This window comes from Bos taurus, chromosome 25 (genome assembly GCF_002263795.3).
Source record: "Bos taurus isolate L1 Dominette 01449 registration number 42190680 breed Hereford chromosome 25, ARS-UCD2.0, whole genome shotgun sequence".
In the NCBI taxonomy this organism is placed as follows: Eukaryota; Metazoa; Chordata; class Mammalia; order Artiodactyla; family Bovidae; genus Bos; species Bos taurus.
The window spans coordinates 33,145,002-33,274,446 of NC_037352.1; the positions used below are offsets into that span (position 1 = coordinate 33,145,002).

A 129,445-nucleotide genomic window follows, 5' to 3' on the forward strand; every position below is an offset into this window, starting at 1 on the left:
ACTGGAGCGGTTTGCCCTTTCCTTCTCTGGGGGATCTTCTTGACCCAGAGATCAAACGGGCATCTCTTATGTCTCCTGCCATCAGCAGGCAGATTCTTTACCACTAATGCCACCCGGAAAGCCCATATACACCGCTTATGGCCAAATGAAAGAGCCAATCTGAAAAGGCTATATACTGTGTGATTCCAGTTACAGGACATTCTGGAAAAGGCAAACCATGGCAAAAGCAAAAAGATGAGTGATCGCCTGCGACTGGAAGGGAGGAGGACCGAACAGGTGGAGCACAGGTGATTTCTAGGTACCGAAACTATTGTGTCTGCTACTGTCATCGTGAATACACCCACAACATCACATCTTTGTCAAAATCCATAAACCGATGAATATAAAGAGTGAACCTTGGGAATTCCCTGGTGGTCCAGTGTTAGAACTTGTGGCTTCACTGCCGAGGGCCCAGGTTCAATCCCTCGTCGGGGAACTAAGATCCCACAAGCCCCGTTGTGTGGCAAAAAAAAAAAGAATGAAACTTAATGTAGACTATGGGTTTTAGTTAATAATAAGGTATCAATGTCGGTTCACTAATTGTAATTAAGGCACTACACTAAAGCAAGATGTTAATAGTAAGGGAAGCTCAGCCCCCAGGAACTGGGTTATAGGGGAACTCTGTATTATCTACTTAATTTTCTGTAAATCTAAAACTGTTCTGAAGAATACAGTATTAATTATAAATTTTTGTGTGATACAGTGGAAAGAACCAAGTGATAGGGAAGTGAGACAGATTATCATTGATCAGCTGAATTGGTCTGAGCAAGCCCCTTGCCCTCTGAGCCTGTTTTCTCCTCTTTAAACTAGGACACTGCGCTAGATTTTCTCTAAACACCCTCTCCAGCTCTAAGATGCTCTGACTTTAACATTTCTGAAGGATAAACCAGAGTGTTAAGTTTCTCAGGGAATAGCCCTGTGAAAAAAGTTCAGGGTACATGCGCTGCAAGTAGATTAGATCCAGGAAACCTCAGATAGTATAGAAAAAGCCAAATTTCCCGCCCCGGGTCACCTTGACCCGGCCAATTCAAATTTCCTCCAAATACCACGCGGGCGGCGACAGCAACCGAAACGCTAAACTGCCTCTGGTCCCTACCAGCTGGCGGGGGTTTCTTTCCCTTCTTGGCTCGGCCTGGAAACTCATCTTTTATTCATGAAAATTGAGGCCCTAGGAGGCCTCAGCATAAACAGGATGTAAATATTTGCGGCTGGTTGGGGAGAGGTGGCATTTGATCGGGGACTGTCCAGAGTGGCGGCCGCCTGGACAATGCTTACTTGGGACCCGCCCACCTCCATCTCCTCTATAGGTTGGGTTTGGGGGGCATGTGCAGGCTCTCCCTCCTGATTGGAGACCAGGTTTGGGACTCCTGTGCCCTCCAAGTCAGACCGGATGCCGCTTAACCCTCGGGGCATCCTGCTCTCCTAGTCGTCGGCTCCCTTCATCCGCATTCCTCGGTGTAGGGGACAGGATTGGCTTTCTGGCCCTCATGGAAGTGCCTGGTCTCCTCTCCAGGCCCTCACCTGCCCTTCCTGCAGCCGGGTATCCTTTGTCTCCGCTACATAGAGCGCTCCTAACACCCGCTCTCCCTCGCCCGTCATTCCCCTGAACTGTACCTTCTCAAGGTGCTATCCCTTTGCTTCTTCCAATTGCTCCACCGGGTGTGAACTCACCTCTGTGAACTTCAACTGTTCTCCGAGCACCCCCCCCCCCCCAACCAGATGTTTGCACGGACATCTTTCCTGGTACCCAGGGCCGCCCCATCTCGGGGTGGAGCGGGGCGGGGCGGGTGGACGGGGTGGGGGGAGGTGCTTGCCCAGGAGAATAACTCCCTGTCATCTCTCAGGGTCTAGCCGGGGTGTCACTTCCTCCAAAGAACCATCCTGATGCTTCCTCCAAATCTGGGTTCAGAGTCCTCCTCCCCGCATCCCAGACTTGGGATTTTCCCTTACTGGAGCACCTTCTGCTGAGCGACAGCCCATCCTCATCCGTATCCCACACTTCAACAGGGCTTAGACTCTCTGGCCCTGTTCACTAAAGAAATAACTTATTGAATAAATGAATGGATGGAGGGAGAGATGTATGGATGGATGGAGGGAGGGATGGATGGATGAAGGGATGGAGCCATGGATAGATGGGTGGATAGATGCATGGACAGATGGATAGATGAATGAATGGATGGAGGGATGAATGGATAGAGGGAGGGATAGATACATGGATGGATGGAGGGAAGGAGGGAGGGATGGAGGGATGGGTGAATAGATGCATGGGTGGATGGATGGATAGATGCATGGATGGATGGATGGAGAAAGGGAGGGAGGGAGGGAAGGAGGGAAGAAATGGATGGATAAATGGATGGATGGATGGATGAAGACATGACTTAATTACCAACTTTGTCAGTGGCCATCTCTTCTTGTTCCCACCCTCAGATGGAACCCTTCGCTCCCACACATCTGCTCCACGGACATCAGACCCTACTCTTTTAGGACCTTACACACACTGTGACCTTACACTTGCTGTGTCTCCTCACGTCCTCCCCAACTCCACCTGTGTACTGCACATCTCTGCACCCAGGACACTTCCTGGAGCGTGTAAGAGGCTGTGGTCTTGCCTGGAATCTGGCTGGGCAGGAGGCACCCAGCTGCCTCAGGTAGGAAGAAAACATTTCCATCTGTGAGACATTCTTCTTGGAAATAATGCCCTCGGGACTCCCCAGGGAATGTGGCATGCTGGTGTGAGCATGAATGGGCATGCTGGGATTCAGCTTTGTTTAAAATGTTCAGCATGCCTTCTTCAGATGAGATCTATGCTTTGCCATGTCTGGGATTAGGGCAGACATCAAATATACCTCCCCAAATTGGGGCACCGGCTAGCCAGACTGGACCCACGTGAATCATTTGCAGAGGAGGTGGTACGGAAAGAGTGGACTTGAGAAATAATGTCCTGGGGAAATTGCTTTGAAAGGATTGTCAAACTGCTTAAATGAGGTTTTTTGAATGCAATTAATCAACCCCTAATTGGTCCTGTGAGGACACACAGTTTTCTTCAGTATAGGACCTTTTTTCCCCCGTTTCTTTGGCCAAGCAGCTTGTGGGATCTTAGTTCCCTGACCAGGGATTGAACCCACACTCTAGGCAGTGAAAGCACAGAGTCCTAACCACTGGACCCCTAAAGGATTCCCGTGGGCTTCCTGATCTGGCAGTCCAAATACCCCAGGCCACAGAGTACCTAACAGGAAGGGAAAAACCAACAAAACCCACGGATCAGCCTGCCCCTGGCTCTGATGTTCTTGTTGGGAGTGTCCCCCTCTCCCCCAACCGGCACTGATGCCCCTGCATTTATTAACACCTTAGCCGGGGTTCAGCCTGGCTGCATGCCCGGGCTCCCAGGCCTATTAAATCAGAACCTCTGGAGTGGATTCGAACCTCTGCGTTTATGTAAAATCTCTAGGTGATTCTCTGCAGCCAGTTTAAGCAAAAACCTGCTGTCTTAGCAATCATCTTCATAGCGTTAAAATGTAGTCATTTTAACCTTACCGAGAGGGAGAGAGTAATGCAACGAAGTGGGTGCTTAAACAGCTAATCCCACTAGGAGATTGTAAGTAAAGGAAAAAGTACGGGAGAAGCTGTCAGTTAATGATCACTCAAGAAAGCAGGTTTGCCCAACCACCAACCAAGCAGGCTTGCTGAGCAACAAAACCACACAGCAGGAGCATGAGGCATTCCCCCAAACAATAAAACAGTGATGACATTTGCCGGGGTCCAGCCTCGGCTGATCCAGGGAGTTCGAAGCAGGGACAGCGTCGGCGAGGATCAGGATATGATAGCTTCAATTAGATATTAATTAGAGATATAAAGAGTGATAGAATAAGGATAGCTCAGTAGGAAAATTCAGTGGAGAAAAGAGGCTGAGTGGCTTGGTTTACGCAGGAGACCAATAAAACTTCAAGACAAGAAGTTTGCACCACTTACGTAGGCCGCAGGCGTCCTTCCGTTCTCCCAAAGGAGAGGAGACACTGAGGCCTCCCCGGTCGGATCTTAGAAGCCCAGGCAAAATTAGTAAGCTTGGTGGGTTCCGCGCTCCAGATGGAGACTCAGCCAGAGTGAGAGAGAGAGAGACATGGGGAGACCAGTATTTCGAGAAACTGATCCCCATTCTTTATTTTCCATGGTCTACTTTTATACAGTGAGATGTTATGCAAAAGTCATGCGGGGTCAGCAGTCCTGACTTTTATCAAAGTCAGGTGCTTCATACAAATGTATACAGAGGTCTTAGCGGTGTTACATCATCTTCTGGCCAGGGGGGCCTGCTGACAATTTATGACCCTCTCCTTGTGACAGCGGTCAGTCAACCAGGACACTTATTTCTCCAGGGGTGATTATTCTCAAAACAGACGCCACCCAAATAAAGTTACATTCCTACAGGGTGAGGGTATAGTGGGTTTTAGTTAAGGAAAGAATTTACTTAGCCTAAGGTCTGACGTGATTAATATCAAAGGTTAATACTTATTCCTTCTATATATTCATTAATGTGTTAAGGGCAGGGGATATGGAGACTTAGCAACAAACATTGGCTCAACAAATGAAAAACCGTTCACCAACACAATTTCTAATCAGCCCACTATACTTATAGTTTTCTAACTTCTCTTAAGAACCTGTTTTTAGAGGGTTTAAAGCATCTCGTGCCTCTCACGGTTGGGAGGCTGTGAGCAATCACATGTGGCCAGACGAGCCTGTCAGGCAGGCTAGAGAAGCTTCAGAGGAGTTTGTAGGTTAAAACACTCTTGTCACGCCCAAGAGTTTTTATTGACTGGAGCTCTAGGTTAACTCCTTCTCTGAAAGAGGTGGTGGGGGACAGCCCCCCATAAAGTCAGAGGTGTAGGTGAGAGCACAAAGTAGTAAAGTAGGCAGGCTCTGGTTATGGGGGTAGACGCTCGAGGATTTCCAGGGGGACTCCTGAGGCTCGATCCCACCTTTGCATATGTCGAGCCTCCTTCCTCATGACGTTTGCCATGGGCGGAGTACCTCACTCTGGCCCCCAACAGACATTAGAATCGCATTCTGCCCAGTGAGCTCAGGAAGGTACTAATCGCCAGGACGTGCTTCTCGGTGCCCATGCAAACAAAAATATAGGGAAACGGTGACGCACTGAGACACGAGATGATTTACTGTGTTTTAGTATGTGCTACCACCTTTTTGCTCTTTTCCATTGCACCCTGACAGTCTTGGCTTGACCATGTAGGGAGAGGAAACCTCCTCCACCTGAAGCGGAGGAGGAACTGTTGATGGAAACTTGAGGTCTACTCAAGAATGAGAAAGAGGGCTTCCCTGGTGGCTTGGTGATAAAGAATCTGCATGCCAATGCAGGAGATTCAGGTTTGAACCCTGGTCCAGGAAGATTCCACATGCCCTGGAGCAACTAAGCCCATGCGCCATAGCAACTGAGCCCAAGCTCTAGAGCCCGGAAGCCACAACTGCTGAAGCCTGTGTGCCTAGATCCTGTGCTCTGCAACAAGAGAAGCCACGCGATGAGAAGCCCGAGCACCGCAACTACTGAAGCCCGAACGTTCTAGAGCCTGTGTCCAAAGCTGAGAAAAGCCTGTGCAGTAATAAACACCAGAACGGCCAAATAAATAACATTTTTTAAAAAAGAATGAAGAAGGTAGTCTTCTCTCCCTCCCCTCTTTTCCTTTGATTGTAAAACTGTAGCCCACTAAATTCTCGAGGTGGAACACCCTTACCTGCCCACTCGTACCTCTCACAAGCGTCCTATACAGATAAACCCCTTTCCCTACTTGTCACTCTGCCTCTCGCTGAATTCTTTCCATGCCAGGACAGAAGAACCTGCACTCTACTGAGTACTGAGATGCGTTCTGCCGGTTTCATTATTAGTGGAGGGATTCCTGGGACGCTGCATTTCTAACCTGTTTCCGGCTGGTACTGTTGCTGCTGGATCCTGGACCACACCTGAAGTGGTGAGACTTTGGACAAAACGGGCAAGTGCTAAGTCGCTTCAGTCATGTCTGGTTCTTTGTGACCCTGTGGCCTCCTCTGTCCATGGGATTCTCCAGGCAAGAATACTGGCCTGGGTTGCTATGCCCTCTTTCAGAGGATGGTCCCGACCCGGGGATAGAACCAGAGTCTGTGTTGCAGGCAGATCCTTTACCGTCTGAGCCCACTGGAGATAGCTCGGATGAAACTGAACAGACTTCAAGCTCTAGTGTAGTATCCAGACCAGATTGAGACGGGAGTGGATTGAGAGGTAGTCACACGGAGGCCAGGGCAGGCACGCTGACTGAGAGCAGAAATCGGGGAGAGCTTGGATGGGTAAACAAAACAGAATAAAATGAGAAGCAAAAAAAATCCAAAAAAACTGATGATCTGGGCTCTCAAATGTGGGGGCAAATGGTCTGGCAGACCCAGCAGCCCTGGGGTTGGCAGCCTACCCTGTTTCTACCTCCTACCTCATCACAGTGCACAAGTCAGGCGGCCCCTGTTGTGAAAACCCTAAGGCATGGGGAAACATTTGTTCTGGTTTAAGAAGGCCAGGAAGTGCATAAAGCAGCTTTCAAATTTTCCCAAGCGAAAAACTTTCCATGCAAAAGCCACTGAACTGAAACTGCATTTGTGTAGACTAGCTGGTTCTCGGGAGGGTTCTCAAAGGATCTTTACTCAGGGGTGTGTGTGTGTGTGTGTGTGTGTGTTAAGTCACTAAATCGTTTCAGTCTCGTCCGACTCTGTGTGACCCCATAGACTGTAGCCCGCCAGGCTCCTCTGTCCATGGGATTCTCCAGGCAAGAATACTGGAGTGGGTTGCCATGCCCTCTTCCAGGGGATCCTTTCGACCTGGGGACTGAACCTGAGTCTCTCAGTCTCCTGCAGTGGCAGGTGGGTTCCTTACCACCCAGGACAGGTGCTCTGAAATCCCCAGCCCCACCCCTTCTAAAATGCTACCTTGCAAGGGAAAACGAAGGCCTTTTAGAAGGTGCATCTCAAGGTCCTGTGTAGGCATTCGCCCCTGCCCCTCTAAATGGAGGTGTCTGGGGGCTGGGACCTGAGCTTTTCCACCGAGGGGTGTAGACTTTTAAAAATCACACATCCTCTGGACACTTTTGCTCTGGAATGTCGATTTAAACTTGACCTGTGCTTCCTTTTTTAAAATGATTTGTCTTCATGATAATTTTAATTGTTTGTTTATTTTTGGCCACACACTATGCGGGATCTTAGTTCCCCCACCAGGGATCGAACCCGTGCTCCTCGGATTGGAAGCTCAGAGTCTTAACCACTGGACCATCAGGGAAGTCCCAGGCTGGGGTTCCTTTTACAGCTGAGCTCCCTTTTACAGCTGAGCTCAAAGGTCATTGATTCCTGGATTGGGAAGGTTCCCCTGGAGAAAGGAATGGTAACCCACTCCAGTATTCTTGTCTGGAGAATTCCATGGACAAAGGAGCCCGGCAGGCTACAGTCCATAGGGTCGCAGAGTTGGCACGACTGAGCGCCTAACACTTACACTTTTCACCAGTCATCTCTCCATGGGGCCTGGGCCACTCCAGCCACCAGTGACCCTTCCTCCCCGTGCTCTCCAGGTGCGAGGACCTTTGGATCACAGGCTTCTCACGGGACTTAGTTTAGTATCTCTCACTGTGGTCAGAACTCAGAGCTCACTCAGGGCTGGTCCTTCGTGGACTGACCATGTGAACATGACTTCCTGGCTAGAGAGCCAGGACTGTCCTGGTCAATGGACTGCCTTCTCTGGGGCTCCTGGGAGACAGCCGACGGGAGGACACTCCGTGACCTCATGATCCAGAATGAAGGAGCAGGCCGAATCCCCAGAGACACCAGATTCAGGGAGAGAGACTCCGAGTGAGGCCGAGACAGGCATGGAGGGAGGGCCTTTCAGGTGGCCGGTGCGCCTTCTCTGAGACCAGACTGACCCTAACCCCAGGTCATCAAGGCTCTCAGGGAGGTCCTGGAGAGGTCACGGTGTCCTCAGAGACGCAGACTGAATCTCAGTGACCCTAGGCTCTCTCATCTGTAGTAATAACAGGACTGGAGCTTTGAAGAGCACTTTATTTATTTATTTTTTAAAACGTTTTATTTCTGATTAACCTCTCCACCTTTCCTGTGGAACGCACGAGCACTTTAAAAAAAAATGCCTCCTGGTGCTGCGGTGGGACGGAGGAGCCCGGCAGGCTGCAGTCTGTAGGGTCACAAAGAGATGGACACAACTGAAGCGACTCAGCACACACGCTGCGGTAGGAGTGTGTGCTGCTACAATGCTGTGGGACGCAGTGTCAACACTCAGGGGAAATGTGGGCTTTCTGATGGGCCTGGAGACAAGTTTTCTGCGTTGAAAAGTTTACTTGCAAAATTACTAAGATTTCTTTGGTGAAATTTCCACATTTGAAAATCTTTGTTCCTTCCTCAAGCTTTCAAGTTCATTTTACAAATCTTATTTTCCTTTTCATCACTGTAGCTAATTTTTTTTTTTTTAATTTGGACATACCTCGAGGGTTGCTGAATCTCAGTTCCCCCAACCAGGGAAAGAACCCGGGTCACAGAACCCTAACCTAACTGTTGGACCTCCACGGAACTCCCCCCATAATATTTTCTTTCTTTCTTTTTAAAATTTTTTACTTTTTAAAGGAGGCAAAGCTTTAACTTCTGTCTTGGTAGTGAGTCCATGAAGGTTGATATTGTTTTCAGTATATTTGAAACGCTTTACAATTTACAATTCAGAAATTAAGAGAGCACCCAAAACAATTCTGCACACATTTCTTCCACACATACCCTTGCCTCCCTCCAGACCACTTGATGCATGGCAACCAGAGTGATCGAAATAGTAACTGGGTCGTGCGGCTTTTACCCAACCTCCTCCAGGGGCTCCCTGCTCTTGTCCTGCACGATCTGACCCCTGCAGGCCTCATCTCTCTCCTATCCCGACACCCACGCATTCCGGATTGATCAGCCTCTCTTGCTCTCAGTCATTCATCCCTTCAGGACAAATGGAGCCTCCACTCTGGGCCAGCACTACGGGCAATGGGGAAAAACGGTGACCAGGACGGAATATCTGTTCTTAACAAGCTGTCATTCTAGGAGGGGAAACAAACAAGAAACAAGGCAATGTTGTGTGTTAGACACCCAGTCGTGTCCGACTCTTTGCCACCCCACAGACTGTAGCCCACCAGGCTCCTCTGTCCATGGAATTCTCCAGGCAAGAAAGAATACTGGAGTGGGCTGCCATTCCCTTCTCCAGGGGATCTTCCCCACCTAGGGATCAAACCCAGATCTCCTGCACTGCAGGCAGATTCTTAACTGTCTGGGCAACCCGGGAAGCCCAAACAAGGCAATAAACCCAGATAATTGTGGGTAAGTACGGTTTAGAAATGAACAGGGTGAAGGAAAGACACCAGTGGGGGAGGAGGAGGGTGTTGTGTTAGGAGGTGTTTGCCTGCCAGGCAAAATAAACTGATGCTCAGGTCTCAGGTTCAGGGTTCAAATCTCAGGTAAGATGCCTCCTCCTGGCAAAGCCCTTCCTTACTTCCCAGGTGGGGTGGTACCCTAGGGTTGATATCCTAACAGCCTACCAGTGATTTTTCTTTTTCTTAATAATTTTATTTACTTATATTTAGGACTTTCCTGATAGCTCAGTTGGTAAAGAATCTGCCTGCAATGAAGGAGACCCTGGTTTGATTTCTGGGTGGGAGAATCTGCTGGAGAAGGGATAGGCTACCCACTCCAGTATTCTTGGGCTTCCCTTGTGGCTCAACTGGTAAAGAATCCACCCGCAATGTGGGAGACCTGGGTTCGATCCCTGGGTTGGGAAGATCCCCTGGAGAAGGGAAAGGCTACCCACTCCAGTGTCCTGGCCTGGAGAGTTCCATGGACTGTATAGGCCATGAGGTTTATTTACTTATATTTAGCTGTGCTGGGTCTTCATTGCTGTGTGGGCTTTTCTCTAGCTGAGGCTCCAGGGCTTCTCATTGCCTTGTTTATTGTTTGTTTCCCCTCCTAGAATGCAGTTTGTTAAGAACAGATGCTCTGTCAGTCCTGGTCACCCCTTCTCCCCATTGCCTGTAGTGCTGGCCCAGAGTGGACACTCCATTTGTCCTGAAGGGATGAGCTACCCACAGAGAGAGAGAGGCTCATCAATCTGGGATGATCAGCAATGAGAAGCTTCTTTTGTTCTTCTATTGCGGAGCACCAGCTCTAGGGCGCACAGGCTTCAGTAGCCGCGGCACGTGGCTCAGTAGCTGCAGCTCCCAGGCTCTAGAGCACAGGTTCAATCGTTGTGGCACACGGGCTTGGTTGCTCTGCGGCATGTGGGATCTTCCTGGATCAGGGATCGAACCTGTGTCTCCCGCACTGGCAGATGGATTCTTTGCCACTGAGCCACCAGGGAAGCCCCATCAGCCCTTTTCCTAATGCATCATAATCACGATTGGCTGCTGGCTGTTTCCCCACCTACAATGTAAGCTCCAAGGTGCCCTGTTCACTCATCCAGTGGTTATAACAGTGGCTGCAGGTTCCCAGTTGATATTGCTAGACAGAAACTGAGAGTCAGGCTAAATGGCTTCCAGCTTCCAAATCCCACACCTCTAACCAGAGCACTTCCTGAGGACAAATCCTTATACTGTAGAGAAGTTTAGGATATATGCTTTTTCAAGCAATGGCATCCCACTCCAGTACTCTTACCTGGAAAATCCCATGGATGGAGGAGCCTGGTAGGCTGCAGTCCATGAGATCGTTAGAGTCGGACACGACTGAGCGACTTCACTTTCACGCATTGGAGAAGGAAATGGCAACCCACTCCAGTGTTCTTGCCTGGAGAATCCCAGGGACGGGGGAGCCTGGTGGGCTCCGGTCTGTGGGGTCGCACAGAGTCGGACACGACTGAAGTGACTTAGCAGTAGCAGTAGCAATGAGCCTTTTAATACGGAACATGCTAATGAGAATGTTAGGAAGACCGTACTGATGATGGAAGGCTGCAGTGTCTGAGGGCAATTATTTCAGTGACAGAATCACCATTAGAAAGATAGCTAAAACTCCTAAGGAAATCCACTGGACAGCAACAAATGAATTTTTAAAACTTCAGTGCAGGACTTCCCTGGTGGTCTAGGGATTGAGAATCTGCCTTCCCATGCAGGGGAGGAGGGTTTGATCCCTTGTCCAGAAAGATTCCACATGCCAAAGGGCAACGAAGTCCTCGAGCAGCAACTCCTGAGCCCTCCTGCCCTAGAGCCCATGCTGTGCGACAGGAGAAGCCACCGCCATGGGAAGCCAGAGCACCGCAACGAGACAGCAGCCTCCAGTCGCTGCCACTAGAGAAAGCCCAAGCAGCAACAAAGACCCAGCACAGCCAAAAATAAATTAAAAAAAAAATTCAATGTAAAGAAAGTAAAGCAGCAAGTCGGTTCAACGTTCTGGGCCAATGAAATGGAAAGCAGGAGAGTCTGCCTATCCTGGGCTTGAGATGCCACCAGATTTCCAACCCCAGATCCCGCGGTGTCACAGGGGAAGTGAGCGATACTTTAACTGTCAAAGTCAAGGTGTCACTTTAACCAAGATTTGTTGCCTGTCCTGTTTGATAAATGGGATTGAGAGCCTCTGCCTTTAGGGAAAGGATTTTGTTTTCAGCTTTATTTCCTTTCCACATCTTTGCTCTTTTCTCTAATTGCCCTCTTGTGATAAGAGTCTGAGAGCCCTTGCCCTTTCACAAGAACCTGTGCTTTCCCCATCACTCCCTGGTCCCCATCCCCCATGTGGCTGCTGTGTGGCCCTGAAGGAGTGGCCAGAGTTTTCAAGATCTAAGCTCTGTCTGGGCCCAAGTCCAGCAAATCACAGAAGGCTCAGTCTAGAAAAAATAAAAGAATGTCCTGATGGTATAGTTTCCCCGAAGGTCACCTCCTTCTGATTTTTCTGGTATTCCAAGCACTTCAGTGGACTTGGGGTCCTGGGAGCACCAACAGGTCCTCTGTAGAGTGGAGGTTTTTTTTTGGAGAAGCAGGAAAGGGGAAAGATCTATACACCATTTTCTGCATTTATTGAAAATGTTTAGTTTCTAAACTGCATATGTGGTGGAACGTGTGTGTGTGTGTATGTGTGTATGATAGCTGACTCTAAGGAAAATATGAATATTAAACCACATGGGAACAATCCCAAGGGGAAAAAACCACAAAAAGACATTTCAAAAAAAGTTTAGATTTCAAGAAAATTTGTATTTTCTCCTGCAGAGAAATAAAGGACCTGTGAATAGTGATTCTAAAAATATACAGGATAGCTCTGGTAGTCTCAAGGGGAATGGAAGAGATATAGCCAACTTCAAGTATTCTTTCTGAAATCGTATAAAAGAGGGAAGAAAAACACTGAGTTAGTTTTTGAACCTGGAGACTTGAGTAATTACCGTCATTAGAACAAACTGCTTCAGAATCTGAGTCATTTGAGGTTTTTACCCAACTGGCAATGACTCGAAAAGAATGAGGAAGCACATGTTTTCTTCCCAGCTGTATAACACAATGGTAAATTGTGCCCACTGCCTTGAACTTGCGAGCCTGGCTGCATAACTGGAATAAGCAATTGGCAGACATCAATTCCATGCCCCTATTTACCAGGAATCGAGGGGCAGGTACCATGTCCTGAAGGAGCTAAATAAACACTCAGGTTGGAAAGATGAAGCACAGAATTTTCACACAGGAAAACTGAACAGAACAGCAGGATTGTCTTTCCCAATAAATTTCCATAATGGGCAGGGTTTCTTGAGAGAAAGAAAACTGAAAAGATAAAAGGAGAGAACAATTACTTGCAATAGAGACTCTGGTACGTGTCAGTCACTCAGTCGTGCCTGACGCTTTGCAACCCCATGGACTGCAGCCTGCCAGGCTCCTCTGTCCATGGGATTCTCCAGGCAAGAATACTGGAGTGGGTGGCCATTTCCTTCTCCATGGGATCTTTCTAACCCAGGGATCAAACCCAGGTCTCCTACATTGCAGGCAGATGCTTTACCGTCTGAGCCACCAGGGAAGCCTTCATAGATTCTGGAGACCATATTTATTTGAATGACCAATCAACTGCTTAGAAGATAAGGTCATCTCTCTGTAATGTATACAGATTTTAACTCATGATGAAAAAACCGCCATGAGGCTTTAATCAGCTCTCTGAATAAAGCAACCCAGTTCCTCACAGCTGATCAAAGCTGTTGTGGAAACATGGATCCTTACTGTTCATTAAAGATACTCATACTGAACACTTACAGAGCCTTGTGCTAAGCAACAGGGATAGAGATAAAGAAGTTCCAATCCTTTTCTTCAGTTCAGACTTTTTTTTTTGGCCGAGTGGCAGTCTTGAGGAATCAAAGTTCCCCAGTCAGGGATTGAAACTGGGCCCTCAGCACTGAAAGCACAGAATCCTAACCAGACTGGAATGCCAAGGAATTCTCCAGTTCAGACATTAAAGTCGGATTTTATCCTGAAACTATGATGTAATATGGGATGGGCTCGATAAAGGACAGAAATGGTATGGACCTAACAGAAGCAGAAGATATTAAGAAGAGATGGCAAGAATACACAGAAGAACTGTACAAAAAAGATCTTCACGACCCAGATAATCACGATGGTGTGATCACTGACCTAGAGCCAGACATCCTGGAATGTGAAGTCAAGCGGGCCTTAGAAAGCATCACTACGAACAAAGCTAGTGGAGGGGATGGAATTCCAGTTGAGTTATTCCAAATCCTGAAAGATGATGCTGTGAAAGTGCTGCACTCAATATCCCAGCAAAGTTGGAAAACTCAGCAGTGGCCACAGGACTGGAATAGGTCAGTTTTCATTCCAATCCCAAACAGAGGCAATGCCAAAGAATGCTCAAACTACCACACAATTGCACTCATCTCACACACTAGTAAAGTAATGCTCAAAATTCTCCAAGCCAGGCTTCAGCAATACGTGAACCATGAACTTCCTGATGTTCAAGCTGGTTTTAGAAAAGGCAGAGGAACCAGAGATCAAATTGCCAACATCCGCTGGATCATGGAAAAAGCAAGAGAGTTCCAGAAAAACATCTATTTCTGCTTTATTGACTATGCCAAAGCCTTTGACTGTGTGGATCACAATAAACTGTGGAAAATTCTGAAAGAGATGGGAATACCAGACCACCTGATCTGCCTCTTGAGAAATTTGTATGTAGGTCAGGAAGCAACTGGAGAAGGCAATGGCACCCCACTCCAGTATCCTTGCCTGGAAAATCCCATGGACGGAGGAGCCTGGAAGGCTGCAGTCCATGGGGTCGCTGAGGGTCAGACACGACTGAGCAACTTCACTTTCACTTTTCACTTTCATGCATTGGAGAAGGAAATGGCAACCCACTCCAGTGTTCTTGCCTGGAGAATCCCAGGGACAGGGGAGCCTGGTGGGCTGCCGTCTATGGGGTCGCACAGAGTCGGACACAACTGAAGTGACTTAGCAGCAGTAGCAGGAAGCAACAGTTAGAATTGGACATGGAACAACAGACTGGTTCCAAATAGGAAAAGGAGTACGTCAAGGCTGTATATTGTCACCCTGTTTATTTAACTTATATGCAGAGTACATCATGAGAAACGCCGGACTGGAAGAAACACAAGCTGGAATCAAGATTGCCAGGAGAAATATCAATAACCTCAGATATGCAGATGACACCACCCTTATGGCAGAAAGTGAAGAGGAACTAAAAAGCCTCTTGATGATAGTGAAAGAGGAGAGTGAAAAAGTTGACTTAAAGCTCAACATTCAGAAAACGAAGATCATGGCATCCGGTCCCATCACTTCATGGGAAATAGATGGGGAAACAGTGGAAACAGTGTCAGACTTTATTTTTCTGGGCTCCAAAATCACTGCAGATGGTAACTGCAGCCATGAAATGAAAAGACGCTTACTCCTTGGAAGGAAAGTTACGACCAACCTAGATAGCATATTCAGAAGCAGAGACATTACTTTGCCAACAAAGGTTCATCTAGTCAAGGGTATGGTTTTTCCTGTGGTGATGTATGGATGTGAGAGTTGGACTGTGAAGAAGGCTGAGCACCGGAGAATTGATGCTTTTGAACTGTGGTGTTAGAGAAGACTCTTGAGAGTCCCTTGGACTGCAAGGAGATCCAACCAGTCCATTCTGAAGGAGATCAGCCCTGGGTGTTCTTTGGAAGGAATGATGGGAAAGCTGAAACTCCAGTAGTTTGGCCACCTCGTGAGAAGAGTTGACTCATTGGAAAAGACTCTGATGCTGGGAGGGATTGAGGCAAGAGGAGAAGGGGACGACAGAGGATGAGATGGCTGGATGGCATCACTGACTCGATGGACGTGAGTCTGAGTGAACTCTGGGAGTTGGTGATGGACAGGGAGGCCTGGCGTGCTGCGATTCATGGAGTTGCAAAGAGTCGGACACGACTGAGCGACTGATCTGATCTGATCTGATCTGAAGTGCAATAAAACAGAATTTCATACAAATTCTTTTGGCAACATGGTGGGTTGGCTCCACCACGTACAATCTCATGATACTGGACAAATTAATCATTCTCAAGCCTGTTTCTTGTAAAACGAGGATACTGTAAGCACCCACTTTGGGACTAGTACATAACAGTAAATATAATGCATAATAGAGGACAGCAAACAGAGTCACTACTCGTTATTTTTATTATTTGTCATTATTATGACAATTAGGCTATGGGAGGAAAGATTAGTTCAACAGGTAGAAAACCAGCCCAAAAGAATGCTCAAAGCACTTGTAAATATGCAGTACCTATTCTTCTGGAATGAAATTAAGTCACATTTTACCGAGGCACAGTTTCTTCCCGGCACAATGAGAGTATGTCCCATGTTGTAGCATTGTGAGAATTTCCTGATAGTAAACAAGTTCCAGAGTGCAGGAGCCCACCCAATGGAAGCTGGTGTTCCGCTAGGGGAGTTCTGGGCAGTCGGGAAAACTGGCCAAGGGCACGTCCCAGCTCCGGCCTTCCCCCTTCCAAGGCCGCAGGACGTCAGCCCCTGTGCGTGTTCGCTGTCGGGTCCTGGGTTTGGCCGGAAGGTCCAGAGGCCCCGGTTCCTACCCGCACCAGGCAGGATGCTCCTACCCCTCCAGGCCTGCCCGGCGCGAGGCCCCATCTCAGCACAGCGCTTCCCGACGCGCCACGCGGAGAGGGCCTCCCAGACAAATCAAAGACGAAAACCAACCAACGTCCCTTCCCGGAGCGACCAGCGATCTCGAAAAGCCGCGCAGTCGGGTCTCGCCTTCCTCTTAGTCAGGAGGCCGGACGCCAGGTCTCCCTTAGCAACTGCGGCCAATAGCAACGGGTGCCAGCCCGGGCAGTCCCTCTGCGCAGGCGCGGAGGGGGACGGCCCCACGGCTTCCGCTCGCGCCCAGCGTCCTTCGGAAATAGGGGCGGGGACTGCGTGATGGCGTCACGGGCGGGGGTCTCCGGTGGCGGGAAAAGGCGGCGCGAGAATGGAGGCGCAGGACAGCGGTGGTGGTACTGGCGAGTGCGGGGCCCAGGACGCTGCTCCAGGCCCCAGCAAGGCCCCCGGCAGCGCCGGCCACTACGAGCTGCCGTGGTGAGGACCCAGGCCATCCACGATGGGGCCCCTGGACGTCTGGGTGGGCGAGCGGCGGGCCGTGTGTCCCAGGGTGGCGCAGAGGCGGGAGTTCATTCACCTGAGCAGAGCAGGAGGTCCCGGGGTCGTGTCCAGTGGGTTATTATTTGAAGGCGGCAAGAGTTGTGGGTCGCTGAGCCCATCTGGGGTGCAGAGTGGCCAGCCTGGACTCTGGAAGCGGCGTTTTGATCACCACAGTGCTCGCTGAAAACAGCTACCCCTTGCCACCACCCACTCTTGCACAGGCGCTCTGCCAGCTGGGACTCTGATGATCACAGAGCGGAAAGTGTCGGACGCAGGTTCGGAATCGGGGATGGTGTTGCAGAAGGCACCGGCCTGTTCTCCGCGGCTTGCTCACTTTAAATAGCAACATCCTGGGGACCTGGGAGGAAATGGTGACGTGGGGAGTCACCCGCCCCTGGCGCAGGTGTGGGGCAGGCTCTCTGCTGGTGTCCCGCTCCCTGTGCGCACCTCTCACAGTTCTCGCCACTGGGCGTCGTAATGCTTTCCTGCCTGCCTCCGCTGTGTATTCCCATCCCTCCAGCCCACCCCACTTGTGGGTGAGAACAGATATCTAAATAAAGGGCAGTATAACTTATTGGAATATATACGCTGCACCGTGCCGTCCCCCAGCCACTGGAGATGATGCTAGTCCGAACTGAGATGGATTTTAAGTGTACAGCATACACCGGATTTCAAGGACTTCTTTTTTTTTTTTAATCTCAGTAATTTTGATTACATGTTGAAAATGATAATACTTTGAATGTATTAGGTTCTCTAAATTATGTTAGTAAAATTAAGCTCATCCAATTTTACCTTTTTAAATGTGGCTACGAGAAAGTGTAAAATGACGTATGTGGTTTGCCTTATAAATTTCAGGCACAATCCTATTTTAGATGCTTAAAGATACTTCAGTGTGCAAAGCAAACTGTGTTGCCACAGAGCTCACATTTGATAGAGAAAGACAACAAAGTGAAAAATCAACGAGTAGACATATAGTACATTTGATACTGGGAAAGATTGAGGGCAAGAGGAGAAGGGGGCGACTGGATGTGATGGTTGGATGGTATCACCCACTCAGTGGACATGAGTTTGAGCAAATGCCGGGAGACAGTGAAGGACAGGGAAGCCTGGCGTGCTGCAGTGCTTGGGGTTGCAGAGTCAGATCTGACTCAGAGACTGAACAGCAACAATATTTGATGGTGACAGGCTCTGTGGAGCAAATAGCTGTGGAGGTAAGGGAAGGCCTGTGATGAGATGATATTTGAGTAAAGACCTGAATTTAGGGAGTAAGCCATTTGGCCGTGCAGAGAGAGAGCTTTCAGGCAGGGGAACCAGCTGAGAAGTCCCTTGAGGAGGAGTATGTTTGCCTTGTTCAAAGTCTAGCTCAAATTTCAGCTCCAGACATCCCCAGGTGACAATTCTTCCTTCCCCGGGCTTCCGCAGCACGTGGTTTATATAAACAGCTTAGCTTTGTCATAGAATTTGCTAAGCTGTATCTCCCCTCTAGTGGGAAAGCCCTTGATGGCAAGAACCGTGTCTTGTTCATCTCTGCACCTTCTACTTTTCTCCTCCTGAGAGTTCTAAATCCTTCCACGGCACTTGGTACCTGGAGGAGGGCTGTATGTGAAGAATAAATGAGTAGGACCAAGCATGCTCTCATCTGCTGACCTTGGAGGAGAGCTGTCCCTTTATTTTCTGCAGTATGTGGCAAACAAGCTTCTTTGCGTCCTGCTGCTTTTGGGGCAAGACCAGTACCTGGAGTGGGTACCAGCTCAGAGTAAATCAGGGAGTATAGTAAAGGACAGAGGAAATCCTGATGGTCAAATCCCAGCAAGTCTACTTCCATTTCTGTTCTCAGAGCTGAAGAAAATAATTTTTCTCTCATCACATAGCTTGCTTGTTAATTAAAAGAGAGAAGTATTAGGAATTCTCTGGCAGTCCAGCAGTCTTAAGCTTCCAGTGCAGGGGATGAGAGTTTGATCCCTGATCGGGGAACTAAGATCCCACAAGCCACGTGGTACAGCCAAAAGCAAATTAATTTTTTAAGAAAGAGAAGTGTTGTCCTCAGGCCACCAGCCTGTCCAGTCTGCCTGTGGTCTCTGTCTAGCCGGCCCTGCTGGACCCCTGGCATGCTTCTGAGGACACTGGCAGGTGAGGGGTGAGACGGGGGCTCGGCTGCTTCGGTGTCTGTCAGAGCAAGTGATGTCAGTGCCACACGCACTGGCCTTCTGTTGTGGCAGGAAGGCTATGATGCCACAGCGTCATGTTGCTCCAGATGGCCGGCTCTGGCCCTCCTCCAGCAGCAACAGGTGTTTCTCTGCTGTGACGGGTTTGAAGCCTTTGGTACACGATTCACATGCACTGGACTTTTCAAACAGCACTCGAACACCTCTTTAAAACCTGCAACCATTTGCTATATATTTACTGAAAGTATATCATCTCTGACAAAGCTCCCAGCATCGCCCTTTTGTGCTTTCTTTTTGGGTAGCGTGAAAATAGCCTCGTCAACATCTTTCTGCATTTTCTTAAAAACAGGGTTGAAAAATACAGACCAGTAAAGTTGAATGAAATTGTCGGGAATGAAGACACCGTGAGCCGGCTGGAGGTGAGTGAGTTTTTAAGGTGATTGATTTTTGTTTGTATTTTTTGGCTGTGCCATGCAGCCTGTGGGATTTCAGCTCCCCAACCAGGGATGGAACTCCTAAACCCTGCATTGGAAGCGTGGAGTCTTAACCAAGGAAGTCCCTGAAAGATGATCTTAAACATCTCATTACTGTGGCTTTGATAAGCTCAAGGCATTTGGAGGAAGATAGCCACGAATCTAGAAGAATTAAGGGAATAGGAGATACTCAGTTTGGAGAGAAACTTAGGAGCTGGAGTGGGTAACTTCAGATGTTTGAAGGGCTGGCTTGTTAGAGAGGATTTACCAGATTGTTTTGTATTCTTCAGAAGCATCAGTGGCAAACTTTCTGTAAAGGCCAGTGAATAGGTATTTTAGACTTTGAAACCATATAAAGTCTTTGTCGAATATTCTGTTTTTTTTTTTTTTTAAGTTTTTTAAAAACTGTTTTATTTCTTTATTTTTCACTGTGCTGGGTCTGTGCTGCTGTGCTGGGCCTTTTTTCTAGTTGCAGCGAGCGGGGGCTACTCGCTTACTGCAGACCGGGGGCTCTAGGGCACTCGGTTTCAGCAGTTGTGGCTCACCGGGTTGGTTGCCCCATGGCATGTGGGATCTTCCTGGAGCAGGGATTGAACCCATGTCTGCTACGTTGGCAGCCAGATTCTTAACCACTGGACCACCAAGGAGGTCCAAATATTCTTTATTTTTTAAACAAGGCTTTAAAAATGTGAAAACCATTTTTAGCTAGGGGGCTTATAAAAATAGGCCCCAGATTGGGTTATCCCCACTCCCCCGCACCGCCCCGCCACCTTCCCTTCCACCATAGCTTGGCCAGCCCTGCCTGAAGGAACTAATTAACAAGGCAACAGGCTTCGGGGTGACACGTGTAGAGGACAAGCAGAAATGTTCAGGCATAGAGCGAGCTTTGAATTTCCAGCCCGAGAGGTCTTTAGGTGGAGTCTAGAAACCCAGCTATTCGAGATATGACAGAGGGGGTCTCCGCTGTCGTTGGGGCTTAGACGTCAGTGGCTACCAAGGTATTTATTTTACAGACTTATTCATCTGCAGATGTTTGAGTATCTTCTCTGGGCCAGATGCGATGTGGTTTTGGGAACTGTTTATATCCTGGTGAGCAGAATAGAACTGATGCCGAGTCTGTATGAGACTCACAGACTCACCAGGGCAGCGTTAATGGCAACAGGCCATGTGATCAACGCTCAGTTAGGGGAAGTCCAGGGGCCGTGGGCGTACATGGGAGGAGTTCAGGAAAGAGTTAGCCTGATTACAGTGCCTTAAGCCCCAAGTGGAAGAAGTGACCAAAGCTAAGTGATTGGAAGTCAGACCTGGCAGGGCAGGGAGTGGAGAAAGGAGAGGAGGCTGGAATGGCATGTGCAGAGACCCCGAAGTGAGAAAGCTTGTGTGGCTGGGGGGCCCTGACCGGTCAAGTTGGCAGGTGAACCAGTTTTCACAAGCGTTTCTTCCCTCAGGTCTTTGCAAGGGAAGGGAACGTGCCCAACATCATTATCGCTGTGAGTACCAGGTCCTGGCCCTGTGCCACGTCCTGGAGTCTGGGTTTCGCCCCCCTCTTAGGTACATTCTTGTGCACAGAGCTTCCTCCTCAAGGAGGCTCATGATCACAGAGCCCAGACCACTCCCCTCGACCATGGGAGAGGTTTCCCTCCCAACCTGCGGGCTGGTTGCTGTGGAGATTGGCTGCAGATTGGGGTGAGGACAGTTCTAGAGGGGGTGAGCGGGTACAGTGGTGAGCAGTAAAGAGGGAGTTTGGTTACCTTCATTCTGTTGGCTCAAAGCACTTACTGGAGACCTCATTGCTAGGGCCCCCCGGGAACCGGCAAGACCACCAGCATCCTGTGTTTGGCACGAGCCCTGCTGGGCCCGGCCCTCAAGGATGCGGTTTTGGAGCTCAATGCCTCAAACGACAGGTACGCCTTGGAAGTTAGGCCTGAAGGGTAGCGCATGTTGTACATTTTGGGTTGTCATAGAAACAGCTATTTTTCAGATCTCTGTAGCATGTAGAGCTTATCTCGCCAGCTTTGTGTTTTCCTTTAATCTTTCCAACAAAAGAGAACCAGGATTGCTGGCTTGGTGATGTGACATCATAGGCACTTGACTTACTGCTTTAGTTCTTTTTTAAGGGAGATTTTAAAAATTGGTTTTAATTGTGCTAAAATACACATTACATGAAACTTGCCATCTTAAAAAAAAAAGTTAACCATCTTAACCATTTAAAAAAATATATTTATTTATTTGGCTGTGCTGGGTCTTCGTGGCGGCACGCAGGGTACTTTACTTGCAGCATGTGGGATCTAGTTCCCTGTTGTTCAGTCGCTCAGTCATGTCCGAATCTTTGCAACCCCGTGGATTGCAGCACGCCTGTCTTTTACCATCTCCTGGAGCTTGCTCAAACTCATGTCCGTTGAGTCGGTGATGCCATCCAGCCACCTCATCCTCTGTCATCCCCTTCTCCTCCTGACTTCACAGTCTTCAGTAGTTCCCTGACCAGGGATCAAACCCAGGCCCCCTGCATTGGGAGCTTGAGCCTTAGCCACCAGACCACCAGGGAAGCCTCCCTGGTTTACTTGGGAGCTTGAGTCTTAACCACCAGACCACCAGGGAAGTCTCCCCGATTTACTGTTTAGATACGGGATAGTTGAGGATTATGAAATGAGGACCTGTTGAATAAAATGTCTGCAGAGCCTGCCTTTGGCTGTCCCCTTGAGGACGTGGCTTTTCACTCTGCAGTGTTTTCTGGTTTGGATGACGTGTATGGACCTGAGACAGGCTCTAAGTGCAGCTCACTGTTCATCCGGCATCAGGAGCACACCTGCAGTTGAGCCTTTTGTAAATGCCAGTTCCAGGTAGCAGATACGAATTGATTCAAGCTTACCATTACCTCCTTTTCTTCACACCCATATATCATCAAACTCACTAGTTTTGAAAACTTTGGTGGCTCTTAATTTTGTTGAAGAGAGGATAGCCCATAATTGCAAATATATGTAATTTTAGATTTAATAGAGTGATGAGTACCATGGGTTTTTTTTTTGTTCCTTTATCATCTATTTCCTTTCAAGTCACCTTGTCAAACACACCTGCCTTCAGCTTTTGATCGCTTACAGACTGTATGTAAACGTGGGTGTTCAAACCTCATCAAAGATGAATGAATACTGTCAAATGCTCTTTTAGCAAAACGGGATGGTCTGTGTTCTTGTTACAAGACCTTGGGGAGCTAAGTCCTTCCTGTTGAGTGACTAACTGGATGAAAATATGTTCAGGTTTTGTCCTTAGAAATATGTTCACTCCTTGATTCTTTTTTTTTAATTAATTAATTTATTTGGATGCACCGAGTCTCAGTTGTGGCACATGAAATCTTTAGTTACGGCACGTGGGATCCCGTTCCCCGACCAGGGACTGAACCCAGGCCCCTGCATTGGCAGCCGGGCATCTTAGCCACTGGACCACCAGGGAAGTCCCACTCCTCGATTCTCAAGTTTGAGAAAATTCATGGGGGATTTTGGCATCCAAAGACTCTTAAACCCTGAAATTTTGTCCATGTGATCAATTTCACCCTCATCATCAAAGTCTAGAATCCTGTTTCCCTGCTTCATTTTCTGACTTGTCTAATAATGATGAAACATCTTCCTCTGCCACTTCTCTGTGGCATTATGGGTAGAAAATGGAAAATTTTGAATTTTCCACTGTGGTCAATGAGAGCTTTCAGGTGGTGTATCGGAACTACTTTTGTATCTTCTAGAAAGATAATGTAGAACCTCACAAAACAATAAGAAACTGAGGGATGGGGCAGTAGTTAGTAACAGTTTTTCCCCCTCAATATTGCAGTATTCTAAGCACTTCCATCATCATTTCATTTTCTTATTATTTTAGTCTTTTGTGGCATAGTTGGGAATTATTGATGAGTAATGATGAAACCAGTCCACTCTAAAGGAGATCAGCCCTGGGTGTTCTTTGGAAGGAGTGATGCTAAAGCTGAAACTCCAGTACTTTGGCCACCTCATGCAAAGAGTTGACTCATTGGAAAAGACTCTGATGCTGGGAGGGATTGGGGGCAGGAGGAGAAGGGGACGACAGAGGATGAGATGGCTGGATGGCATCACTGACTCGATGGACATGAGTCTCAGTGAACTCTGGGAGTTGGTGATGGACAGGGAGGCCTGGCGTGCTGCGATTCATGGGGTCGCAAAGAGTCGGACACGACTGAGCGACTGAACTGAACTGAACTGAATGATGCAACAGTTACTGGGATGATGAAATAGCAAATGTTTCCAGGTGCAGTATGGGAGTGTAAGACTATGGAGACCCCCAAAATATATCTTAGACTGTAAAAGGGTCCAGTGGGTCCCCCATATGATAATTGCAAGATAAAATGAGTTTCATTCCGTTTTTCAAAAAGAAGTAAATTTTTTTTCCCTTTGTTCTTCTGAAAACCTCCAAGAAGGGATAAAAGTAATGAAATGTCAATCCTTATAAATAATGAGAGTTGCCCCAAAAAAGAGGCTTAAAAACAAAATTGGGTCCATGGTGGTGTTCTGAGGGTTGAAAGTCCCCCATAAAGGTAACTGAATTGGTCTCAGTGACAATAACCTGTGGCTCATCGTTCCAGAGGCATCGATGTTGTGAGGAACAAAATCAAAATGTTTGCCCAGCAGAAAGTCACCCTGCCCAAAGGACGGCACAAGATCATCATCCTGGATGAGGCAGACAGGTAGGGGGCCTCGCCGAGCACCCGTCACCTTGATCCCCAAGTCTCCTGCCTGGATTTGCTAACTTAGGAGGAAAAGCTCATGTCTTTGCACTTCTGTGGTGGATTTGCTCATCACATCTTGAAACGTGAGTCCACAGGGGCCTGAGCCTTAAACCTGATCTTAATTAAGTAACTTACAAACATCCAAGACAGTTCATTTGTTTGTTCCTGCATCACTGACATGCGTAATTTAAATGATTTTTTTTTAAAATCGTGGTGGAATACACCTAACAGAAAAGTTACCATTTCCAGTCCTTTAAAGTATACCATTAGTGACACTGAGTGGGCTTCCCTGATGGATCAATTGGTAAAGAATCCGTCTGCAGTACAGGATACCCTGGTTCGATCCCTGGGGTGGGAAGATCCCCTGGAGAAGGGATGGGCTACCCACCCCAGTATTCTGGCCTGGAGAATTTCATGGACTGTGTGTCCATGGGGTCGCAGAGAGACTGATGCGACTTTGACTTTCAGTGACATTGAGCATTGAGGGTAGTCACAGTGTTGTGCACGCATTACCAGGATAAATGAAAAACTGTCAAGTGACATTTAGAAAAATAACAGAGTTCGTGTTCTTTGAAGAAATTTTAGAAGATATGAGTACAATCTTGCTTCATTTCATCGACAGTTTTTCTACACTATGCGTTTTTATATAATTGGGATGATAATAGTATAATTTTTATATCCTGGCTTTTTCTTATAAAAAGTAGAGTTCCATGTGGTTATAATCTTGTTGTCAGCATAGTTTTTAATTGCTGTTTTCTGTTCCATCCTGGGGCTGCATCTTAGCCATTTTCCATAACATTAGCCATTTTACTGTAACGCTTTTATAGCAGTAACATCTATCCAGCACTTACATGTCTCCGTTTGCATCTTGGCAGGTTCTCTGCTGAACACTCTGTGTGTTATTGTCTTGTTTGTCATACCAACACTCTGAGGTGGGCAGTAGCATTGTCTTCTTATGGGCGATGACACTGAGACTCAGATAATTAGCCCCAAAGTCCCCACACGAGCGGATGAAGGAGCTTCAGGGCGGTCCCAGGCAGCCTGTGCTCTGTCTGTGTACAACCAGCGGGCGTGAGACCCACACAGGGTCCCGGAGGGAGACTGAGCATGCTCAGTTAGGAGAGCTGGCTTCCCAGGGTCCTTTGGAGGGGATCTGGGTCTCAGCTGCAGACCTCCCCTTGTGTTCTTCTTCTCAGCATGACTGATGGAGCCCAGCAAGCCTTGAGGAGGACCATGGAAATCTACTCCAAGACGACCCGCTTTGCTCTCGCTTGTAACGCTTCAGATAAAATCATAGGTGAGGGTCAGCTGTGCATGGCTCGGGGTCCTCGTGGCGCTCACATGGGCTCTTTAGCAGCAGAAGAGAAGGTGTGGTACCAGATGGGGAGGTTTGGAGAGTGGAGACGGGTGAGGTTTGTGGAAGATTTTACGTACGAGGGTCAGAGGTGGACTGTACTGTGACCTCGGGGTGGTCAAAGGGTTTGCCTGGGCAGGCCAGAACATTTTGAGGAAAGCCAGTGGGGCAGCAGAACAGGATGGATCAGAGAGAGAAACCCACCCGGGGCTTGGCGATCATGCAGTCGCCATTGTCACAGTCTGAACAGTGTTCAGGGACAGCTCCCAGAATTCCGCATTCGTCCGCATGGTGGTTTTCACATGCGTCTGAGTCTCCCAGGGAAGCTTAAAGAAGCCAGGCAGGTGCCCCATTCTCACCCTCGCCTGGCTGGGTGGTGACCTGCCCAGGAGGGCCCACACACACAGGGTACACGGTGGTTCCGGATCCCAGCTGGGCCGGCAGTGACCCTCTTGTGGGCTGTGGTGCACGCGTGTCTCTATCCTCGAAGATCTTTTCCGCTTCTGGGAAAGGTCAGCCAAGCTCAGCCCAGGCAGTGCAGGCTGGGGCCTTTATTGGTTGATGATTGAAGTCGAGCCCTGATGGCTGGGTTCCCCTTAAGCACCTGCTGGGTAGGGGGGGAGTGCTGCCCACGTGGCTGGGCCACGGGCATCGTGCGGCTCATTCCCCGTAACTAAAGGACTGACAGGGTCCGGCTGTGCGTTGCCCCGGAGCCTGACTCTCTTCCCGCCGGTCCAGAGCCCATTCAGTCCCGGTGCGCCGTCCTCCGCTACACGAAGCTGACCGACATGCAGATTCTTGCCAGGCTCCTGAGCGTCATCGAGAAGGAGAAGGTCCAGTACACGGACGATGGCCTGGAAGCCATCATCTTCACCGCCCAGGGCGATATGAGGCAGGTGCGTGCGGCTGCCGCCCTGGCTTCCCGGACTGGCCACACCCCTCGCTTTATAGGGAGAAGGAGGCGACTGCTGCATGGGGATGAACATAGCCAAACCAGGGGATGTTGACCCGACACCCTGGTGGTGGGGTTGCCTCGGGCCTCAGGGGAGTGGGCCTGCAAGGAACGGGTTAAACGCGGACTCCCAAGAGGAGGGGGTGCGGCCGGCAGAGACGGAATAATCTCCCTGGCCGTGTTTCTGCTCCTCGGCAGGCGTTGAACAACTTGCAGTCTACTTACTCGGGATTTGGCTTCATCAACAGTGAGAATGTGTTCAAGGTAAGAGCCGGCGTGGCCATCACAGTCGACAGGGCAGCATTTACCTGCCAGGGCCGCTGGAACTGCTCAGCTTTCACTTGGGTTGCGAGAGAGACAGTCCCACACCTGGTTCTGCTTGCTGGAGACACGCAGACAGCAAATGAAGACCTTGGTTACCTAGGGTGCCCAGACATGGATCTAGCAGGGCTCCCCCTTGGATGGGCCCTGTCCACCCCTGATGGGCCATCTCTTTCTGGTTTGGGCAGGTCTGTGATGAGCCCCACCCCTTGCTGGTAAAGGAGATGATCCAGCATTGTGTGAGCGCCGACATCGACGAGGCCTACAAGGTTGGTCTCGCCCTTTCTTGACTCGGGGGAAACCTCTGGCTCCTTGAGAAGGGCAGAGGGGGTGCTCCCTGGGCTGGGCACTTTACTCCATCTCATTCTAAACTGGTGCTAGGAGTTGAGCATCCTCTAACCGATCCTAACGGATGCTAAGAGTTGGGTACCCTCTACAGTTGAGAAATCTGGCTCAGAAGCTAGACTCCTTACTGTAATCACATAGCTTAAAAGTAATCAACTTGGAAGTCAGCATCATGCGTTTCTACTCTAATTAGATTTTCTATAAGAGGGATTTGTCCACCAAGGACATGAGGAAAGAACAGCCCAACTCCTTGCCTATTTTTTTCTTTTTAATATTTGTTTATTTGGCTGCATAGGGTCTTAGTTGTGACACACAGGCTTAGTTGCTCCAAGGTATGTGGGATCTTAGTTCCTTGACCAAGGGTCAAACCCACATCCTTTGCATTGCAAGGTGGATTCTTAGCACTGAACCACCAGGGAAGTCCCCAATTCCTTGCTTTGTGGAGAAGCCATCTTTCTCTCAGTGGAGGGGAGCTGTGAAGAGCCTGGGAATGGACATCCAGGGACCCAGGCCGGGTCCTGTGAGCCGATTTCAGAGGTCATCATTGAGGTTCCTGTGGCCCTCGAGTCCACATGGGGGCCGTGGTGTGATCTGAGGCCATTGGTCTGATGGCAGCCGGGTTCCTTCTTCCTACTGCCACCAAACCAAGATAGAAATTGACTGGATTTAGGACAAGGTTAGACCTCAGTGGTCAAAAATTCACCTGCCATCGCAGGAGACGTGGGTTCTATCCCTGGGTTGGGAAGATTCCCCTGGAGGAGGAAGTGGCAACCCACTCCAGCATTCTTGCGTGGAGAATCCCCAGGGACAAAGGAGCCTGGCGGGCTACAGTCCATGTGGTCACAGAGTTGGACACTACTGAGTGACTAAGCACACACACACGCAGACCTCATGAAACTGGAGCACAAGGCTGGGAGACTGAGGCAGACTCCCAGGCACTGAAGGGAGCCGTCAGATTTATGGGCGCAGAGCTTCCCCAGCCCCTGAATGCACCCCAGGGAGCCAAGGAAACTGACTCCAGACCCTGCTACTGGGTGGGATGGGGTTGGGGTTGGAACTGGGGCCTGGGGTTGAGAAGGCAGGAGGCTGTGACCTCTGTCGTCATCTCTGCCCTGGTCAGGATTTGTTCAGGCCTAATTGTGCCGTGAGTGTGTGTCACAAGTGACAACTCAGCACAGCAGTCACTCCAGGGTGCTTACTGGGATGATTAATAAGGCGTTTTAAGAGCCTTGGAGGGAGGGGACGTATGTATACTTATGGCTGATTCTCAGAGTTGTATGGCAGAAACCAACAGAATACGGTAAAGCAACTGTCCTGCAATTTAAAAAATAGTAAACACAGGAAAGAAAAAATAAAAGAGCCTTGGATTAAGACATTTCAGGGCACAGTGGTGGACTCGTCTTGCAGTATAGTCGAGAACATTTGCAGTGTTCTGTCTGCCTGCTGGGAACATGGATCACCCCCACCCTCCAAGACCTAAAGGGCATGGACCTTGAGCCGGGTTGCCCCGTGGGGCCGATTCCCAGAAGCGCCTGTGCTGTCTCGGGTGGTCTGCCCACTCCCAGCCGTGTGACGGACCGACCCTGGTTTGGGTTGAGCCGCACCCGCCGTATCCTTGTCGTCCGCAGTTGCACAGCCTCCGTGTCTTTTCTTTTGTCCAGATCCTTGCTCACCTGTGGCATCTTGGCTATTCCCCAGAAGACATCATCGGCAACATTTTTCGAGTGTGTAAAACCTTCCAGATGGCAGAATACTTGAAACTGGAGTTTATCAAGGTCAGTGAGAGTAGAGCAATGCCTCTTTCCCCAGGAATGTGGGCCACGCTGAGGCTGTTTCACTCACAGGCCAGGCGCCTGGAAGATGCTCAGTCAATGGCCGGTTGTCCCGGGGGCTAGGGGCTTGTTTACGCCAATCCTGCCAGGCAGTGACCTGATGTTCCCTGGGATGGCTGTGTTCATGAGAGAGGTATTTATTTACTTGTCATATAAGTGAGATTAATTGAGATGTAATTTAAATAAGAGTAAAATTCAACCTCTTGGGTGAATTCTGTTGACAAATGCAGTCTGGCTTTTTTTTTTTTTTCATTTTCTTAGTGGCACCCGTCAAAGAGCTTCCCAGGTGACTCAGTAGTAAAGAATCTGTCTGTCAATGCAGGAGACACAGATTTGATCCCTGGGTAGGGAAGATCTCCTGGAGGAGTAAATGGCAACCCATTCCAGTACTCTTGCCTAGATAATCCCATGGACAAAAGAGCCTGGCTGGCGGCCACAGTCCATAGAGTTGCAAAGAGTCAGAAATGACTGAGCGACTGAGCACGCATGCACCCATTAAAGAACTATCAGTATTCTTTTTAGGAAACAAGATGAACTTTTCAGAGTTCATTTTCCAGCTGGAGTTTGAGTTCCCTGCATCAATTTTGAGCAAACCTTTGGTTCAGATGTTCAGGTTTTAAGAATTAAGACTCTTCCCTCACTTATTAACCAGATTTAAGTTGGATTTTTTCCCCCCCCAGGAAATTGGATACACGCATATGAAAATAGCAGAAGGTGTGAACTCCCTTCTGCAGATGGCAGGGCTCCTGGCCAGGCTGTGTCAGAAGACAATGGCCCCAGTGGCCAGTTAGAGCAGAAGCCTCTCTTGCTGGGTTACGAGAGTCCTTACTGCTGAGAGTCACAGCCTTTGGTTTGGAAAAAGTGATGCCCTGGACCGACCCTGGAGCGCATCTTCCTGGTCTTCACCTTGCTTCCAGCACATCTCCCTGCTCGTGGAGTGTTCAGACTCAGCCTCAGACTCACGATGGGGTGAGAGGGTGGGAAGAGACCCTCTAGGACATGGCCCCCGGTCTGTGCTTGTGTTGGCATTTTGCTAATAAAACCTTACAGTTTTGTGGCAGAAAGGTGGCAGTGCCAGGCCACAGGGAAAACCAGCTTCCTATCTCCCACATATACCCCTAGCGTCTGCAGGTAGAGAGGTGTTCTGATAATAGATTGGACAGGCTAATCTCAGTTTTTCTAGAAGCCATAACGACAATCCCACAGGGTGAGGCAGAGTTTGCTGTAACTTATCAGCCTCTCAGAACAGCCCGGGGCCCTGAGCCCTTCATAAAGGGCTTGGCAAGAATCACCCAGGAGGGCTTCTCTGCCGGTCCAGTGGTGGAGACTTTGCACTTACACCGCAGGGGGCACAGATTTGATCCCTGATCGGGGAGCTAAGATCCAGCATGCTTTGAGGGGCAGCCAGAAAGTTTTTTAAAATAAATAAATAAATTGAAAAAAGTCACCGAGGAGCACAGTACAGATAGACCCAGAGCAACCTCCCTCTAGGTCACCTTTTCTGTGTAGCCAGGTGTATCTGTTGCTTTAGAATTTCCCAGTGAATTTTGTAGAAATGCTTTGTTTGTTGGCAAAATGCTGTTTTTTTTCCCCATGTTTAAAAATTATGGAAAATAATCATTATAGATAATACAGAGAATGATATGGTGAACTTTCACATAACTCATCTTAACAATTTTATCAACACGTTCCCGTCTTGTTCTTTCTATATTCCCGCCCAGCAACCCTACCACCCCACTCCCAGATTGTTCTGAAGCAATCCCTCGGTGGGGTTAGACACGCGTCAAGACCACGTTGCTGAATGGTCACAGGAAAGTCTCCAAGGTCACTGGCTCTTTGGGTTAGGGTTTTGATTAAGAGGGGGGGTGGAAATTCAGGTCCTCAAAAACTGCAAGCAGGAATTTTACAAAATGCTTCAGCACATCTCAATCTTATTATGAATTTTCTGGCTGCACCGCATGGCTTGCAGGATCTTAGTTCCCTGATCAAGGATTGAACCCAGGCCCCTGCAGGGAAAACGCTGACCATGAGAGAACTGCCTGCCTCCTCAGTCTTACTCTTTGTCTGGAGCTTTGGGATCCTCGGGAAGCAAAGGGATGCCCGCGCCCATTTTTTTGTGACACCCCAGCTTCCCACACTCGATGGCGGGGCAGGACCCCTCCCGCTGGGGCCTCACCACAGCCCTGCCGCACCTGTGCTCAGGCCTGAGCCGTCCTCCCCGCAGGTGAGGCTGGGCTGCAGGGCGTGAAGGGACGGGCGGCCAACAGCTGTGTTCTAGATGTTTTTTTTCCTCTAATTTCCAAACTTGCAGCATTAACTTCTCATGGAAAGAACTGTCTCATGTCTGATGAGACATCTGGAAAGAGGTTCTTGTCCCCAGCCTTCTCTCCAGATCTCAGAGTTTTGGGGTTGTTTTAAGTATTTCTTTGGCTGCACCACGTCGCAGCATGCCGGATCATCCATCTTCTTTGTGGCACGCGGCACTTCTTTAGCTGCGACCTGCGAACTCTTGGTTGTGGCCTGGGGGATCCCTGACCGCGGGGATGGAACCCAGGCCCCCCGCACTGGGAACACAGCCTTAGTCGCTGGACCACCTGGGACGTCCCTCAGGCCCCTTTGTATGAAACAAGCCTGACCTTCATGCCTTAGAAGATTCTAGTGAGGCGGGGAAAGCAGACAAAAAATCATGCTCTTAAATTGGAAATGTTTATTGAGACGTTTCAGTCGAAGGAGGCGCTTTGTCTCCCTGACTCTGGCTTCTCTGAGGCAGAAGGTCCCTCAGGCTCCCACCTGTCCCATGAGACGGTCATGTTCCTGCCCAGTCAGCCGGGGCCCCGGCCACTCCTCCCCGCCTGCCCCTTCCGCAGTCTGCCCGCAGCGGACGCTCCCACGAGAGGTTCGCAAAGTTAGCCGCAGCTTCATCTCTGCTTTAGTTAACCAAGGCCCAGAGAAAGGAGCGCCAGGGCACCCCCAGCTGTCGAGGTGAAGTACATGTAATGCTTACAGGAGACAAGTTATTACACAACCTCTACCCTGAAACGCAAAATATTAAATACAACTCCACCTGCATAAATTAACTGTACAAGCTTATCCATCACGAAATCCCAGCAACCAACGTTAGTAAGCAATTTGGGATCAAAATCCAAAGCGAAAAAAAAGGACACAAACACCCATGTAGTACGATGTTTTCAATGCGGGTAGGGGGACGCAGCTGTCCCCAGTTCTGGGCACGGGACCACGGCGGGAGCCGCCAGACCCCAGGCTTGCCCGTGGGAGCCGGTCAGAGGTTGGCTCCCTGTAACTGTCCTTTCCCAGGCCAGGTGCTGCGTGGCCAGCCCGCTGGTCCTCAGGACACGTTGATGCCCCTCCCAGGAGTGCAGCAGGGAGTGTAGAAGCTGAGCGGCTCTGGAGAAGGGGTCCTGGGGAGGCGATAAATGGTTCCCTGGCTCCTTCAATGAAGAGGAAACGTATTTGTTAAAGAGGGAAAGGTTTGCCTGGCCTGACTCTTTGTCCCCTTGGCCCCAGGAGGATACACAGCGATGGTCAGTGAGCAGAGAACCTGCCCATCAAACAAGCGTGTTTCTTATTCCAGGAGCTAGGAGCTTCTGCCTGTTTTTTTTTTTTTTTAGGTGAAAGGCTGGGGATCTTAGTTCCCCAGTCAGGGATTGAACCCCCATGGAAGCTTGGAGTCCGAACCACTGGACCACCAGGGAGGTGCCTGCTTTTTGTTTGAATACCTGAAGGGACTTGACCAGGGGTACCAGGCCCTAACTCCACTTTGCCCCCAGCCTTGCCTGGTGGCCCTTCCACCTACTCGAACACAGGGATTAGGTCTCCCCAGTCTTGTCAGGCCACTTTGCACACCAGCTTGTGGAGTTCAGACCTTGTGTGCGAGGTCGAGGGTGTAAATTCCAGCCAGCCGGAGTCCAACCCCAAACTAGAGGCTCCCCGTATCATTTGTCAGACAGCGTACTCTAATTTCTTTCCTCTTAGGAACCTGCACAGCCTCTTTCCTCCTGCCCTCTCCCTGAATCCAGACGCAGGTCTCTTAACTCCTCACTTCGTACAACCCCCTGCATGGTATCTCCAACTTAGCAGGCCCAGACATAAACCAGCCTTGCCCACAAAACCTGCTCTGCTGGTCGCCTCCCTGATCTCAGTTGCTGATAGTGATGCCCTCTCCTTTGACTCGGGCAAACCTCCCAGGCCTCCTCAATCCTCACTCCACCTGGCAGCTGACAAGCGGCACATCAGGGAGCCCCTTCAGCTGCACAAACGGTTTGCCCCCACCACGGCCTCCCGGGTTCCTGCCCTAAGGTACTGGCCTCCCTGCCTCCCCGTCCCTGTATTCACATCTCTACACAGTGGCGGGCAGTGATACCTGAGAAACATCAAGTCACTCTTACCCTGCTGAGCACATCCCCCATCTCAGAAAAAACCCAGCTGCTGGCCCTGCCCTCCACCTCTGCCACTCCCCCATCGCTCTGTTCTGTTCCCCTCTTGTCAGACTCAGGCTCCTGTCGGGGGTCCTTCCCTCCCCTAGAAGGGTGAGGAGGGGAGCTCTGAAAGACTTCTCTGCCTCCCAGCTTAAATGAGGGCACCCTCCTCTCCCCCACCACATTCCTCCTGCCTCTCCCCACTCCTAACATCTTAACTGCTCAATTTCCTTTCTCCCCTCCCCTCTCCTCCCTTCTCTTGTCTCGCCTCTCCTCTTCCAGCTAGTTTGCCTGTTTGCTCTCTCCCACCAGAATGGAAGTTCTAAGTGGACAGGGATTTATGTATCTTCTCTTTATCACTGTGTCCCCAGCCTCTAAGACAGGACTTGCCCCTGGCAGGTGCTCCCTAGTTGCGGGGTGAATGAATGAACTGTGGGCTCTGCCCTTTGGGCTTAAACGCCTGCAGCTGATCCTATTGCTGGTTTCTCAAACGGCCCAGGCCTGCCCCCAGTGTGACAGGCTTGCCCGTGTCCCCCAGATTGGGACTTCAGGCAGCCTTTCCAGGACCCTCGGGTCGACTCCCCTGTCCCGGAGGCAAGGCCGGGCTCCTACATCTTTGTACGTGTGTCCATCCCCTCCTCCGCGCACTCTAAGTGGGGACCGCGGCAGGTGGCTTGTCCTCTCTGTGCCTTGGGGGGCGCCAAGGGGTGGTGTGTGAGCACTTGGCACCATCACCAGCCCCCATCCCGCCCCATCCCTGCGTCCAACATGGGCAAGTCACCCTGGTCCTGCTGCTGGTTTTTTTGTCTGTGTGGCTGTACCATGTGGCACGCGGGATCTTAGTTCCTCGACCAGGGATCAAACCCATGCTCTTTGCAGCGGCAGCACGGAGTCCTAACCACCAGACCACCTGGGAAGTCCCTGGCCCTGCTTTCTGTGTGGGTCTTGTGTGTCCCATCTAAGACACAGGTCCCAGTAGCTCCATGTTGCAAGCGAGGAAGTGGGTCACGGGAGGTTAAATCACCTTCCAAGGTTGCAGAGGCCCACCCAGACTCACCAGCCTGCCCTGCCTGACACCCCCGGGGCTGAGACTTTGTGTCTGCCGTAAATATGTCACCTCACCACGCCAGCCACAAGAGTTGGGGGTGGGCAGGGACTTGATGGGAGGTCCAGTGCTCCAAGAAGCCACCCCGTTTCAGCACCCGTGAGTGCTGTCCACAGCCCCTCCTGTGGCTCCTCCAGCCCCGGTGCTCTGCTTTTCCCTGGGGATGTGATCCCCCTCGTGCGGCCCACCAGCGGGGACCGTACCTTCCTCCAGGCACCTTCTTCCCTAGGCTTCGATGGCCGCCACATCCCCGTTCACATAATCGGGCTCCCCGTCCTCGTCTGGGCTTCCTGCCAGGGAAAGTGGTGCTTCCCGCGGGGCTGGCTCTGCGGATCCGTGGGCAGACAGTCAGAGGGTTCACATGGACACACTCAGCCCGGCCCTATCTCTGCAGATGGTACCGTGCAGACCACGGGAAAGGCTACACTGCCTGGTGTGTCTGTCTCATCCTCTCTGGGATCTCCCAGCAGTCTGTCCCGCCCGGAGCAGGGCAGGTGCGATTCCATCCAAGCCACTGGACGGGCAGCAGGCCAGGAGGACCCAACCTCAGAGGCCACAGTGCTTCCGAAGGAGGTCCTGCCATGGTTGAGCCGCTGCAGCCGCTGATGCGCCAGAAGCTTCGCTGTGGGATCAGCTGGACGGGCCTCGGGGGAGCCCACCTGGCCTCGTTCTCCCAGATCCCCTAAATGCCCCTCTCTCCCCCTCCCCCTGACTGAGTGTCCTAGGGCGGCCCCCCTCCAATGCAAGCCAGCTGTAGGTGACCATTTGGGAATGCCTGGGCTCTGGCCACATACCCATGACTTTCTTGGACTCCCGCCACTGCTGAATGGACGCCGAGTTCTGATAATCCTCAGACCCCTCATCCACTGCAGAGAGAGCACCAGGACAGGGGCTGGGGAAGGGACAGCCACCACGGCCATTCCTCAGGCCAGCGAGGTGCCGTGGCCGCCCCTCTAGGGGGGCAGCCTGCATCCTTCACGTGCTTGGCAGACCCTCGAGGGAGGGAGGGAGATCCAGGGACTTGACGGGGCCTCCTCCCGGGACACGAGGTCTAGTACTGGTGAACCCTGCAGCAGGGAGCTCCAGACCCCAGCAGTGCAACCTTACCTGATTCCATTCTCTTTGGCTTGCAGATGAGCACGTTCTCATAGGAATTGGTGTCATCGTCATCTGCCAGGAACAGGGGAGAGGGTGGGGGGTGCTGGTGGGTCCTGCATGACAAGCCTGGCTCTTCCTCCCTCCCTCTGTCTCATCAAGCCCCCTCTGGGTCCCGCAGGGCCTCGAACATTCTCCTGGACAAGCTTCTTAATGGGCACAGGCCTGGCTCCGTGGCTTCCACCCTGGGCTCCTTCTGTCTTTCAGAAGCATTCCCCTGAATGCTCTGGGGAGGGGCAGGCCCACCATGGATAGGTAAGAGAAGGGAGACCCATCTCTATGCGGGCAAGAGGCGCAGGCAGAGCCACTGGGGGCACAGGAGACAGGAACCTGCCTAACCCTTCAGGCAGTGCGGGCAGGCTGAGGATCCTCTGCCTGGGGGTCTAGGCTGGGTGTGGCATATCAGAGCCTGGTACCCTGGCTTTGCACCCCACCCCCACCCCCCAACGAGCAAGCTAAGCTCTAAACACTGCCTCACCCAGCTTCCATCTTTGTTGAAGAGGCTCTGAGAAGTGAGGGCTTTCCCCCCAATATAGGAGCGCAGCGGGGGAGAAGAAGACCTTCACTCCCACTCTGGCTCAGCCTAGGCAGGGATCCAGGCCTATGCCCCCTTTAGCAGGCACTGCCCACCCTCCTGTTCTGTAAAGCCAAGGTGTTAAGAGCCCAGGGTTCCAGCACCTTCAGGGCTGGCAGGGCTTGGCATCCTTCAAGCAAGTCTGCCCCTTCCAGGGCCTCCCTCCAAGGACCCATGTGTCCCCAGCCTTGAGGGAGGCCCTGAATGACAAGGGGATCAACCTGCCCCCGGTCCCTGCCCTCAGCTCCCCTCTGCTCTCCGACTCTTGCTCCCTTCCATCCCTGCCCTCCTCTGCATCTCAGCTCCTGCCCACAGTGCCAGCCTCCTCAGTCCTCCTAGGTCCTCCATGGTCCTCCCTGATCCTCTCAGGTCCTCCTCAGTCCTCCCCCAGTCCTCCCCATCCTCCCAGGTCCTCCTAGATCCTCCCCATCCTCCTCCGTCCTCCCGGGTCCTCCCGAGTCCTCACCTATCCTCGGTCCTCCCAGATCCTCCTCGATCCTCCTCAGTCCTCCTCGGTCCTCCCCAAGTCCTTCTCGGTCCTCCCCAAGTCCTTCTCGGTCCTACTAGGTCCTCCTCGGTCCTCTCCGATCCTCCCACAGTCCTCCTCGGTCCTCCTAGGTCCCCCCAGGTCCTTGCCATCCTCCTCAGTCCTCCCTGATCCTCCCAGATCCTCCCCGGTCCTCCGAACCCTCTCTGGCCCAGGCCCGAGGGTGTGGGCTCTGAAGCTGATCTGCCCTCGCTGCCTCCTCTGCCTCACCTTCCACGGGCTTCTGGAACGGATCGTAATTGTAATAGTCCGTGGAGGTGGGGTCTCTGACAAGAAAACACAGACACAGCACCAGCTGCGGGGCAGGCCCGTGGTGGGGGTGGGGGCTTCACGTGGGGGGCGGTGAGACCACGGCTGCCCCAGCCGTCGTCACTCCCCCCGGAGCCCGTGGGGGGCTCAGCCAGGGTCTCACCCCTGAGCCACCCTGGGGCTGAAAGCGTGGTGGCCTGGCTCCAGCCACCGTGCCGGGTGACTTTAGGCAAGTCGCCTCCCGCCCCAGAACCTCAGTTTGCCTAACAGGGAGCCCAGGAGGAGACGTCCTGGGGACCCTTCCTCTGGAGGGTCCGCCGACTCAGGATGAGCCCCGCCCACCCCAGACAGCCCCGCCCACCCAGACGGCCCCGCCCCCGAGCAGGGCTGCGTCCCTGCCCCGGCCTTGTCCCCACGAAGCCGCGGTCCTCTGAGGAGCCACGGTGCTGCGGGGAGCCTGCCCGGGCCCGCGGGTTTCCAGGGCAGGAGGCCGTTCTCGCGGAAGGAAGCTGAGGGCGGGGCGGGTGAGGGCGGGGCGGAGGTGGCCAGGGCCCGCAGAAGGCCGCTCACATGTAGGCTTCCTCTGATCTGGGTCTGCTTCCTGCGGGAGGGGGCTAGAATCAGGCCGCGGCAGGGGCTGTGGGCCCGCACCGCAGCCCCCTCCTGCCCAGAACCCACCTACCTTTGCTGAAGTACTGGTACCTGGGGGATGAAGAATCTGGAAGAAAGTCCAGGCCAATTGGCTCAATGCTGGTTCCCCAGCCCGGAGCCCCTCCAGGTGTTTCCCACTCTTCACAGTGTCACACCTGCTCTCTGTCCCCTCGCCCCACTGGGCCAGCCATCAGGCCTCCCAGCCCAGCCTGCATGTCTCTCTGGGAAGGCCTCGTGCTTAGTAGCTGTCTTACCAGGTATTCACCTGTCTCTATCCCACCTTGCCCCAGCCCCCACCCCTGTGTCCCAGGTCACTCACCCTCGAGGCTGGGGGAGAACCGCAACAGCTTGTCCTTCCTGCATGAGAGCGGGGCCAGGGCTGAGAAGGGGCTGGGAGGAGGCCCCCGGGGTTCCTGGGGGTCTGGAGCCCACAGCCCCCCTGGTGGGGCCCTCAGAATCAGAACTGGGGTTCTGAGGTCTGAGGAAGGAGCAGGGTCTTGGCCTGGGCTCCGCCAGGTGGGTACTCCCCAGGGCCCTCCTCATCACCTCCCTTGGGTGTGGGTTTAGGGGCTCATTCCTACCTTGTCAACTCCATGTTGGAGGCCGTGTCCCCGGGCCAGGCCTCCCTGACCACTGCAAAGGATGAAGGGATATTGGCTGGGCCCCAGACCAGCTGGCCGGTGTAGTCCCTTCATCCCATCACCCAGCCCGATCAGGCCTGGCCACAGCCTCAGAACAATGAGGACGAAAGGGATTTTGAGGCTGACACCCCCAACCCTGAGCCCAGCCTGGGACCCGTCTGCCAGGGGACTCACGGGTGTAGGTCCGGGCCACTGCAAAGCTCTGCTGATTCTCTTGCCTGGAAACACACAGAGCTGTGCTGAGTCAGGGCCTGGCTTCCCACAGCCCCAGGGACAGAGAGAACAGATGGACAGGGAGGGACAGACCACAGCGAGAGTGAGGGGGTGCTGCCAGCCCTGTAGGACTCAGATCCGGGGCGTCCTGATGCGTCTATACAGCTCCCCTGCCTGCCCACCAGGTGCCCACCCTTCTCGCACAGGCCTGGGCTGGAGCCAACCAGACACATAGACGGTCAGGAGGGCCTGTGGCAGGGCTGGGAGAGCTGCTCAGGGACTTGGTGGTGACTTCAACCAGGAGCAACAAAGAGGCTGCCCCGACCACCTACCACCCCAGGAATGTTTAAGATTCCTTTGAGAGCATGGCATGCTGGAGATGTTCAAACATGCCATTTATTCCCCAGTAATGGATGAGGCAACTTCAGGGCTTAGCAAACACAGCTAGGCATCTAACTATCACTTTCTTCCTTTCAAACAGAACCTGATTTATATTTAGACAATCACACACCCATCTATAAAGCTCTATTTCCCAATAAATGAACGACATCAAACTAAAAACCTTCTGCTCAGCCAAGGAAGTCATCGATGAAACCAAAAGACCATCTGCCGGGCAGGAGAAGCTATTTGCAAATGATATATCTGATAAGGGGTTAATGTCCCTTACAATATAATATAAAAACAACTCATAACAGCCAAAAAACAACCTGATTAACAAAATGGGCAGAGGAACTAAATAGACTTAGTTTTTTTTTTTCTAAAGAAGACTTATAAATGGCCAACAGATATGAAAAGATGTTCAACATCACTAATTATGAGGGAAATAAATGCAAATCAAAACCATGGTGAAGTTTCACCTTAGGCCTGATAGAACAACAATATTACCAAAAAGGCAAGAAATCAAAAGTGTTGGTAAGGATGTGGAGGAAAGGAAACCCTTGTGTGCTATTGGGGGGAATATAAATTAGTGTAGTCACTATAAATTCAATATGGACATGCCCCAAAAACTAAGGATAAAACTACCATATAATCCAGAAATCCCACTTCTGGGTATTTATCTAAAGAATATGAAATAACTAATTTTAAAAGCTATATATAGTGCTGAAGAAGACTCTTGAGAGTCCCTTGAACAGCAAAGAGATCAAACCAGTCAATTATACAGGAAATCAACCCTGAATACTCATTGGAAGGACTGATGCTGAAGCACCAATACTCTGGCCACCTGATTCGAAGAGTCAACTCACTAGAAAACACCCTGATGCTGGGAAAGATTGAGGGCAGGAGAAGAAGGGGGAGGCACAAGATGAGATGGGTGGATGGCATCACCGACTCAATGAACTTGAATTTGAGCCAACTCTGAGACATAGTGAAGGACAGAGGAGCCTGGCACGCGGCAGTCCATGGGGTTGCAGAGTCTGACACAACTTAGCAACTGAACAACAACAGAATATGTGCCCCTATGTTTGCTGCAGCACTATTTACGACAGCCAAGACACGGAGACAATCTAAGTGTCCATCAACAGGTAGATGAATGAGTAAGGAGGATGTGGCATATATACACCGTGGAATACTCTTTACCCATAAAAAGATAAAATCTTGCTATTTGTGACAACGTGGTTGGACCTTGAGGGTATTATGCTAAGTGAAATATGTCAGAGAAGGAAAAATTCAGTACGATTTCACTCATGTGTGAAATATAAAAAGCAAACAAATAACAAACGAACAAACCAAACAAACACTAACTCGTAGACACAGAGAGAAGAGTAGTGTTTACCTAAGTTGAGAGGGAAAATGGGTAAGGGGGATGAACTGTGTGATGACAGATGGAAGCCACAAGTTCGTTGGTCAGCTTGATATAAGGTGTACAGAAATAGAAATAAAATATTCTACACGTGAAACCTAAATAATGTTATAAACCAATGTTACTTCAATTGTTTTTAAAAAAAGACTCTATTTCCCAGCCTCCCTTACACGTAAGTGTGACTATGTAATTAGACTCTGGTTAATGATATGCAAGCCAAAACTGTTGGGCTTTCAGGAAAGCGTCTTAAAGGAGGCACTCCCAACTGGGATGCACCCTTTTTGTCTTCCTTCTTCATTCTTACTGCTGCATGGAATGCAGAGATGAGGGCTGGAGCTTTAGCTGCCATTTTGGTCCACGAAGTACCTTTGGGAATGAATGCCACCACTAAGGTTAGTGGAGCAGATTAGCTAATTATAAAAGCCTTTTGGGTTTCTTCCATGGACCAGAATGGTGACCTGGTCCAGTCTTCCAGGAACTCCTGAGGGGTGAAAGTGATCTGATTTAGGAACAAGGCCCTAAATCCACAGAAGAGTCTGGCATGGAGCTGGGCCGGGCACAGGTAGGACTGAACCCAGTTGAGGTGGGGAGAGCCCAAGTCTCCCCTCTGATCTCCTCCTACTCAGGCCTTTTTCTCCACCTCCCACATGGGGAGGTTTAACTTGTGCCTCTGAGGATCTTCAGTTCTAAGATTAACCAGGGGCCTGGAGTGGGCAGGGACTAAAGGAGGAGAGGCGAGGGGAGACATTGAGGAACTTGCCTTGGGGCAGGGGGAGGGCACCAGGGGAGTCCAGTCCACCCTGCCCTGGTGGAGGTTGTGGGCTGGCGAGCCAGAGGACCAAGGGACCCCAAAAGGCTGGGAAGGGCCAGCCCCAGCCCCAGGAGTGGGCATGGATGGGAAAATTCTATTTTCAAATCTCACTGTGGTTTTTCAGTTGCAAAAGGAAATGAGAAGAGGGTGTGTGAGCGGGTTTGTATGTGAGTGCCTGCCCAGGCGTGCAAGCAGGCCCTGTGTGTGTGTGAGAAGTGCATGCATGAATGAGTGCTGGGGGAGCCAGTGGGTGTGCGTGGGCGTGCAGGCCTGTGCACGTGTGTGCACACAGGTCTCGGAGCCCTCCATCAGCACACCGCTGGCCGCAGCCCTCCTGCCGGGGTCCTGACACTCTGGGGTCAGTGACAGCGTTTCATCTCCCCTGACCACCGCTCTGCTTCCAGCTCTCCTGCGACACCCCTTGGCCCTTTGGACAAAGGCCAAGGCCTCTGGCCACGGTCAAGACTCTCCTTCCTCCGAATTCAGCTCACTACTCTCAAGACATGTTCACTTCGGCTGCATCAACCCCAAGATGGTGTCCACCCCAGCCTTAAGTCAGTGATTGCCCACACTGTTCCCTCTCTCTCTGGAATGTCCCCCTTTCCCCTTCTGTCTCTCTTCAGATTCTTCCCGCCTCCTCCAGGAGGCCTTCCCTGATCCCCCCAAAGTTTCATGCCCACATTCTCTCTCGGACCCAGCACCTGGTCCCTGGTCCCTGTCCCTGCAATGGGAGGGCGGGATTCCTCTGTCAACCCCCCAGCACAGCCTAGTCCCCACTGGGCTGGGGTCACGGCGGGGATTTCTGGAGACGCTCCTGTGCTCGCTGGAGCGTGCCTCCCACCCTCCCCGACTAGTCTGGGGCAGGGTTTGGGCGGTCCCTGGGCACCCCCTCGCCCTCCCCTAAGTGCTGAGGACCCACTGGAGCCCGGCATGGAGGAGGTGAGAGTGAAGGGGCGAGGGGTGGGGGCGGGGATGCCCGAGGGGAGGCCCAGAGGGACGGCCCCCGCCCAGGCAGGACACACGGCATCACCGGGCTGGGGAGACACTCACAGACTCCTCTGCTCATAGATTTTCTCAGACTTCTTTGCACCTGCAAGAGCAGGACCAGATTAGCCAGTTCCCCGCCCCCCGGGCCGGGTGGGAGCTGAGATCCGAGGCCCAACCATCTCCCCTGTTGCCCCGGGCAGGCCTCAGACCGGATATGGGGGCTGAGCCACTCATCGCTGGGGGGCCACCTGACCCTGGTGAGGTTTGCTCACCATTTACTTAGGAGAGTGGAACATGAAGGCAGACACTGCAGGCAGCCCAGCCCCCTCTCCCCTCCCTTGTCCGGCGCAATCCATGCGCAGACAGACGCCTTTGACTCCAGAGAACCAACACTCCCACTGAGTCAGACCCGTGGTCTTCAGAGAACGATCAGGGGACGGGTCCCTGGGTTTCACTTCTGCGCCCCCAGGCTTATCTGACTGCCCCTTCCAAGCAGCCGGGTCTGGGCCTGAGCGGCTCTCTGGGGACACCGCCTACTCCTCCCACAGGCCCACGACCCCCAGGCTTTACCTGGGCGGGAACAGCGCACGCACAGGCTGGCCGCTGCCCCCAGCAGCAGCAGCAGAGCCGCCCCCGGCCACAGCAGCTCCGTGTCCGCGCTCATGTCCATTCTGGGCCGCTCTTCTTCCTGCAGGGCTGCGACAGGGGGCACTGTGAGCCAGGGTAGGGGGCCGCAGGGCCGCCCCTGCTAGGAACACTCCCCCTAGTGTCCCCTGACAGCCCAGCGTCCCCTACCCTCCCTGCTCTGGGACCAGACGGGGACAGAACCAGCCCTGTCTGCTCATCTGACCCCAGACCCACACCTCGGGTCCCCCAGGGCCATCATCAAGTGCTGGAAGGTTCTGGAAACCTGCCTGTAAGCGCACACTCCCATGCACACCTTTGCTTAGTCCACCCAGCCACCCCGCGAGGGAGAGGCTCGCGCCATTTCACAAATAGAGAATCGGAAGCCCCAAATTCCACAGCTGCAAAGGGGAAAGGCAGGATTTGAATGCCAGCCTCCAGACCCTAGGAGCTTCCCAGGAAGTCCTAGTGATAAAGAAAACCTGCCTGCCAATGCAGGAGACATAAGAGACGAGGGTTCGATCCCTGGGTCAGGAAGATCCCGTGGAAGAGGGCACGGCAACCCACTCCAGTATTCTTGCCTGGAGAATCCCATGGACAGAGCAGCCTGGCAGGCTGCAGTCCACACAGTTTCGCAAGGAGTCGGACACGACTGAAGTGACCTAGCATGCATGCAAGCACTCCAGACCCTAATGCTTGTTCTGCTCTTTGATCCTGTCATGAAACCTCCTGCGAACCCAGCTTTGTTCCCCAAGCTCAGAATCCACTGCCCCTTCTACACTGGAGCCCCCATCCACCTTAGGGTGATTCTCTGCTCCCACCCAAGGCCTCCCGGGGGAGCTGGGGGTGCAATTTCCATTCCTAAAATGCCCGTCTACCCAGATGCTCTGGCTCCTCCTGTCCTGGGAGCTGGGAGGAGGGAGGTCAGGAAGGCTTCTCGGAGGAGGTGGGCCTGAGACCAGGAAGGGGCAAAGGGCGCCTGGGCAGAGAGGGACTTTGGCGGCTGGTGGAGGAATGTGCTGGGAGATGGGGTTAAGAGGCTGCTCTGTGGTCAGTGGCCGGTCCCAGCCTCCGGGCCTCAGCGAAGCCGCAGGCAGCCACCTAGCAAGGCCTGCTGAGTGCAAGTTCAGCCCTCTTGAGGGGCCCTCCAGGGAGATTTGTTGCAACTCTAAAGAGGCTCAGCCCCCTTTGCAAAGGCCAGTGACAGAGGGCAGCAGGGGTCCTGTGGGGCCTGTGCCCCACGGTGGGCACATGGAGCCCATGCTACGGAGCATCCCCTCTGAACACCTGTGCCTCCCACCTCGGCCACCTGGGAGGAGGCTTCTCCTCGCTTCACAGCTGCGGGAGGTGAGGCTGAAGGAGGCCGGAGTTTTGTGCAGGCCTCCCCCCTCTTTCTGGCTGCCCCAGAGGCCTGCACCATACCCCGCGGCCCCGCTCACCACCCCAAGCTTCCTGAATCCCTGTTTCAAAGATGACAGGGAATCTCCGTGCAGGGCCCAGCCTCTGTCAGCGGCCCGTCATGAAGAAGTTAGCTCTCTTTCCCGCAAATGCCAAGTGAGTCAGTAGGAACACCACCATTCCCAGACCTTGGGACGCAGTGGCCTCCACATAAGGAGAGAGGATGGATCGGTCACACCCCAGATATCGTTCCGGGGGGACCTCAGCTCCCCATCCTCTAGGGGCCGGGGCACCGTCTTCCCAGGCCGCATACCCCCCGCCCTCCCCAGACCTCCCTCTGGTCCAGGGCCGCCTCCCTCTTGGGCCTCCAGCCAAGGTCCAAGTCCATCCAGGGCTGCTGAGGTTGGGAGCCCCTAGTCTTGGACAGGGGACCCCTACCTGTATCTCAGGGTCTCTTGGCCTCACTTTTCTCATCTGTAAAACTGGGATCAACCAGGGCCTTCCTCCAACAGTTGTGGGGATTTCACACACATCCAGCCTGGACCACAGTCAGGGTTTCAGGAAGAGAAACTTGCTGAGTGTCACACTTCCGGCCAGCTGGTTTGGACAGTTCCCTCGAGCGCCCATCCTTGACACATTTATCTTTGGGTCAAGACGAAGGCTCTTTCTGCCCCCAAGGAGGTTTGGGGGTAGACCCACGGGGGGTTACTCCCATGGGACAAGGGTCTGGCACTGGCCACCCTTGGGGTCTGCTTGAGACCCCACAGGCAAGTCCACACACTCAGCTTGGCATTTGAGGCCCAAGGATCTGGGCTGCTGAGCTCTGCTGCCCTCCCTCCCTGAGGAACCCCGACCACCAGAAAGTGCTCTTGCTTCCTGGCTCTGCTGTTCGGGGATAAGCCGCACAGTCAGGCATGCCCCTAGCCCTGGTCTGTCTTCCCCCCGCCTGGCACTGAGTGAGGGAAGGGGGCAGGGCATGAGAATACAAATTCTGCCTCAGCAGCTGAATCCAAATGCCACCAGTCACCCTGTTAAATGGGGGGAAAAAATGACACGCAACCCTCGGGTTCATCATAGGAGGCCCAGCACTGAGATGACACCCGGAGGTGCTGCTGATGGCTGGCGTGGGGCACATTTGGCTGTGACCTCTGTGACTTGTCATCATCACGGTCCCTGCGGGATGGGAAGGGGTTAGCTGCATCCTGGCTGGATGGCCTGCACTGGACAGCCTGGGGCAACCCTGCCTGAAGCCCTCCATGCCTGCTCCCCCAGACACACAGGCCTGAGCCTGCCCCAGGCAGGCGTCGTGCTGGGACCCTGGGAGACCCTGGGATCTGAAGGCGAGCGTGGCTGTTGCCCCCAGCCCCGCAGTTGTCACAGAGCCACACAGCATCGCCTCGGAGAGGTCGGCTCCTTTTTCTCCAAGGGAGGAGAGGGCGGCCCAGAGAGGTGAGCACTCTGCCCAAGGTCACACAGCTGAGCAGTCACAGGGCCAAGATCCGTACTCAGGGCAGGTAGACTCTAAGGCCTACACTCCTTCCCGTAAATCCTTTTTTAAATTACATTTTTTTAAAGAATCACACAATATGGCTTTTAAAAGATTCATTTGGAAAAAAAAAATAAAAGATTCATTTGAGGAAGAAACTAGGGCTGCCTCTTCCCCGAGACCAAGACTGACTCAATTGGTCCTCTGCTTGTTTTCCCACCCAGGTCTGAGAACAGGCGGGGCGGTGGCAGGGGGAAGGAGAGGGGCTGGGCCCCCGCAGCACCAGGAGGGGCCCCAGGGGCCAGGCCGCGCTGGGTGGAGTGGGGAGGGGAGAGGAGGCCGCCGCAGCCCCAGGCCTGCTGGCCAAAATAGCAGAAAGGGAAGTGGGCAGTTTTCAGATGAACAAGGTTTGCAACAAGCCCATGGCGGAAGAGCTCTCAGGGTTGGGCTGAGCAGCCCCAGGACCCAGGCTCCCGCCCCCAAAGGCCCTTGGCGACCCTCCTGTCCAGCCCCCCAGCCCTCCTCTGGCTATGGATGGGAAAACTGAGGCCCGCCGGGGTAGGGATGGAGTCAAGAGGTTTCCATCCCAGCCCTGGGAAGGCTTTATCTGCTGGGCTCTACTCTGTTTCCCCAGAGAACCTTGGCCTTCAGATGAGGCTGACCAGAGGTCTCTAATGGAGGTGCTTAATGCTCAGGCGGCTGGTGCAGGGCCCCGGGGAAGCTCCTGTTCTGGGCAGGGGAAGGGGAAGGCTATGGCCTCCTGTTGACAGAGCAGGGCACTGGGAGCGCCCCAGGGCCTGTAGTTTCTCGACCCCCCCAGCAGGGACCTGGTGGCCAGGCTGGGGGCTGGGTGGGGCGGCCTGGACAGCTCTTCCTCAGGGCCTGGGGCAGGACCTCGGCCTGCTCGCCCGGAGCGCCTCTCCCATCCTCCCGTAGTTCCGCGGCAGGGTATTTACAGTCCCATTTTACAGATGAAGAAACCAAAGCTTCTGAGCCCCCGGGAGCCCTGTCCTGGCCCCTCAGCCGTCTCTGGAAGTGGTGGGACCACCCTGGGTGCTTCCCAGGGCTGTGCAGGCTGGGCCGGGGAAGGCGAGGGCAGGAGAGGGGCCAGAGCCCCAGAAACAACTGCCCCCGGGTGCTGCAGGGGCTGGGGCAAGGGGCTCCTAGCCGGGGGGGGGGGGGGGCACCAGGACAGGGCGGGGGCTAAGGAAGGAGGTGTGGGGTGTCCTGGTTTCTTCCCGGCCCACCCAGTGGGCAACCAGATGCTCCTGCCAGGACACCAGGGCCTCTCCCATCCCCCCGGGGTGTCAGGGGGCAGCCTCAGGCCCCTGGCCTCAGGCCCAGGCTCCAGGTACCCCTGGGAAAGGCTTACCTGAGAGCGGGGGGCCTCCTCACTGCGGCCACCTCATCCTGAGTACGCACACCTGCCCGAGCCGATGCCAATGCCAGACACTGGCGGGCAGCAGGCAGGGCGACGGGCTTCCTGTCAGCCACTGAATCAGCCTTCACACATCCGCTGCTCTGCCGGACAGGCCCCGCTTGCAATAGACGGAGGCGGGGAGACACAGAGACAGAGAGAGACAGAAGACATGGAAACACAAATGCACGCAACATGCACGCTGAACACACACGCGTGAACCCGTCTCAGGGAGGAAGAGACACACAGAGAGACAGGAGAAAGGGAATGAAGAATGAAACGGGGGTGCTTGCACAGACACACACAGGCGGCCAGAGAGTAAGACACGAACACACTAAACACACACACACAGAAATACACGTCCACACTAAAATACGCACACACACACACACACAGAAAACCAGAGACACACACACACACACAGAAATACACGTCCACACTAAAATACGCACACACACACACACACACACAGAAATACACATCCACATTAAAATACGCGCACACACACACACACAGAAAACCCGAGAGAGACACACACACACACACAGAAATACACATCCACACTAAAATACGCACACACACACACACACACACAGAAAACCAGAGAGACACACACACACACACACACAGAAATACACGTCCACACTAAAATACACACACACACACAGAAAACCAGAGACAGAGACACACACACACAGAGAAAGAGATACACATGCTAAAGAAAGAGAAACAGACACACCAACACACAGAGATGCATGGCAGACGCATGCCAGGGCAGACACAACGAACAGCTAGAGGCAAAGACAGATGGACGGAGTGGACAGACACCGGCACCAGAGGAAGGGAGACCCAGGTGAAGGGCAGAAGGAAGGACATGCGTGACCGCTCCTCCAGGCCCGGGGGCCCCCTTACTCCCATTTTCCAGATGAGGCTCATAGAGGTGCAGAGCTGGCCACTCCCTCCACCTGCTGCCCCAGCATCCGGTCGTAGAGGTGAGGAGGTGCTGGACAGGTGGCCGGGTCCCCCAGCACCTCCTGTTAGTGGTCATCGAACAACTTGCCCGAGGCCACTGAACTCTTACCCACCTGCTAGGGGCCCCAGGGAAGCCCACAGGGGTCGCACCTCAAGCCCGCATCTGTCTGGCATCTCGGAGCCTGAGCTCCCCAGCTCTGGGCCCCTCTCTGCTGGGACGGGGCTTCTCTTCCCGTCCAGTCCAGCCCTGCCAGGGGCCCAGTGGGAAGCAGAACAGAACCGCCAGGGCTGGGTGCTCACTGCTGCCACCCTGTGGGGGAGAAGGGTGGCGCGGGGACCTGGGCTACCTCGTGGGCCCTGAGCGCTGGCTGTCCTCACCCCTGCAGGTGCGGGCAGCAGGGCTAAAGCCAACCTCACCTGACTCCCAAACCTGCGCCTGAGAACCGAGGCTGCCTCCCTCGTTCCATGTGGGGGCAGCGCTACGCGTAAGTCCCTTGGCAACTCTTGCAGGAAGACCTTCGTTTTCTTGGGCAAGCTGGCTGGAGGCTGAGAGGCTAAGCTGGGTTTCAACCCAGACCCCAAAGCCTGTTGTCTTTTCACCACTCGTGGGTTCAGGGGCTCGCTGGGACCGCCCGCCCGGCCCCTCCTCACCCACTGGGACAAGTCTGTGTTGGTTCCCATCCAACCCTGGGCTGTGTGCTTGTCCAGGTTCCTCCATCTGCAGAGAGGGACAGAAGGGCCGTGTCTAGTGGGAATTGAGCTGTTTCACATGCTGGCTTCTGTCAAGGGCCTTCTTATTTATGGAGGATGTGGAGTCGACTGCTGACTGCCAGCAAAGCCTCGGGGTCCGTCCACTGTGGCACCCAGGATCCTCTCTGAGCCCATTTTCCATCTATAAAAACAAGGGTCTCTCAACCCAAAGACCCTTTTTGAAATTGAGTGGGAGGAGGAGCCACTCAATCTGAATCCATTCCTGAATCCAGGAGCCTCCACTGCCCGCTTTTAGGCAATTCTGAAATTCCTCAAAGTTCTATTTTATTTCTAGATCATTCAGATGTGAGTTAGAAAATAAGTTTTTAAAAACTAGACATTTCAACCCCTCTCCACCATTAGCCATTTTGTGTCCAGTTGTATAAATACTAGTGTCTCCCACTCTTTTTTCAACTCAATGGTTTCTGGTGTTTTTTTTTAAGTTGTGACAAAATACAGGTACATAAAATTTACCATTTTTACCACTTCTAAGTGGGCAACTCAGAGGCATTAACTATTCAGTTTCGTACAACCATCACCACCGTCTTGCCTTCATCACTCCAAACAGGACTGTCTGGCTTTTCCGCTCACAGCTGAGTGTCAGCTGTGTGCGCAACCGTTACAGAAGCAAGCTAAGTAGTAACACAGCAGTTCTAAGAACTTAAGTTCTAACGCTGACGCTGAGAATCTTCTGGGTCATACGTCCTTTCAAGGCTGATGGGAAGTGATGGATTTTCTTCAGGTATATGCACATAGAGAAGCATATACAACATTCTAGAAGCCCCTGGAGCCTGTCACTTACGATTCAAACAAGAATCACTCCTGCCCCCTCACGCCCAGGCATATGTGGCATTTATCTTTGGTCATGAGCTCACTACCCAGCGGAACCAAGAATATTCCCTCATTCTTCTGCCTTCCCCACAACGAAGTGATGTTTTTGTCATCTGTGTATTTTTTTTAGCCTTCAAAGTACTTTTTAAAAATTGAAGTATAGTTGACTTACACTGTTATAACTTTCTGCTGTACAGCAAAGTGATTCAGTTATACATACACATTTCTAAAAAAAAAATCCTTTTCCATTATGGTTCATCATAGGATACTCAATTTAGTTCCCTGTGCTATACATAGTTAAAAGACTTTGTTTTCTATTCTGTATATAGGTATTTGTAAAGTGGTTTTTGTGTGTGTGTGTGTGTGTGTGTATAAAATTAACACAGCAGTGTGGCTGTTATTTCTCTTGGGTGGATCTCTGGGAGAGGAACTGCTGGGCTAGAATGTGGGACCATTCAATTTTCGGGCTAATGCTCATTTCAAATTAATTCCCACAGTGGCTGTACTCACTGACTCTCACTTGTAACATGTGAAGACCCACAAACTTGCCAGCAACTGGTTTGTCAGGCTTCTCCATCTTTGCTGTTTGGACGGGCGTAAAATAGTATTTTCTTTGTAGTCCTGATGCAGGTCCTTGACTGCTCATGAGGCTGAGCACTTTATTTCCTCTTCTGTGAAATGCCTGTTCACTGGTGCTTAGTTTTCCATTGAGTTCTTGTTCTCTTACCAATTTGCAGGAAATCTTCATATACTTCATGTGTTTTTAGTTTGTAACATCGTCATTTATATTTTGAAATATTACTTAAAAAAATCTGCTGAGCATATTCTGTATTTCAGGAGTGTAATGCACGTGGGAGACTTCTATCAATTCCAAGGAATCCTGGTGCTGCTTACAGAACCCTTCAGTGACCTGGAGAGCATCTCTCATCTCCCTGCCTCCCTGTCCCGCTTAGAAAAGATAAGTCTCCAGGCCAGTAATGATTTTATTGCCTTCTGTCCCATGGTGAACAGGTACAGGAAACATTTTCTCAAAGTTCCTGAACTGAAAACCAAAGAGCCCACCACTGCAAAGGAGCACGCTTTTGTTTGTATATTTAATATTTTACAGTTAGAGTGCGGTTACAGATGTGGGAAGAGATTAGTTACAGGTTATAATTAAATAAAGTCTTTCATTATTCTGGCTCATTCTCATGACAAAAAACTGCAAAAGGAAAACTCTTAGATACTAGATGTGTTTTTAACCCTGTTAGCCTCAAATAAAAAGCAACACAAACATCTCAATGGTGTTAAAGATTGGCCAAGAAAATGCAAAAGACAGAGCAAAGCTCTTCACCAATAAGGGCAGAAGTGGCCAGGCCCAGGGGCCCAGAGTAGCCTGCTGTCTGCCCAGCCTCCCCTCAGGGGAACCTTTTAGGGTGATTCACTGCCCTACAGGCTGAGCAAACTGGGGAGGGTGGGGAGAACCAGGAGAGCCATCGGTGACATCAGAAAGGTCAGGACGTGATCTGTCGGGCTCCCTCCCTGACGTCCCTACAAAAGCGCTGGTGAGGAGTCCCTCTTTGCTGACAGCACCGGCAGCTGAGCCGGAAACAGCTCGCTGACTCCATCCTCCAGGGGGCTGAGCAGCCCCGCTGACAGCATGGGGCCATCAGGTCCTAGTGAGGCTGCCATTCCGAACACTGAACCCCGTCGTGGCGCAAGTGACCCTGCACAACCTCAACAGCCATTTGGAATTTGAGGTCTGAAGGGAAGCCAAAGTGTACTCGAAGTGCAACTTGTGAAGAGATTAATTACAGTAGGGTTGTTTTAAAAAAAACAAAAAAGCAAGCACACAGTATCTAGAGGTTGCGTTGCACCGTCTCCTGACATAGCAAAGAAACACTGTTTCTAGCGGGTCTCGAGCCAGAGTGGCTTTACAAAACTCAAGAGAATCAGTTCTTCTAGACTTAATCTCTACCAAGAAATTTCCTTCTCGGAAAGAACCAGGCTAATCCTCAGTAATCACAAATTGAGAGGGAACGCTAGGTACAACTTCGCAACCCCGTCCTTCTACATACAGCCCTCCTGACCACTGCCCTCTTTCTGCTCCCAGCTCACCGGGACCTCCCTGAAGGAACATTAGAGACAGGATGGGAAACTCAGGCTTCTGGAAGCCTGCTGTGGAAACTTGTCCTCTCCTGGGACCTGGAGAAACAATCCGGCCTCTTGACAAAATGGACTCCGAGTTAAGAACATTCTTAGAAACTTGAACCCCTTATTAAAAGGGCCTCACTTGGCGCTCTACTAAAATCGGTTTCTCTGAAGCCAGTTCAAGAATAGCAGAGAGAAACCATATGTCAACGATCCGTCTGAACTGACCTGTGGAACATTCACATAGTTAGTACAAATATTTGCGAAACTGACCCTATTTATTCAGGTGCTTATTTGGGGGAAAGACATACCTTCGATGCAGGTACTAAAATGATTTTCAAAAAAAAAATAAAATGATTTTCGTGGTCTCTAAAAATGGTGCTTGTGAAGAAGCGACCACTGCAGTTACAGTCGCATCTGGGGGAGGCAGAGTCAGCTGCAGTCTCATTTCAATCAGAAGAAACCTCTGAACGGCTGGCAGACCTAGAGGACCCTTCTGAGGTCCACGGGTCTGCAGACGGAATCCGTGGGAAGGCTTCTCATCATCAGACTTGGTTTTCAAGCCCCTGCCCACCAGTTCCAGGAAACCCCTCCAGGAGACCAAGTCCCACTTGCTTAACTCTGGGCAGAGGGTTTTCAGCCTCAGGGACGCTCCCGCTCCCCTCTGAACGAAAACACCAGCTGACGTCAAGTCCTCTTGCTGGGGAGCCGCTGAAGTCAACAGTCGCTCAGGCACTTGCTGGAACACACCCACCCTCCCCGCTCATTTCTCCAGATTAAGTTGCAGTTAGGCTCCGACCGCAAGGTAAGCCGATTCGCCACCTTCCCCAGCAGTCGGGCCTCTCCCCAACGCCACCTGCAGCCCGCACCTTGCCCACTGGGTCAGAGGAACCACCAAACTACACACATGCTGGGCGCCTCCTCGACATACAATCCGCTTGCCGAGGAGCAACACCCAGCACCAGAATGAGGGCCACGCCCAGGATTACCCAGCCAAAACCTATGGCTACACCATCTGAGATTTGTTAGGAAAATTATTTTTATGGGGGAAAAAAGAGAAAAATTGGCATCCCATTTCTAATCATTACAAGCTTCTAAAATAAGCTCACAAATCTTGTAACTTCTGAAAGCAAGAGGCTTTGCCCACTGAATAGGACATCCTACTAAATTTGGACATGACTTTTCAAATATAAAATTGTTAATTTTATGAGCAGCTAAAAAACAACTCAAAAAAATAAAGACAAGCATTAAATATTACGTAAGGTTTTCTTTTATTTAAAAGATCATTCACAAAATACCATATCCATAGATTTACTTTCTGTCATATAGCTGAATGTGTTAAGTGTTTGGAATTCCATTCTTACATTTAAAAGTCAACTGGATTGCCCAGAAGTTTAGATGAATTTGTTTTGTTCTTAATCTTTTCCACATTGGAGATGTAAGTAGGTCATCTGAAAGCATCAGGTTTGATTACAACCACATAATGCATGTCTTTCTTTAGGTAAGTATTGGTGTTACACAAATGGTTCTTATCTCAGAAGCAAAGATGACAGGTGGAAGGAAGGACAGGAGGCAGAGTTCTGTGAATTGCTGAGACCTGGGGACAGGGAGAAGCCGAGGGCGGCAGCTAACGAGGAGCTGTCTCCTAAGCGCGCCGCCCAGGCCCGGCTGCCCCGGCCCTCCAGTCTTGCTGGTGAGGGTCTCTCTTTTCCGGGGCTCTAGCCGAGCCCAGACTGCTCCCAGTGGGATGAACTGGGACTCAGGTGCTGAAAAATGTGTTCACACATAGGTGTCTGAGCTCAAAAGCTGCTGCCTAGCTGCCCGGCCCTGGGTGAGAGCTGAACACTCTATGTGGGAGTGACGTCCTGAAGCTGAGACCTGGTGACCTTGGGCCACCTCCCTGTTACCTGACAGATCTGCATAGTCAAATTCTCAATTCATCAAGTGAGAGAGTAAAGTGCCAGATCCTAGGCCCATTTTCATTCCAAAATTAAGGGGCAGTGGGAAGCACAGGCTCTCACTGTGACCTAACACTGGGGGACAGCGAAGCCCAGAGAGGGAGACCGGACACACCGTGGGGGCCCAAGAGGAAGCCGTGTCCGCACGGGGTGAGCCCAGCACAGCGCCGCCCCCTGCGGCCCCCAAAGCACCGCTGTGCCTGGCGGAGCAAGCTAGACATCCAGCCACAGAGGGGCCTCTGACACAGCTGGTTCCCGAGGGAGACCAGCGTGGACACGATGCTAGAAGAGTGATAAGCACAGGTGAGCACAGCAGGGCACTCAGTCTGCCTCCTGCATGCACTCCCCACCGACAGTTCACACCATTCTCTCGGGTTCTGCTGTGTGAAACGTGAGCCTCTTCCGCGTGAACAGCCCATTTGGGAAGCGGGTAGTGGAGTCAGGACTACCTATAAATAGTTATAGGAAGGAATCTGCAGAGATCAACAGATACTTTATCCTTGTTTTGAAAGCAAGGTGTCCCAAAGGCTGTCTGTTGATCACAGCTGACTAAAAACAAGGGGCTATCCAACGTGGGACTTGCTTTCTTCCTTGGAAGCCACAGCAATACAGAACTCGACATGCAGGTCAGAAGAGAAGCACTGAGAAAAGGCAAAGGAAAAGGCCGGTGTGGCAGAAGTAAAAGGCAAAAGCAATGGAGAGAAATGAAGCAGCACTTCAACCCAGAGAACTCCCGCACGGCGGCCGCCTCTGCCCCTCTAGAGAAACTTGTGTGCTAGAAGGAGACAAGGAGCGAGAAGGGAAAAGGACAGAAGGAAAAGGGGAAAGGAGTGGCAGGGGGAAAAAAAGCACAAAACGGGCACTAGGTAGATACAGCAAAGCCAAGAATGTACTAAAAACCACTTGTTAACTGCTGACATGCACTCACAAGCTCTGTGTTTCCGTTGTAAGAAAGGAGGACAAAGGTCAGGCGCAGGAATGGTAACTGCAGGACTGCCGGTCCGGGGGGCCAGCCAGGCTGTGGTCTCGCTCTAACGCCCCCCACACCCCATTCCCTCCCCACCGCAAGCTCATTCTTGCTCCTTGTGAACGACTTCCTCTCTGGGCCTGGCTCCCCCGAAGATGGCAGAGTTGGGGTTGGCTACTTGATTGAGGGGCGTTGCGACTGTTCGAGGTTTAAGCTGGAGCCGTGGTCTCTGTGCTCGTTCCTCTGCGGGGAGGAAACACAGCGCGGTTTACCGAGGCGTCATGAGAAGGCGCCCTCCTGCCACCCGATTACACGCCGCCGTCGTACCTTCTGTGGGTTCTCTGAAGTCCATATTGGGCCCTCGAAGGGGAGGGCCATCTCTGAAGCGACTTCCCATCGGGGGGCCTGTTCGCCGGTCACCTGGGCGACTCCCTCCCCGGCCTCCTAAGAAGTCATCCCTGAAACCTGTGGAAGGAAGAGAACCACAAAGGATTTTTTATACTCCCGCCTCAAAGCTGATTATACAGCTGTGTGAACTGTTTGCGCTCCATTTAAAATTCTTTAGTGTGTCCAGCATCAGAAATTTTTCCGAGATCAAGTGCACTTAAAACGGGTTCAAATGTTAATCTGCTGGGCAATTTCAACACTGACACTTTTTGAATCATAGAAGATTAAAAAGAAAAAGAATTTTAGGAGAGAAAAATGAAAGGAGCTGTTTAAATTCTTAAGTTTGCAGGGAAAGCCAGTAAGACTATATCCTAATAAGGCTTAAAACAAAACTCCTCAAAGCACATTTTATTGTTTTTGATTATCATCTATAGTTGTTAAGAAAAAAAAAGATAAACCTGAAATTTAGAAGTAACAATTTAGAATGCAAAATCACACACACACACACAGCTAGATGTGAAGACAAAATAAAAACACCAAGTCACCTCTGGGTGACCACTCCCTTTTTTCCAGTTTCTGCTGCCATTCAGGTGTGGATCATTCTAAAAGCAAACCACCCGTGTGTAAACAAAGCTGTCATCAGGCCCACTCCCTTCCCAAAGAGGGAGTCAGAGAGCAGGAACCGCACATCCAACCCACACCTCTTACAGCTGCAAAGGGCTCCCCCCCCCCAAACCTTTGTGCATCCGCTAAAATAAGTAAATCGCATCTTACTTAAAATTAGAGTAAGCTGCAATTGTCATCAGTGTGAAAACCATTTTCTCAATGGACTTTTAAGAACCTTAAGCCTTACTTTATTTTGTATTTAACTTAAAGTCATTGGGGAGGGGGACGAATTGTTTTAAGATAACCTTTTAACAGTACAACCTTTAGCTTTCAATAAAAATTTAAGACATAATTAAACAAATGCGCTTGCCCTCTCTGTTTAAGCTCCTGAAGGTGACTACTTTTATTCACTCCAAGGATGGTGTCACTGCTCAAAGCTTTGTAGGAACTTATCCTTGAAGAAGGATCCTGAGCTTGAGGAAGTCGGTCCCCCTTATTCACAGATTTCATGTTTGCAAATCTGTCTACTCACTAAAACTGATCTGTAATCCCGAAATCAATACCTGGGGCCTTCTGCCGTCATTCTGACACGCACGGGGCAGGGACAGGCCTGCCACCTGACACGTGTACTCCAATCAAGTTACCAACAAGCCTCGGCTCACACAAACGAGCGCCCTCTTCACAGCCCAGTTAGCGCTGCGCTTTCTGCTCTTCTGCGCTCTTTGTGGGTGAACATCGCAGTGACGTGCTCCCAGTGCTCCGAACACCAAGAAGGCTGGGCGCGCCTGGTCAGAGAAGCCTTTCTCAGGCAGCACCTGGAGTTCACCATTAACCGATCAACTGCATATATATTAAACAGGGTGATGTATCGACTGGTTGACAAAAACATGACCAAAGGCTCACAGGCCTGAGCCTCACCATGGCGAGTATTTCCCCAGGAACAATGGCTCAGGATCCGCTACCTGGGTGTTTGCAACAACCCAACATTGTGAATACAGACAACCAACTACCGTGAACGGTAAGGTAGCAAGGAATCTCTAAGTTGATGAAGTTATCTGAAACTCAGTTCAGAGACTACTTGTTTGAACAATTCCATTTTGAACAAAACAAGTAATGAAAAACAACTGTAACAAGACTTAGACCAGCAGGAGCACTGCTCTGGGGGAAACCTAATCTGGACGCATACAATCAAGTCTAAGGTTCTTTGTGAAATCACTTTTAACAACCAGAGCATTCACCATTCATTAACCAACTTAATCAGTACTCAAACAATTAACCTGACATTTCCCCCAAACGAAACTGTCGAGTGTACCTTTCCTCACTAAGTATGACAGTAAATTCCCCTTAAATGAGATTAATTTTTGCTTCGGAGTTTAGCATAAAACAAATAGGCGCACAGCCATACAGACAAGGCACATAAACACAACTGCTATCGCTACCCCGTCCAGGACCACGAGACAAAGCACAGCAGGGGAGAGAAAACAAGCCAGTGTACGTTGGCGTTAACGACCACCTCGCTTCAAGATCTCTTGTTACATAAGCCTGGTCTGACATTAACAGCCATCTTTCCATCAAGTCTGACGACAGATCTCTAGGAGGCACACTACCCATGAGAAACTTCTGAGCTTTCTTTACAAAGTTGAGTTTAACATACTGTCTATTTCTGGTTGACAGGGACCTTAATTGCTTTCTTCTATTTTTTGTATTGCTTGAATTTTTTTTTCTTTTTAACAAGAGCATGTGTCAAAAACAGACATCATTAAAGAGTCAGAGAGGTCTACCTATAGAGATAACCTGCACAGGCTGTACGCCACCGCCTGGGCACTGCTGGTTCTAGATACAGTACAGTCTACACCGGCTGGTCTCAAGGTACTTTCTCTGGCTACATTCACTGTATGTTTTGCTTCAGAGTTACAAAAACCCAAGCTAAGTGAACAGTAGAAAGGTGTTGGTTCCTCTGGTAACCTTCAGAGCTGGGAACTCGCTGTGCCATTTCTTCAGTACCAGGGAATGCAGAACTGGCAGATGGGGGCCACCATTCACTGAGTCACTAACTACCCCTGAGGTGGCTCTGAGATGACTTTGCTGCACTTTTCAATCAGAAACGAGCTTACACATAAAACTACAGGTCTACTGGGTTATGCTGTACTTCTGTGAATAAGCTCGTTTCTGACTGGCTATAGGATCTGGGGTAATTAAATCATTCAAGAGATATAAGTAGCCATCTGTTTAGCTAAAGCAGTACTGGAAATAAATTCTTTAAGAAATTGACTCCCAAGACCAGTTCTTCCCATACCTGGCAGTCACCTTCTATCGAGTTTTGCTCTGAGGGGGATGATAGGGTTGCAGGGAGGCACTAATGCTCTCCTCTAACAAGGTGGCCAGTGCAGAGGATCTCCAGTTTACAGGAAAGAAAACAGACCTGTGTTTCATTTTCTACCTTATGGTTACAATGGACATTTTGACCAAATATTAACTACTTTCATCATTAAAAAAAAAAAGAGAGAGATGAGAAATGTTTAGAACATCAACTCTTCAAAGCCTGGCATGCAAACTGACCTCACGGATTGACACAAGGAGGTGCCCACAAGTCTGCTTCGCTGAGTTAAGAAAAGCAATCATCAAGTGGACTATGTCCACCTTTAAGAAACAAAGAGGTCAACAGGACTACTTGTTACCATCTAGGAGGGAGCCACCAGGAACCATTAGTATGAGGCTTTCTGTAAGCTTCTAGAACCTCCACACTACTTCTAGACATAACACTACCCTATTCGTGCCGTACACACTAGACCCCATCAAGGGGAAAGACTCAGTGTAAGATACAGGCATGTGTAAGAGCAAAGAAATGGTAACAAAACAAGGTGGATCAGTTCAACTTGGGCTCCAGTAGAGTCGTTGAAGTCCTACCCCAAAACAGAGGCTCTAATAGAGGCTTGATGCGTGCCTGGGCACCTTTCAGGAAAGTTTCTTTTGTGAGAGGATTGAAGGCAGCAGTCCGGCCAGGCGGGCTACTCACAAGAACCATACAACGGCAGCAAGGCCACCAAAAAGGGTAAGTGGGGACACTTTAAATACTGACACCGGAAATCCCACCTACCACGAGACTCTCAAGAGCCGCCCATTCCTGAGAATACACAAAAAAGGTAACGTTGAGGTTGATCATTACCTTGCTGCACAAACATGGGGCAATTCATTGGAAGACGTATAGCTCATGTGATGGGAACCTCACTGAAATTTTAGAGAAGTTTTTTGCTGCCAAAAGGAAGAAGAAAAAAACCCAGGCTTGCAGAAGCATCATCCATTCTTTATAAGATTTTACACGTTTTCAAAAGCTCATAAATACCTAATCAGACCCACGAGATAAGAGGTCTACTATAACCTACAAGACTTGTAATCAGTGGGCATACAGCAACTTTTATGTTCAGTTGTATAAGAACCAATCACCTCTGTCATCTGGTCCACCTTTCCTGAAGCCAAAGCCGCCTTTATCTTGTTTTCTGCCTTCTGCAATGTCCACACGGAGTGACCGGTCACCCAAGAGCTAATAAGGGGAAAATATGGTAAGTACTGGCAAGACAAAATCCAGCGACTATCACCACAGAGAAGACCCAAATATACTTACTGCACCATCGTATGTCAAGGCTTCCTTAAGGGAATCCACTTCATCAAATTCTACATAGCAGAATCCTGTAAGAGAAAACAAACCCTGACTTCCTCCAGGACTCTAGGTTAAAGACACGGCGGGACCCTGTCTGTACCCTTCCCTACATCACAACTACCACTTCTGTTTCACCTAGACGGCCTCAGACGTGCACAACCTGAAAGAGCATGTTTTACTTTCTAATAAATAGAATTTGCCTGGAAGTCCTTCCTCTTAATTATATTCTATCAGAAAGTGCTAACCAAACAGGCAATGAAATAGTAGCTATTTTTATAAAGCTTTACCTTCTAACCATAATATTAAAACCTTGCCTGGATCATTGAAGAGCTGTTAGTTTTGACCTCTGAATGACTTCTAACTTCTGAACACATCTAACGGGGCTTGAAGACACAGATTTCAAACTGGATACTAAACACACTTTGAAGGAATACTACATTGAAGGTGCCTATTACTTACCGCTCAGGTAGTTGGTATAAAATCTGTTTTACAAAGCTGAAAAATACACCCTCAGCAACAAGCACATGCTCTTCAGGAGGCTAATTAAAGACAGCTAGTCTGGGTGCTTTATTGACAACCGGAGTCCTTGATGCTAGATTCTGACACGGGCCTGTAAACAGGACACTCCTGGCAGAGGAAACCACACACCCTTCTCTCCCCGCTTAAACCTCTGAATAAGCCTTTCCTTCTACTTGCCACACTCTGGTCCATGCCCTTTCCCTGCCCCCTGGGTTAAATCTGGGTTAAGAGCCCTCTCCCCACTGCCCCCTGTGCTCACACTGCACCCTGTATTACCACCCTCCCCTCCCCCTCCTGTATGATCACAAGTCACCCTCAAACCCCACTAGGACGGCAAGCGCGACAGCCTGCGTCCTAACTTCTCCTGTTCACCATCTGCTCACACAAAGAATGGCTGGAGAGCCCCCCATCCCCAGCTCGGCCTGCACCTCCGTATCCATGCCTCTCCCACGTGGATTCAATGTTCAGAGGAACCGAGAAAACCACTTCCAAACTCAAACAGGCAACAGCCGCCTGGTCCCTCTAGAGCGCACACTTGCCTCACACTAGAGCTGCCGAAGATGCCCTTGTATGAGACAAACTCTTAAAACCTGCTGCTGCTGGCTCGGCCCTGAGGCTGGCTTCACCCCCACATTTGTATTCCCCTCAGATAAAATGTTCCCAAATAGGCTGAATGCAAACCAAGTAGCAGGAAGAAAACCTAGTGGGAATCATTTTTTATGGTCATGTCCACAGCAAATGAGAAACTGCATTCTAAATGCCTCGGTAATGACCATTCACCCACGTATTTGTACCTTATATTTGAATTCTTAATGCTTCCTCGCAGTGTGACTTACTTCCACAAGCTTAACGGGTACACGGGTTTTCATTATTTGATCACTTACAATGAAAAGGGTCTAGGTTCTTAGGTGAGAAAGCTTTCAGAACGACAAAAATACAGAAGCACTCTGCCAAGCACACCGCTGCTTCGGGCACAGCCCCCACCCTGCCACAGCCTCTCTGCGCTCTTCATGGGTGCATTTCTGGGTCAATAAAGCAAACCAAATGCCCTTGGACCCTGCATCAAGCACTTAAATGCAGGCACACCTCCCTTCATTCAGCTAGACGCCAATGCCATTTGATTCCCCATTCTTAGTCCTTCTCTGCTCAAGAGCCCTAAAGAGACTAATCCACAGACACTAACTTGATCTGAAATCTGACCCCATCACTTCCTCAAACACATGCGCTGAAGTCACAAATGTAGAGTGACAAGTACCAGGTTACTCTTTGGACTTCATAATAAACCAGATCACAGGAAAACCAGCCCCAGGTGCACGAGTCAGCCAAAGTGATGCACACCTGAGAAGCCCCGGGTTCCATTTCTTCATTTCGTTCCTGGGAACTCCTTCTCTGGCAGAGACAGAACTGCTACACAGGCTAGGCACACTCCAGATTTACTTCGGCATGTGTCACATTTTCTACAAACTAGATTATAAATACCTCCCCTCCCTGCCACGTAGAACTGAAGACCTATGAGTTAAAGGGCTATGTTTATTTCAACTACCTGGACCAGGCAAATGTTCCAAACACTTTCATAATTACAGCCCTCTGCGTTAGACCCTCTCTCCCCCTTACAACAACCCAGTAAAAATGCCCTGAACTCACCTTTAAATTTGTCTGTGTCTTTGTCTCTGACTAGCCGTACACTCCTTATGCTGAGATCCTTAAAGATGGCGTCTATGTCGCCCTGAACTGTGTTAAAAGGCAGATTACCTACATATGCTGTGTAGGGGGGCTCTGTGGGCAGCTCCTTCTGGCTGCGGGAACCATGGCCACCAGCACTGCCACGGGACCTGGGAGGGAGAAAAAGACAGGATTCAAGTTTGCCCGAGCATTCCTGCCCCAGAGGCCAAGGAAAATGCCTCTCACTCAGCACACCACCATGTACATTGTCCTGAAATGACAAAGAATTCCAAAATTCATTTATGGAAAATATGCCTATTTTTGGATGACAAAAATGTCCAGAAATACACAATCTGTGTAAACACAGATTTCCCTAGAGGATCAAATCCAAACAGAACATCCTCCTACAGAAAAGGGGTTCTCCTATTCCCTAAATAAGAAAGGAAGAATAGAACCTAAGCCAATGCCCTCCCTCACACCCAGTAATACTAACACATACAGAAATGAACTGTCCAACTTACTGTCCTGAAGCTGAAGTTTAACTCATTCACAATACAACTGTCTCTTGCTATTGTCTGATGATGGATAATATGCTCTCATACAGATTTTTGTGTAGCAAGTACTATGTACATACATACTCTCCACTCTGCCACGCACTACCTCACTGGGTCCTCAAATATATGTGCATATGACTAATTCACTTAAGCCTCAATGCAATTTCCTCAGCTGAGACAAAAAGCGTTAACTTGTCCATGGTGGCTCGGTCAGTAAAGAATCCGCCTGCAATGCGGGAGACCTGGGTTTGATCCCTGGGTTGGGAAGATCTCCTGGAGAAGGGGATGGCAACCCACTCCAGTATTCTTGCCTGGAAAATCCCATGGACAGATGAGCCTGGCAGGCTACAGTCCATGGGGTCGCAAAGAGTCGGACACGACTGAGCGACTTTCCCTTTCACAGAGCTTACAAGTGGCAGGACCTTGACTCCATCCCATCATTGCTAATGTGAGAGGTAGTGGTTTAAATCCCAGCTCTACCAATACTCACCTGGAGGAGTTACTCAATTTTTCTAAGCTTTATTTGGAAAACTGTCAATACGAAGAAAGACAGTGAATTCCTGAGAAACCACACACGTGCTCGCTGCACACGCTGCTTATGCACCGTGCGCATGTGCAGAGTACATGACACCACCAGGCCACCCGCAGCGGAGAGCTACAATGCTTTACAGGCAATTTAAAAGTAAACGGGGCCACTGCACATTTGCAAAAGCCCACGGAATGGAACGCACACCGTCAGGAGGGAACCCTATTGCCAACTGCAGACACTGGGTGATGAGCCGTCAGTGCAGGCTCGCTGACCGGAGCAGCTGCGCTGCTGCGACGCAGACGTCCACAGTGGGGGCGGGCAGGGGGCAGGGGAACGCGGGACTTTCTCACCAATTCTGCTCTGAACCTACACTGGTCTGCTAAAATTAATGGAAGGCAGGGGAGCTCTTCTTTACATTAATAATGATGTCAGCTAAAAAATGCAGGAGGAATCATGTAATTAGAAAACCACACCAACACAGTACTAACTGATTCAGGCAAGGCTCAGTTGCCACTGTAAACAGGTAACTGAACTTAGTATCTCCAGTAACGGGACAAACTTAAACGACATGCCCTCTGTAAAAGGGCACAGACTCCTCAAATGCATAAAAGTAATGAAAGACTTCTTTAAGGCAGGGAGACTAACGCAATGACAACCAGTGCTACGTATGATCTTTGGATCCTAGAACAAACAGCCGGAAAAGAAAAAGCAGGTGGAGAAATGTGAAACTGGCGTGTGTAAGTATTACTGTCAGCATTAAATCTCTTAGGAGTGATAACTGGTACTACAGTTAGCAGGATGCCTCTGTTCTCAGGAAGACACACTACTTAGGAATGAAGAGTCAGGACAGCCACTTATTTTCAGGGAGTCTGGCACAAATGTCGTGTGTGCACATGAATGCATAAAGACAAAACAGCTGTGAAACTTGCGACTCTACTACGGTCCACTGTCTCATGTTCTTTCAACTTTACTGGAGACCTGAAAGATTTCAAAATAAAAGGTTTAGAGGAAAAAAATTTAAAAGAGGGAGGTGCTACTTTTAAGAGACACTTAAAGCAAATGAGTCTCCTCACATGAGTCAAAGGTCTGCCCAAAGTCAACCTTCTCTTTCTTCTGCAGGGTATAATATTAATACCAAGTCTTGGAAAGTAACTTTAAAATTCACACAGTGCTAGAAATATCACGACAGAAATTCCACAACTTGCCTGACATGAATTCCAGATACCTCAAATGTTTGATAATAAATACCTTTAAGACAACACTTGAATAAGAGAAAAATAGACTTACAAGTGAATGTGGCTTATTTTGCATTTCAATAACCATAAAACCTAAAATATTTTCAGGAAGATACTCCTTGGGACTGGGTACTGAATGTATAAAAAGAGTACAAACACTCGGAAAATTGTCAAAACAGAGAACCAACTGTAATTTAAAACATTTAAAGTAACACCTGGTGGAAAACAGCCCCTTGCCCTCAAGTAGCTTATGTCTGAATAGCACAAATAAAACAAAAATAACTGTAAATGCATACGAACATGCTTGTGTATATACTTACACAGATACATAAAAAGGCAAAGGGCTAGAATGATCTTAAAAAAAAAAATCAACGAGAAGGTGAGGATGAAAGAATGGTAACTTTGGCAGGGTACCTTTAATGAACCAAGAACACGGGAGGGAGAAAGACTTGCTAAAAGGGCATGTGGGAACTTCTGTGGGGTGCTGGACAGAGGACGGAAGAGACAGGGTGAACCGGCCTCTGACTGAGTGCAGAAAGCCACCTGAGCCTTGATAAGGATCGCGTCTAGCAAGAACGCAGGATGATCAGAAGCCAGCTCTGGCTTTGGGAAGATGAAGACTGAAGAACAGGCAAGCAGTACTTTAAGAGCAGGAGCTGTGGAAAGAGCAAACTCAGAACTCAGACCCTTGAACTCTCTCGTTTCACCCCAGCCTCACGCAACTGCCAGTGGTTTAACACTGTAGATTTTTTCAAGAAATTACAGAGGCAGTCCTAAATACTGTCCTACCTGATGCCCTCGGCTCTACAGGACTTGAGTGGTTTTTAGCTTCTCACTGAGTTGTTCACTGAAGACACTACAGCGCAACGGGACTGGAGCCGGACAGATTTCAGTGTATTCACTCTACCAAGAGCCTACAGTGTGCCAGCAACTTGAGACAAACCCGAGCAAACGCATGCAAGTAATAAAACGATACACGTGTCATCAACCAATCAAAGAGTCACATGTCAGAAAGCCTTTGAGCTAGAATTCTTAGGAGAGACTTTTAAGTTTAGAGGGGACTATTACTCCAAATAAGCTATGTTACACGAAAGCACTTTCTAAAATGGGTTAAAACACAGAAGACTCATCTGGCACCTTAGCCTGGTGAAGGACCTTTTCTAAACCACCCCTGTACCTCCGTTTTTGTATCTGTTATTTTACAAATATTCAAATTTTTATATTATAGAGGAGCTTGAGACTGACCATAAAAATACTTCACAAGACTGACTGCTTTATAAAAGTTTAATAACAATTCTGAAGTGTTATGGGTAGATTAAACACCCTGCGGGATACGCTGCTCACGCAGAAGCAGCCTGACTAGCAGCTGTGGACAAAAAACAGGCAACAGACGAGGCGAAGCTGCAATTCAGAGACAGACTGAGCTGAAGGTCTGTGCTGCGCTCCCAGGCCCCATCACCAGCCCCCATCGAGCAAGGGTCCTGCCCATTCATGCCTGCTGCCGACAGGGACAGCCTATTGATTTTATATATATATATATATATGAAAGTTTTAAAGTAATAATTACACCCTCAGTCACTTCAGAAAGCCAACTTTCAACTCCATGTGTGACCAAAATCCTATAGTGGTCACATTTCTTCACTCAAGTCAACAGAGTATCTGAATGTCTATTAAATACAGAGCACCATATTAAGGGCACAAACCTAAGACTCAGTTCCTAAGTCACAAAGTTCCTTAGGCACAAACCTAAACCTAAGTTCCTACTAGCAAGGAGCTGATAATTCAGCTAAGGAGGTCCAGGTATCTACAAAGAAGAAGTCACATCCCACGTAAAAGATGACGGAAAATTCAGGAGACAGTAATGAGCACCATCTCTGCAGCGTGGAGCAAAAGCCACTTTAACTCTATTTTCCAGACAGCAGACGAAACACTGAACTCAAAATGATAATGTGAATAAGCAAAGATAAAGAGGAGTGAGAGGTGACTGGAGGAAGGGTGACTGTAAGAAAAGAGAAGAGAAGAGATAAATGGGACGGGGATTACAAGCAGTAAGTGGATGAAACAAAACTAAGCGCTCAAGATTTGCTTCCAAAGTATGTAAGATAATCAATAATGAAGGACACATGCTGTTATTTCTGGGAAAGACTTCTAAGTGAATCAGAAACTAAGCAGGACCTCCCTGGTGGGGCCAGGATAGGAACCCGCGTGTCAATCGACGCAGGGGACACGGTCCGATCCCTGGTCCGGCCAGATTCCACATGCTGTGGAGCAACTAAGCCCGTGCGCTGCAACTACCGAGTCCACATGCCCCCGAGCCCGCGCTCCGCAGCGAGAGAAGCCACTGCACAAGCTCACCCACTGCAACTGCAGAGCAGCCCCACTCGCCACAACTAGACAAAGCCTAGGTGCAGCGGTGAAGACCCAGCACAACCAAAAACGAACAAAAACCACTATGCAGAATGTAGGTCTCGTTGCTGCCATTTAGGACCAGTGACAAGGTGCCCTGGCCTGGGTGTCAGCCTCTGGGCCACCTGGAGCATCGGGCCTCCTCTGCCTCCAGTGCTTCCAGGGCTCATCAACAGCTTTGGTTGTTCACGTGCCGCCCACAAACACTAGCATATATCACGTGCCATGAGGCACTCTTCCTAGATCCTATATAAACCCCAGTAAGACTGCCTTTCTGAGAATAAAATGCAAGGAAGCAACAAAGACAAAATCCTCTGAGCGTGCAAAGAAGGTCAAAATGTGTAATTTACTTCGTTTCGAGACAATAAGCAAAAAAGGTAAGGCTGTCAAAAGCCAGCCCCTCATTTCATTAACATCTTACCAGCCCCCTTACCTATTAACATCTTACATTAGTAAGACACACTGATTACAATCACTGAACCAACATCAACACATTTACTAACTAAAGCTCAGTTTATTCAGGTTTTCTTAGCTCTCACCTACTGTCTGTCATTTTCACGTCCCAGGATCCCATCCAAGATGTCACATGACATTTCAATTTTAGCTTAGGTTTTAAAAAACAAGCCCATGGACCAACTGAAGACACTGCACTCCCAAGCAGACCTTTCTCTAAGTGTATGGATTTCCCAGAGCCTTTAGTTAGCACCCAAAATTAAATCCCTTTATCCTGACAACTATCATTACTACAGGATGTGCATGAAAGCCTCTCCAAGTTTCTGGTGAACACTGGGGGTGGTGTGGGGGGCAGTGTCTGGGGTGAGTTCTTCAACGAGCCCTATTTCAAGGGGCTCTCTCTGCTGTGAATGGGAGCTTCCTAATTCAGTCACATCTGAAAGATACAAAAAGCAGTGCAGGGAACTGCAACCTTCTGAGGCGGGAACTCTTGTTCACTGCTTTATCTCCAAAACTGCAACAGTATCTGCTACTTATCAGGGTAGAAGGAATGAAGCCACAAGCCTGCCAACTACTTTAGGATTGCAAGTAACCTCTTTCACCAAGATAGGTACTCATTTAGATTTTCAGATGGCCCCTAAAAGAACATTAAACCATCCTTTATTTGGTTCTGGCTCTGTCTCTCCAGAGGAAAACCTTTCTTCCATTTAAGAGTTCCGTGGGCTAACCAGCTGTAGTAGTCCTGTTGAGTCAAAGAGTGCAGAGACCTCCACAGATCATGCTGTTGGCCATCACGTAAATCAAGACAGGGCACCACACCGCACCATTACTCATGCACTTGCAGTATTTAAAAAAAGAAAACGGTTCATCAAATACCATTTGTCTAGAGTCCATATATATGCATTAATATATTTGTTTTCCTCTTTCTGACTTCACTGTGTGTAACAGGTTCTAGGTTCATCCACTTCACTAGAACGGACTCAAATGTGTTCTTTTTTTAATGGCTGAATACTATTCCATTGTATGTATGTACCACAACCTACTTGCAGGGAAGGAATAGAGACGCAGATATAGAGAACGGAACTTGTGGACATAGACACAGGGGAGGGAGAGTGTGGGACGAATGGGGAAGCATCAACATACGCACACTATCAGGTGTAGGACAGAGAGCTGGTGAGAGGCTGTGTGCGGCACGGGGAGCCCAGGCTGGCGCTGTGCCGGTGGAGGGAGGGGCTGGGGGAGGGGAGAGGGAGGAGGGGTACGTTTAAATGTGCTGATTTGCACTGCTGTATGGCGGAACCAACACAGCATTGTAAAAGTTTTTTTTTAATATTTAAATTAAAAAATAGGGGAAAAAAGGGGAGGGAGGAATTCCCTGGCAGTCCAGTGGTCAGGACTGCATGCGCTAACTTCCAAGGGCCTGGGTTCAAACCCTGGTCGAGTAACTAAGTTAAGATCCCACGAGTGGTTCAGACAAAAAATAAAAAGCCATCTTTAGCAAAGAATGTTTGTTGATAAAGTGGTCAAAATGATTAACTTTATTAAATACTGACCCATTTTTAAAATATCCTGTTACCAAATGGGAATGAAGCACTCTGCTGCTTACAGAAGTACGTGGTTAGCTTGAGGAAAAACACTCCTGTGAGTAAGTTACAAGCTGAATCAGCTCTTCATTTCATGGAACAACACTTTTACTTGAAAGAACTAACCAACTGTGGTCCAGACTGGGGTGTCCGGCACTTTCATGTAAATGAAGCGAGTCTTGTCCCTTTCAGGAAACCAACAATACTATCTGCTGCCAATGACAAAACGCAGGCTTTCAAGCAAAACCCAGAAGTTTAGAAAACTTGAATCTATCAACATATGCTTGACAGTCTCCCAATTCCTGAAATTTCTCTGATGAAACTGACGGTGACACTGATGAACCCGATTTTTGACACTTAGAGTGAGATGTCAGCTTTTGGAAGCTCTGGAAGCTCTGCATAACTCAGTGAACTGGTATTTTCCAAAGGACCAATACATCGCGTTACCACAAAAATGCACAGGTAAAAGACACACTCAAAACGTTAAGACAAATCTATATGGATTTTAATGTAAGAGATGTTGACTGTTACAGTTAACCTTTATGGAAATTACCACCTGGCAAGCTTTGGTAGTTAAAAATTAAGAGTACCTACAATTATCTAAAAAGTCCATTAAAACAATCCTCCCACTTCCAACTGTTTATCTGTTTAAGGCTGGATTTTCTCCCTTCATGAATGTCAAGCCACCTGCCTTAAGAGTGAATACAGAAGCAGCTATGAGAAACCAGCTGTCTCCTACTAAGCTAGGGATTCAAAAGGCCCCAGGGAATTCCTTGGTGGTCCACTGGTTATGACTCTGCACCTTCACTGCCGAGGGCCCAGGGTCAACTCCTGGTCAGGGAACTACCATCCCACAGGCTGTGGGGCTTGGCCAAAAAAAATTAGGGGGTGCCCTCCAAAAATGCAACTGATTATTTCAGTTATAGAAGAATAGCATGTGGAGCAAGGGGGATCACCAGCTCCATCTACCCTGTGCTGGAGCACAGTGGAGGTGCCATGTTTTCAACAGAGTATCAATATACTTGAACACATCCTGAGGGTCCTTTCAAGAACATTAAAAAAAACTATGGTATGCTTGGCAAACTTAAAAAATCCAAGGATATTCAATGATTCACAAACACAACTTAGACATCACAGCTATGAAGTGCCATCAAAATCAGCTGGTCACTTGCGCCCTGAGTGTGCAAGTCTTACCACCTGTACAAACGATGGAAAGGCAAAGAGGCAGCAGGCTCTCCTGCCCAACACTCTCCTGTTTCCAGGCGAAGCTGGATCTGATCCAGGACTGACTCCCCGATGCCCTGACCCTCTCAGCCAAACATTCTGCTTTGTACGTTCCAAGTTTCTGGGAAGATGTCTTGATTCTGTGTGAAGTCTTTCTAGAACACCAAGGGTAATTTCAAATAGAAATATAAATTTTAAAAGTACTTAAGAATTTTTTTTAAGAAATCTCAGAAGCATTTTAATAGTCCAACATGAACTGTTACAAACCAATAATGTACAAGAACAAATTACTTAACACTAATTTATGATACTTATATATGCTTATTATAAATGTTTTATGCCTATAAAATGAATAGCATTCCCTTAATTGGCTTTAGAAATATACCCAGGAAAACAATAACTCATTCCAGCTAACTCTCAATAGAAACTTCCCCATTCTTACTAACTCCAAAGGAAATATTTTAAGAAGTAAAAAATTCTAAATCAACAGCTACCGATTGTTAAGCATTTATGTTCCAGACACCGTGCTGCAGTTTAGCCTCTCATTTAATATTCCAGCAGCTCTACAGAGGAGCTTCTACCCCACATGCGGGGAAAATGCGGCTTAGAGAGGCTAAGGGACTCGTCTAGACCACACAGCTAATACACAGCTGAGAGAACACTGGAGCTCTTGTCTGACTCATTCTAATGCCATGGCTTCTGCCCGAACATCTCTGACATTTCAAAGACCTCTTGGTAAAACCAAGTATTTGAAGAGAACAATGACTTGGGATCAAGCACCGGGAGACTAAGGAGGGGAGAGCAGGATGACAATAAACCTAAACAATTTGCCATTTGATAGGTTTTCACAATATGCCTTTCAACACCTTTACAGATCCTGTCAGTGAAACTAGTCAGTCAGCTTTCATACACTTTCTTCTACATTATAAGACTTAAAATAAACGTAGACATTTAGACACAGATGCCAAGCTTAAGTCCTATAAGACTCAAAGATCAGAATTCTAACCTCCCCCCACTAGACTTAATAAACAATATTTAACTTTGTAGTTTAATTCATCTTTAGCAGGTACCATTCCAGCAATATCAATTCTTGCTAATTCTAAGTTCCAATCTAATTCTCAGGATTGATGCTCCTTTTAGGTTCAGCACTCAAAAGACCTTTTGTAGTTAGAAATGTAAAATTAGTGTCAATGGCACTTTATTGCCAAAGGCAAATGAAAAATCAGATCCTCAGAAAGGTAAGTTAGCAAAGTGCAACACAAAAATACACTCAAGATCTGGTACAATCAACTGATAATTTGGAATTCTGTTTTGACTCGATTTCTGAGCGACAGTGCCGTCCCTGGTTCTCCCCTCTGCTCCTGGGAACAGGCCTTCAGAGGCTGGGGAAATAAAGCAGTTGTTCAACACTGCTTCCTGACAACCGTACTGGTTATTACACACAACTACAAAATACACTTACAGGGAATGTATAATAATTATTAAAACCCAAGTTTTTAGATTTTGACAAACCTGCCATCCCTTTCACCTGTGACCCAAGTTGAGTACAGAGTTAAGACATCTTACCTGAGGTGTTTTAGATGAGACAAGTGAGTGAAAGTTGCTCAGTTGCGTCCAACTCTTTGTGACTCCACAGACTGTACAGTCCATGGAATTCTCTAGGCCAGAATACTGGAGTGGGTAGCCTTTTCCTTCTCCAGGGGATCTTCCCAACTCAGGGATCAAACCCAGGTCTCCTGCATCGCAGGCGGATTCTTTACCAGCTGAGCCATTAAAGGAAGCCCAAGAATCCTGGAGTGGGTAGCCTATCTCTTCTCCAGCGGATCTTTCCAACCAAGGAATTGAACCAGGGTCTCCTGCATTGCAAGCGTTTTCTTTACCAACTGAGCTATGAGGGAAGCCCAGACTAGGGACAAGGTGCTTTACAAAAGCGCCAAACACAGACCTCCCTGGCAGTCCAGTGGTTAAGACTGCGCTCCCACTGCAGGCAGCATGGGCTGATACCTGCAGTCCAGTGGTTAAGACTGCGCTCCCACTGCAGGGAGCGTGGGCTGATACCTGCTAGGGGAGCTACAAAGATTCACGACACAGGGTGAAGCCAAAAAAAAAAAAAGGTGGAGCATTAAAAAAAAAAAAAAGAAACAAGCATGAAACAACACAGGACCGTTCCACAGGTGGTGATCACCCATAATGGTGAAGCATCGCATCTGACATAAACAGCACTGAGACGTGTACTGTGCACGCATGCTCAGTCGTGTCTCTTTGCAACCCCAAGGACTGTAGCCCGTCAGGCTCCTCTGTCCATGGAATTTTCCAGACAAGAATATCAGAGTGCGTTGCCACTTTCTTCACCAGAGGATCTTCTGAACCTAGGGGTGGAACCTGTGGCTCCTGCGTTGGCAGGCGGATTCTTTACCGCTGAGCCACTCAGGAAGCCCTGAGACAAGTACTGATGTGAACATAACTCGATCACTGAAGATGATCATCTGATCCTATCATTTTGTTAAATGTCAAAGATCCCAATAACTGATAACTTCAGACCTGATGAAGTTAACATTAACCATCTGGAACAAGAAAGTTTTGGCACAGATCATACCACTACATGTCTGGTCCTCCGTGAAGTTTTTGGACCCACTCCAGACACTGCCTAAGATAACACACAAATTCACCAACAGGTTTTTTAAAACTACTTTTTAGCTACCTGAGCAATATCTCCTATGTATTTTATATAAAGATGAAGTCAAGTGGAAAATTCCAAGGTCATTTGTAGAAGATGCTTAATAGCAAAAGGATTTTTTGTTAAAAAGCTTAGGAAATGTATGGGGCCAACTGCTACTCTCTCATATCAGTTTCTGGAGTACATCTGGGCAAATGGCTAACACTGTCTTTTGTCTTTTCTGATATTCTGATAAAAAGCATCTTAAACGAGAATTTTACTTTTGATCAACTTGTTATTCAAGGCAGCCCAACTGTCAAAACTTGATACACACAGGAAGACTAACACCTCAAGTCACCAGAACATCTGGTACATTTGTCAAAAGCCAAGAATTAAAAAAAAAAAATCCCCAGGTCTTGTATACTACAACTAACACTGTAGTCTCAAACCAACTAAAATTCCCTGGATCTGTCTTAATCTTAAAGAGTTTTCCTGGGTTCTTCCAAATGTTTTTTGAAACTAGGAGAAAAAAAAAATACTGGTCATTAAATTTCAAGATGACTTAACTACAAATTTGATGTGTAGAAACCTACCCCAAAGGCAGTAATTGTACATGTAATCCAACATCTATTTCTTTTTTATTAGCAAATAAAGTATTCTTTGAAATAACAGGTGGCTCCACCTCCCCCAACTTCCATGTTCTACAGTCATGAATGGTACTTGGTGCACTCACGCACCCAAACAAGCTTTTATTTGAGCCATTCCAAAACCGAGGTATTAAAAGGTCCTTCTTCACCAAAGATACTTTTGGGATTGAAACTCAGGAGACTGGACACCTCAGTAGGTACTATTGTGGTGTTTTCCTGGGAAAGTAATCCTTTCTGCAAATCACACAAAGGCAAAGTGTGCCCTTGACAAACAGAAAGATGTTCATAGCCCATCTCCTAAATTCTGTACGAGGTTACTCGTGCAGAAAAAAAAAGAAAAAATGCAGAGCAGGTCCCTGGAATTAAGCATTATAAGCTTTTAATTCACTAGACAAGGATTTTTCTTTTAAACAAGGTGCACATATAGCTTGTGTATGACCAGAATCAGAAGGAAGCTAAATGCGATTCCTTCTCCAGGTCATAACATATATCTGCCAGTAAGCACGTAGCACTTGTTAGTAAGGCACTCTGATCTAAGGAAGGATAAAAGGAAAATGCTACGGTGTGTTTGTTTTGGTTGGTCTTCTTGGGCTCCAGCTGCCAAATCCCAGCCTCACCCGAAAACGGAAGAGAATCACCTCTCTCTCGGCCTTCCGACCCGACACAGACCGCTGGTCTCATGGCCAAACACACTTGCAGCGCAGGCTGACAACAGGAAGGGGCGGCCGGGACCCGGGCTGGGGCCGGGCAGGTAGCGGGCCCCCACCCCCGCTCTGCAGCAGAGCCCCGCGCTGGCCCTGCCGTCCTGGGGGATGGGGCTGGAAGCGGGAGCCCGTCGTCCCGGGCCCTCAGCGCCGCGGCAGCCCGGCCCTGCGGCCGAGGAAGAGGAAAGACACGTCGCGGGCGGCGGAGGAGACACAAGGAGGGGTCTGTCCCGCGAGCAAGCCCCTGGGAGCCTAACCGCCGCCGCACCCTCCCCAAGCGCGCCATTTCCAGGCCCGGGTCCTCCAGGCGCCTCTACGAGGCCTCCGCCGGCCCAGCCGGGCCCCTACGGCTCGCCGCCCCTGGTGTGAGCGCGGGAAGGCCGCCGCCCAGGGGCCAGCCCCCCCACCCGCCACCTCGCCACCTCCGACTCCCGTCCGCCTCCCGCGCCCGGCCGGGGCCCGCGCACGCCCGCCTCACCCCCTGCCGCCGCCGAAGCTGCTGTAGGCCCGATCGTCGTAGGTATCGAAGTCCGCCATTTGCCGTCTCCGCTCCGAGAGGAACCAGGGTGAGCGAGGAAGGACCCCGCAATATAACTCCCCCCGCCCCGCCGCCGGGGCTGTCCGCCGCGCCGCCTGATCGCAAATCGCACGCACGCACGCGCGCGTGCGCGCACGTACGCCGCGCCGCGCCCGGCCTGGGCCGACGGGCCTCTGGTGGCCCCTGCGCGCTTTGCGGCCCACGTGGTGCGGCGGCGCGTTGGCTGCGCGCCCTGCCGTGCGCTCCGGCCCATTGTGTGCTAGCCCCCAGCATCCGGGCTTCACCCGCGGCCGCCTCCGGCCCCCGCCCCGCCCCGCCAGTGGACGGGAGCCTGGCCTGACCTCCCGAACCTTTCCTCTGGTTGCTGCAGCGCGCAGCGAGGGTTCCTCTCCGGGCTGTCTTTGGAATCTGCGCCGGGCCGGCGGTGCTGTCTGTGGTCTAAGCTTTCCGAACACCAGACCTGGCAGGGACCCCAGAGCTCTCCTCCACTTGGTCCCACTCCGACATCTACCCGGCCAGGGTGTCGCTCGCTAACACCAAAGTAAGGGCTACCTCCCCCAGGATGGAGAACCCCGCCCCCGATTCCCCCACCCCCACTCCCACCTCCCCGCCACATTGAGCTGAGCATTCCGTTGAGAACGCACAGGGGCGAAGGGCCTGGAAGGTGGAGTTTGGGGGTCAGGATCTGAGCGTTGCGAGGCCATGGGGATGACCTTTTGAGTCCTGCCTCCGAGATTCTAACTGCCAGCTAGGTATCGGTCTTGGGGAAGGGGTGTTGTGATTGGAGTGTAAGTTGTCCTTGAAGCAGAGAGTTTGTTGCATCTTGCTTTTGGAAAAGAATTCTATCCTGAGTGAATTCCCTGTAGCAATAGCACAGAATAGAAAGGCAGTGGAAATTCATTATGCTGGTAATTTCACAGGTTTGTGATTGAGATTGTGGTAATAGCGGATGCTCTTAAACCCTTCTAGAGCTGTCTAGGAAAAATTGAAAACCTCATAGAATTCTTTGGTAGACTTTGCCTGCAATGCAGGAGACCCGGGTTGGATCCCTGGGCTGAGAAGGGAATGGCTACCCACCCCAATATTTTTGCCTGGAGAATTCCATGCACAGAGGAACCTGGCAGACTACAGTCCCCAGGGGTCGCAAAGAGTGGGGACAAGACTGAGCAATTAACACTTTCACTTTTTTCACTTTCACGTCCGTTATTGGTATATTTAAGCATTTTCTGCTACTTTTCCCCAGTGCTAGCATTGACAGCAGCTTTTAACTCAAGTAACCCGGGCTCTGCCTCTTACTAGATGTGTGATCTCAAGCAAGTCACTTAGCTTCTTTAAGGTCCCAGTTTTATCATCATTTTATCCTAAGGTGGAAGATACCAGCCACCTCCTCAGATTGGAAAGATTAAATGAAAAGTTTTTTATACCAAAGCCTCCCAGCCCACAACCACCTCAAGGTGAGATTCTGAAGGACGGGAGCCTTTGTTGATAGAGTTGTCATCTCCCACAGGGCACTGTGTGAGGGAGAAGAGTGTGATTTATCATGAATGAAGTAAAAGGAGGGAGGACTTGTAGGAAGGCCTATGGCTGGGGCTCTCCCAGCACCAGGACCATCCAAGGGCCACCACTCCCACCAGGCTTAATCGTCCTTTCTCTTCTTAGCCAACACCCACTGCCAATCTCGTGCCACACTCCTGATCCTCACTATCTTCCAAGACCTTACTGTCTCTAGGCCGTTCGTTTCCCCTCCCTTGATCTCCAGCCACACAGCTTCCACCCCACACAGGATCTGGAAGATTAAGGCCAACCCTAGAAATTTCCATAAATGCACTGACTGCCTCCATGGTAAAACAAGATGCTGAGCCTCTGCTGAGGTTGTCCTCATGAGCTGGGATCCTCGTTTGTTCCCTAACTCCTTCCCCAGAATGGATATGCCAGCCTTTACCAGTTCCCTCTAATCCTGGGAGTGGGGAGGTGCAACCTGCTAGAAGGCCCAACTCAGATGCCTCTTTCTGGGAGGTGCCTTTAGTGTAGTGGTGAAGTTTATGAGTTGCATTTTACTTATTTTTTGACTGCACAGCGCATGTAGGATCTTAGTTTCCCGACCAGGGATTGAACCGTGCTTCCTGCATTGGAAGCTGGGAGTCTTAACCACTGGACCACCGGGGAAGTCCCTTGTGGATTGCATTTTAAACTGCCTGTGTTTAAATCCTGGCCACACCACTTAAACTACTAGCTATGTGATCTCCAGAAGTGGTTTTATTCTGTCAATTCTTTGCCTGTAAAAGAACAATAGTCTTAATATTCAGCTGTTTTTAAGTTCTGAAATGTTGGTGTTTTCTTGGTGAAATGCTGTTAACTTATCTAAAATAATCTCAAATGTGAATCATTTTTATGTTGAGACTAAGATCAATGACTTAGCCAATTGATGTGAAAAGACATATTGATACTGTATAAATCTATGCAGATCCGCCCATGTGAATCTCAATAAGCATCTGTATTGAGCTACTGCCAAGCTTCTGTTACAAGCCTGAGTGTTACTCTTAGGTCAAAAACTTGCCAAACAAGTGAATCTGAATATGAGAAAAAATGATACCACCATCTATACATGATGAAAATAAAAAATACTGAATATGTTTTCTTTTTAACCAAAACCATAGCTTAGTGGCACTAAAAGTGTGCAGACTTTGCAAAGAAACAAAACCGTTCAGAAAGATCTCAAATCTATTGAATAAGAGGCGAAACTATTTGGAGAAGAAGGATGCTTCAACTCTGGCCCTTTGGTCCATTTTCCACAAAGTGGTCATAGTGTTTCTTCTAAAACCTGAGTTAGGGCGCTCTGGACCCTGCCGTCATCCTGGGAAGGAGCCAGAGGCCCTTCTGTCTGCTCACCCTCCAAACCCCTCATCCCTGTCTCTCCCATCACTCATCCACCCAACCACCCTGTTTTCTTTCTTGTTCTTCTAACGCCCTGATCACCTTCCCACTTCAAGACTTTGCTTTTCCTGCCCCCTGATACCCACACAGCACCCACCGCTGCTTCCTTCAGGCCTCTTCTCAAAGGAGGCTTCCTAACTTGTTGTATGCAAAATATTGGGTTGGCCAAAACGTTCATTTGGGTTTTTCCATTAGATGGTGCAGAAAAGCTTGAACCAACTTTCTGTTTTCTGCCCAGCTGGTTCTTTTTCCAGCTTGTCTAAGCTGACTTCTTACCTGTTTGGCATTTTCTTATCTAAAGTCCATCTTCCCCAAGAGTGGGGAGTTTGTTTTGCTGGCAGATGAAGTCTTGGCACCTGAAAGCCGGGCCTGACTCACAGAGGAAGTTCAATAAATACCGCTTGCTTCTATGAAAACTGGGTATCAAATGAAAATATGTGGAGTTTGACTAAGACCCTGTCTTCATCATCCCATTTCCTCCCATCCCTCCACTGGGGTAGCCTTGCAGAGAGCTTCCGCGGCCACTGCTGGTGCTCTGTAGACAAAGACACCCTGTAATTCAATAATGGCACCATTCATGTGCTTTGTTAGTATTATTTTTAATAATTTTATTGAGATATCATTTATATACCATGCCATTCACCCATTTAAAGTGTGTAATTCAGTGGTTTGTAGTGTAATCACGGAGTTTTGCAACCATCAACACAATCAAATTCAGAACATTTGCAACACCCAGAAGAAACTGCTGTCCTTAGCCTTAACTCCCCACATCTTACCCCAGAGTCAGAGACCAGCTAATCTACTGTCTATAGATTTGTCCATTGTGAATGTTCCATTTATTATTACTGTTTTTTTTTTATTTGTCTTCTAATTGGAGGAGAATTGCTTTACAGCGTTGTATTGGTTTCTGCCATACAAGGCAAGTCAGCCACAATCACACATGTATCACCTCCCTCTTGAGCCTCCCTCCCCTGGACATGCCATTTACCTGGAATCAAAGGTGCTCCTTTGCGACTGGCTTCTTTCATTTAGCCTAATATTTTCAAGCTTCGCCCATGCTGTGCCATGCCATACATCCTTGGGCAGCACTTTCTTCCTTTTTATCGTGAAATAAAATTCCATCGTGTGGGCATGCTGCATGTTATCTATCCATTCAGTGGTCGGTGGACGTTTGGGTTGTTTCATTTGGGGCCATTATGAAGGAGGTTGCATGAACATTTGTGTACTAGTTTTTGTGTAGAAACATGTTTTCCCTTCTCTTGGGTGTGGTTAACTCTTATGTTTCACAATTTGAGGAGCTTTCTTTGAACTGTTTTCCAAAGTGACTGCACCATTTCACATGCCCACCAGCAGTACATGAGGGTCCCAGTGTCTCTGCATCCTCTGTAGCACTTTTTAATCTGTCTTTTTGATTATAGCCATCTCACATGTTTATGGGTCTTTTTTCATTTTCTTTATGGTGCTGTTTGAAGCACAGAAAATTTTCATTTTGGAAATTGGCTGGTGGTCCAGTGGTTGGACTTAGTGCTTTCACTGCCAGGGCCGAGGTTCGATCCTGATCGCGGAACTAAGACCCACATGCTGTACCCGCGGCTAATAAGTAAATACATGTGGGCTTCCTGTTTTGAGCAGGAGTAGGCTTTCTGCTTCTTGAATCTTTAACATCCTGTCTTTTGCCAATTCTGGAAAATTAGTGGTCATCCTCTTTAAATATTGTCTTTCCCCCATTCTTTGTGCCTCCTTATAGAACTTCTTAGACCTGTGTGAATTTGTTATTCTTCCTTCTGTGTGTCCTGACTTCAGTTTCATGTTTTCCACCATTTTACCCTTCTGTGCATTCTGAGCACAATCTATTCCTCAGATATGTCTCCCAGGTCAGTCATTGTCATTTCGGATTCATGTAACTTGTTACGTTACTGATTTCCCTTTTAAAATTGTATTACATTGCGTGCATTTTTATCTTTAAAAGTTCTGTTTGATTCTTCTTAAAACCTGTCTCCTTGGCCCAGTGGTTAGGCCTCCATGCTTGCACTGCCAAGGACATGGGTTCCATCCCTTATTGAGAAGCTGCAAGGTGCACCCAAAAAACCCCACAAAACCACCCTGCCTCTGTTTCTACCCGATAATGTCTTATTCTTTACCTTTCTAATTCCTAATATTTTTCCTTTAATCATTTGTTAAATTATTGTATTAAATTATAACATCAGTTCAGTTGCTCAGTCGTGTCCGACTCCGACCCCATGGACTGAAGCGCACCAGGTTTTCCTGTCCATGGCCAACTCCCCGAGCTTGCTCAAACTCCTGTCCATTGAGTCAGTGATGCCACTGAATTATACATCTGAAAAAGTATACAAATCCTATGTATGCGTGTCACTAAATCTTCAAAAATTGAACAAATATAGGTAACCAGCACTTGGATCAGGACATAGAATATTCCAGTACCCCTAGAAGCCTCCTTCATGTCCACTCCACCCCTAAAGGAAACCACTCTCCCCCCGCCCCGCCTCCTTTTTTGGCTGCTGCTACTGCTAAGTCATTTCAGTTGTGTCTGACTCTGTGCGACCCCATAGATGGCAGCCCACCAGGCTCCCCTGTCCCTGGGATTCTCCAGGCAAGAACACTGGAGTGGGTTGCCATTTCCTTCTCCAATGCATGAAAGTGAAAGTGAAGTCGCTCAGTCGTGTCTGACCCTCAGCGACCCCAAGGACTGCAGTCTTCCAGGCTCCTCCGTCCATGGGATTTTCCAGGCAAGAGTACCAGAGTGGGGTGCTATTGCCCTTTTTTGGCACTCGGGATTTTAGTTCTCTGACCTGGGATCAAACCCACACCCCCGGTGGTGGAAGTGCAGAGTCTTAACCATTGGACCTCCAGGGAAGTCCGGCAACCACTCCGTTATCACCTTTAACAGACTTACTTTGTATTCTCTTTCAGATTGTTGTCCTGTATTCTGGAGACCTGGGGCCTCTGGTTTGTTTTGTCTTCAGAGTTTCCACCCCAGTGAATCGTGCCCCCGGGGGTTTTGACATTTCTTACTGTGAGCTCATCCTTAGGGTGGCTGGTTCTTGTTTTTTCCTTCCAATAGAATCTGTTGCAGCCTGGATCTTGGGAGCACAACTTCCAAGCTTTTTTCTCCCCTTTTCGCTTTTCCCCCAGAAGTATCCTCAGGCTTTGTTCAGTACTTCTGTCTTTAGAGTTGGGAGTTTTCTGAACCATTCCCGTCCAGTACAATGCTGGGTTGGGAGTTCTGATTCTCAGGCTGCGACAGACAAGCTTGCTTGTCACCTCCTTGTAGCTGAGCATTTTTAAAAATAATTTTATTCATTTATTTATTTGGGGGTATGCTGGGTCTTCATTGCTGCATGGGCTTTTTCTCAGATTTTTGGTGAGTGGAAGGCTACTGGTTGTGGTGGGTGGGCTTCTTACTGTGGTGGCTTCTCTCTTGTTGCTGAGCATGGGCTCTGAAGCACAGGCTTAGTAGATGTGGTGCACGAGCTTACCTGTTTCATGGCAGGTGGGACCTTCCCAGACCAGGGATTGAACCCATGTCTCCTGCATTGGCAGGCAGATTCTTTACCACTGAGCCACGGGGGAAGCCCCCTAGATGGGCATTTTTTCTCAAGTTCTTTAAAGGTCCAGACCTTTACCAAGGTCCTCAGAGACCTGCATGCGGGTCTGGAATGCGGGATATCCACGTTATCCATGCCCTGGGGTTAGTCCTGACAGAGCTCTCAGGACCTGCACCGAGCTTAGGCATGCTCCCAAGGCTGTCTCCTGTCCCCACATACACTTGAGCACAAGCCCCTGCTGTGCCCCCTGTCCTCACCCCAGAAGTAGGGCAAGCTGTTCTCTGCAGGGGTCAGCCCCCTCTTATTTCTGGCATCTGGGATTTCTCTCTTTCCTGGGACCTCAGCTGAGCATTTCAAGTAATTTCTGTTCTGTCCAACTTGAGGAGGTCCTGAGCATTTGAAAGGTAGTTAGTGCGACTGTGGAACTCATTTTTAAATTCTGTTTAATTTTAACCAAACGACATTGAAATTTAAATAGCACATGTGGCAGGTGGCTCCCTTACTGGACAGTGCAGCCTTTGAAAGGGAGGAGGAGCTTAGGTCAGACTAACCCCAGGGCATGGATAACATGGATATCCCGCATTCCAGACCCGCATGTAGGTCTCTGAGGACCTTGGTAAAGGTCACCTGGAAAGCTCCTGCGTTGGCCTAGATTGCATTCTGTGGGTTTGGACCCCTGTGTGCTTGATGAAATGGGCCAGTCAGCCTGGAGGACAGGCCCTGGGCGGTGCCTCAGGGATTTGTATTAGGCCCCACCTATTTATGTCCATTTGGAGTGTGACAGAGTTGAGAAGGATCCTGCCTGCAATGCGGGAGACCTGGGTTCAATCCCTGGGTCCAGAAGATCCCCTGGAGAAAGGAAAGGCTACCCATGGCCTGGAGAATTCCATGGACTATATAGTCTATGGGGTCACAGAGTTGGACATGACTGAGCAACTTTCACTTTCATGGCAACTTCAGTTCAGTTCAGTTCAGTTGCTCAGTCGTGTCCGACTCTTTGCGACCCCATGAATCGCAGCACGCCAGGCCTCCCTGTCCATCACCAACTCCCGGAGTTCACTCAGACTCACGTCCATCGAGTCAGTGATGTCATCTAGCCATCTCATCCTCTGTTGTCCCCTTCTCCTCCTGCCCCCAACCCCTCCCAGCATCAGAGTCTTTTCCAATGAGTCACTCTTCGCGTGAGGTGGCCAAAGTACTGGAGTTTCAGCTTTAGCATCATTCCTTCCAAAAAAATCCCAGGGCTGATCTCCTTCAGAATGGACTGGTTGGATCTCCTTGCAGTCCAAGGGACTCTCAAGAGTCTTCTCCAGTACCACAGTTCAAAAGCATCAGTTCTTCGGCGCTCAGCCTTCTTCACAGTCCAACTCTCACATCCATACATGACCACAGGAAAAACCATAGCCTTGACTAGACGGACCTTTGTTGGCAAAGTAACGTCTCTGCTTTTGAATATGCTATCTAGGTTGGTCATAACTTTCCTTCCAAGGAGTAAGCGTCTTTTAATTTAATCACCACGGCAACTTAGGTGACAGTCAAGAGCCTGGATGACCTCTTTTGTCCCTTAAAGCCTCAGCGTTCCTTCTCTCTCCCCACCCCACTCCTCTATTCTGTCTTCAGCCCTTTCCTGACCCCAGACTCTCCCTGGAAAGTTCTTCCTCCAGGGGCTCCAGCTCCCCTGGATGCTTCACTAACAGCCTAATACATCTCAGGCTTCCCCACACTGGTCCCACTTTCCAAAGCCTGCAGGCCTCTGCCCATCCTGGTGAACTTACGGTTGCCAGCGGTGGGGGGCAGGGGGAGGAATGGATGGGGGGAGGGACAGTTAGGGATTTGGGGATGGACATGTACACACTGTTAAAGTGGCGCTAGTGGTAAAGAACCCACCTGCCAATGCAGGAGACAGAAGAAGCATGTGTTTGATCCCTGGGTCAGGAAATCCCCTGGAAGAGGGCATAGCAACCCATTCCAGTATTCTTGCCTGGAGATCCCATGGACAGAGGAGCCAGGTGGGCTACAGTCCATGGGGTTGCAAAGAGTTGGACAGGACTGAAGCGACTTAGCACACACTTAGCATGAAACCAACAAGAACCTACTGTACAGCCCAGGGAAGTCGTTTAATGTTATGTGGCAGCCTGGATGGGAGGGGAGTTTGGGAGAGAATGGATATGTTAGGTAGGTAGAATAGGGAAAAGGAGTCCAAAATGGCGGTGGCTAAAAGACAAGGAAGGTCCGAGGACCAGAGTGAAGACTTCAGGCAGAACAAACAGCACTCCTGGCTAAGCCCAATTTGCATAGGGCAGGCCCAGGTGGAGGAAAAAACATATAAAAGGAGGAGCCAAAGCGCTTTCTCTGGGACTCTCTCTTCCGCGTGCGTGCACTCTTTTCTCTCTCTCTCTTTCTCTCTCTCTCTCTCACTCTCCTGCTATCTTCTAAATAAAATAGAGCTGTAACACTGATTTGCCTAAGAGCTGTAGCACGGTTTGTCCAAGACCTGAGAGCTGTGATGCGCCGAGGGCTTTAATGTCCGTTGCTCCAAATCTTTGTTGTGAGGAGACAAAGAACCGAGGAACATACACTCGCGTGACAGATACATGTGTATGGCTGAGTCCCTTCACTGTCCACCTGAAGCTATCACAACATTGTTAATAGGTTATACCCCAATACAAAATAAAAACTTTTTTTTTTTTTAAAAGGCAGTCTCAAATGTCACCTCCCCCAAAAGCCCAACTTCTCTATTCCCCAAATATTCTAATACATGTCCGTGTTCTAATATGTATGTACACAGGTGTGTGTACATATACACATGGATAACATTTGTTTTTAAGAGTAAGCTGGCTCAGATGGTAAAGCGTCTGCCTGCAATGCAGAAGACCTGGGTTCGATTCCTGGGTTGGGAAGATCCCCTGGAGAAGGAAATGGCAATCCACTCCAGCATTCTTGCCTGGAAAATCCCATGGGCGGAGGAGCCTGATAGGCTACAGTCCATGGGGTTGCAAAGAGTCGGACATGACTGAGTGACTTCACTTTCACTCTATAGCATAAGATTCAGAATCCACCCAGGAGTGTAAAGTAAAAAGTTTGTTTCCCCCACGCCCTGGGCTCCAGGCCACCCAATTCCTGTTCCCAAAGACAACTGCTTCCCTGGTGGCTCAGATGGTAAAGAATCTGCCTGCAGTGTGGGAGACCTGGGTTCAATCCCTGGATTGGGAAGATCCCCTGGAGGAGGGCATGGCTACCCGCTCCAGTATTCTTGCCCGGAGAGTCCCCATTAACAGAGGAGCCTGGCAGGCTACAGTCCATGGGGTTGCAAAGAGTCCCCCTGAGGGGTTGCACTGTGCTTAGTAGCACAGCACAAAGACAACTGCTGTGCTTCGAGGCTGTGAACACCCTTCCTCAAGGGCCATGTGGATTTCACAGCAGTTGCCTGGAAAACAGCAGGATAATCTATTTCTCTGTAGGCTCTTTGAGAACTAAGGAAGGGCTTGATGCTTGGGCAAGCCACCGCTACCTGAGGACAGGGATAGAAAGAGGGAATACACAGCCGTAATGAGGGGTCTGGACTGAAACTCAAACTCACGGACCCCTGCCATGAGAATGAAAGATAGTGCAACTGGGAAAGGCACCCACCAGCTCCCCCAGGGTCCCAGCGTGGGAGCCGGATTTGTTCCTGATCCATAAACTGCTCTATTAGGTAGAACAAGGAGCTTCCCAGGTGGTGCTAGTGGTAAAGAATCCTCCTGCAATGCAGGAGATGCAGGTTTGATCCCTGGGTCAGGAAGATCCCCTGGAGGAGGTAATGACAACCCACCCCAGTACTCTTATCTGGAGAATTCCATGGACAGGAGCCTGATGGGCTACAGTGCAAGGGGTTGCAAAGAAGCAGACATGACTGTGAGCACAGGCACACATGGGTGTAACAAAACCTTGGAACACACCTGGAAGCCCATCAGTGGCAGAATAATGAATCAGTAGTCATGTCATTCAGTGGAGTAGCTCACCAAAGTGAGAATGAATCAGCTACAGCTACACACAATGTGGATAAATGAAAGAAGCCAGACACAGGGACTCCTCTGGCGGTCCAGTGGTTAAGACTCGGCATGTCCACTGCAGGGGGGGCGCACTCGGGTTCCATCCCTGGTGGGGGAACTAAGATCCCACATGTCTCACGGTGCAGCCAAAAAAAAAAAAAAAAAAAACAGACATAAAAAAGAACATACTGAGTCTATTTATATAATAAATGTCCGAAAAACAGGCAAAACTCAACTCCAGTGTTAGAAGTCAGGAGAGCAGTTACTTTTGGGGTAGCACATGGTGGTATTGGGAGGCTGGAACCTACCGCTTCATCTAGATGCTGGTCAATTGGGTGTGTGAAAATTCATTGAGCTTTTCCCATATATATATATATACTTTTATGTGTGTATATTATATTACGCTTTAAAAAAAGAAGTTACAAAAAAGAAATGAGAAACCTTTCCATATACGGCAATCAGGGATCTCTAAGGCTGAGATGGAAAGAAAAAGAGAGTACACGCCCATTAAAAACAAGCTGTTTTCTGGGAAGAGCATGAACCTCTTTTCTGCTGCAAAGCCACAGTATAATTGCATGGGCCTCCTGAACTTCTGCCACGTGAATGTATTTCTTATTGGAGAGAATGTTTCAGATTGGCCTTTAAGAAACATTACGGGGCCCCTGCCAGGCACTGGGTGGACCACGCTTCCTGCTCCTCACCTGAGTCTGAGAGGACCAGCACCAGCCTGCAGGTACCCACAGCGTGAGCAATGCTGGCAGTGAGGCCTGGAGTGAACCACCCCACTCCTATGATGGAGAATTTCAGAAGCATCTGGATCTCAGGTTCCCCAGCTCTGTGGCTTTCACAGGAGTGCTTTGGTGCCTTAGGAGCCTGGAGAAGGGCCCCCGCAGCCGTGACCCCAGCTTTAAGCACTGTGAATCTATTCTGTGTACTCAGTTCTATGAAGCTATTGTTTGAAAAATAACTCTGTTGCTAAAGAGTCCAAAAGCCCCTTTTCTAATGAAATGCTTGCCCAGAAGTTCTCAGTAGCCTGTTGGGTATGTGGCTACTGTCTTTTTACGGGACTGTCTCGAAAGTTGCAAGGATCTCAGCATCCACTGTGCATCAACAATATTTGCAATCACCATGATGACCAAAAGTACCCCTTAAATTATCCAGCGGGTGAGAGGGGGCTGGGGTGCACTAACCAAAGCAAGAGATTCTTCACCAGTGCACTTGACGGTCCACAAACTTTCTGGGATACCCCCCAGTGACGAGGAGCTTACCACCTCCCCAGGCAGCCCATGCCGCATTCAGCAGCTCTGTCTCCACACACAGCTTCCTTTCCCCTGTAATGTCCACCAGTTAGTTCCAGGTATCAGTCAAAACATGGAGAGTAAATCAAACTCCTTTCCCCTGTTTACATCACACCACCCATGAGATAGGGGCTTCCCTAGTGGCTCAACGGCAAAGAATCTGCCTGCGATGCAGGAGCCTTAAGAGATCTGGGTTCCATCCCTGAGTCAATAAGATCCCCTGGAGCAGGGCATGGCTACCCACTCCAATATTCTTGCCTGGAGAATCCCATGGACAGAGGAGCATGGTGGGCTACAGTCCATGGGGTGGCAAAGAGTCAGACTCGACTGAACACAGCACAGCACCCATGAGTCATTTCTTTTCTTTTTAAGTTTTCCATTTGCTTGTTTATTTACTTGGCTGTGCTGGGTCTTAATTGCAGCATGCAGGACTTCTAGTTGTTTTTTAGTTGTTAAGTCATGAACGACTCTTTGCATCCCCATGGACTGCAGCATGTCGGGCTTCCTGTTCTTCACTATCTCCCGGAGTTTGCTCAGACTCATGTCCATTGAGTTGGTGATGCCATCCAACCATCTCATCCTCTCTCCTCCCCTTCTCCTCCTGCCCTCAGTCTTTCCCAGCATCAGGGAGGATCTCTAGGTGCAGAATGTAAACCCTTAGATGCAACATGTGGGATCTAGTTCCTTGACCAGGGATCGAACCCAGGCCCCCTTGCATTGGAAGCGCAGTCTTAACCACTGGACCACTAGGGAACTCCAGCCATGAGATGTTTCCGTCAAAACAATTAACTGAGCCCAGTCAAGTCTCTATATTTAACTTCTCTTCCCATTGCAGAAAATAAAGGGGATGGAGGAATGAGGTAAGTGCCACCTCAAGGAAAATGACAGATCCAGAAGATGGAACTTTGTACAAGACGATTGGCCTGGAACAACAACAACAAAAAATACCAGGGATGAAAGGATTGGTGGGGTCACAGGAAGAAAGAGAATGACAGACAAAGGTGCCCTGAGCCTTGACTGGGTGCTGATGCGACCAGCAAAAGAATAACAACTCAGCTATAAAATGCTTAGCTGAGAAAACTGAGGAAACTGACTTTTGACTAGATACGTAGTAATACTGGAAATTATTGTTATTTGTCTTTTCGTTTTTAAAAATATATATTTGGCTGTTCTGGGTCTTCGTTGCAGCATGAGGGATCTAATTCCCTGACCAGGGATTGAACCTGGGCCCCCTGCATTTGGGAGCGTGGAGTCTTAGCCACTGGACCACCGGAGAAGTCCCTATTGTTAATTTTCTTGAGTCTGATCATGGTTTTGTGGTTTTGAAGATAATGTATTTTTAGGAGGCGTCTGCATGCCGAAGTATTCGCTATGTTCAGGAAGTGAAATGTCATGATGTTTGCAAAGTGATTTCAAATTAATAGTTCAGCAAAACCAACCAATTAACCTTGTACACACACTGGCAGATGTTAACAATTGTTGGATGTAGGTGGTGGGCGTAAGGGACTCATTAACTTATTTCTAGTTTTCTTAATGTTTGAAATGCCTCATAATGAAAAGTTTGCAGAAACATCTTTCCTTAAAGACAGCCCACTGGGGGACTTCCATCATCGTCCAGTGGCTAAGACTCCAATGCTCCCAGTGCAGTGGGCTCCAGGTTCGATCCCTGGTCAGAAAACTAGATCCCCCGTGCGAAATTATGAGTTCCCATGCTGCCACTAAGACCTGATGCAGCCAAATAAATATTTTAAGCAGAACTCTATAATGTCTCAAAAAAAAAAAAAAAAAAAGCAAATTATGTTTGATACTCCGTGTGCCCACTTTTGTGTATGTGGTTCTGTACAGTCAGCTTATGTAAACCAAGCAGACAAAAGCTCAACTCCACGGAGACAGATTTGGGAAAGCAGGTGGTATCTGGGAATTGTGAGGCCAGTAAGCTGTGTTTCTCCAGGGAAGAAGGTGAGGCTGGAGGGTGGTCTGGGTGGCTTGGGGAAAGGCCTCAAATGCCGGGGGAAAGAGGCTGATTTCCTCTGCAGGGACTTGGACCAGCTGCCAAATGGGGTCAACTCTGGGCTGTAGTTGGGAGCAGAGAGAGTAACGATGGACAGGGGAAGAGCTTTAATCTCAAGTGCCCTGAAAAGCAAGGCTTGTCCTTGGGGGTCTGTGATCATCAGGGTATGGCTGCCACTTGGGGACACCAAGGGAAGAACATGCATGTGGGCCCAATAAATCACTCAAGAGCAGCCAGAGTTCTTTCCTTGTATGTGAAATCTACTGTATAGTGTTAGCTCATTTAAAAGCAAAAGCAGGGAATTCCCTGGTGGTCCCGTGGCTAGGACTCTGAGCTCCTAAAGCGGGGCTTCTGGATCCTATGGCTGGTCAGGGAACCACGTGGCGCAACTAAGACCTGGCACAGCCAGATATATATTTTTTTAAATTAAGAAAAAATAAGAAGAAAGCAAACCACGGTTGGAGGCAGACAAAGCGAGTCTGAGGCCCTGAGCAGGGGCCCACCAACCCCAGACTAGAGGCTGCGGGTGAGTTAGGAGGTATGATGACCCAAAGGGCCATGCTGGTGGCTGACCTCAGATGATGGTGCAGAAGGATGGTGGCAGGCAGAGGCCTGATTGCAGAGATGCCCAGAAGTAGATTCCATCCTGGAAACTTTCAGAAAGAGGAGGGCGGAGTCCATGGATGGCTAAGGATGACACTTTGGAGTTGGGATCCCAGAAGGAGGGCAGGATGCTTGGGGGAAACTGAAGTCTGTGTCTGGGCACTTGGCCTTTGAGGAGTCTTTGGGTCTTCCTGCGACCAGCTGGAGACCTGGAGAGATGAGTTGGAGGCCCTAGGGTGGGCAGCCCTGCTGCAGGTGAAATTCTCTGCCGAGAGTCAGGAAAGGGTTGAGGACAGGATGAGTGGGGAAGGGATGGGGAAGGAAAGCTGAGGCTTTGAGGGGCAAAAGGAGGCCCTACAGGGTCCTGACTGTCACCTAAGGGGTCCTTTGTTTTTGTTCAGTCGATAAGTCGTATCTGACCCTTTGCAAGCCCGTGGAGTCTGCAGCACACAGGGTTTCCTGGTCCTTCACCATCTCCCAGAGCTGTGTCAACTCGTGTCCATTGAGTCAGGGATGCCATCCAACTATCTCATCCTCTGTCACCCCCTTCTTCTCCTGCTGATCCTTCTCCACTCTGTCACACCCAGAACAGACAAACAGGTGGGGCCTAATGCGGACCTCTGAGATACCTCTAGGGCCTGTCCTCCAGGCTGACTGGCCCACTCATCAAGCACACGTGGGTGTAAATCCACAGAATGGAATCCAGGCCAACCTGCATGCTTCCCGCATGACCTCCATCGAGGTCCTCAGAGACCCGGACAGAGGCTGGAATGCAGGTTGTCCACCCTGAGGGTAGTCTGACCTGGGTCTGCTAAGTCCGTGGGGGTGGTGGTAAGCTCCTCCTTCCTGTTTTAGGGGAAGGGAAAATGATCTTTATTGAGCAGTTGCTCTCTGGTTTAATCACACATCAGACCTGCAGTGGGTATTACACTGACTACAGGCGTCAGCCAGTCATCTTTCATGCATTCACGTATTCACTGTACATTTACTCAGCATCTTCTGTGGGTGCATTAGGCACAGAAGTCTAAGACACCAGGAACTGAATCAGAACACTGGGGAAGTGAGTTGTATCATTTCCCAAATTGTGCGTGGGTGCTCAGTCGCTTCAGTTGTGTCCGACTCTTTGCAACCCTACAGACTGTAGCCCTCCAGGCTCCTCTGTTCATGGAATTTCCAGGCAAGAATCCTGGAGTGGGTTGTCATGCTTTCCTCCAGGAGATCTTCTTGACCCAGGGATCGAACCCACATCTCTTACGTTTCCTGCACTGGCAGGTGGGTTCTTTACCACTAGCGCCGCTTCTCAAGTTACAGAGGAACAATCCCCACTGTCACCCCATTTCTGGCCCCAGATGCACCCAGATTTTGGCAGACTCTTTAGGAGGCAGTGTCAGGATTTTGGCAGGGGAAGAAGGCCTAGGAAACATGTTCTGAGAAACCTCCCCACGTGCTTCTGATTTGGCAGCTAGGACAACCAGAAAACTCGACAAGTAAAACCCTTTGAAATGTTTGATCAAATTAATTTTAGATGCACAGCTGCGGAGAAGGCAATGGCACCCCACTCCAGTACTCTTGCCTGGAAAATCCCACGGGTGGAGGAGCCTGGTAGGCTGCAGTCCATGGGGTCGCACAGAGTCGGACACGACTGAAGCGACTTAGCAGCAGCAGCAGCAGCAGCAGCAGATGCACAGCTGAGCTCCCAGGGAAGAAAGAGAAAACCCAGGAGTCCAGAAACAAACGGGACTAAACACCACACAGGAGAAGGCAATGGCACCCCACTCCAGTACTCTTGCCTAGAAAATCCCATGGACGGAGGAGCCTGGTGGGCTGCAGTCCATGGGGTCCTAAGAGTCGGACACGACTGAGCGACTTCACTTTCACTTTCCCCTTTCATGCATTGGAGAAGGAAATGACAACCCACTCCAGTGTTCTTGCCTGGAGAATCCCAGGGATGGGGGAGCCTGGTGGACCGCCGTCTATGGGGTCGCACAGAGTCGGACACGACTGAAGTGACTTAGCAGTAGCAAACACCACACGTGACCGACAATGAGTCGATAATGTGTCTTCCCTTAGGTGTTAGTGAGGGTCTGTAACCAGGAGTGACAGGAGATGAGATTTACAAGAAAAAAGAAAAATACAGACTAATTCAGGATGTATTATGTATACATAAAGTTTTGGGCTAAGTGTGGCAGTTGGACTCACCTACAATGAAAATTGTACCCATTATTAAGAAATGTCGTATACATATAAGAGATATACGTATACTATGGCTGATTCATGTTGAGGTTTGACAGAAAACAACAAAATTCTCTAAAGCAATTATCCTTCAATTAAAAAAAAATTGTTGAGGGCTTCTCTCATGGTGCAGTGGTTAAGACTCTGCTTTGCAATGCACGGGACATTGGTTTGACCCCTGGTCTGGGAAGATCCCAGATGCTGCAGAGCAACTAAGCCTGTGCTCCACAACTACTGGGCCAGAACTCTAGAGCCTGTGAGCTGCGACTCCTGAGCCCATGAGCCACAACTACTGCAGCCCCCGCACCTAGCTTCGCAGCGCGAGTAGCCACCACAGAGAGAAGCCGTGCATCACGACCAAGGGTAGCCCCGCTCACCACGACCAAGGAAAGCCCGTGTGCAGCAATGGAAACCCACGCAGCCAAAAAAAAAAAAAGCAATTTTTAAAAAGAAGTATCGAAGCCCTTAAACAAATTTTCACATGTGAGAATCAAAGTTACAATCAGGACAATTATAGCCCCTAGATCCTGAGGATATACAACAACAACATGAAAGAGAACATAAAATTCAGTATGCTGAAGACTCTTAAAGACATAAAATAATAAACCCAAACTTTTAGACAACACTCCATCTGACAAAGAACCAAATAAAGTTTCTAAAAAACTGAAAATGTAGTCACTGAAAGGGCACAATCAAGCCCTCGAGGGGTGGATTTAACACAGTAGGAGCGGCTTCCCAGGAGGCGCTGGTCATAAAGAACCCGCTGCCAATGCAGGGGACGCGAGGGATGCGGGCTCCACCCCTGGGTCGGGAGGACCCCCTGGAGGAGGGCATAGCAACACACTCCAGTACTCCTGCCAGGAAAACTGCATGCACAGAGGAGCCTGGTGGGCTACAGTCCATGGAGTGACAAAGAGTCAGATATGACTGAGCGCGCGCGCACACACACACACACGCACACACACATCTACCCTTCCCACAACTCATCTACTCTCTGTCTCTATGAATTTGCCCATTCCGGACATTTCGTGTACACAGAATCATCAGCATGTGACCTTCTATGTTTGGCTTCTTTCTCTCAGCATTGTGTTTTCTGGGATCATCCACGTTGTAGCATGTATCACTATTTCATTCCTTTTCATGGCTGAATAATATTCCATTGTATGGATATACTAGTTTTGTTTGTCCATTTAGCAGGTGATGGACATTTGGTTGTTCCCACTTTCTGACTCTTACAAATAATGTTGCTATGCACCTTCATGTACAAGTTTTTATGTGCATGTTTCCACCTCTGCTGTTTGTAAACCTGAGAGGGGAATTGCTGGGTCATAACTGTGTTTAAAAAAATTTTTTTTTAATATTTATTTTTGGCCTTTCTGGGCCTTTGTTGCTGCGCACAGGGCTTTCTCCAGTTGCGGTGAGTAGGGGCTGCTTCTCATTACGGGGAGGGGGCTTCTCATTGCGGTGGCACGTCTTCTTGCTGAGCACAGGCTCTAGGGCAGGCTGGCTTCAGTAGCTGCAGCCCTCGGGCTCCGCAGTTGTGACTCGTGGGTTCTACAGTGTAAGCTCAGCAGTTGTGGCACACAGGCTTAGTTGCCCCGTGGCATGTGGGATCTTCCTGGACCAGGGGTTGAACCCATGTCCCCTGAATTAGCAGGCAATTTCATAAACACGGGACCACCAGGGAAGCCCCATAACGCTGTTTAACATTTTGAGGAACTGCCAAACTGTTCTGCACAGCAGCGGCCCATTTTATATTCCCATTAACAGAGAAGGGGGTTTCTGATTTATCCACGTCCTTACCAACATATTTTTCCTTTCTTTTTAAAAATTGTGGCCATCCTGTGGGTGCTAAGTGGTATCTTGCTGTGGTTTTCCACGGATTTACTTTCCAAATACTGAACCACTATTGCATTCCTGGGGTAAATCCTCCTTGTCATAGTATATTATTCTTTTTAGGTATTTCTAGGACAACAATGGTGCCTGATTTTCCTCTTCCTGTACTGTTTCTAATTTTTGGCATTAGAAAGAGAATGACACATCTGTGTACAAAAGGTATTTGCATCTTGTTATGTGGAAGCATTGTTAAGAGTTGTATGGAAATCAAATATGGCAGAAAGGTGTGTGTGGGTGAGGAGCCGAAAGGATGGGTTGTGCTGGTTGCTCACGGTACCTCAGCCCCACGCCCGCTCCACAGCCTGTTCTGTGATAGTGTTGCTGGACTGCTGAAAACTACATTTCCCAGATTTCCTTGCAACTGGCTTCCTGTTGAGGTGCGCCTGCTAACAGTGGTCCCCTGAGAGAGACTGGAACATGGAGCAGGTAGAGACCTTCTTCTGCCCTTGTCCAGCAGGAGCCAATGTTTAGCTCTAGCACTATTTTTGCATCTTTTTTTTTTTTTTTAATTACTTTTGGCTGCATTCGGTCTTAGTTGTGGCACGTGGGCTCCAGAGCGTGTGGGCACACAGGTTTAGTTGACCCACAGCATGCGGAACCTTAGTACACTGATCAGGGATTGAACCTGTGTCCCTTGTACTGGAAGGTGGGCTCTTAAGCACTGGACCGCTGGGAAAGTCCCGCAGCTATCTTCTTAGTAAGAAGTTCCAGCACCAACTGGAATCCAACCCTTCCCCCCAACACACATCAAAAATCCAAGCACTGTTCTGGGGCTCCGCCCTCCACGTCTCTAGCCAGCTTCCAAGATGACTACAGTGATTTCTCCTGGGCTGTATTTGTGGCCTTGTATAGACAGCTCACATGCTGGATCGGGGTTGGTCTGTGTGACTGGTGGAATATGGTGGAAGCAAGCTTGTGTGACTTCTGAGATTAGGTCCTAAAAGGCAGTGGAGCCTCTGCTTTGCTCTCTTGGGATGCTCACTCTCGAGGATGCTGTGAGGACACTCAAGGGGCCCTGTAGGGAGGCCTCTGAGAGGGACAGAGGCCTCTAGTCAGCAGCCAGCCCAGTTTGCAGCCATGAGCATGAGCCATGTACAGAAGGTCCTTGGAAAGGGACCCTCTGGTCCCAGTGAAGCCCTCAAAGCGTTGCAGCCCCGGGCAGTATCTGACCACAAACACAGGAGAGACCCCAGGCCAAAACCACTCACCAAGATGTTCCCAATTCTTAACAGAGAAGTTCTGAGCCACGAGTGACCACTGTTATTTCAAGCCACCAAATTTAAGGGGTGAATTGTTAACCTTGGCACCAGATAACTAAATTAACTTATTTCCTTAAGTGCCCCAGCCAAGGGGTGGCCGCTTCCTACAGTTCAACAGAAATGGTTATCTCAGTATCCACTTTTTGTCCTTCCACTGGATTAAACGATTCCCTGGATTAAATGACCTACATTTGAAATAACTAGGGTGGTTTCCAGTTTCCTGATGGGACTCTTTACATTTTAGAAAAAAAAAAAAAAGCAAGCATGAAATAAGAGCAATCCATTCCCTAGTCTCCCTTGGCTCTCCCCCTACTCCTCCCCCTACCCTCAAACTCAACTTTGGCAAAGCTGGGCCAACACCTCCATCCCCGCCCTCTTATCTGTCCCCACCCACACCTCCATTCCTGTCTTCTCAGACCAGGCTTCTGAATCAAAAGGTCCTTCTCTCCTCCTGTTTCTTTGGGGCCCCCAGACACATGTCACAATGCGGGATCTGGGGGGGGAGTACGGAATTTATTTTATTATTCTGAGTCTGGGTTTTGTTCCTTAGACGTCCCCATTCCTGGATGGAGATGACTCTTGTCACCTCCCTGAGTCATAGTCCCATGGGCCTGTTTTTGATTGTTTTCCAGGTTCAAAGTGCACTGAGAAGGCTTCACAGTTTTAATACTTCCTAGATGCTCAACTGAGGCACAGTGACAAAATGGCCCCCCACCCCCGCCCGCCGGAAAAAATAAAACCCCAAGCCCCCGGCAGCTGCTGCTGCAGCCGTTATGAAAAAATAATACAAACTCTTCTTAAAAAATAGATTACACAGAAAGAACCCAGAGGACAGAGGGGTGTGGGGAGGGGCAGGGGCTGCTTCAGCCACTGGCAAGGAGCCTGGGGAGAGGCCTGGAGGGGGTGCTGAGATGAACTTCAGGGGGCTGGGAGGCTGGGGGACTCTGCCCAACCACCCTCTGCGGCGCCCCCCAGCAGCTCTGGCCCCCGGACCACGGCTCCCCTCCCCCTCCAGGGACCCTCCCTTCACCCTGAGGCCTGGTACCTGCTTCCCACTAAAGTGGCTTCAATAAAGAAAGGAAAAGACCCAAAGCGAGTCAGGGCTGCTGTCTGGCCCCTGGGACTTTCGCCCCACGGGAGCAGACCTCTCTCCCTTTGGGGTTTGGATAATTATCTATACCTGCTGCTACCGAGACAACCCCCTGGGGGGCTGACGGGCCCCAAACTCCCTGTCTGCTCCCAGGAACACGCATGATGGGCCACAGTCGGGGGGGCGGCCTGTCCTCCAGCCCAGCCTCGGAGGAGCTGCAGACAGCGGAGTGTGCATGGGGGTGGGCCGGGGGGCAGGTGCGGGACAGGGCGCAGCTCACACGGGCCCTCCAGCTCATGCAAGGAGAGGCGGGAGGGGGCGGCCCCACCAAGACAGAGGTAAGGCAGGGTGAGGTGATGGTGTGTGTGAGGCCAGACCAGCTCTGGGGCCGGGGGCAGAGATGGGGCAAGGCAGGGCCCGGCGCGGGGGAGGGTCTGGGTGCCCGCCGCCCCGGTGAGGGCGCCACACCCAGGCCGCCTCCTGTAGAGGAATCCAGTGCCGGGCAGATTCCATGGAGGCGGACAGGGGCAGCCAGGGGCGCTGGGCTCAGTCAGGGACCTCGGGGTGGGCGGGCAGTCCGCTCTCGCCACGCCGGTAGGTCTCCCAGAAGCCCCTGTCCAGCTGCTCCAGCTGTGGGCCCAGCGGCAGGTGGCCAGCCAAGTGCATGTGGAGGGTCTCCAGCCACTGCTCCAGCTTCACGAAGGAGGGCCTGGGTGGGGGTGGGGGGTGGGAGACAGGAGGTGGGGGCATGGTGGGTTCTGGCTCTGCTCGGGAATCCCCCCACCCACACCCCGCCCTAAGCCCCGCATCCTGCTCACCTCTTCTCGGGGTCCAGGTCACAGCAGCGCACGGTAATGGGGAAGAAGCTCGGGGGGCAGTTTGGGGGGCAGTAGCGGTCCAGGAAGCCTCGCACATTGAGGCCGAAATCCATGGTGCGTGGCAGGTAGTCCGGGTCAGCGTTCACTCGCCCAATGATCTGTCCAGACGAGGCCCGGCAGTTACCTGGGGGGCCCTGGGGCTGGGTGCCACCCGGATGGGTTTGAGGGTGGGTCTGGTACCCATCTGACCACGGGGATGCAGGCAGTGGCGGGCAGCCCGTCCCCACAGCCTCCCTGACCTGGGACCCCGTAGGGCTCCAGCCTGCAGCTCAGAGTGCGTGGGGAGGGGGCTAGAGCCAGCTGCCACCCGCCCCTGGGCCTACCTCGCACAGGACGATCCCGAACGAGAACACATCCACCTTCTCATCGTAGCTGCGGCCTGGATGGAGAGACTACGGTTGGCAGGTGCACAGGGCCGGGGGTGCCAGCTGGCGAGGGGGCCAGGCTGGGGACTGCCCGCAGGGGGATGTGCTGACCCATAGGTGGGGACCAGGAGGCAGGTGCTAGCAGCCTCCGCGGGATCAGGCCCTGGGCTCTGACCTTACCTGGGCCCACCCAGGCTGAGCCAGCCTGCTGGCGGGGGAGGGGTGGCTGGTGGCTGATTGAGGGGGGGTCAGGGTGAAAGCCCTGGGCAAGGGGTTCCAAGTCCAGCTCAGTCACTAACCAACTCTGTGACTCCGGGCATGTCATGGACCCTGTGGTGACCCTGAGAGATAACTGTCAGACCCTCAGAGCCCGTTTGTGCTACTGTTTTTGGAAAGATAAAGAATTGATTTGAAGATACAATTCTAGATCCTGAGATGAGACCACCCTAGATTATCTGGGCAGGTTCTAAATGCCCTCCTGCATGTGTACTCACTCAGCTGTGTCCAACTTTTGTGACCCTTTAGACTACAGCCCGCTGGGCTCCTCTGTCCGTAGGGTTTTTCAGGCAAGCATACTGGAGTGGGATGCCATGCCTTCCTCCAGGGGATCTGCCCGACCCAGGGACTGAACCCGAGTCTTTTGCATCTCCTGCAGTGCAGGCAGATTCTTTACCACTGAGCCAGCGTGGAAGCCCCAAAATGCCATCCTAACTGTCTTTATAAGAGAGACTGAAAAGGAGAAGATACACAGGAGGAGGCAGCCATGTGGAAACAGAGGCAGAGATTGGGCCGATGTGGCCACAAGCCCGGAATGCCAGGGTCAGAGCTTAGACAGAGCAAGGAATGGACTCTCCCTTGAAATCCCTGGAGGGAGCAAGGCTCTACTGGATTTCAGACTTCTGCTGCGAGCACTCAGTCTGTGCACATGTTACAGCAGCCTCAGGGACTGATACAGACTCTCTGAGCCTCGGCCTGCCTTAGCTGTAAAATGGGAACAATACCGTCTGCCTAATAATGTTACAGATAATCAGGACAACCACTCTCACTGAATCCTGACTAGTTTACAAATCTTACCCAATCTTCATACCACTTCTTAAAGATAGGGACTCTTTTTGTTTATTTATTTTATTCTTTTTCTTTTCTTCAAGATAGGGACTATTAACCCTACTTTACAGGGCTTCCCTGATGGCTCAGATGGTTAAGAATCTACCCGCAATGCAGGAGACCTGGGTTTGATTCTTGGGTCGGGAAGATATCCTGGAGCGGGAAATGGCTACCCACTCCAGTATTCCTGCCTGGGAAATTCCATAAACAGAGGCGGCTGGTGGGCTACAGTCCATGGGGTTGAAGGTTCAGACATGACTGAGTAACTAATGCTAACACTTTCACTTTCTTTTACTTTACCAGTTATGTTATTAGGGGGTGGGTTATATTAACTTTGATCAGAGTTGGTGTTAAGGTGACCCCCAGTCTGCCTGTCCTGACCCTGTGTTTGCACATCCCCTGCCTGTGGATGGACTTTATCACCCCCAGTCTGGGCACACACGGGATCACTGTGTGACAGGCCTGAAAAAACAAATGGGGTGGGAGAAGGGGACTCTGTGGGAGGCCTAATAATGGTCCTGAGAGACCCTACACCCTGTCCAGGGACCGCCTGCTCCTTGGACCCTGAATGTGCTGCCTTTTACGGGACTTTGCAGGTGTCACTCAGTTAAGGATCTTGCGATGGAGAGATGATCTTGGGTTAGTTGGCTGAGCCCTCTGATCACAAAGGTCCTTGTGAGGGAGAACGGAGAGTCAGGGTCAGGGTAAGAGAGGTGACGGTGGATACGGGTGTCGGAAAGAAGAGACTGCGTGCGCTGCTGGCCTTGCTGGAGGAGGGGCCAGGAGCCAAGGAGTGAGGCTGCCTCTGCAAACTGTAAAAGGGAAGGAAACAGATCCTTCCCGCTCGAGCCACGAGAAGGAACGCAGTCCTGCTGACACTGGACTTTAGCTCAGCGAGCCTGATACTGGACTCCTGACCTCCAGAACTATAGGATAATCTGTGTGTGCGGTTTTAAATTTTTTGGGTGAACCTCATGACATGTAGGGCTTCCCTGGTGGCTCAGATGGTAAGGAATCCACCTGCGATGTGGAAGACCGGGTTTGCTCCCTGGGTTGGGGAGATCCCCTGGAGGAGGAAATGGCTACCCACTCCAGTATTCTTGCCTGGAGAATTCCATGGACAGAGGAGAATTTCATGACAGTGGGCTACAGTCAGTCCTTGGGGTCACAAAGAGTCAGACATGACTGAGTGACTAACATTTTCACTTGTCACTTTCAGTGGGCTCATACTTCCCTGACCAGGGATCAAACCTGTGCCCCTCTGCATTGGAAGCATGGAGTCCTAACCACTGGACCGCCCGGGAAGTCCCTAGGGTGATTTGTGTTTTTTAAGCCAAGTTGTGATAATCTGTTGCAGCAGCAAAAGGAAACTTATGTTAGGACTCGAGGAGAAGGAAGAGGCGGCTGGGACCTCTGCCTCCTGCAGTTCCGCCTGGGACCATGCGGCCCCAGGGATGTGCCCTGTGGGGCCCCCGACTCACCGTTGATCATCTCGGGCGCCATCCAGTAGGGGTTGCCCACCACCGTGTACCGCTTTTTCCGGTCTGGCTTCTTGAGGCTCCGCAGGTCCTCGGGCTGCGTCTTCTCGTCCACCATGAGCCGCGCCAGCCCGAAGTCGGCCACCACCACATTCTTGTTCTGGGGAGATGGGGAAGCAGGGCCACGCTGAGACACGCTCCCACCACCACCTGCTCACTCCCTCCTCTGCCTTCTGGGGTCAGCCTGTGGTCTCCTCATCACTGACCCCTAGACCCCGGGCTGCCTGCTCCCACTGCCTCCCACTGAAGTATATCTCCCTGCCCCAAATCTCTTTCAGTAAACCTCCCCTGATTGCCCCAGCCCCATATCCAGGCCCTCCTCCGGGCTGATGCAGCCTGGTATGGCCCATGGCCACACTGTGGGCCATTCTCTGTGACGGTCACCCTCCCAGCAGACCCCCAACCTGCTAGGAGTGTGGTGGGCGGCGGTCCCGCTGGGCCCTCCTGCAGCCCTGGCTGCTCACCTCGCGAACCAGGCAGTTGTGGGAGTTGAGGTCCCGGTGGATGATGTTCATGGAGTGGAGGTAGGCCTGAGGGTAGAGGGGTGTGGAGATGAGGGGGCAGCCGCGCTGAGGGACCCCAGCCACAAGGATGACCCGTCATCCTCCGCAAGGCTCCCATCTTCCCTCCCACTGGGTTCCCTCTGTCCTCTCTTGAAGCTTCCTATGGAATTTAGGAGAATGGTAGAGAATTTTTTTGGCAGGGGTCGGGAGAGGGGGAACTGCAAAGCAAGGCAGGTGGGATCTTAGTTCCCTGACCAGGAATCAGACCCATGTCCCCTGCAGTGGAAGCATGGATTCTTAACCACTGGACCGTCCCCCACTCCGTGCCGCCCCTGAAATCAGAGCCTACTCACCATCCCAGAAGCGATGTCCTTGGCAAAGCTCACCCTCTGACTCCAGGGGTACTGACTGTCCTGGGGGTGGGGGTGAGGGGGGAAAAAGTCCAGGATGAGCCAACAGGGCCACAGGGACAGGACAGTGGGTGAGAAAAGCAGGAGGGGGTGAGTGTCCTGTAGGGGCTGATGATCACCCCCTCACTCTCTACGACACCCCCAACTGTCCCTTCCAAGGGGTGTGGGTGAACAATTCCAAACAATTTCCTGAAGAGCGGCTTTGAGATCAGAGGCTGATCCCCAGTGAAGAGCCTGGGAGACTGGGGCCCAGGGAGGAGCCTCTGGGTCCAGGGTCCCTCGGTGGGAGCGGCTGGGATTGGATGCGGGTAGGGGTGGGGGTGGAGGTGGGGTGGGGGGGGAGGGCGTGGTTCCGCCCGGCACTCACCATGCTCTTGATGATGCCCCGGAGCGTGCCGCCCTTGATGTACTCGGTGATGAAGTTGAGCCTCTTGTCTTTGTAGAGCACCCCGATGAACTTGAGCACGTTCGGGTGCTCCAGGCATCGCATGACCTTCACCTGGGGAGTGGGGTGCAAACAGACTGCGCCCCCATCTTCTCCCACCCCTCCCACCAGAAGCCGCCATGGGCAGTTCTGAAGGAGGGGGAGTCTCCACACCCCACCCCCTCACTGGGGGTTCCTGCCTCACCTGCCGCCGCCCTGCCCTTTGCTTGGGCTGCCCCCACCCCCAGGGATGTCCCTGCCCCTCTCGCCCTCCTGGCAGAGTCTGTCTTCTTTCAATGAGGGCTTGAGTGTCACTTCCTCCCGGAGCCCTTTGCCACCCACCCCCTCTCGATGGGCAAGGGTGGGGCAGGCCCCTCACCCACCTCCTTGAGGAATGTCCGCTGGGTCTCCTCGTCAAAGCGGATCAGCTCCTTCATCACCATCACCTCGCCCGTCTCTCGGTGCGTCACCTGCATGGGGACACGCGGGGCACGGGCTCTGCTCCAGGCCGCCCCGCAGGAGGCCCACCCCACCCCACCCCAGGCAGATGGACACACGGGGCCAGGGGCTGAGGCCTGGCTGGTGGACATGGCAACCTGGCTGGTGCCTTTTCTATAAACGTGAAACTTCTAGGCTGGCCACTGCCAGAGAACATCAGAGGCAGGAAAGGGCTGGTCGTGAGAGTGTGAAGGGGGTGAGCGGCCCACATTGGGCTGAGTAGAGGGGCCTGGGGGAGGAAGCCTTCAGGGTCAGTCTGGGCTGCCCTCTCATCCCGACTCTGAGAAGCCACTGCCCTACGACCTCCTTCACGCAGTCTACCTACATATGGTAGCTAGCTCGAGGAGGCCCAGGGGGAGGCAAGCCCTGGCCAGGGAGCCTGGAAGCCAGACACCTTTCCACTGTGGCTTCCTGGGGACACTGGTGGGAAGAGGGTGGAGGGCCAACAGGTCACCCCCAGGTGGTCCCCTCCCTCCCTGGCATGCCCCATACCTTGATGGCCTGGCCGAAGCAGCCTTTGCCCAACACCTCCCCATGGATGAGATCCGAAGGCCGAAAGATGCGGTGCGGCCGGCAGACCACACGGAGAGACTCGGAGCGACCCAGGTCCTTGCGCTGGGAGGCCGGGGAGCCCAGGGAGCTGGCGCCCGGGGACCTGTCGATGCTGCAGCTCCTCCTGGGGAGACACACCAGTGCCAGGTGCCACCGGTGTCAGGTGGGCCCCTGGCCGAGGGCCCTGCCCCTTCCCCCAGCCTGCCATGCCCCACCGATGCCAGTCCATGTAAATCGCCCGTAGTCAGGAAGGGTGGGACCGGGCAGCTCTCCAGGGACCATCATGAGAGCCCTGCCCTGCCCTGATGCGAGCACTCCGTGCCCTGTCTGGCTTGGACTTCCCGTTCAGGAAGGAATGTTTGCCCTTGGCCTTCTCTGCCTGACGACCCTGGATCAGATGCTTTGTCTCCCAGCATTTGAGTCCTGGCCCTGAGGTGCAGAGGCGGACGACCTGCGCAGGACGCCCCTAGGTGGCCCTGCAGGGTGACCTGAGCTCCAAACGGGGGAGGAGGAGACCCAGGCCTTCGAGGTCACTGCTTCCTAGTGTAAAGGCTGTCACCCCAGGTGTGCCCCTGACCAGGAGTCCTGAGCAGGCCCCAGAGTGAGTGGCGTGAGGACCAGGCTGTCTCTGGGCTTCTTCTTTGCACCCTTCACCTCCCTTTAAGAGGTGCCCCTGGCCCCTCCAACCTGGACCACATCACAGCCCTCCGGCTGTCTCTGGTCCTGAGCACCTTCTCGAAAAGGGGACCAGAGTGGTCTCTGTGGGACGCATCACTGTGCTGTGAGACCCTGGCCACCAGCTGCCGCCTCGGAGCCCACCTCTCAACACACACCAGACGCCACAGCATCCTGAGCGCCAGGCCAGCGGCTCCTTGAAGCCAGGGCTGTGGTCCACCCCAGGAGCCCTGTCACCCCTGGCTGGGGGCGCCGCTTCCCCATTTCCTCCTTCTCATTCCCCTTCTTCTTCCCAGCTCCCTGCACCCCTTGCTGGCGTGTTCTTTTTTTTTTTGCGGGGCTGACTTCTCCATCAGACTGTGAGCAACTGGAGGGCAGGGACCACCCCTCCCCACCCCGACTGAGGCCCAGTGTCAGTGAAAGTAACAAGATACAGAGCATCACGGTGCAGGGCTGACTTACAGCACAGGCTTCTGCCGGCCGGAGCTGCCCGCCTCCCCACTGGGCGTGTGAGCCGGGGAGCCCAGGGGGCTGGGCTCAGACCCCGGCCCATGGCCCAGGCTGTCATGGGGGTCATGTTCCAGAGTCAGCTGCAGCAGGCGGCTGGTTTCCTGGATCAGCAGATCAATCTGGGGAGAGCAGGCACGTGGACAGGTGAGTCTCAGGTGGTGGCAAGCAGGCACGAAGGCACCACCTCCAACCCTGCTTGCCAGACCTGGGACCCGCACCTCGTCCAGGGGCACGTTCCGGATGGGGGTGCCATTGATTTCCAGGATCCGGTCCCCGACATGGATGGAATTCTTCACATCCGGGCTCATGCAGCCTGGGTCCACTCTGTGGGCACAGGGCAGTGGTCAGACCCCTGCCTGCCCCAGGAAGCCAAGGCCAAGGGGATCAGATCAGGAGTGTGGGGGCAAACAATGCTGTCTTGCATGACTGGTGGGTGGCAGTTGTCCAGAACACCGAAGTCTGGGTGGTGGGAAGAGTTCTACGTTAATTGCAACGCCTGCCATGGGTGGTGGAAAATGCCATGCCCCGAGGTATCTGCCCTGCTATACGAGATGCTCAGGCTTCCCTGGTGGCTCAGATGGTAAAAAAACCCACCTGCCAATGCAGGAGATGCAGGTTAGATCCCTGGGTCGGGAAGATCCCCTGGAGAAGGAAATGGCTACCCACTCCAGTGTTCCTGCCTGGAAAGTCCCAGGGACAGAGGAGCTGGCAGGCTACTGTCCATGGGGTCGCAGAAAAGTTGGACACAACTTAGTGGCTGAACAGCAACAGCAGCAACAGTGAGATGCTCGGGGGCTCCTGTTCAACAGAGCATTGTCTCTGCTACGGAGGGCAGACTTCTCCTTCCAACTGCCTGTGATGCTTGGAGCAGACGAGTGTCAAAGAGGCCTAAGAGGGTCTGGACCTACTGGCTTCCTGCCTGACCCCCAAACATGCCCTGCAAAACGAGCCTAAGGCTCCCACTCCTCCGAGATTGGCAGGAAGGGGTAAGCAGCCTTCCCTGAACCACAGCTACAGGTGAGGTGGGGCTGGTGACTTCCATTAGCTGGCCACGAGCTAAGTCACAGATGGCCAACTTGCCACACTACTTTGCTTCTTTTAACTCCTCCTGAGTGTTAATGATCTGATTTCATTTTGTCCTCATTAAAGCTTTTCAAGGAATGTTTGTCTCTGCCTTGAGATGCGGAAGGGCTGGGGCAGAGGGATATGGTTGTGGTGGTGGCAGGACAGAAAGGAGACAGAGCTTTAAGAAAAACAGTCTTAGCAATTTTTCAATTATTGAGAGTATATTCTCACGTGGGGGAGAAGCGCTTCCTTACACAGGGAAGTCAGGTAACAAATGAAGCAGCAAGAACAGAGCTAGAAAAATCATCATTTTGTAGCCATCACAGTAGTAACTGCTATAGGGAAGACTTATCATGAAGGCAAGAACCATTTAGTGAAAGGTGGTTGGGGACAGGATATTTAGACTCAAATCTCACAGACGACTCACTGGTTACACTGCAAAGGGGGAAAAAATCCTTTACAGCGGAGAGAGTAGACTGCACTTTAACCAAATAATCGAAGTTGACATCCCCAGTGAAGGGTACACTTTATACCTCCTGTGTCTACCACTAAGATGCACAGAGGAGGAGAGAGCATCAGTTACGAGGGCAAAATGCACGACCCAAATCTAGGGAAGAGGAACCCAAGTGCGGGGGAGGGGGACATCCTCCTAACGACTGACTTGGACTCTTCACAGATGTCAAGGGCATAAAGGACAATGGAAAGCAGAGGCACTGGCACAGGTTAAAAGAAGCTGAAGACACTTGAGGACAGCATTGTGACGGCTGGCAAAATCCGATTTCGGGGTTGTATACTGGATAAAAGTATTATATTGATGGTAAATTTCCTAACTGTCATATAGTTGCACTATAGGACACAGTGGGTAATTACATAAAGAGAATTTATGCTTTTATTTTCAGGAGAATGTCTGAAGTATTTGGGGAAAGGATGAGTCAATGGTGCCTACAGCTTACTCTCAAATGATTCAGTAAATAACAGCAATACATGTACATGTGTGTATGAACATATCCAAATGAATATATATATGTTGATACACCCACACCTAGATATACATAGACGAAAACACACACATATCTCAAACGTGACAAAAAGTTAAAAATGATGAACCTAGGTAAAGGATGTACATGTGCTAAGTCACTTTAGTTGTGTCTGACTCTTTGCAACCCCCTGGACTCTAGCCCCCCAGGATCCTCTCTACGGGACTCTCCAGGCAAGAATCCTGGAGTGGGTTGCCATGCTCTCCTCCCAGGGATGCTCCCGACCCTGTGATTGAACCCACATGCCTGCATTGGCAGGTGGGTTCTTTACCACTAGCGCCATCTGGGAAGCCCGAAAGGGTGTATAGGTATTCAATACACTTATTATTTCAGCAATTTTTCTGTAAACTTGGTATTTTTCAAGATAAAAAATTTTAAAATCGCGACTATATTTTCACAGAGACTTCTTGTGGATCAGTTCAGTTCAGTTTAGTCACTCAGTCGTGTCTGACTCTTTGCGACCCCACAGACTGCAGCATGCCAGGCTTCCCTGTCCATCACCAACTCTGGGAGTTTACTCAAACTCATGTCTATTGAGTCAGTAATGCCATCCAACCATCTCATACTCTGTCGGCTCCTTCTCCTCCCGCCTTCAATCTTTCTCAGCATCAGAGTCTTTTCCAATGAATCAGTTCTTTGCAACAGGTGGCCAAAGTACTGCAGTTTCAGCTTCAGCATCAGTCCTTCCAATGAATATTCAGGATTGATTTCCTTTAGGATGGACTGTTTGGGTCTCCTTGCAGTCCAAGGGACTCTCAAGAGTTTTCTCCAACATCACAGTTCAAAAGCAACAATTCTTTGGTGCTCAGCTTTCTTTATAGTCCAACTCTCACGTCCATACATGACCACTGGAAAAACCATAGCTTTGACTAGACAAACCTTTGTTGGCAAAGTAATGTCTCTGCTTTTTAATATGCTATCTAGGTTGGTCGTAACTTTTCTTCCAAGGATATGGCCTTAAAAATATATTTCCTGGACTGCCCTGATAGTCCAGTGGTTAAGACTCTGCACTTCCACTATGGGGTGGTCTGGGTTCAGTCCCTGATCAGGGAACTTGGATCCCACAAGCCGCACGGCTTGGCCGAAAAACCAATAGGAAAGCGTGTATATATATATATTCCTTAGACTCTCCGTCTCCCTTGCCTCAGTCTCCTGCTCAAGTAGCGGGGAGGCTGGGGCAAAGATAAATTTAACTTCCCTTTCAATGCTGCTATAAACAAAATACACATAAACAAAATAAAAAGTGGCCAGCTAAGACTCTTCAAACAAACAGTTCAATCTGGCCAGCTGCCTTTGGGCAAGCTGGGATGCTTTTGAGAAGGGTGTGGCCCCTCGCAGACTGCTGGGAAAGCAGACGTTGGCTGGAAAGAATGCTCGCCCAGTGAGGGAGGCAGGGAGGAGGTGTCACTGACTCTCTGTTTCTAAAATTCTGCCTTGCTGTCAGGGTCCAGCTGGTCTGGGAGTTTCCCTGTCTCTCACCAGTCTGTCTGCTTAGTTGTGTGCGGAAGGCAGCTGCTGGCCTGGCTGATGCTCCAGATGGGGCTGGAAACACAGCATCAAGTCCAGCCTCCTCCTCTCTCCCGCTACCCTCTCCACTCCTGCCCCAACCATCTTCACTTCTCACCAGGCACTGGCCTGGTACCCAGCAGGCGTGTGAGAACTGTTCACTGACTCCCAAGGAAGGAACAGTTCACTGACTCCAAGGGGGTAGTTGTCCTACACTCAGACAACTATTTCTCAAGGGTCCTTGAAGGACCAGGAGAAATATTAGAAGGCTCCAAGGTATCTGACTCCCTCATGGTTTAGACAAAGACTACGAAGCTCAGAGAAGGCAATGGCACCCCGCTCCAGTATTCTTGCCTGGAAAATCCCATGGATGGAGGAACCTGGAAGGCTGCAGTCCATGGGGTCACTAAGAGTCGGACATGACTGAGTGACTTCACTTTCACTTTTCACTTTCATGCATTGGAGAAAGAAATGGCAACCCACTCCAGTGTTCTTGCCTGGAGAATCCCAGGGACGGGGGAGCCTGGTGGGCTGCTGTCTATGGGGTCGCACAGAGTTGGACACGACTGAAGCGACTTAGCAGTAGCAGCAGCAGCACGAAGCTCAGAGAGGACAAGGAAGCAGCTCAGTGTCACACAGCGTATGAGCCACTGGCTTGGCCCCTTAACTTTCATTTCTTCTTGCATCTCAGGCCTTTTCTACAACCTTTAGAATTTTCTTTAGGGATGATCTGCGGGTATCAAATCCTGTTTTGTCTGCTTTAACATGTCTTTATTTCACCTTCATTCCTTTTTTTAATTTTTAATTGATTTATCTGTTTGTTGTTTTTTGGAGCTGTGCAGGGTCTTCGTTGCAGTGCTGGCTTTTCTGTAGCTGCAGTGTGTGGGGGCTACGTGTTGCAGTGTGCGGGTGTCTCATCGTGGAGCTCGGGTTTCAGGCGCCTGGGCCCAGCAGTTGTGGCTCCCAGGCTCCAGAGCACAGTCTCAATAGTTAAGGTGCACTGACCTAGTTGCTCCGCAGCATGTGGGATCTTCCCAGATCAGGGATTGAACCCATGTCTCCTGCATTGGCAGGCAGATTCTTTACCACTCAGCCACCGGGGAAGCCCTTTCCTTCACCCTTGAAGGACATTTTCATCGAGTATAGAATTCTGTTTTGTCTTTTTAAAATCATCTGGCTGCGCCACGTCTTAGTTGCGGCATGCAGGATTTCTAGTTGCCTGACCAGGGATCGAACCTGAGCCCGATGCAATGCAAGCTTGGAGTCTCAACCACCAGACCACAGTCAGGTCTTTTTTTGAAGGAAATTTGTTTCTTCCCTATGGCTACTTTTAAGATATATATGTTTTTTGCCTTTGTGGGGGTGATCCATGGGTAGATTTCTTATTTTTCTGTTTGGGATTTACTGGGTTTGAGTTTGTGGATTGACATCTTTTATCCCCTCTGGGAAGTTCTCAGCTGTTAAATACTGCCTCTCTCCCATTCTCTCTTCTGGGATTTTAGATGGATAATTAGATCCACTCACTCTGTCCTCTCTTTCTCTACTTTCTTAGCCTCACTACTTTCTTAAGCCTCTCTACTTTCTTAGTACACCTTAGCCTTTCTTTCTCTACTTTCATCTCGTGTTTCTGCTTCTCACTTCAGCTGTTTAAAACCTTGCTCTACTAGTACTAAACCTGTATTTCACTTCTAGAGGTGCTATTTGGTTCTTTTCCAAATTCATTTGCTCTTTACTCACTTTTCCCAAGCATCTCTTACTTATTAAAACACAGGAGTAAACAGAAAAAGAACACACACGGAGCATGCGCATTTTACATGGTCTCTGATAATCTTGCTCTCTGCAGTTTCTGTAGGTCTGCTCCTGCCCCGTTGCTGCTGTCGGCTTGCGATCACAGTGCCTTGTTGCCACACGTGCTCTGTGGTTTTTGACTGAACGGCTCCTATTCCTTGGGACACTCATCTCAGGAAATTCTCTGAAGCCTGGAGGTGGGTCCCACCTGCATCTGCTTCTGTCAGGGCCTAGGGACATTCCCAGTGGAGAAGTACTTTAAACTTTTACAACTTCTCCTGGAGGCTTTTTGAACTACCCAGGCTTGTCAATTTGGTTGGCAAACTCAAGTGTTTGAATTCTCAGGGGAGATTCCTTCTCCCCTTCTGTTCAGGTTCAAATCAGTTTATTTTCCAGTTCTGGGAAGGAGGGGTGGAAATCGCTGGTGGAAGGCACGGTTTATTTCTTGTTCTTCCTCACCTTGAGAGCACTTTGTGGGGGCGGGGGGTGTCCCAACTTTATGGAGAAGGGATAAGTGTTCTCTTACTAGACTCACTTTCCTAGAGCTAGTCGCTTGGGCTTTGAGAGATGCTCAGCCACAAGAAGACTTCAAAAGTGAAACTTAATTCCCTCCCCCCCACCCCTGATTTAGATTTGCCCTCAAGGTATGGCTGCCTTCCATGCTCTGCTGACACCCTCAGGCTCCCTTCTTCACCTGCTCCTGACCTGGTTGCTTCTCTTTCTTCTTTGGTCATGCAGTAAGTAAAGAGAACATTTTAAATATTTTATCTGGCAATTGTTACAGATTTTTTTCTCTTGGAGGAATGACTGGATCAGACAGCTGGTATAGCAGGTTGTTGGAGCTGGGCTCCATCTGGGCTCACATTTACCCGTTCTCAGTCCCCGCCCGAGTCGGCCTGCCCACCTAAGGCATCCGTGCCCACAGCCACACCAGCTGCAGCCTTGGCAGCCTAGCCACTCACCCCTGGACGCGGACGGTGTGAGAGTGCTCCGTGCTGCAGCCCGGCAGGCCGTGAGGGGGGTCGATGGAGACCGAGAGGCCACGTTTGCCATGAGCTGAGGCTGGGATGGAGACTAGGGTGACCGTGTGGGGCAGGTGGGAGCCAGGGGAGTCGGGCAGAATCTGCTCGATGACGGGGGTCACCACGGTCTGGTAGTAGCAGTGTCCGCTGCAAGAGCCGCCGGCGGTGGGGACCCAAGAGTGGGAAGAAAAGTGTGTCAGGGCAGTCAGCAGCATCACCCCCCACAATCCCTCAGGCCCGGGCTCTCTTCTCCTTCCACCTTCGCCTTCCTGCTCCCCATGGGAAGAGGAGGGTCTTGGCTGCTTGGTGGGCTGGGAGCAGGCCCTGCCCCTCTCTGGGGCTCAGTCATTCAGGGTTGTCTACACTGTCAGCTGGCCAGGATGAGACCTGGGGATAAATCCCATTTGGGAGGAAGTCATTAAAAGTCCATTTGGGAGCCTCAAAAGCCATGCTGCCCTCAAATCCAGCTTTATCAGTGCTGCCACACTAAAGGATTTCTCTGATCTTTGTCCCTGGTTCCTGCGAAAGAGGCTCTAAATCCTCAGGAGTGTGTCTTCTTTTTTCATGAGTCCCTCAACCCACACTTGAGCTAATGTTTTTGGTTTTGCTTTTATCTGTTTTTCTTTCTTTTTCAAAATTTCTATTTAATTGGAGGCTAATTACTTTACAATATTGTGGTGGTTTTTGCCATACATTCACATGAATCAGCCATGGGTGTACATGTGTTCCCCATCCTGACCCTCCCTTCCACCTCCCTCCCCATCCCATCCCTCAGGGTCATCCCAGTGCACCAGCCCTGAGCACCCATGCATCGAACCAAAATTTTTATTTATTTTTTGTCTTTTTTTGAGTTAATGTTAATGAGCCAATTCAGGCGGGGGTAGGGGGGTAGGGGTAGGCTGGTCACCAGAAAGACTGACCATGTGATGAGAGGCTGCCATCCTGATCCAGTCTGACCTCAAGGAGCCCAAGTTCAACCCCATGCCCAGTGATTCAGTCAATTACGCCACATAACGAAACTCCAATAAAAACTGTGGTGATGCTGGCGAGGACAGATCACATGTCCTGATTCTATGAGCGGAACGCGTGGAAGCTCTGCATTCCAGACCTCCCGGACTTGCCCTTTGTGTGTCTCCACCTGGCTGGTCCTGATTTTAGCTTTTCAGTCTTGCCTCCTTTGTCAAAGATTAATTGACCACAGGTGCATGGGTTTATTTCTGGGTTTTTATCCTGTTCCATTGATCTGTATTTCTATTTTTGTGCCAGTACCATACTGTTTTGATGACTGTAGCTTTGTAGTATAGCTTTTAGTAAAAACTGTGATTGTGGTGCTCTCCTGAGCTCTGTGAGTCACTGAATGAAGTATCAAATCTGAGGGCGCTGTGGGGATCCCTGAGTCTGCAGTTGGTTGGTCAGAAGTGTGAGTGGCCTGGGGACCCCTGCACTTGGGTCTGGGGTGTGGGCGGTCTTGCTGGGGATGAGTCCAGAGCTTACAGGGTTAGTGCTCACGCTGGTGCCAGAGTTACACAGCAATGATGTCAGGAAGAGAGCTGATGTCTCAGGCTTCCTCCATCTGACTTCGGTGTCTTATTTCCCAGTGGATTCTGCACTGTCACCATGACTGCCCTCTCGCAGAAAAGGGAAGGGCCCTGGCATGGGAGACCTGGGGGCACGCCAGAATCAGGGAGGGGCTGGCGCTCACCAGTACAGCTTGGAGTGCTCCACCAGAGTGTAGGTGTCCCCGTCACCGATGAAGGTTCCACATGTGAGGCAGATGAAGCATTCGGGGTGATATTTCAGCTCCCCGGCCACCTGGAAGCAAGTGTGTGTGTGTAGGGGGGGGCATGCGGGGAAGGGGACCACAACCCAGCTCAGAGGTTCCTTCAGCCCCTGTAGCTTCTCCCCTTTGCCTCCTCTCAGAAGGGCAGCCCCAAACCAACTTGGGGGCAGAGCTGGCTCCACAGATGGGGACTGAGGGATACAGACAGACACACAGGCTCAGGAGGCACTGGGCAATCAGAAAACCAGTGAAAAGAAGAACAAGAGAGATGATGGGAGAGAGATCTGGGGCAGGGAGTAACCTGTGAACACATACACACACCCACCAGGTAAGGTTGGGGGGTGTACTTACCATGACCAGCCCCTTGGTGATGTGCTCTGAGCATCCGTGGCAAGACTCGCCATAGCGGGCCCAATAGTCCTTCTTGCAGAAGAGCTGCCCATCCTTCTCGTAGTACTGGTGCGAAAGGGAGGCACTGCATTCGCAACACCTGGGTGGAAGGGGAGCTGGGACTCAGAGGGGCCCACCCTTTCCCCCCACACCTGGGCCCTGCCAGTCTCCAGGCAGCATTAGAGAAAGGTGTGCTCTCTGGATGGAGGCAGCCTGCTCTGGGCACAGGGCTTGGTGAGTGGACTCAGGGATGGATTTGGTGACCACCCCACTCCCTCCACCATGGTCCCTCGGCCAGAAGCCTTGGTCCTGTGTGCAACCTCAAATCACAACCCCATGCCCCCACCACAGCAGTTCTGCACCCAGAGTGTCCGGTCCACCTGCTAGCCCTGGGGTGAGAAGTGCTCCTCATCTGAGGCCCCCATCCCCTGTCGTGCAAGGAAGAGGGCCAAGTGTGGGCAGAAGACTTACTCTCAGGCCCAGGGAAGAACCTGGGAGCCCAGGACTCATGTTGCGGGGGGCACTGGAACAAACTGTGAGCCCCACTCATCTAGTCTAGTCTGCTTCTTCTCCCTTCTCGTCCTCCTATTCCCAGCAATGGGGAGGCTGCTGATGTAAATGGAGGTGTCTTTTTGGAGCTCTGAAGACCTATTAAGTGCTCACATCTTTCCATTAAAAAAACAATTAATTGGAATATAGTTGTTTTACAATGTTCTACTGGTTTCCGCTGTACAACGTGAATCAGCTGTAAGTATACACATATCCCTTCCTTCTCGAGCCTCCCTCCTACCCCCCCATCCACCCCCTAGGTCATCACAGAGCATCGAGCTGAGCTCCCTGTGTTTCGCAGCAGCTTCCACTAGCTATCTGTTTTACACATGGTAGTGTATAAGCGTCAAAGCTGCTCTCTCGCTTCATCCCACCCTCTCCTTCCCGGGTGTGTCCACAGTCTGTTCTCTTCGTCTGTGTCTCTATCCTGCCCTGCAAATAGGTTCATCAGTACCATTTTTCTAGATTCCACAGATAAGTGTTAATATATGATACTTGTTTTTTCTTTCTGACTTACTTCACTCTGTATGACAGGCTCACCTTCTTGCTTAAATTTACTTAGTCCTCACAGGCTACCATGAGGCAGGCATGGCTATCCCCATTTCTAGAGACGAGGCAGATGAACTTGAGAGGGTCTGTTCCACCCAGGGTCATACAGATGGGCAGCACAGGCCCCACGAAGATGCTCCCAGGTGCACTAAGATAGAAGGCAGGAGTTCAGCTCAGTGTAGACCAATCAGTTAGCTAAGACAAGGAAATCTCCTGGCTTCCTAGACTCCAGCCAGCCCCATGGGTGCTGCCGGTAACAGGAACAGGGTTTGGCATAGGGAGCAGGGAGGCCTGGCTGGTGGAGCCCCTGAAGGGCAGGTGCAGAGAAATGAGGTACAGGTTTCTTCCTAGGCACAACTCCACAGTCAGGAGCTAGACCGACACGCCTGGCTTCTTTACGCTCAAGGGTCCTGGTGGGGTGGGGACCAGCAGCCCAGCTAAGCCAGGGTGAACAAATCCAAGAATGGACTCTGAGTGACCAACAGCCCCTCCACCCTGGGCATGAGCCCTGCTGGGTTCGTAGAGCTTGACCGGGGTCCTGGCGTGCACAGGTATGTCTGAGCTGAGGACATGCCATGCAGACAACTGCTAGGGAATCCGTCCAGCTCTGCTGCTGTCTGGGTGCTCTGCATGATGTGCCAAAGTCACACAAGGATAGAAGGACCAGGCTTAGAGCTCCTAGCTCAGTGCAGGAACAATCTAGGAGAGAGGAGGGCAGGATAGACTGGGACTGGGTCAGAGAGCCCCGTGCCCCAGGCAGCCGGGGAGGCCTCCACTCTATTGTAGCCTGCAGAGTGGCAGGGCTCATTGACTGTGCTCCATAACTGCTCCTGAACTAGGCAACTGGCGGGGCGGGGGGTGGGGGGGTGGGGGTGGAGGAGGAGGAGGAGGAGGAGGAGGAGGAGGAGGAGGAGGAGGGAGAGGGAGGGGACAGCAACCAGAGCGCTGATGGGACGCTGTCCCTTTAAGAGGATCCAGCAGGTTCCCTGCTGTCTGGGAGCCTCAAGGGAGGCGCTGGGGACCACAGCTCAGGGCTTTGGGTGGGGGCGGGTGGCAGAGGAGCACAAAATGCCCAGGTTTTGAAACCTCCAATGGTGGGCGGAGGGGACAAGGAAAGCTCCTGGAGGCAGCGCTGGGATGTGGGAGGCGGCGCTGCGGCGGAAGCAGCTGGACCAGAGCCATGACGTCATCAGGCGCCCCCGCGGCCCTTCCTGCCCCGACACTCGCGGCCCCTATGGTGGGTGGACGTCTTACCGCAGGGTGGGCGACGGGCAAGGAACTTACCGAGCCAGGGGGGGAGGACGCCCAGGGTGGGGAGGTCCCTAGGGGAAGTCCCTAGCGCAGCCCCCGGGGGGCTCTAACCCAGCGCGGAAGGGAAGGTGGCGGCCTGAGAGCGGGCTCCGCACAGAGGCGGGGCGCGCTCGCCCCGCACCCCGATCCGGGAGTCACTGCGCCCTTCCACCGCGTCCCGGGAGTGTCCCCGCGGGAGTCTCACCCGACTCCGGGCGGCTGGAAGCCCCCTCCCCCGCCCCAGTGGGCGGGACAGCGGCAGTCACCTTCCTCCAGGGCAGAGACTGCTCTTCTGCCGGAGAACTACTTCGCTCACGCACACACACTCAACACTGCAGCAGCCCTGGAAGACGCGACTGTTGATTCACTCACGCGCTGAGACTGCAGTCAGCTCCCCAATAACCACTTCCTCGCAACCTGCTCCGATGCCCCACCACGGGCTCCCCACGCTGCCTGCATCCCCCCAGCCTCTGCCATTATAACCTGCCGGCTCTCTGAGGTCCCAGGCCAGGCACCTTTAAACGGTGCTCGCCGCTCACGGAGAACGTAAGTGTTTCCGTCAGCCTGGAGCAGTTCTCATCCGCCAGCGTCCTCGGGACTGCTCCCAGGAGCCTGGGGCTCAGCTTCTACCTCGGCCAGGGGACCTCCACCTCAGAGAGCGGACCCAGCCTAGGGTCACACAGAGGCTTAGTGGCCGGCCCCCTGGGGCCTCGGTGGACACTGCTGATGGCAGGCACACAGGAGCCCCTGACCCTGGGCATCCCCTCATCCCTCAGGCCCCTATCTGGGCAGGAGCCAGAGGAGGCAGGTGGGGCAGGTCATGTCCCTACAAAGGGTGTCCAGGGAGGAATACCCAGGATACTGTACCTTCCCTGAGAGCAGGCAATGGCAGAGCCAACCTTGGGCAGGAGAGAAGGGCACTGGGGGTGGGGTGGGGTGGAGTTGGGGGGGCTGAACAGGCCAGGCTGGGAAACCGGGATGACCCCCTCAAGGAAAGAGCAATCCCTCCCAGGGGTGCCCTCTACCCAGAATCATATTTCTGGATACCAAGGGTGCAAAAGAGCAGCTGGGGGACCAGCCTGATGGGAACCTGTACCAGAAGGGCCAGGGGCCGCAGCCTCGGCCTGCTTCCCCCTCGACCAGCAGCCAACAGTGACCAAGGAGTTTCACTTCTCCTGCCCCAGAACCCGGCCTCAGGTGGGTCTGTCCCACCGTGGCCTCCGGCCCCAGCAGGCCCCAGCCGGCCCCAGCCCTCACACCGCAGGCCCTGCCTGAGGCCTGGGACAGGACAGGAGGGGGGCTTTCCACTTACTTGGCCCTTCTGATGAAGACACGCCGTCTTCTCAGGGGGGAGGCCAGCATCCTGCGCTGCTGCCTATCTCTGGGTCCCCCGGAGGCTGCGGGGAGCGCAGGGGTGGGCCGGCAGAGCTGCTTCCCCGTCCCGCTCCAGGCACTCAGGATTGGAGGCTGCCGAGGGAGGGGCGAGCGTGGCCACGAGGCAGGGGAGGAGGATGCGGCAGTGTGGGTGCTGGCGGACCTGGTCTTAGCTCAGAACAGGAAGCAGCTGAAGGCCCTACTGCCTGGGCTCTGGTGCAGATAGGGAGGCCTGGCTGCGCCCTGCCCTCAGCCCTGCACGTCAGAGAAAGGCGCCCTCCACAGCCCGCAGCCCCTTTTGTTTTTGGCCTTGCTGCATGGCTTGTGGATGCTCCCTGACCAGGGATCGAACCTGCACCCTCTGCATTGGGAGTGTGTGTGTGTGTGTTCAGTCGTATCTGACTTTTTGTGACCCCATGGACTGTTGCCTGCCAGGCTCCTCTGTCCATGGAATTTTCAGGCAAGAATTTCCTGAAATTCTTGCCATTTCCTCCTCCAGGGGGATCTTCCCGAACCAGGGATCGAACCCGTGTCTCTTGCATCTCTTGCCTTGGCAACTGGATTCTTTACCACTAGCTCCACCTGAGAATCCCTCACTGGGAGTGTGGCATCTGAACCACTGGACTGCCTGGGAAGTCCCCCTCGGCCTCTGCTTTGAAAGGCTCCGGGTACTCTCTGGGGACAGGGAGCAGCTGCTTCTTCCGGTGCTGCCCCCAAGGGAACAGAGGTTGACTTCCACGAACAGTCTATCCTCCTTCCCTGAAAGTCCCCTGAAAAGGGGGGGGCATCCCAGCCCAGGCTCCGGCCCCCAGTGCCAGCTGCGCACTGAGCTCTCGCCCTCCAGGCCCCACCAGCCTCCAGGGAGATGTTACCAGAGTTACAGCAGCCCTGGGGCTCCTGCACCATGCTTTTCTGAGAATGGACCTCCCGGAGGCAACAGCTGGGCCAAAGGAAGCCTGGACCACCCTGGGCCTGGCCCCAACCTTCTAGAAGGCTGGGACAGAGAAAGGGGGTGGCCCTGCCGTGACAGCGACCCCTAGTGCTAACGCCAGAGGCATTCCGTGGGCCCACAGCAACCCTCCCACTGCGAGGCCTTGAAGCCCAGGGGCTAGCACTTCCAGGGGGCCCAGCAAGCAGTCCCTCCTTTATGAGCTGCTTTCCTGTCATGGGCGTGAGGACTGGTGGCCTTAACCAGGTTTGGGGGCTGTTGGGAGAACCACACAGCGTGGGGCCTGAAATGCTGTGGGAGTCATGGAAGCAGGGGAAGCCACGACTCTTACTGCCTGTGGGCCCCTGCCCCATTGTGGGAGCCTTCCCTGTGGCCCCACCACACCAGGGACAAACCCAACGTGCCCCCTCCCTACTGTCCCCACCTGGGGCCTCCCTCCTCTGCTGGTGAACAAGGCAGGGACCCCTCCCAAGTTGGGTTCCACACGTCCTGCCCCACTCTGCCCTTCTGTGGCTTCTGCAGGCGCACTCTTGCCCCTTCCCCACGTCTCCCAAGACTCTCCCTCCCTCCCCACCCCACACACAGGGACCCCCAAAGTTCTTCCCTTGATTTCTCTCAGCCTCATCTCAATCCCCTCTGCCGGCCCTCAGTGGGCTGATTTCTCTGATCTCTCCGCCTGGGACGGGTCTCAGATCACCTCGGCCAGCTGTGGGCAGGGCAGGGCCACTCTGGTTAACCTACTGCTTCTCCAACTCAAAGAGAACAGGGCATGACTCATGGCCAACTTGGCCCCCAGCTCCACCAGACCCAACGGACCACTCGTCTCCTTTGCACCCGGGGGTGCAGAACCAAATGGCTTAGATTAGTGTGCCCCTGCACTCACCAGCCCCCAGCTCCTCCCCCATGGTCCCTGACTTCTTCAACTCTGCAGTGACTTGGAGTGAGACAGATACAGGTTCGAGTCCCAGCTCCGCTGCTGCAACTTTTGGTAAGTTACTTGATTTCTCTGAGCCTCCGTTTCTAACATGGAAATTGGGCAAATGATGGTACCTCCTACACTTGTGGTGAAGGCTTGAGGACATGACATCCAGGAGTCACTGATGAACAGTGGCTAATATGACTAACTTGCCAAATAGCGTCCCTTTCAGATCTGAAACTCTCTCTGCTCTGAGTCACTGTCCCAGGTCGGGTCTTATGAGCACAGATCCCTGAACCACTGTGACAGTCCCTTCCCTGTCACCTGACCACCATCTGCCCACTGGAATGGCACTTTTCAGTAGCACTTCTGCTCACAACCCTCCCCTGCTTCCTGACACTCTCCGCTGGCTCCCTACTGCCTTCAGAAGCTCCTTATCTTGGCATTCAGGGCCCTTCACACATCAGTCCTAACTTTGCCTCCTCATCACATCCGTCGACTCACTCTGTCCAACCAGATGAGCTGTTCCATGCCTCAGCTGCTGGCACTGTTCCCCCTTCCCTGTCTCCGTGCATGTGGTCTTCTCTGCCTGTTCAGAGCCCCGTTCCTCCTCGAATGCCTCCTTCTGAACACCTGATTGGGAAGCCCAGGACATGGAACCCACCTCACCTCTCCTCTGGGCTCCCCAGCCAATGTTCATTTCACCCCTGCGGCTGTGTGTCTTTGGTCAAGAGAATTAACCACTCTGTGTCCCAACTAAAGGAGACCACACATATCCAACTATACAGAGTCCTTAAACCAGTGTCCAGCCCTTGCTAAAGTGTGGAAAATATTAGAAATTATTTTTAAAACATAAAAAAAAAACCCTCGTTGGCGGCTCCCGGTGCCCAAATTTAACCCTTCGTTCAGCTGGTGGTAGTGGCCCTGACCCCAGCAGGGCCTCCCCAACTTTACCTCCCTCCTTTTTGGTGCTTTTCTGCCTGAACTCTGCTGGCCACTGGCTGGGCCAGGCCCCGTCACCATTCATTCTACCATTCATTCATTCTGCACCTGCTGGGCTCTCTGTCTAGAATTGCTTCCTACCACACTTCTCCACCTGGGAAATCTCCCATCCTTTGGACCCCAGCTCAGGCCCCACAGGGCTCTCTAAGGCCCTCCTCTGGCCTTGTTTCTCAGGATGGTGGTACTGGATTGCTGGGCCACCTCTGCGTCCCCACGTGCACCACCACAACCCTGATCCTTCTCTCCTGTACTTGGGAGTTGGTGTCCTGGACGGAAGGGACTGGTCTTCCTGGTTAGGCATCTTTGCAAGGAGCCTGGGGCCACGACGGGGGCCCGTCTCCTCCCAAGGCCTGCTTGGTCTGCCTCTTCTCCCTGAAGTACCAGCATCCAGAAGGTAAAGGTGGATCACCCTCCACTCCCCTGCCTGCCAAGGTGCCATCAGGCCTTGGGATTATCAGCATAAATGCAGGTCTCTCCTTTTCTCTCTTCAGAGGTGTAGAATGACAAAAAAGAGAGGCCTCCAGGGAGCTTCTAAGCCAGATGCCCCATTTTACAGATGGGAAACTGAGGCCCAGGACCAAAGAGAGATCCCCCTGCCTCTGGCAAGCCTTTTTTTCGGGCACCCCAGCCCCCACTAGCCTGCCCTACCTGAAGCAGTCTGCGTGCCAGTCAGCATTCAGGGCCTGGAGGTACTGGCCATCGTAGATCCTCTGGCCGCAGCTCGCACACACGGGCAACTCGCTTCCTGCAGGGGTGGAAAGAGCGTTAGGAACCATACTCAGGAGGGGCCATTTGCTGTAGGCCTGGCCTGCCTCGCTGGACCCCATGTACACCTCCACAAAGCCCCCTGTACACACGCAGCACCCAAGCTGAGCAGTGTCCGTGCAGAGCAGGAGACAGAATGAGAGTTGCTGAGACCATGGCTCAGTCTCCAAGCCCCCCGGGCCTCAGTTTCTCTCTATGTAAGCTAAGGAGGAGGTAGCAGAGGTCCACCCCCCAGCAAGAGCATTCTTCAGCTCAGGCTCTGGCAGTGTAAATGTGAAAAAAGAAAGCAGATGGAAGGCAGTGGCTGACACTCTCGTCACAGCCCCTTCTCCTCTGCTGCCTGCCCAGGAAGAGGAGCTCTTTTGAAGGGCAGGGAGTGGACAGCACTAAGTTGGTGCATCCTGTATTAAAGACCCCTGGAAGGCTTGGCTATGCCCTGGCCTCACAAGGGGCCAGGGCCTCAGGGCTGAGCTCCCAGACACCTGCTCCCAGGGAGGCCTGGCACCTCTTTAAGCTGGGCCACTAGGCATGCTTAGTCATCCTTGGGGCCTGGCACCCTCGGAGCAGGGTGGGCCCTGCAAGATCTCCCAGCTTGCCCCTTCCCATTGCACAGATGGGAAGACTGAGCCCTGGACAAGATAAAGCTTGCAAGGTCACCAACCAGGCTCCAAGGCCACAGCCTGCCCCTTCAAGAGGACTCAGGGGCCTAGGAGCTTCCGTAAGGTGGCTCCAAGTGGGCCTTCATGGACCTGGGGGGAGGGCAGGGCTGGAGGAGCTGGCAGAGTAGAAGCTTTGTTGGACCAGGTGGGCCTATGAGATGGCTCAGAGGAGGAACCCCAGGAAAGGAGACGCTAGGGAGGGAATCGTGGGGATCTTCCTACCGTAACTGTCCTGCAAACCCAAGCCTTGGACCGTAGTAGGTGAAAGGGGCAGAAGAAAGACTAATCATCCTCCCAGTCAAGACTGACAGCAGGCAGTGGGTTTGGTGCAGGGAGGGGGTGGGGTGGGGGCCGCTGCCCACAAGCTTCGGCGGACTCATATCTCTGCTCTGCCCATCCTGCCCCTAGATTCCCAGGCACGCCAACTATGCGGGGGCCAACTGTACAAACAAGGAAACTGAGGCCCAGAAGGTAGCGCCTGGCTCAAGGTCAGAGAGCCGGCCCAGACTTGGGGCTGCGATTCGGACGCAGGGCTGCGGCTTTCCCAACGACTCTTTCTTCCAAGGGCCGGTTAGAGACGCGATAACGGGTGGCCCAGGGCGAGCCTGGGATGGACACAGCACGCGCGGATGGAGGCCAGGGCTGGGTGGGCTGTGCCCGGGCTTCCTCCGGGGTGGTCGTCGGTCGGAGGATGGGAGAAGGCGGGGATGAAAGGGAGGAGGGGGCTCTCCGCCAGCGAGGGGTGGAGGGAGCATCTCACCGGGGCTGAGGAGGGGAAAACGGGATGGGATCTTTCCAGGGAGGGGCCTGCGGGCTTCTGAAGGACGAGCTCATCCCGGACGACACAGGGGCGCGGCCTCGCCGCAAACCCGGCCTCCGCGGCGGGCAGGCCCGGCCCCCTCCCCGCGCCCGGCCCCCCTTGCTTCTCCGTCTCCCCCCCAGCGCAGCATCCCCGCCCGCCCGGCCCCCAGGTCGGCGCCACCGCCGCCCGCATCCCGCGCACCTTCCTCTCCCATACGTTCTTCCCTCCAGGTACAACAAAGTAGCGTCAACCTCATGCACTCGGCGGGGGGCGGGGCCCGGCGGGTCTGGGGCTGGGGGCGGCCCGGGCCCCGCGCGCTCGCCCGCAGCCGCCGCCGCCGCCGGCCAGGGAGGCAGGGGCGGAGAGCGCGGGCCGGGCCGGGCCGGGCTGGGCTCGGGGCTCGCGGCACCGCCGCCGCCGCGTCTCGGATACCGGCTCCGGCAACCACTCCGCACCGCGGCGGCCTGGGGAGCGAGCGGAGGGGCGGACCGGGGCGGGGCCTCCGAGCTGCGGCACGGGGGCGGGGCGGGGCGGGGCGCCGGCGAGCTGCGGAACGGCCCTGCGCGGCCCCGCCCCGCCCGCAGCCCCGCCCCGCCAGCGACCACGCCCCCTCCCCGCCGGGCCCCGCCCCACTCCTCCTTTCATTCATCTTTCCCAGAGCGACAGCACTCCTCCGAGTCCCTAGGCAAATCCGGAATCCGAAAACTGCGGCTTAGGTGGGATGTGTGCTCTGATGCGGCAACCTAGAGGGTGTAGAAGCCGCAGTTGTTCAGTCGCTCAGTTGTGTCCGACTCTGCGTCCCCATGGACTGCAGCACAGCTTCCCTTGTCCTTCACCATCTCCCGGAGCTTGCTCGAACTCGTCCGTTGAGTCGGTGATGCCATCCAACCATTTCGTCCTCTGTCATCCCCTTCTCCTCCTGCCTTCAGTCTTTCCCAGCATCAGGGTCTTTTCTAAAGAGTCGGCTCTTCGCATTAGGTGGCCAAAGTATTGGAGTCTCAGCTTCAGCATCAGTCCTTCCAATGAACATTCAGGACTGATTTCCTTTAGGATTGACTGGTTGGATCTCCTTGCAGCCCAAGGGACTCTCAAGAGTCTTTTCCAATACCACAATTCAAAAGGATCAATACTTCGGGGCTCAGTCTTCTTTATGATCCAGCTCTCACATCCATACATGACTACTGGAAAAACCAGAAGCCCGCAGTTAGGAGCCTCGGTTTCCCTGCGCAGAGCCCGTCTGATCCAGGCCTGCTCGGTGGGGGCTGAGAACCGGGACCCTATCGGAAAGAGACGTCGCGGGACCCTGAGGTCCATAGTAGTTGCCTGGGGGAGGGGCCTCGGCCAGATCCTTTCCCTCTCTGAGGCCTGCAGTGAGAGCTGGCCCCACCTGGGGCAGGTGGGGTGCTGGGTGGGGAGGAGATGTGAGGCCCTCACCAGCCAGGCAGTGTGCTAAAGGTTCAGACCCCAGGGGAGACGGTGACAACTGAGCCCAGGGATTTGCTTCTCTCAGTGCTAGAGCCCTGGAGCTGGCGCCACCCTGCCCAGGATTCAGGAGGAGGTACTGCTAAAAGGAGGTTTTGAGAGAAGTGGCCGGAGGAATTGGGTGGTCCCCAAAGCACAGGCTTCCCTGGTGGCTCAGACCATAAAGAATCTGCCTGCACTGTGGGAGATCCAGGTTCCGTCCCTGTGTCAGGAAGATCCCCTGGAGAAGGCACTGGCTGCCCACTCCAGTATTCTTGCCTGGAGAATTCCACGGACTGAGGAGCCTGGCGAGCTACAGTCCATGGGGTCCCAGGAGTCGGACAGGACTGAGAGAGACTAACACTTTCACTTTCACTTTCAAAGCGCAGGTGCTCCTTCCAGCCCTGGAAGTATGGAGCACCCTGCTTACAACTGTCTTTCCGAGATCCACCCTCCCACTTCATCCCACTGCCTGGGAGCCTATACGGGGAGAGGCTGACCCACGTACCCAAGTTCATCCAGTGAACAAGGGGCAGAGCTGTTTATGCTCCAACTCCAGCCATCGTGTGTATAAATTTTCTCTAGCCAGGGCTTTGTCCAGTGGCCTACATGAGGGACAGTCACCTCTGGGTGCAAAACAACTACCTGGGGGAGGAAACAAAACATAATTTTTCTTTCTTCCTTCTTTCTTCCCTCCCTACCTGTTTATTTCTTTCTTTTTCTTCCTTCCTCCCTTCTTCCTCCTCCCTCCTTTCTTAACATGCAGGGTTGATGCTTGTCCTCACTTTATGCTGGTCAGATGGCCCTAAAGTACTTATAGTAAAGTGTCCTAAGGAGGTGTGTAGGTCCTCAGAGGCTGGCCAGCAACGCCTTTGCTTGTTTGTTGGTTTCCTTCAAGGTATGTATCAGGCAGGGTCCAGGCTGATATAGGAAACAGGAGCAGTCAGTGGGGATTACTGAGGAGTTTAATAAAGGAGATTTGACAATGGACTGGGCAGAGTTAAGGGAAATCCATGAAGACAGGCACAGCCTCAGTGTGGCAGCAGTTAGTACTCCTGGGTGAAGGGGCTTGGGAGAGGCCCCCAGTGCAGGGGGCTACCAAGGGGGATGTAGAGGTGCTGTGGGCCTGTGCCCAGTTAGCTGGAAGACAATCACTCAGTTTTAACACAATTAACCCTTACAGAATAGACTTGTGGCTGTGTAAGATTCTGGAAAAGAAAGCAGAGATTGAAGATGATGCTGATGCTGTAAGACGCATGAGAAGACGGAGCTGACACTTCCCTCTCTTGCTGGAGCTCCTTGGCAGCCGCGTTTTTCCGTGAAACCGAGGACCAGCTCATCAGATCTGACATATTCAGTCGCATTGCTCATCCAAGTTAAGTCTCTTTTTAACTGAAAGCAACAAACCAACTTTTTACTTTTAATAAATAAAACATTCACATATTGTTCATCTCATCTTTAGAACCAGGGGCTTCCCTGGTGGATCACGTGGTAAAGAATATGCCTGCAATGCAGGAGACCCAGATTTAATACCTAGGTTGGGAAGATCCCCTGGAAAAAGGGATGGCTACTCACTCCAGTATTCTTGCTTGGAGAATTCCATGGACTAGAGAACCCTGCCTGGGTGGCTCCTCTAGTCTGTGGGGTCACAAAGAGTTGGACATAACTGAGCAACTAACACTTCCACTTTTCACTTTCATCTTTAGAACATTCTTCTTAGATTCTGTTTTTGCATTGTTATGTGACGAACATTTTAAAAATAATTTATACGAACAAGAAGGTATGTAATTTGTAAGTGAATATGTCTATGTGTGTGTTGGGGAACAAATATTAAATTTTTATTTTTTGGCTGTACCACACGGATTATGGGCTTTTAGTTTCTCTACCAAGGATTGAACCTGGGCCCCCAGCAACAAAAGTTCTGAGTCCTAAATTCCCTGGACTGCCACAGAATTCCCAAATAGTAATTTGGGTACAAATTAAGATCTCTGGCTTAGAGGTGTTAAGTTTTAGGTACCCATTTGCCATCCAAGTGGCAAATATATATGTGATGTTTGCTAAAAAATATTTTAATGATTGTGTTTGTGATACAAGTTTTGGGATTAGGGGTCCAGAGCCCTATTGGGAAAGACTTACTCCAGGTCTGGTGGCTCAGACGGTAAAGAATTTGCCTGCAATGCAGGAGACCTGGGTTCGATTCCTGAGTGGGGAAGATCCCCTGGAGAAGGGAATGGCAACCCAGTATTCTTGCCTGGAGGATCCCATGGACAGAGGAGCTTGGTGGGCTACAGTCCATGAGGTTGCAAAGAGTTGGACACAACTGAGCAACTAACCCTGAATATTCATTGGAAGGACTGATGGTGAAGCTGAAGCTCCAAGACTTTGGCCACCTGATGTGAAGAACTGACTCATTGGAAAAGACTGGGATGCTGGGAAAGATTGAAAGAGAAGGGGATGAGATGTTTGGATGGCACCACGGACTCAATGCACATGAGTTCGAGCAAGCTCCGGGAGTTGGTGATGGATAGGGAGGCCTGGTGTGCTCTCGAAGAGTTGGACATGACTGAGCAACTGAATTGAACTGAGCAACTAACATTTTCACTTTTACTCCAGGTCAGTGATTAGGATTTGCCCAAATTGCCAAATTGTGGCCTGGCTGAACACAAGCTGGTGCCAAAAGGCTGCATAGGAACACCGACAGGATGAGCCCAAGACTGTGACCCAGGACAGGGGCCAGAGCCTGAAGTGTTCTAGCCCAGGGAGGGACAGAGAGCTGGCATCACAGGATCCCTGCTGTCAGATACAGCCTGCCCCCTCCTTGCCCATTCTGTGTGACCTCACCCAGACACGTGGCTCGGTGACTCCCCTGCCCTCTCCTTGAACTGTGGACACAAAGACCCAAATATCTTTGTGGCATCTCTTGGATGACACATGGGCACCTCAAACTGAATGCATCCAGATTAGAGCTCTTAACTGGTGCCCGGATCTGTTCCTCCCTCAGTGTTTCTCATCTCAGTAAATGACACCCTTGTCCTTTAGTGGCTCAGCCAAAATTCAAAGACATCCTCAACTCCTCTCTCCCTATTTCTTTTCTTGCACCCGTGTGTGTGTACTCAGTTGTGTCCGACTCTTTGCAACCCCATGGACTGTAGCCCCCCCAGGCTTCTCTGTCCCTGGGATTTTCCAGGCAAGAATACTGGAGCAGGTTGCCACTTCCTCCTCTAGGGGATTTTCCCGACCCAGGGATTGAAACCTGCCTCTCTTACGTCTCCTGCGTTGGCAGGCGAGTTCCTGATCCATCAGCAAATCCTATTGGCAGATTCTACTGGTTCCCTGTAAATCCCAAACTCCACTGCTTCTCTCTCCAGCCACCCTCCTCCCTGGTCTAGCTGGGTACAACTGCCCCCGGGTTATTCCCCCATGATGCCCCTGCACACATGGGTCAAAGTGTGACATTTCCTTACTTTCAAATCCAAAACTCTTACCGCAGCCATTAGGGGACCTCGTCCCTGATTACTCTTTGCTCCTGTTTCTTCTCTCCTTTGCTCTTTTTCAATAACCACAGTGCACCTCTCTGCTCTCATAACTTCCCAAGCAAGGGGTTGTCACAGGGCTTCTCACCTGAGATCAGGTGTCCCCCACCATCCCAACTGACTTAACATTCTTCCTCACTCTCCATCTCCTTCCCTGGCTTTTGATCCCCATAGCACTGATTTGCCTGATGTTAGGATTAATCGTTTGCTCACTGTGTTCGCTTCCTGTGGCTGCTGTCACAAATTACTGTGCTCACAGTGCCAGAGGCCACAAGTCCCAACTCAGTTGCACTGGCCAAAATCAAGGGCTGCATTCCTTCCGGAGTCTCTAGAGGACAATCTGTTCCTTTCCCTTTCCGGCTTCTTTTCCTTTTAAAATTGTGTTTTAAAACACACACACATAGTATAAATGAATCATCTTGACCATTTTTAAGTGTACAGGTCAGTGGTTTAAGTACAGTTGATACTTGAACAATTCAGGGGGTTAGGGCCACCAACACCCCCTCTCGCCCACTCCCACTGCCCCCAGAGACACAGACACACACAGACACACACACACACACACACACAGTCGTAAAATCTGCACACTGCTATCTCTGCCTTAAAACCAAAAGAGTTGATAGATGATGACTCACCCAGGCCAGGAAGCCGAAACTGGAAAGAATCAGGACTCAACTCCCTGTTCTTTTGATTCTACAAATTGCGATCTCTACTCAAACACAAACTTTTCCCCACACTTCATCAAAGACCTGTAAAATGAAAATACAGGTACTATCTTTACTGAAGAAAATCTGCATATAAATGGACACTCCCAGCTGAAATGGATGTTGTTCCAGGGTAAACTGTACATTCACACTGTTGTGAAACAGATCTCCAAAAGTTTAATTTTCTTTTTTTGGGGGGCTATGCCATTTGGTTTGCCGGATTCTAGTTCCCCGACCAGGGCTCGAACCTGTGCCTCCTGCAGTGGAAGCATATAGTCCTAACCACCAGACCACCAGGGAATTCCCCAATACTTGGAAAAAAAAAAGCCTTTCTTTATTTATTTGGAATATAGTTGATTTGCAATACGTGTTGGTTTCAGGTTTACAGTCAAGTGAATCAGTGATATGTGCACATATAGCCAAAAAATTTTAAAGAGTATTTTCCCATATAGATCATCACGGAGTGCAAAACTTTTCCATCTTGCAAATCTGAAGCTCTGAACCCATTAAACAGTCCATCTTCTTTCCCCCTCTCCCCCAGCCCCTGGTGACCACCGTTCTACACTCTTTTCCCATGAATTTGACTACTTTAGAGGCTTCATCCAAGTGGGATTGTACAGAATTTCCCTTGTGACGGGCTTTGCACTCAGCAAGGTGTCCTCTAGCTTCCTCCGTGTGGTAGCATGTGACAGGATTTCCTTCCTTTATTTATTTTTAGGATTTCCTTCCTTTTTAAGGCTGAATAATACTCCACATTTTCTCTCTTCATTCCTCTGTTGTTGGAAACGTATTTTGTTCCCATATCTTGGTTAATGTGGATCGTGCTGCTACAAGCATGGGAGTGCAAATATCTCTTCAAGACAGTGATTTCATTTTCTTCACTTATATACACATAAGTGAAATTGCTGAGTCATACGATAGTTCTTTTCTTTTCTTTTTTTAAAAATTTATTTATTTTTGGTCGCGCTGAGTCTTCGTCGCTGCGCAAGGGCTTTCTCTAGTTGCGGCCAAGAGGGGCTGCTCTTCGTTGCGGTGCACAGGCTTCTCTTGGCGGTGACTTCTCTTGCTGCGGAGCACAGGCTCTAAGCACACGGGCTTCAGTAGTTGTGTCTCGTGGGCTTTAGCGTACAGGCCCAGAGGCATGTGAAATCTTCCCAGACTAGGGTTCGATCCACTCGTAGATTCTTATCCATTGCGCTACCAGGGAAATCCTTATTTTTAATTTTTTCAAGGAACCTCCATACCATTCTCCCATTATGGCTGTCCCAACTTACATTCCCACTAGCAGTATACAAGGGTTCCTTTTTCTCCACGTCCTCTCCCACACTTGTTATCTTTTGTTTTTTGATAAGAAACCATTCTAACAGGAAAGGGGTGATATCTCATTGTGGTTTTGATCTGTATTTGCATCACCTGACGATTAGTGATGCTGAGCACCTTTTCATTTACCAAATGGCCACGTAGATGCATTCTCCTGAGAAATGTCTGCTCAGATTTTTTGCCTATTTTAAAAAATTGGATTAAAAAGAAAAAAGATTTTTGAGTTGCTTAAGTTTCAAATACATTTTGCTATTTACCTATATCAAAGATACGATCCAAAAATATTTCCTCCCATTTCGTCGGTGGTCTCTTTGCTTTGTTGATGGTTTCCTCTTCTGTGAGAAAGCTTTTTAGTTTAAAACCATCCCACTTGCTCATTTTTGCTTTTGCCATCTGTTCCCCTGGGGTCTTATCCAAAAAAACTGTTGCCCAGACCACGGTCAGGAAGCTTGTCTTCTATGTTTTCTTCTAATATATTTTTCTTCTATATGTTTATTTTCTTCTAACGTTTGATAGTTTCAGGCCTTACAGTTGTCTTTAATGCATTTGGAGTCGATTTTTGTGTACGGTGTGAGATGGGGGTTCACCCTCCTTCTTCTGCATCTGGATATTCAGTTTTTTCCAGCACCGTTTATTGAAGAGACTATCCTTACCCCATTGTGTGTTTTTGGTACCCTTGTTGAAGATTGGTGGTGGTGGTTTAGTCGCTAAGTTGTGACCGACTCTTGTGACCTCACAGACAGAGGAGCCTGGCAGGCTACAGTCCATGGGATTCTCCAGGCAAGAATTCTAGAGTGGGTTGCCATTTCCTTCTCCAGGGCATCTTCCCAACCCAGGAATTGAACCCGGGTCTCCTGCATTATAGGCGGATTCTTTACCAACTGAGCTACAAGGGAAGCCCTTGAAGATCAGTCGATCGTAAACGCATGGAATTATTTCTGGACTCTATTCTGTTCCATTGGACTCTCTCTTTTTCTTTATTACTGTAGCTTTGTAATGTATTTTGAAGTCAGGAAGAGTGATGCCTTCAGCTTTATTCTTCCTGTTCAAGACTGTTTTGACTGTTTGGGGTCTTTTGAGGTTCTGGATGAATTTTAGGCTTGTTTCTGTGAGGGTACGTGGGCTGAAGACTTCCTATTCTGCAACCTTGCTAATGTCATTTCTCTGTATTTTTCTCTTCTTGTGGTATCTTTGTCCGGCTTTCCGAGTAACGAAATGGTATCAGGGTAATGCTGGCCTCTTAGAATGAACTTGGATCTGTTTCACCTCTTCAGTCTTTTGGAAGAGTTTCAGGAGAATTGGTATAAATTCTTCTTTAAATATTTGGTAGAATTCACCAGTGAAACCATCTGGTCCTGGCTTTTCTTTGTTGGGAGGATTGATTACTGATTCATTCTCCTTTCTTGCCATTAGTCTGTTCAGATTTTCAATTTTTTTTTCACCATTCAGTCTTAGCAGATTGTGTGTTTTTAGGAATTTATTCATTTCTTGGAGGTTATTCAATTTGTTGGCACACAAGTCTCCTAGCTTCTTTTAAGGATACTTGTGATGGCATTTAGGGCCCATCAGGATAATATCCTCATCTTAAGATTCTTAATTACATCTGCAAAAACTTTTTTCATATAAGGTAGCTGCCATGGGCTTAAAATTCATGCCCCCTTAAAATTCATATGTCGAAGTCCCAACCCCCAACATCTCGGAATGTCACTGTGTCTGGAGATAGAATCTTTAAAGAGGCGATTAGGTTAAAATGAGGTCATCGGGAACTTTCCTGGCAGTCCAGTGGCTAAGACTCCATGCTCCCAATGCAGGGGGCCTGGGTTCGATTCCTGGTCAGGGAACTAAGACTCCCCCATACCACAACTAAGAGCCCTCACACGGCAACGAAGACCCGGTGCAGCCAAATAAATCAATACTGAAAAATACACACAAAAATGAAATGAATACAAGAACTAAAATAAAAATGGTGTCAGAATAATAAATAAAAATTTGTCAGAATGGGCTCAAATCCACTACGACTTGTGTCCTTATAAGAAGAGGAGGTTAGGAGACATATATGCACAGAGGGAAGACCATGCAGGGACCCAGGTAGAAGGCGGCCACCTGCACTCCGAGGAGAGAGGCCTTAGGAGAAACTGGGCCTGTGGACACCTTGATCTTGGACTTCCAGCCTCCAGAACTGTGAGAAAATAAATTTCTGCCAACCAGCCTGTGCCACTTTGCTATGGCAGCCTGAACAGACTACTAGCAAGCGGTGGTATTTACAGGGTTTCGGGGATTAGGACCCAGGTCTCCTTGAGACTGTTATCAGCCTGGCACAGGAGTCTTGCCTGGAGAATCCCATGAACAGAGGAGCCTGGCAGGCTACAGTCCACGGGGGTCGCAAGAGTCGGCTATGACTCAGCGACTAAATCACCATCTCTCTCCCAGCGTGTATAACTAGTGACAGCAGGGAGTTTAATCTCTCTTATTCTTACAACAAAGTTTATCCTCAGGGAATTGCATTATGGTGTGGATAGACAGTAAACAAAGAAGCAAAGTGCACTCTGGGCTTTCCTGATGACCCCGCGGTAAAGCATCGGCCTGCCAGTGCAGGAGACGCGGATTCCGTCCCTGTATCAGGAAGATCCCCTGCAGAAGGCAATGGCAACCCACTCCAGGATTCTTGCCTGGGAAATCCCATG

General features: G+C 50.9%; 4 protein-coding genes, 2 long non-coding RNA genes and 1 other non-coding gene across 16 annotated transcripts; 3 read left to right on the plus strand and 4 right to left on the minus strand.

Moving 5' to 3' along the window:
• The first annotated feature begins 644 nt into the window (after nucleotides 1–644).
• On the plus strand, nucleotides 645–6,958 carry LOC107131856 (uncharacterized). The gene is made up of 3 exons (XR_001495149.3): nucleotides 645–1,579; nucleotides 2,467–2,687; nucleotides 5,279–6,958. It is a non-coding gene; the product is annotated as an uncharacterized lncRNA (long non-coding RNA).
• A 9,540-nt stretch (nucleotides 6,959–16,498) lies between these two features.
• Nucleotides 16,499–30,539, plus strand: RFC2 (replication factor C subunit 2). Of its 2 annotated transcripts, NM_001080903.1 has the most exons (11): nucleotides 16,499–16,610; nucleotides 19,188–19,257; nucleotides 20,760–20,801; nucleotides 21,109–21,215; nucleotides 23,912–24,013; nucleotides 25,252–25,352; nucleotides 26,148–26,305; nucleotides 26,560–26,625; nucleotides 26,871–26,951; nucleotides 28,689–28,802; nucleotides 29,540–30,531. In NM_001080903.1, exons 1-11 carry the CDS (start codon nucleotides 16,504–16,506, stop codon nucleotides 29,648–29,650), a joined length of 1,059 nt encoding a protein of 352 aa, NP_001074372.1. In that variant the 5' UTR covers nucleotides 16,499–16,503; the 3' UTR covers nucleotides 29,651–30,531. The 2 variants fall into 2 exon arrangements, with proteins under 2 accessions (NP_001074372.1, XP_059737211.1); XM_059881228.1 differs by lacking the exons at nucleotides 16,499–16,610; nucleotides 20,760–20,801; nucleotides 21,109–21,215 and having other exon boundaries at nucleotides 29,540–30,539.
• A 1,012-nt stretch (nucleotides 30,540–31,551) lies between these two features.
• LAT2 (linker for activation of T cells family member 2) lies at nucleotides 31,552–47,058 on the minus strand. 6 transcript variants are annotated; one of them, XM_005225018.5, is made up of 13 exons: nucleotides 46,910–47,058; nucleotides 42,600–42,725; nucleotides 42,093–42,132; nucleotides 38,392–38,435; nucleotides 38,158–38,209; nucleotides 37,896–37,933; nucleotides 37,608–37,643; nucleotides 37,496–37,526; nucleotides 36,887–36,942; nucleotides 35,508–35,570; nucleotides 35,195–35,266; nucleotides 34,604–34,726; nucleotides 31,552–32,308 (listed from the first exon to the last, which is right to left on the minus strand). In XM_005225018.5, exons 2-12 carry the CDS (start codon nucleotides 42,697–42,699, stop codon nucleotides 34,626–34,628), a joined length of 633 nt encoding a protein of 210 aa, XP_005225075.2. In that variant the 5' UTR covers nucleotides 42,700–42,725; nucleotides 46,910–47,058; the 3' UTR covers nucleotides 31,552–32,308; nucleotides 34,604–34,625. The 6 variants fall into 6 exon arrangements, with proteins under 6 accessions (XP_005225075.2, NP_001068651.2, XP_059737167.1 ...); NM_001075183.2 differs by having other exon boundaries at nucleotides 42,600–42,717; nucleotides 46,910–47,046; XM_059881184.1 differs by having other exon boundaries at nucleotides 42,600–42,717; nucleotides 44,490–46,984.
• A 5,831-nt stretch (nucleotides 47,059–52,889) lies between these two features.
• On the minus strand, nucleotides 52,890–74,191 carry EIF4H (eukaryotic translation initiation factor 4H). 2 transcript variants are annotated; one of them, NM_001075752.1, is made up of 6 exons: nucleotides 73,864–73,930; nucleotides 61,377–61,564; nucleotides 59,178–59,242; nucleotides 59,000–59,096; nucleotides 54,890–55,027; nucleotides 54,345–54,805 (listed from the first exon to the last, which is right to left on the minus strand). In NM_001075752.1, the coding sequence occupies exons 1-6, from the start codon at nucleotides 73,920–73,922 to the stop codon at nucleotides 54,666–54,668; spliced, it is 687 nt and encodes a 228-aa protein (NP_001069220.1). In that variant the 5' UTR covers nucleotides 73,923–73,930; the 3' UTR covers nucleotides 54,345–54,665. The 2 variants fall into 2 exon arrangements, with proteins under 2 accessions (XP_059737287.1, NP_001069220.1); XM_059881304.1 differs by lacking the exons at nucleotides 59,000–59,096; nucleotides 59,178–59,242; nucleotides 61,377–61,564 and having other exon boundaries at nucleotides 52,890–54,805; nucleotides 73,864–74,191.
• LOC112444389 (small nucleolar RNA SNORA32) lies at nucleotides 60,385–60,507 on the minus strand. The gene has a single exon (XR_003032716.1). It is a non-coding gene; the product is annotated as a small nucleolar RNA SNORA32 (small nucleolar RNA).
• A 20,056-nt stretch (nucleotides 74,192–94,247) lies between the features above and the next one.
• LIMK1 (LIM domain kinase 1) lies at nucleotides 94,248–119,999 on the minus strand. 3 transcript variants are annotated; one of them, NM_001206904.1, is given in 16 exon segments: nucleotides 94,402–95,552; nucleotides 95,662–95,819; nucleotides 96,045–96,100; nucleotides 98,672–98,828; nucleotides 99,193–99,258; nucleotides 99,585–99,644; nucleotides 100,009–100,140; nucleotides 100,449–100,535; nucleotides 101,056–101,239; nucleotides 102,253–102,419; nucleotides 102,519–102,624; nucleotides 108,659–108,865; nucleotides 110,421–110,530; nucleotides 110,850–110,988; nucleotides 118,166–118,262; nucleotides 119,945–119,999. In NM_001206904.1, coding segments are annotated over 16 exon segments (1,944 nt in total). In that variant the 3' UTR covers nucleotides 94,402–95,389.
• Nucleotides 120,000–120,121: 122 nt separating this feature from the next.
• LOC104970383 (uncharacterized) lies at nucleotides 120,122–122,659 on the plus strand. Its single transcript, XR_009492870.1, has 2 exons — nucleotides 120,122–121,768; nucleotides 121,971–122,659. It is a non-coding gene; the product is annotated as an uncharacterized lncRNA (long non-coding RNA).
• Nucleotides 122,660–129,445: the final 6,786 nt, after the last annotated feature.

What these genes read in the sequence shown, in the direction of transcription:
- EIF4H (NM_001075752.1), bottom strand. Translation starts at nt 73,922, where the DNA reads ATGGCGGACTTCGATACCTACGACGATCGGGCCTACAGCAGCTTCGGC. An exon ending in CCTTGACATACGATGGTGCA is followed by an intron (nt 59,097 to 59,177) that starts GTAAGTATATTT and finishes TCCCCTTATTAG; the next exon opens with CTCTTGGGTGACCGGTCACT. An exon ending in AGGTGGACCAGATGACAGAG is followed by an intron (nt 55,028 to 58,999) that starts GTGATTGGTTCT and finishes TTCCTTCCACAG; the next exon opens with GTTTCAGGGATGACTTCTTA.
- LAT2 (XM_059881184.1), bottom strand. Translation starts at nt 44,525, where the DNA reads ATGAGAAAAGTGAGGCCAAGAGACCCTGAGATACAG. An exon ending in GTTCTCCCCCAGCCTCGAGG is followed by an intron (nt 37,644 to 37,895) that starts GTGAGTGACCTG and finishes ACTTTCTTCCAG; the next exon opens with ATTCTTCATCCCCCAGGTAC. An exon ending in GTACCAGTACTTCAGCAAAG is followed by an intron (nt 37,527 to 37,607) that starts GTAGGTGGGTTC and finishes CCCCTCCCGCAG; the next exon opens with GAAGCAGACCCAGATCAGAG.
- LIMK1 (XM_005225179.5), bottom strand. Translation starts at nt 114,638, where the DNA reads ATGCTGGCCTCCCCCCTGAGAAGACGGCGTGTCTTCATCAGAAGGGCC. An exon ending in GAGCACTCCAAGCTGTACTG is followed by an intron (nt 108,866 to 110,420) that starts GTGAGCGCCAGC and finishes CGGCTCTTGCAG; the next exon opens with CGGACACTGCTACTACCAGA. An exon ending in GGCGCCCGAGATGATCAACG is followed by an intron (nt 96,101 to 98,671) that starts GTGAGTCGGGGG and finishes CTCTCCATCCAG; the next exon opens with GCCGCAGCTACGATGAGAAG.
- RFC2 (NM_001080903.1), top strand. Translation starts at nt 16,504, where the DNA reads ATGGAGGCGCAGGACAGCGGTGGTGGTACTGGCGAGTGCGGGGCCCAG. An exon ending in ACACCGTGAGCCGGCTGGAG is followed by an intron (nt 19,258 to 20,759) that starts GTGAGTGAGTTT and finishes TTCTTCCCTCAG; the next exon opens with GTCTTTGCAAGGGAAGGGAA. An exon ending in TGAAACTGGAGTTTATCAAG is followed by an intron (nt 28,803 to 29,539) that starts GTCAGTGAGAGT and finishes TTCCCCCCCCAG; the next exon opens with GAAATTGGATACACGCATAT.